General features: G+C 36.4%; 4 protein-coding genes and 1 long non-coding RNA gene across 5 annotated transcripts in view; 1 reads left to right on the plus strand and 4 right to left on the minus strand.

Moving 5' to 3' along the window:
• Positions 1–4562: 4562 nt before the first annotated feature.
• Positions 4563–83536, minus strand: LOC102806893 (uncharacterized). The gene is made up of 4 exons (XM_085494034.1): positions 83436–83536; positions 82042–82114; positions 78748–78897; positions 4563–4857 (listed from the first exon to the last, which is right to left on the minus strand). Exons 2-4 carry the CDS (start codon positions 82088–82090, stop codon positions 4655–4657), a joined length of 402 nt encoding a protein of 133 aa, XP_085350160.1. The 5' UTR covers positions 82091–82114; positions 83436–83536; the 3' UTR covers positions 4563–4654.
• Positions 83537–85143: 1607 nt separating this feature from the next.
• On the minus strand, positions 85144–90214 carry LOC100376919 (uncharacterized). Its single transcript, XM_006814437.3, has 5 exons — positions 90100–90214; positions 89593–89755; positions 87303–87389; positions 86432–86581; positions 85144–85727 (listed from the first exon to the last, which is right to left on the minus strand). The coding sequence occupies exons 3-5, from the start codon at positions 87358–87360 to the stop codon at positions 85519–85521; spliced, it is 417 nt and encodes a 138-aa protein (XP_006814500.2). The 5' UTR covers positions 87361–87389; positions 89593–89755; positions 90100–90214; the 3' UTR covers positions 85144–85518.
• Positions 90215–95553: 5339 nt separating this feature from the next.
• Positions 95554–117735, minus strand: LOC100367485 (isovaleryl-CoA dehydrogenase, mitochondrial-like). The gene is made up of 12 exons (XM_085494030.1): positions 117558–117735; positions 116398–116481; positions 115776–115865; positions 111362–111413; positions 110315–110484; positions 109615–109708; positions 108682–108815; positions 107505–107601; positions 105457–105550; positions 97445–97526; positions 96540–96717; positions 95554–95914 (listed from the first exon to the last, which is right to left on the minus strand). Exons 1-12 carry the CDS (start codon positions 117705–117707, stop codon positions 95778–95780), a joined length of 1362 nt encoding a protein of 453 aa, XP_085350156.1. The 5' UTR covers positions 117708–117735; the 3' UTR covers positions 95554–95777.
• A 7320-nt stretch (positions 117736–125055) lies between these two features.
• The window catches only part of LOC100377222 (isovaleryl-CoA dehydrogenase, mitochondrial-like), a 20580-nt gene continuing 1456 nt past the window's right edge, over positions 125056–144179 (minus strand). The window contains exons 2-12 of the mRNA XM_085494093.1: positions 140348–140425; positions 139491–139580; positions 135975–136026; positions 135601–135770; positions 133061–133154; positions 132065–132198; positions 130361–130457; positions 129497–129590; positions 128474–128555; positions 126884–127061; positions 125056–125906 (exon numbers count right to left, since the gene is read on the minus strand). Coding sequence (XP_085350219.1) covers positions 125773–125906; positions 126884–127061; positions 128474–128555; positions 129497–129590; positions 130361–130457; positions 132065–132198; positions 133061–133154; positions 135601–135770; positions 135975–136026; positions 139491–139580; positions 140348–140425 — 1203 coding nt within the window. The 3' untranslated portion in view covers positions 125056–125772. The remainder of the gene's footprint in view (positions 125907–126883; positions 127062–128473; positions 128556–129496; positions 129591–130360; positions 130458–132064; positions 132199–133060; positions 133155–135600; positions 135771–135974; positions 136027–139490; positions 139581–140347; positions 140426–144179) is intronic.
• Positions 141440–142415, plus strand: LOC146730907 (uncharacterized). The gene is made up of 2 exons (XR_014927494.1): positions 141440–141574; positions 142251–142415. It is a non-coding gene; the product is annotated as an uncharacterized LOC146730907 (long non-coding RNA).

A 144179-nucleotide genomic window follows, 5' to 3' on the forward strand; every position in this document is an offset into this window, starting at 1 on the left:
GGACTCAGTTGACGTATGGTACTGCATGACATATCTCACAAATAAATGATAATCAACAATTTAGCTTTCACCAGAGTAAATGAAAGAATGTGCACCTGATACACACTACTTACACCAGTTTCTAGATGCAATAATCTGATTATTTTGCTTCAGTGACCATTCTATAATATGAATTTATTGCCATTTGGTAGGTTGTTATACGACTCATCCTTATCTTTGATTCAGAAAGCAGAGTTCTATTACATTCACAAAAAAATAATTCAAAAATTGAAATGCAAAAGGCTTAGTTCTAAGTGTGCAACTGCACAAGTTATTAATAAAAAAGCAAAAATTAAAAAGCAGCAAATGGAGATTGACTCACTCAAACTGGAGTTATGCAAATCACAGGAAGAGAATATTAAAAGTGAGCCACTACCGATTATCAATGATGGGTCTACTAAAAGAACTTTTATTGTTGGCGATTCTATTATTAGAGATGTGAAATCAGGAAGACTGGCCAATACGGATGTAGTACCCATTAGTGGTGCAATGTTTCCGGACATTGGTATTGCAGTGAACAACATGCAGGATTGGGTCATGAAAGCAGATAATGTAGTTGTGCACTGTGGCACAAACATTGTATTATGTTATTGAGTAATGTGAAACTTGTTATAATAGATAAAATAAAATATTGCATACTTCAAATATAAGTGTCTTGCGGGAGAGTGGGTGTGAATGATGCAAGTTCGATGTCATTGTGCATGGTAGATGTCTGTTCGATGTGATAAAATAAATAGCACATGATTATTCGGCAATATCACGATTTGTTGCTTGTCCAAGGGATGGTGGTCATGACCATAATATTGATGATGCCATAACCGAAGGCGAGCCTGAGGGCATCATCAACATTATGGTCATGACCAACACAAGCATGTGTTATTATTTAATTCAGGCTCGCCTTCGGCTCTGGCATCATCAATGTTATGGTCATGACCACCATCCCTTACACAGGCAACAAATCGTGATATTACCCTGAGGCCTCACAAGCATGTGTTATAAGTTAACTATCATATCACCTCTATGCCGATGATACCCAGTTATACATATCATTTCAATCGAACTCAGTATATGATCGTGACTTAGCTATGAATTGTGTCAGTGAACTGAAAGATTGGATGTACTGCAATAAGCTAAAACTAAATCCCGAGAAAACAGATTTGTTAGTTTTTGGCATGCCTCAGCTAATTAAGAAATTAAATTTGATTTCCCTCAAAGTTGATAATACTTTAATTTCTGTCAGGAATGATGTACGTAATCTGGGTGTGATGTTTGATACACATTTGAATATGGCAAGTCATGTAAGTCAGGTAACAAAATCATCAATTTATCATCAGTATAGGATTTCCCAGATCAGAAAATATCTTTCAACAAAAACTACCGAGATTATTGTTCATGCTCTTGTGGGATCAAGGCTTGATTGCTGCAATAGTTTATTATATGGTATAACGAATGTGCAATTATCTAAATTGCAGAGGGTACAGAATACAGCAGCTAGGATTGTTTTGAAGAAAAGAAAATATGACCGTATTACAGCTGCTTTGATTTCTCTACAGTGGCTTCCAGTAAAGGATCGTATTGTATATAAATTAATGATGTTAGTATACAAAGCCCTCAACGGCCAGTCCCCTAAATATATTAGTGAAATGTTTCATCCGCATGTGACACTTTTGTACACACTCAGGTCATCTTCAAACTTACTTACTGTACCATTTTCAGGTTTAGTAACATGTGGTGATAGGCCATTTGCTGTATGTGGACCACGTTTGTGGAACGCTCTACCAAGACATGTAAAAAAATGGAACAATATTATTGATTTTAAGGTACATTTGAAAACTTATTTGTTCAAGAAAGCATATAGTTTGTAATTTGTCTTTATTTGGTATAATTTATAGTTTTATGTCATGCATTGTTGATCAGTTATTGCTGTAAATAGCGCAATATAAGTAAATAAATTATTATTATTAATAACAATGATTTTCACTAGTTTGATGTACTTACATTATCTATAGTATGTTCTAAATCAATCGAGAGGCAATTAAGACAAACGCTTGTATATTGAAATGTGGAGATACAATACAAGCTTAGCCCCATAATGGCAGTCAGGAACATTGATTCAATAAATGTGATTCAAACTTGCACACAAGCTTTCTCTGTCCTTAGTTGGTGCCCATAATCAATCCTAATAAAGCTAATACCAAGTATTCTATTACACAAATTTGTAATTTCATTAATCCATCGAAAACTGGCTGTCCACAAAGCAAGTACTACAAGGACCCTCATTTTGGGACTGAGCATACCCTCTTCATTTGCAGGTGACTACCCTCTCGCGATTGCATTTTGTCAGATGCTACATTGTGTCTGTTGTTAATAAATTAAAGTGTTTGAATGTGACACATTTCGTAAATAATGAAAACAATCATAGTATCCAGAAATAGGGTCAAGTAATACCTTTAGCAGAATTAAAAACTCAAAGTAATTTGGGTAAAAAAAAACAAACAATTTATTGTTAATACACACAAAATTTACAATATCTTGAAGCCTATTTGCCTATAATTCAGTTATTTATATTTTTGGGTTACAAAAAAAGAAAAACATTGAAGTATTGGGTAAGAATGGACGCAAACATAGACAATTCAGTTTTTAACCTATATGAAGGCGACAAGTATATACAATTATTTGTTATCTAAAATACAGTTGTTTAATGTAAAATATATCCGGTAGAGCATATCTTCACAAAGATAACTGTCCTAGAAAGCACTATAAATTGTGAGAAAGCCATCCATATATATATATGCAGTCAACAAAAGTTGAGCAAATTAAAGGGAAGCTAATGTACATGCTGAATCAAACTTTAGGTAAACCACAACAATGTTAAAGTAACAAGGAAATGTACACATCAGCCCAGAGAATGAACTTCAAAATGACACTGTACATAAATGAATTTTATATAGCAAACTAATCATACCCAATTGGTGGCCTCACAATAGGTAAACCCTCGCGCTAAATTGCTTAGATAACTACAGATGGTAGCTACACAAGTCATTGGGAGTGCCTGCATCTTCAGACAAATTTCATTGGAATAGCTTCATTGAAGAGTCTCCAAAAAATTATCCAACAAAACTTTGCATTCAAATTCCATAGACAAGTGATTTTTTTTTAGTCATTTTACAATTTTCAGGGTCCAACTCAAAACATTTCATTCTCAACATGTGCATGACATGACCGCGAGAAAACAATGTAAAATAGTCTTGTGTTACACCTGATGCACTAGTTGCTTATTATGCCATCTGAAATGGCTACCAAGACTGTCAAAACACATTTATTCACATCATTATTTTTTAATTTCGCTATTTTTATCGATAATTAAAATCTGCTAAATTAAATCCACATGTGGTAAATGTTGACATGGTAACTATTATGTAAAAAACTGAAATTAACATTTTACCAGTAACATCACAAATTTTCCCCCTATTAATTATTGCATAGTCGTGTGAAAAAAAAAAATTGGGTGATTTACTTCAAATTACAAGAACAATTCATCCATTGCATCCTTATCCTTTAGGGCAGCGGATGATTTGCATATCAATGGGTACAAGAACTAAATTTTTTTCAATGCATTGCTGGATACCACTCACAGAAAAATACTACTAACAAGTTCAACAACAGCCTCTAATGTCAATACAATAAAAATCTGTTAAGACAGAAAAATGTTATTACTTTAATACATGTAAGATTTGTAAAACCTAAAAGACACAAATATTGTATAACCACAAATTTTATAATTTGATAAAGGCTTTCTCAAGACAGTAAGTCCACAACATTCAATTTTGTCAAGGTAAATATTCCCGAACATAGTAAAGTTATCATTGTAGCAATTCAGTGCTCTATCAAAAATACAAACAGCGTGGTGGTTTTGCCACTGGTCTAAAACTACTACAGCCACCCTGACTGCCACAGCAGTTTATATCTACCATGCCACTACTGATTAGCAGCACATCTCTGAAGCAATATTGATTGAAGAGTATGGCTCCATATGTTTATGATAAATCATAACCTTTCATACAGAGATACACAACATTATCTAAGCTGTCAATATTTGTGAGAGTATAATGCAGTAATTGAGATAAAATCATTTATCATTTGTTCCCCTCCATTAACAGCCAGTAATTCAAATTAGATCATGCCAGACCCGATAACAAGGATTTTTTCTTCAGGTTGAGAACTGCATTTGTAGTTATTTTTCCCCTTATTTGTTAATCCACGAGCCAAAATGATTTCTGTGGAACCAAATGAACACTCACACATGGGGTAAAATTTGACACTCCTGTATGTGTATGTGTATGCATATGCAAACACAGAAGGCCATTCCCAAGGCATGATTGTGAATGCTACATTATGTGTTTGTACCACAAAGATAATTTTGGTGAAGTAAATTGCCTACATGACGAAAATTAGTTCTAAATGAATATCAGTAACTGATTCCAAAAGTGAAAATCTTGTGATTAAAATGAAAATCTTCTGGAGGGTCGCTTGAAAAATTAATTTTAAAAATCATGTGAATTTATATTAAAGAGCAATTAATCACAAAAACTCAAATAACAGTTAAAACAAAGTATTATAAGCGAAGCATAAAAGTGAGAAATACAAGTAGTGAGATAGTGGGAACGACAGCTCGTAGTGAACCAACACCATCAGTTCTGTTACAGCCATCTTTGGTACAAGTTTCCCAACAAGTAGTGACTTTTTTTTCCTTATCATATTCACAACCATTGTCTAATTCAGCCGCTACACATCCACGTTCGTATGCAGAAAATGTCACTAAAAAACAAAACAAAACAGAACTTATTAGAATTGGCTTTGGGGTATCAGGTAACAGTTTAATTGCTTCTGATTTAGGGATGTCAGAATCATTATCATATACCTTGTATTGTCCGGCCTTGTAATGCTACAAGATACCTGATGAGCTAGCAGTGCAATAATTTTCCATATCAAGATAGAAATAAGGTTAATAAGCAACAAGCAGCCTGTTGGCTGAGATAGCTCCGCTGTTAGCAATGCACATGACAATTAAAGAACAGAAGATATCATTAGAAAATGAACAAATCTGAGAGAGGTCCATATGTAGTACCTATATGTATAATATATCAAAGCAATTGGACTTATGGTTTTTAACAAGAAGTTGAAAATATCACTTTTTACCCAAAATGACAGAAATATTCACCAAAATTAGATAATTGAAGATATCACCACGAAATTAACAAATCTGAAAGAGGACCACATGTAGTACCTATATATGTAGTATCAAAGCAATCGGACTTACAGTTTTTAACAAGAAGTCGAAAATATCACTTTTTACCAAAAATGATAAAAATATTCACCAAAATTAGAGAAAGATATCATTACAAAATGAACAATTCTGAGAGAGGTTCACATGTAGTACCTATATATGTAATATCAAAGCAATTGCACTTGCGGTTTTTAACAAGAAGTCGAAAATATCACTTTTTACCAAAAATTACAAAAATATTCCCCAAAATTAGAGAATTAAAGATATCATTACAAAATGAACAAATCTGAGAGAGGTTGGACTTGCTGTTTTCAACAAGAAGTCAAAAATATCACTTTTTACCAAAAATGACAAAAATATTCACCAAAATTGAGAATTGAAGATATGATCATGAAATGAACAAATCTGAGAGAGGTCTACCCAAGGTACATATACACCAAGTATCAAAGCATTCAGGCTTGTAGTTTTCAAGAAGAAGTCGAAAAAGTAAAACATTGACACAGACGACCGACAATCACTCATATGATAAGCTCCGCTCGACAAAGTCGACAGCGGAGCTAATAAAAATGAAACACCAGTAGCTCGTAACAATTGTATTAATTTTTAATAAACCCTTATAAGGTATATGATAAAACTGTTATGACCTGGATATGGCTTTTGTGGCCCTTGGTTGTACGACTAAGGTACCCTTGCAAGCTCTGGCGCTTCCACCATATAACCTCGGAATACAAAACCCAAATTTAGTCCATAATGATTACTACAGTATGCATACTACTTGACATGTCAAAGGCTTCAAAGACAATTTTATCAACAATACAACTTCAACTATATGAATACTAATGAGCTAATGAATATTAATGAGCCTGGTCACAGTGCAGATACTTTTTAATTCAAGTCAAAATATTTCCCAATTTCCAATAAGATCATCATTACTATTGAAACACGAAAAAAAATATCTGTTCATTTATTTAATAAATCAATAAATGTAGTATCCTGGTATTCGTCTGCAAGATGAGTGAGCCAAGACAAGGAAAGGTCAAATAAAACACATTTGAAACATTGCAGCCAGGAATAATGTTTCAAGAGTTTCCTGATTTCATGGCAAAAACACCAGTCCAAAAATCTACAACATAATTTTTTGGGGGATTGTTAGGGTTTCGAGCCCATTTGGTCGAAACCCTATTGTAATTGTTCCGTTTATTATTATTATTAGGGTTTCGAGCCCTATGGGTCAGAAACCCTTTTGTAATTGCTATGTTTATTATTATTAGGGTTTCGAGCCCTATGGGTCGGAAACCCTTTTGTAATTGCTATGTTTATTATTATTAGGGTTTCGAGCCCATTTGGTCGAAACCCTATTGTAATTGTTCCGTTTATTAGGGTTTCGAGCCCATTTGGTCGAAACCCTTTTGTAATTGTTCCGTTTATTATTATTATTAGGGTTTCGAGCCCATTTGGTCGAAACCCTTTTGTAATTGTTCCGTTTATTATTATTATTATTATTATTATTATTATTATTCTTCCGCCTAAATTTTTGGTCACGCTTTATGTCAACGCCGTTGGACCGATCAATTCAATACTTGCCACAATGGTAAAGCTATATGAGATCTGGTGCATATCCTAAGTTCAGACCCATAGGTCACATGACCAGGCCGCCATCTTGGATTAAAGGCGAAATTTTCAATGCCGAATTGCGCACCTTTCTGAGGGTCTGAGTGCTCCAATTTTTTTATGATAGTAGCAGTGCTACAAGGGCTACAAATCTCATCAAAAAAAACTTTAGCGGTCACGTGACTTTTTTTTTTAGAATTTTTTTAAATTTTGTTTTGCATCTCATTTGCATAATTTTCGACTAATCAACTAACCCTGCATAAGTTTGAAAGATCAGATGACATAGTATTTAATTCCAAAATATGAAGTCCAGGCGATAAGCCGTTTTTTAGAAGAAGATTTTAGAATGTTTTTTCATATTTTTTTGTTCTTTTATATGGTCACGTGACCTCATTTTATAGACATAATTGCAATATCTCAAGCACTGTTACAGATAAGGACATGTAACCAGTGCAATATTAAAGTGATGGTACAAGAAATTTTACTAACAAACAAGATGACCATATATGGTCATGTGATCTCATTAAATATGCATGAATGTAATATATCAAGCACTGTTACAGATAGGGACATGCAACCTGTGCAATATCGAAGCTATAAGACACGAGATGTGACTAACTAATGTGATGACCATATATGGTCATGTGACTTCATCAAATATACATAAATGTAATAACTCAAGCACAGTTACAGACAGGAACATGCAACCAGTGCAATATTGAAGTGATGGTACATGAAATTTTACTAACAAACAAGATGACCATATATGGTCATGTGACCTCATTGAATATGCATAAATGTAATATATCAAGCACTGTAAGAGTTAGGGACATGCAACCTGTGCAATATCGAAGCTATGGGTCAAGAGATGTGACTAACTAATGTGATGACTATATATGATCATGTGACCTCATCAAATATGCATAAATGTAATAACTCAAGCACTGTTACAGACGGGAACATGCAACCTGTGCAATATCGAAGCTATGGGACAAGAGATGTGACTAACTAATGTGATGGCCATATATGGTCATGTGACCTCATCAAATATGCATAAATGTTATATTTGAAACACAGTAACAGATAGAAACACACAACCTGTGCAATATCGAAGCTATGAGACAAGATATGTGACTAACACATCTGATGCCCATACACGGTCATGTGACATCGTTAAATATGCATAAATGTAATAACTCAAGCACTGTTACAGACGGGAACATGCAACCTGTGCAATATCGAATCTATGGAACAAGAGATGTGACTAACTAATGTGATGACCACATATGGTCATGTGACCTCATCAAATATGCATAAATGTTATATCTCAAGCACTGTTACAGATAGGAAAATGCAACCAATGCAATATTGAAGTTATTGCACAACACAGCTGACAAAAACATCCGATGACCATATATGGTCATGGGACATCATTAAATATGCAAGATTGTAATACATTAAGCACTGTTACAGACAGGAACATGCAACATGTTTAGTATGAAGGCCATGCAATTTCCTTTAATATATTATTGTCAATGATGCTGATTTTGGAACGCTGCTAATAAGTCAGTGGGCTCGAAACCCGACATTGCTGCAACGCAGCTATATTTATTAGGGTTTCGAGCCCATTTGGTCGAAACCCTTTTGTAATTGTTCCGTTTATTATTATTATTATTATTATTATTATTATTATTCTTCCGCCTAAATTTTTGGTCACGCTTTATGTCAACGCCGTTGGACCGATCAATTCAATACTTGCCACAATGGTAAAGCTATATGAGATCTGGTGCATATCCTAAGTTCAGACACGTAGGTCACATGACCAGGCCGCCATCTTGGATTAAAGGCGAAATTTTCAATGACGAATTGCGCACCTTTCTGAGGGTCTGAGTGCTCCAATTTTTTTATGATAGTAGCAGTGCGACAAGGGCTACAAATCTCATCAAAAAAAACTTTAGCGGTCACGTGACTTTTTTTTTTAGAATTTTTTTAAATTTTGTTTTGCATCTCATTTGCATAATTTTCGACAAATCAACTAACCCTGAATAACTTTGAAAGATCATATGACATAGTATTTAATTCCAAAATATCGAGTCCAGGCGATAAGCCGTTTTTTATAAGAAGATTTTAGAATGTTTTTTCATATTTGTTTGTTCTTTTATATGGTCACATAATTGCAATATCTCATGCACTGTTACAGATAGGAACATGCAACCAGTGCAATATTGAAGTGATGGTACATGAAATTCTACTAACAAACAAGATGACCATATATGGTCATGTGATCTCATTAAATATGCATAAATGTAATATATCAAGCACTGTTACAGATAGGGACATGCAACCTGTGCAATATCGAAGCTATAAGACACGAGATGTGACTAACTAATGTGATGACCATATATGGTCATGTGACTTCATCAAATATGCATAAATGTAATAACTCAAGCACAGTTACAGACGGGAACATGCAACCAGTGCAATATTGAAGTGATGGTACATGAAATTTTACTAACAAACAAGATGACCATATATGGTCATGCGACCTCATTGAATATGCATAAATATAATATATCAAGCACTGCAAGAGTTAGGGACATGCAACCTGTGCAATATCGAAGGTATGGGTCAAGAGATGTGGCTAACTAATGTGATGACCATATATGGTCATGTGACTTCATTAAATATGCATAATTGAATTCTCTCAAGAACTGTTACAGACATGAACATGCAACCTGTGCAAAATCGAAGCTGTGGGACATGAGATGTGAGTAACTAATGTGATGACCGTATATGGTCATGTGTGTCATTAAATATGCATAATTGTAATATCTCAAGCAGAATCACAGATAGAGTCATGCAACCTATGCAATATCGAAGCTATGAGACAAGAGATGTGGCTAACTAATGTGATGACCATATATGGTCATGTAATTTCATCAAATATGCATAAATGTAATAACTCAAGCACTGTTACAGATAGGAACATGCAACCAGTGCAATATTGAAGCTATTGCACAACAGAAGTGACTAACACATCCGATGACCATATATGGTCATGTGACCTCATCAAATATGCATAAATGTTATATCTCAAGCACTGTTACAGATAGGAACATGCAACCAGTGCAATATTGAAGCTATTGCACAACAGAAGTCACTAACATATCCGATGATCATATATGGTCATGTGACCTCATCAAATAAGCATAAATGTAATAACTCAATCACTATTACAGACGGGAACATGCAACCTGTGCAATATCGAATCTATGGAACAAGAGATGTGACTAACTAATGTGATGACTATATATGATCATGTGACCTCATCCAATATGCATAAATGTAATAACTCAAGCACTGTTACAGACGGGAACATGCAACCTGTGCAATATCAAAGCTATGGGACAAGAGATGTGACTAACTAATGTGATGACCATATATGGTCATGTGACCTCATCAAATATGCATAAATGTTATATTTGAAACACAGTAACAGATAGAAACACACAACCTGTGCAATATCGAAGCTATGAGACAAGATATGTAACTAACACATCTGATGCCCAAACACGGTCATGTGACATCATTAAATATGCATAAATGTAATAACTCAAGCACTGTTACAGACGGGAACATGCAACCTGTGCAATATCGAATCTATGGAACAAGAGATGTGACTAACTAATGTGATGACCACATATGGTCATGTGACCTCATCAAATATGCATAAATGTTATATCTCAAGCACTGTTACAGATAGGAAAATGCAACCAATGCAATATTGAAGTTATTGCACAACAGAGCTGACAAAAACATCCGATGACCATATATGGTCATGGGACATCATTAAATATGCAAGATTGTAATACCTTAAGCACTGTAACAGACAGGAACATGCAACATGTTTAGTATGAAGGCCATGCAATTTCCTTTAATATATTATTGTCAATGATGCTGATTTTGGAACGCTGCTAATAAGTCAGTGGGCTCGAAACCCGACATTGCTGCAACGCAGCTATATTTAGGGTTTCGAGCCCATTTGGTCGAAACCCTTTTGTAATTGTTCCGTTTATTATTATTATTATTATTATTATTATTATTATTCTTCCGCCTAAATTTTTGGTCACGCTTTATGTGAACACCGTTGGACCGATCAGTTCCATACTTGCCACAATGGTAAAGCTGTATGAGATCTGGTGCATATCCTAAGTTCAGACACATAGGTCACATGACCAGGCCGCCATCTTGGATTAAAGGCGAAATATTCAATGCCGAATTGCGCACCTTTCTGAGGGTCTGAGTGCTCCAATTTTTTTATGATAGTAGCAGTGCGACAAGGACTACAAATTTCATCAAAAAAAACTTTAGCGGTCACGTGACTTTTTTTTTAAGAATTTTTTTTAATTTTGTTTTGCATCTCATTTGCATAATTTTCGACAAATCAACTAACCCTGAATAACTTTGAAAGATCATATGACATAGTATTTAATTCCAAAATATTGAGTCCAGGCGATAAGCCGTTTTTTATAAGAAGATTTTAGAATGTTTTATCATATTTTTTTGTTCTTTTATATGGTCACGTGACCTCATTTTATAGACATAATTGCAAAATCTTAAGCACTGTTACAGATAGGAACATGCAACCAGTGCAATATTGAAGTGATGGTACATGAAATTCTACTAACAAACAAGATGACCATATATGGTCATGTGATCTCATTAAATATGCATAAATGTAATATATCAAGCACTGTTACAGATAGGGACATGCAACCTGTGCAATATCGAAGCTATAAGACACGAGATGTTACTAACTAATGTGATGACCATATATGGTCATGTGACTTCATCAAATATGCATAAATGTAATAACTCAAGCACAGTTACAGACGGAAACATGCAACCAGTGCAATATTGAAGTGATGGTACATGAAATTTTACTAACAAACAAGATGACCATATATGGTCATGTGACCTCATTGAATATGCATAAATGTAATATATCAAGCACTGCAAGAGTTAGGGACATGCAACCTGTGCAATATCGAAGGTATGGGTCAAGAGATGTGACTAACTAATGTGATGACCATATATGGTCATGTGACTTCATCAAATATGCATAAATGTAATAACTCAAGCACAGTTACAGACGGGAACATGCAACCAGTGCAATATTGAAGTGATGGTACATGAAATTTTACTAACAAACAAGATGACCATATATGGTCATGTGACCTCATTGAATATGCATAAATGTAATATATCAAGCACTGCAAGAGTTAGGGACATGCAACCTGTGCAATATCGAAGGTATGGGTCAAGAGATGTGGCTAACTAATGCGATGACCATATATGGTCATGTGACTTCATTAAATATGCATAATTGAATTATCTCAAGCACTGTTACAGACATGAACATGCAACCTGTGCAAAATCGAAGCTGTGGGACATGAGATGTGAGTAACTAATGTGATGACCGTATATGGTCATGTGACGTCATTAAATATGCATAATTGTAATATCTCAAGCAGAATCACAGATAGAGCCATGCAACCTATGCAATATCGAAGCTATGAGACAAGAGATGTGGCTAACTAATGTGATGACCATATATGGTCATGTAATTTCATCAAATATGCATAAATGTAATAACTCAAGCACTGTTACAGATAGGAACATGCAACCAGTGCAATATTGAAGCTATTGCACAACAGAAGTGACTAACACATCCGATGACCATATATGGTCATGTGACCTCATCAAATATGCATAAATGTTATATCTCAAGCACAGTTACAGATAGGAACATGCAACCAGTGCAATATTGAAGCTATTGCACAACAGAAGTCACTAACATATCCGATGACCATATATGGTCATGTGACCTCATCAAATAAGCATAAATGTAATAACTCAAGCACTATTACAGACGGGAACATGCAACCTGTGCAATATCGAATCTATGGAACAAGAGATGTGACTAACTAATGTGATGACCATATATGGTCATGTGACCTCATCAAATATGCATAAATGTTATATTTGAAACACAGTAACAGATAGAAACACACAACCTGTGCAATATCGAAGCTATGAGACAAGATATGTGACTAACATATCTGATGCCCATACACGGTCATGTGACATCATTAAATATGCATAAATGTAATAACTCAAGCACTGTTACAGACGGGAACATACAACCTGTGCAATATCGAATCTATGGAACAAGAGATTTGATTAACTAATGTGATGACCACATATGGTCATGTGACCTCATCAAATATGCATAAATGTTATATCTCAAGCACTGTTACAGATAGGAAAATGCAACCAATGCAATATTGAAGTTATTGCACAACAGAGCTGACAAAAACATCCGATGAACATATATGGTCATGGGACACATTAAATATGCAAGATTGTAATACCTTAAGCACTGTAACAGACAGGAACATGCAACATGTTTAGTATGAAGGCCATGCAATTTCCTTTAATATATTATTGTCAATGATGCTGATTTGGGAACGCTGCTAATAAGTCAGTGGGCTCGAAACCCGACATTGCTGCAACGCAGCTATATTTATTATTATTATTATTATTATTATTCTTCCGCCTAAATTTTTGGTCACGCTTTATGTCAACACCGTTGGACCGATCAGTTTCATACTTGCCACAATGGTAAAGCTGTATGAGATCTGGTGCATATCCTAAGTTCAGACACATAGGTCACATGACCAGGCCGCCATCTTGGATTAAAGGCGAAATTTTCAATGCCGAATTGCGCACCTTTCTGAGGGTCTGAGTGCTCCAATTTTTTTATGATAGTAGCAGTGCGACAAGGGCTACACATTTCATCAAAAAAAACTTTAGCGGTCACGTGACTTTTTTTTTTAGAATTTTTTGAAATTTTGTTTTGCATCTCATTTGCATAATTTTCGACAAATCAACTAACCCTGAATAACTTTGAAAGATCATATGACATAGTATTTAATTCGAAAATATCGAGTCCAGGCGATAAGCCGTTTTTTATAAGAAGATTTTAGAATGTTTTTTCATATTTTTTTGTTCTTTTATATGGTCACGTGACCTCATTTTATAGACGTAATTGCAATATCTCAAGCACTGTTACAGATAGGAACATGCAACCAGTGCAATTTTGAAGTGATGGTACATGAAATTCTACTAACAAACAAGATGACCATATATGGTCATGTGATCTCATTAAATATGCATGAATGTAATATATCAAGCACTGTTACAGATAGGGACATGCAACCTGTGCAATATCGAAGCTATAAGACACGATATGTGACTAACTAATGTCATGACCATATATGGTCATGTGACTTCATCAAATATGCATAAGTGTAATAACTCAAGCACTGTTACAGACGGGAACATGCAACCTGTGCAATATCGAAGCTATGGGACAAGAGATGTGACTAACTAATGTGATGACCATATATGGTCATGTGACCTCATCAAATATGCATAAATGTTATATTTGAAACACAGTAACAGATAGAAACACACAACCTGTGCAATATCGAAGCTATGAGACAAGATATGTGACTAACACATCTGATGCCCATACACGGTCATGTGACATCATTAAATATGCAGAAATTTAATAACTCAAGCACAGTTACAGACGGGAACATGCAACCTGTGCAATATCTAATCTATGGAACAAGAGATGTGACTAACTAATGTGATGACCACATATGGTCATGTGACCTCATCAAATATGCATAAATGTTATATCTCAAGCACTGTTACAGATAGGAAAATGCAACCAATGCAATATTGAAGTTATTGCACAACAGAGCTGACAAAAACATCCGATGACCATATATGGTCATGGGACATCATTAAATATGCAAGATTGTAATACCTTAAGCACTGTTACAGACAGGAACATGCAACATGTTTAGTATGAAGGCCATGCAATTTCCTATAATATATTATTGTCAATGATGCTGATTTTGGAACGCTGCTAATAAGTCAGTGGGCTCGAAACCCGACATTGCTGCAACGCAGCTATATTTATTATTATTATTCTTCCGCCTAAATTTTTGGTCACGCTTTATGTCAACACCGTTGGACCGATCAGTTTCATACTTGCCACAATGGTAAAGCTGTATGAGATCTGGTGCATATCCTAAGTTCAGACACATAGGTCACATGACCAGGCCGCCATCTTGGATTAAAGGCGAAATTTTCAATGCCGAATTGCGCACCTTTCTGAGGGTCTGAGTGCTCCAATTTTTTATGATAGTAGCAGTGCGACAAGGGCTACAAATTTCATCAAAAAAAACTTTAGCGGTCACGTGACTTTTTTTTTTAGAATTTTTTTAAATTTTGTTTTGCATCTCATTTGCATAATTTTCGACAAATCAACTAACCCTGAATAACTTTGAAAGATCATATGACATAGTATTTAATTCCAAAATATGGAAGTCCAGGCGAAAAGCCGTTTTTTATAAGAAGATTTTAGAATGTTTTTTTCATATTTTTTTGTTCTTTTATATGGTCACGTGACCTCATTTTATAGACATAATTGCAATATCTCAAGCACTGTTACAGATAGGAACATGCAACCAGTGCAATATTGAAGTGATGGTACATGAAATTCTACTAACAAACAAGATGGCCATATATGGTCATGTGATCTCATTAAATATGCATAAATGTAATATATCAAGCACTGTTACAGATAGGGACATGCAACCTGTGCAATATCGAAGCTATAAGACACGAGATGTGACTAACTAATGTGATGACCATATATGGTCATGTGACTTCATCAAATATGCATAAATGTAATAACTCAAGCACAGTTACAGACGGGAACATGCAACCAGTGCAATATTGAAGTGATGGTACATGAAATTCTACTAACAAACAAGATGACCATATATGGTCATGTGACCTCATTGAATATGCATAAATGTAATATATCAAGCACTGCAAGAGTTAGGGACATGCAACCTGTGCAATATCGAAGGTATGGGTCAAGAGATGTGGCTAACTAATGTGATGACCATATATGGTCATGTGACTTCATTAAATATGCATAATTGAATTATCTCAAGCACTGTTACAGACATGAACATGCAACCTGTGCAAAATCGAAGCTGTGGGACATGAGATGTGAGTAACTAATGTGATGACCGTATATGGTCATGTGACGTCATTAAATATGCATAATTGTAATATATCAAGCAGAATCACAGATAGAGACATGCAACCTATGCAATATCGAAGCTATGAGACAAGAGATGTGGCTAACTAATGTGGTGACCATATATGGTCATGTAATTTCATCAAATATGCATAAATGTAATAACTCAAGCACTGTTACAGATAGGAACATGCAACCAGCGCAATATTGAAGCTATTGCACAACAGAAGTGACTAACACATCCGATGACCATATATGGTCATGTGACCTCATCAAATATGCATAAATGTTATATCTCAAGCACTGTTACAGATAGGAACATGCAACCAGTGCAATATTGAAGCTATTGCACAACAGAAGTCACTAACATATCCGATGACCATATATGGTCATGTGACCTCATCAAATAAGCATAAATGTAATAACTCAAGCACTATTACAGACGGGAACATGCAACCTGTGCAATATCGAATCTATGGAACAAGAGATGTGACTAACTAATGTGATGACCATATATGGTCATGTGACCTCATCAAATATGCATAAATGTTATATTTGAAACACAGTAACAGAAAGAAACACACAACCTGTGCAATATCGAAACTATGAGACAAGATATGTGACTAACACATCTGATGCCCATACACGGTCATGTGACATCATTAAATATGCATAAATGTAATAACTCAAGCACTGTTACAGACGGGAACATGCAACCTGTGCAATATCGAATCTATGGAACAAGAGATGTGACTAACTAATGTGATGACCGCATATGGTCATGTGACCTCATCAAATATGCATAAATGTTACATCTCAAGCACTGTTACAGATAGGAAAATGCAACCAATGCAATATTGAAGTTATTGCACAACAGAGCTGACAAAAACATCTGATGACCATATATGGTCATGGGACATCATTAAATATGCAAGATTGTAATACCTTAAGCACTGTTACAGACAGGAACATGCAACATGTTTAGTATGAAGGCCATGCAATTTCCTTTAATATATTATTGTCAATGATGCTGATTTTGGAACGCTGCTAATAAGTCAGTGGGCTCGAAACCCGACATTGCTGCAACGCAGCTATATTTATTATTATTATTATTATTATTCTTCCGCCTAAATTTTTGGTCACGCTTTATGTCAACACCGTTGGACCGATCAGTTCCATACTTGCCACAATGGTAAAGCTGTATGAGATCTGGTGCATATCCTAAGTTCAGACACATAGGTCACATGACCAGGCCGCCATCTTGGATTAAAGGCGAAATTTTCAATGCCGAATTGCGCACCTTTCTGAGGGTCTGAGTGGTCCAATTTTTTTATGATAGTAGCAGTGCGACAAGGGCTACAAATTTCATCAAAAAAAACTTTAGCGGTCACGTGACTAATTTTTTTCTAGAATTTTTTTAATTTTCTTTTGCATCTCATTTGCATAATTTTCGACTAATCAACTATCCCTGAATAACTTTGAATGATCATATGACATAGTATTTAATTCCAAAATATGAAGTCCAGGCGATAAGCCGTTTTTTAGAAGAAGATTTTAGAATGTTTTTTCATATTTTTTTTTGTTCTTTTATATGGTCACGTGACCTCATTTTATAGACATAATTGCAATATCTCAAGCACTGTTACAGATAGGAACATGCAACCAGTGCAATATTGAAGTGATGGTACATGAAATTCTACTAACAAACAAGATGACCATATATGGTCATGTGATCTCATTAAATATGCATAAATGTAATATATCAAGCACTGTTACAGATAGCGACATGCAACCTGTGCAATATCGAAGCTATAAGACACGAGATGTGACTAACTAATGTGATGACCATATATGGTCATGTGACTTCATCAAATGTGCATAAATGTAATAACTCAAGCACAGTTACAGACGGGAACATGCAACCAGTGCAATATTGAAGTGATGGTACATGAAATTTTACTAACAAACAAGATGACCATATATGGTCATGTGACCTCATTGAATATGATTAAATGTAATATATCAAGCACTGTAAGAGTTAGGGACATGCATCCTGTGCAATATCGAAGGTATGGGTCAAGAGATGTGACTAACTAATGTGATGACCATATATGGTCATGTGACTTCATTAAATATGCATAATTGAATTATCTCAAGCACTGTTACAGTTAGAAACATGCAACCTGTGCAATATCGAAGCTGTGAGACAAGAGATGTGACTAACTAATGTGATGACCATATATGGTCATGTAACTTCATCAAATATGCATACATGAAATAACTCAAGCACTGTTACAGACATGAACATGCAACCTGTGCAAAATCGAAGCTATGGGACATGAGATGTGAGTAACTAATGAGATGACCGTATATGGTCATGTGACGTCATTAAATATGCATAATTGTAATATCTCAAGCAGAATCACAAATAGAGACATGCAACATATGCAATATCGAAGCTATGAGACAAGAGATGTGACTAACTAATGTGATGACCATATATGGTCATGTAACTTCATCAAATATGCATAAATGTAGTAACTCAAGCACTGTTACAGATAGGAACATGCAACCAGTGCAATATTGAAGCTATGGCACAACAGAAGTGACTAACACATCTGATGACCATATATGGTCATGTGACCTCATCAAATATGCATAAATGTTATATCTCAATCACTGTTACAGATAGGAACATGCAATCAGTGCAATATTGAAGCTATTGCACAACAGAAGTGACTAACATATCTGATGACCATATATGGTCATGTGACCTCATCAAATAAGCATAAATGTAATAACTCAAGCACTATTACAGACGGGAACATGCAACCTGTGCAATATCGAATCTATGGAACAATAGATGTGACTAACTAATGTGATGACCATATATGGTCATGTGACCTCATCAAATATGCATAAATGTTATATGTCAAGCACTGATACAGATAGGAATATGCAACCAGTGCAATATTAAAGTTATTGCACAACAGAAGTGACCGACACATCCGATGTCCATATATGGTCATGTGACATCATTAAATATGTATGATTGTAAAACATTAAGCACTGTTACAGACAGGAACATGTAACATGTTTAGTATGAAGGCCATGCAAATCCATTAATATATTCTTGTCGATGATGCTGGTTTTGGAACGCTGCTAATAAGTCAGTGGGCTCGAAACCCGACATTGCTGCAACGCAGCTATATTTATTATTATTATTATTATTCTTCCGCCTAAATTTTTGGTCACGCTTTATGTCAACACCGTTGGACCGATCAGTTTCATACTTGCCACAATGGTAAAGCTGTATGAGATCTGGTGCATATCCTAAGTTCAGACACATAGGTCACATGACCAGGCCGCCATCTTGGATTAAAGGCGAAATTTTCAATGCCGAATTGCGCACCTTTCTGAGGGTCTGAGTGCTCCAATTTTTTTATGATAGTAGCAGTGGGACAAGGGCTACAAATTTCATCAAAAAAAACTTTAGCGGTCACGTGACTTTTTTTTTAAGAATTTTTTGAAATTTTGTTTTGCATCTCATTTGCATAATTTTCGGCAAATCAACTAACCCTGAATAACTTTGAAAGATCATATGACATAGTATTTAATTCCAAAATATGGAAGTCCAGGCGAAAAGCCGTTTTTTATAAGAAGATTTTAGAATGTTTTTTTCATATTTTTTTGTTCTTTTATATGGTCACGTGACCTCATTTTATAGACATAATTGCAATATCTCAAGCACTGTTACAGATAGGAACATGCAACCAGTGCAATATTGAAGTGATGGTACATGAAATTCTACTAACAAACAAGATGACCATATATGGTCATGTGATCTCATTAAATATGCATAAATGTAATATATCAAGCACTGTTACAGATAGGGACATGTAACCTGTGCAATATCGAAGCTATAAGACACGAGATGTGACTAACTAATGTGATGACCATATATGGTCATGTGACTTCATCAAATATGCATAAATGTAATAACTCAAGCACAGTTACAGACGGGAACATGCAACCTGTGCAAAATCGAAGCTGTGGGACATGAGATGTGAGTAACTAATGTGATGACCGTATATGGTCATGTGACGTCATTAAATATGCATAATTGTAATATCTCAAGCAGAATAACAGATAGAGACATGCAACCTATGCAATATCGAAGCTATGAGACAAGAGATGTGGCTAACTAATGTGATGACCATATATGGTCATGTAATTTCATCAAATATGCATAAATGTAATAACTCAAGCACTGTTACAGATAGGAACATGCAACCAGTGCAATATTGAAGCTATTGCACAACAGAAGTGACTAACACATCCGATGACCATATATGGTCATGTGACCTCATCAAATATGCATAAATGTTATATCTCAAGCACTGTTACAGATAGGAACATGCAACCAGTGCAATATTGAAGCTATTGCACAACAGAAGTCACTAACATATCTGATGACCATATATGGTCATGTGACCTCATCAAATAAGCATAAATGTAATAACTCAAGCACTATTACAGACGGGACCATGCAACCTGTGCAATATCGAATCTATGGAACAAGAGATGTGACTAACTAATGTGATGACCATATATGGTCATGTGACTTCATTAAATATGCATAATTGAATTATCTCAAGCACTGTTACAGATAGAAACATGCAACCTGTGCAAAATCGAAGCTATGGGACATGAGATGTGAGTAACTAATGTGATGACCGTATATGGTCATGTGCCGTCATTAAATATGCATAATTGTAATATGTCAAGCAGAATCACAGATAGAGACATGCAACCTATGCAATATCGAAGCTATGTGACAAGAGATATGACTAACTAATGTGATGACCATATATGGTCATGTAACTTCATCAAATATGCATAAATGTTATATCTCAAGCACTGTTACATATAGGAAAATGCAACCAGTGCAATATTGAAACTATTGCACAACAGAAGTGACTAACATATCCGATGACCATATATGGTCATGTGACATCATTAAATATGCATGATTGTAATATCTTAAGCACTGTTACAGACAGGAACATGCAACATGTTTAGTATGAAGGCCATGCAATTTCCTTTAATATATTATTGTCGATGATGCTGATTTTGGAACGCTGCTAATAAGTCAGTGGGCTCGAAACCCGACATTGCTGCAACGCAGCTATATTTATTATTATTATTATTATTAGGGTTTCGAGCCCATTTGGTCGAAACCCTATTGTAATTGTTCCGTTTATTATTATTATTATTATTATTAGGGTTTCGAGCCCATTTGGTCGAAACCCTATTGTAATTGTTCCGTTTATTATTATTATTATTATTATTATTATTATTATTATTCTTCCGCCTAAATTTTTGGTCACGCTTTATGTCAACACCGTTGGACCGATCAGTTCCATACTTGCCACAATGGTAAAGCTGTATGAGATCTGGTGCATATCCTAAGTTCAGACACATAGGTCACATGACCAGGCCGCCATCTTGGATTAAAGGCGAAATTTTCAATGCCGAATTGCGCACCTTTCTGAGGGTCTGAGTGCTCCAATTTTTTTATGATAGTAGCAGTGCGACAAGGGCTACAAATTTCATCAAAAAAAACTTTAGCGGTCACGTGACTTTTTTTTTTAGAATTTTTTGAAATTTTGTTTTGCATCTCATTTGCATAATTTTCGACAAATCAACTAACCCTGAATAACTTTGAAAGATCATATGACATAGTATTTAATTCCAAAATAAGGAAGTCCAGGCGAAAAGCCGTTTTTCATAAGAAGATTTTAGAATGTTTTTTCATATTTTTTTGTTCTTTTATATGGTCACGTGACCACATTTTATAGACATAATTGCAATATCTCAAGCACTGTTACAGATAGGAACATGCAACCAGTGCAATATCGAAGCTATGAGACAAGAGATGTGACTAACTACTGTGATGACCATATAAGGTCATGTGACCTCATTAAAAATGCATAAATGTAATATATCAAGCACTGTTACAGATAGGGACATGCAACTAGTGCAATATTGAAGTGATGGTACAAGAAATTTTACTTACAAACAAGATGACCATATATGGTCATGTGACCTCATCAAATATGCGTAAATGTAATAAGTCAAGCACTGTTACAGACGGGAACATGCAACCTGTGCAATATTGAAGCTATGAGACAAGAGATGTGACTAACTAATGTGATGACCATATATGGTCATGTGAGGTCATCAAATATGGATAAATGTAATAACTCAAGCACTGTTACAGACAGGATCATGCAACTAGTGCAATATTGAAGGTCTTGCACAAGAGAGATGACTAACACATCTGATGACCATATATGGTCATGTGACCTCATCAAATATGCATAAATGTAATAACTCAAGCCCTGTTACAGATAGGAACATGTAACCAGTGCAATATTGAAATTATTGCACAACAGAGGTAACTAACATATCCGATGACCGTATATGGTCATGTGACCTCATCAAATATGCATAAATGTAATAACTCAAGCACTGTTACAGACAGGAACATGCAACTAGTGCAATATTGAAGGTCTTGCACAAGAGAGATGACTAACACATCTGATGACCATACACGGTCATGTGACATCATTAAATATTCATAAATGTAATAACTCAAGCACTGTTACAGACGGGAACATGCAACCTGTGCAATATCGAATCTATGGAACAAGAGATGTGACTAACTAATGTAATGACCATATATGGTCATGTGACATCATTAAATATGCAAGATTGTAATACCTTAAGCACTGTTACAGACAGGAACATGTCACATGTTTAGTATGAAGGCCATGTAATTTCCTTTAATATATTATTGTCAATGATGCTGATTTTGGAACGCTGCTAATAAGGCAGTGGGCTCGAAACCCGACATTGCTGCAACGCAGCTATATTTATTATTATTATTCTTCCGCCTAAATTTTTGGTCACGCTTTATGTCAACACCGTTGGACCGATCAGTTCCATACTTGCCACAATGGTAAAGCTGTATGAGATCTGGTGCATATCCTAAGTTCAGACACATAGGTCATATGACCAGGCCGCCATCTTGGATTAAAGGCGAAATTTTCAATGCCGAATTGCGCACCTTTCTGAGGGTCTGAGTGCTCCAATTTTTTTATGATAGTAGCAGTGCGACAAGAGCTACAAATTTCATCAAAAAAAACTTTAGCGGTCACGTGACTTTTTTTTTTAGAATTTTTTTAAATTTTGTTTTGCATCTCATTTGCATAATTTTCGACAAATCAACTAACCCTGAATAACTTTGAAAGATCATATGACATAGTATTTAATTCCAAAATATTGAGTCCAGGCGATAAGCCGTTTTTTATAAGAAGATTTTAGAATGTTTTTCCATATTTTTTTGTTCTTTTACATGGTCACGTGACCTCATTTTTTATACATAATTGCAATATCTCAAGCACTGTTACAGATAGGAACATGCAACCAGTGCAATATTGAAGTGATGGTACATGAAATTCTACTAACAAACAAGATGACCATATATGGTCATGTGATCTCATTAAATATGCATAAATGTAATATATCAAGCACTGTTACAGATAGGGACATGCAACCTGTGCAATGTCGAAGCTATAAGACACGAGATGTGACTAACTAATGCGATGACCATATATGGTCATGTGACTTCATCAAATATGCATAAATGTAATAACTCAAGCACAGTTACAGACGGGAACATGCAACCAGTGCAATATTGAAGTGATGGTACATGACATTTTACTAACAAACAAGATGACTATATATGGTCATGTGACCTCATTGAATATGCATAAATGTAATATATCAAGCACTGCAAGAGTTAGTTACATGCAACCTGTGCAATATCGGAGGTATGGGTCAAGAGATGTGACTAACTAATGTGATGACCATATATGGTCATGTGACTTCATTAAATATGCATAATTGAATTATCTCAAGCACTGTTACAGATAGAAACATGCAACCTGTGCAAAATCGAAGCTATGGGACATGAGATGTGAGTAACTAATGTGATGACCGTATATGGTCATGTGCCGTCATTAAATATGCATAATTGTAATATCTCAAGCAGAATCACAGATAGAGACATGCAACCTATGCAATATCGAAGCTATGTGACAAGAGATATGACTAACTAATGTGATGACCATATATGGTCATGTAACTTCATCAAATATGCATAAATGTAATAACTCAAGCACTGTTACAGATAGGAACATGCAACCAGTGGAATATTGAAGCTATTGCACAACAGAAGTGACTAACACATCCGATGACCATATATGGTCATGTGACCTCATCAAATATGCATAAATGTTATATCTCAAGCACTGTTACAGATAGGAACACGCAACCAGAGCAATATTGAAGCTATTGCACAACAGAAGTAACTAACATATCCGTTGACCATATATGGTCATATGACCTCATCAAATAAGCATAAATGTAATAACTCAAGCACTATTACAGACGGGAACATGCAACCTGTGCAATATCGAATCTATGGAACAAGAGATGTGACTAACTAATGTGATGACCATATATGGTCAGGTGACCTCATCAAATATGCATAAATGTTATATTTGAAACACAGTAACAGATAGAAACACACAACCTGTGCAATATCGAAGCTATGAGACAAGATATGTGACTAACACATCTGATGCCCATACACGGTCATGTGACATCATTAAATATGCATAAATGTAATAACTCAAGCACTGTTACAGACGGGAACATGCAACCTGTGCAATATCGAATCTATGGAACAAGAGATGTGACTAACTAATGTGATGACCACATATGGTCATGTGACCTCATCAAATATGCATAAATGTTATATCTCAAGCACTGTTACAGATATGAAAATGCAACCAATGCAATATTGAAGTTATTGCACAACAGAGCTGACAAAAACATCCGATGACCATATATGGTCATGGGACATCATTAAATATGCAAGAATGTAATACCTTAAGCAATGTTACAGACAGGAACATGCAACATGTTTAGTATGAAGGCCATGCTATTTCCTTTAATATATTATTGTCGATGATGCTGATTTTGGAACGCTGCTAATAAGTCAGTGGGCTCGAAACCCGACATTGCTGCAACGCAGCTATATTTATTATTATTATTCTTCCGCCTAAATTTTTGGTCACGCTTTATGTCAACACCGTTGGACCGATCAGTTCCATACTTGCCACAATGGTAAAGCTGTATGAGATCTGGTGCATATCCTAAGTTCAGACACATAGGTCACATGACCAGGCCGCCATCTTGGATTAAAGGCGAAATTTTCAATGCCGAATTGCGCACCTTTCTGAGGGTCTGAGTGCTCCAATTTTTTTATGATAGTAGCAGTGCGACAAGGGCTACAAATTTCATCAAAAAAAACTTTAGCGGTCACGTGACTAATTTTTTTCTAGAATTTTTTTAATTTTCTTTTGCATCTCATTTGCATAATTTTCGACTAATCAACTATCCCTGAATAACTTTGAAAGATCATATGACATAGTATTTAATTCCAAAATATGAAGTCCAGGCGATAAGCCGTTTTTTAGAAGAAGATTTTAGAATGTTTTTTCATATTTTTTTTGTTCTTTTATATGGTCACGTGACCTCATTTTATAGACATAATTGCAATATCTCAAGCACTGTTACAGATAGGAACATGCAACCAGTGCAATATTGAAGTGATGGTACATGAAATTCTACTAACAAACAAGATGACCATATATGGTCATGTGATCTCATTAAATATGCATAAATGTAATATATCAAGCACTGTTACAGATAGCGACATGCAACCTGTGCAATATCGAAGCTATAAGACACGAGATGTGACTAACTAATGTGATGACCATATATGGTCATGTGACTTCATCAAATATGCATAAATGTAATAACTCAAGAACAGTTACAGACGGGAACATGCAACCAGTGCAATATCGAAGCTGTGAGACAAGAAATGTGACTAACAAATGTGATGACCATATATGGTCATGTAACTTCATCAAATATGCATACATGAAATAACTCAAGCACTGTTACAGACATGAACATGCAACCTGTGCAAAATCGAAGCTATGGGACATGAGATGTGAGTAACTAATGAGATGACCGTATATGGTCATGTGACGTCATTAAATATGCATAATTGTAATATCTCAAGCAGAATCACAAATAGAGACATGCAACATATGCAATATCAAAGCTATGAGACAAGAGATGTGACTAACTAATGTGATGACCATATATGGTCATGTAACTTCATCAAATATGCATAAATGTAGTAACTCAAGCACTGTTACAGATAGGAACATGCAACCAGTGCAATATTGAAGCTATTGCACAACAGAAGTGACTAACTCATCTGATGACCATATATGGTCATGTGACCTCATCAAATATGCATAAATGTTATATCTCAATCACTGTTACAGATAGGAACATGCAACCAGTGCAATATTGAAGCTATTGCACAACAGAAGTGACTAACATATCCGATGACCATATATGGTCATGTGACCTCATCAAATAAGCATAAATGTAATAACTCAAGCACTATTACAGACGGGAACATGCAACCTGTGCAATATCGAATCTATGGAACAATAGATGTGACTAACTAATGTGATGACCATATATGGTCATGTGACCTCATCAAATATGCATAAATGTTATATGTCAAGCACTGATACAGATAGGAACATGCAACCAGTGCAATATTGAAGTTATTGCACAACAGAAGTGACCGACACATCCGATGTCCATATATGGTCATGTGACATCATTAAATATGTATGATTGTAAAACATTAAGCACTGTTACAGACAGGAACATGTAACATGTTTAGTATGAAGGCCATGCAAATCCATTAATATATTCTTGTCGATGATGCTGGTTTTGGAACGCTGCTAATAAGTCAGTGGGCTCGAAACCCGACATTGCTGCAACGCAGCTATATTTATTATTATTATTCTTATTATTTTTCCACCGTTTTTTAAAGCACTGTAACTTGAAAAATAATGCTGCGATTGATTAGGCATTTTGCATGCTGATGAAGGGCCATGAGTTGTGGTGCATACCCCAAAATCAGCCATGTAGGTCACATGACCTGGCCGCCATCTTAGGTAGAACACAAACCGGAAGTGCTCAATTGCACCACTTTCTGAGGGTCTAGGAACTTCCGGTTTTTTTGTGTGGCATCATTGGCTCATGTCTAGCAAATATCAGCAATAAAATCTTTAGCGGTCATGTGACCTTGGCCGCCATATTGGATTTTGTGAAAATTGACAAAAAAATTTTAAAATCTTCTTCTCAAAAATGGCTCGTTCATGTGATTAGACATTTGCTTTGCAGCACCTATGGCCATAGCTCTACAAAGTGACTGAAGCAGATTTTTGAAAAATGGCTTCCTTTGGCAGCCATCTTGGATTTAGTAAAAAGTGAAAGTACGCTATAACTCATGAACAATTTGCCAGATTTAAACCAAAGTTGGCATACAACATCCCTTCGATAAGATGATTATATGTTCATAAAAATATTTCCTATGATTCAAGTGGTTTTGGCGGCCATATTGAATTTATCAAAAAATGCAAAAAACCTCAAAAAATTATCTTCTTAAAAACTGCTTGCTTGGTTGACAATCAATTTAGCATATAGTATCTCTGTTGATAGCTCTACAAAGGTACTAAAGCAGATTTTAGAAAAATGGCTTCCTTTGGCAGCCATCTTGGATTTAGTGAAAAGTGAAATTACGCTATAAATTATGAACAATTTTCCAGATTTCGACAAAACTTGGCATACAACATCCACTGAATAAGATGATTATGTGTTCATAAAAATATTTCCCATGACTCAAGTGGCTTTGGCGGCCATCTTGAATTTATCACAAAAATGCCAAAAACCTCAAGAAATTATTATCTTAAAAACTGCTTGCTTGTTTGACAATCTATTTAGCATATAGTATCTCTGTTGATAGCTCTACAAAGTTACTGAAGCCGATTTTCGAAAAATGGCTTCCTTTGGCAGCCATCTTGGATTTAGTAAAAAAGTGAAAGTACGCTATAACTTATGAACGATTTGCCAGATTTAAACAAAACTTGGCATACAACAACCGCTCAATGAGATGATTATGTGTTCATGAAAATATTTCCCATGATTTAAGTGGTTTTGGCGGCCATGTTGAATTTATCACAAAAATTCAAAAAACCTCAAAAAATTATCTTGTTAAAAACTGCTTCCTTGTTTGAAAAGCAATTTAGCATATAGTATCTCTGTTGATAGCTCTACAAAGTTACTAAAGTAGATTATCGAAAAATGGCTTCCTTTGGCAGCCATCTTGGATTTAGTAAAAGAGAAAAAGTTCTATAACTCATGAACTATTTGTCCTTGCATTAAGTTTATCATATTCCTGTGAAATCAAATCCATATGTTGTGTAGTTTGTCTGCTATCTTTCATTCTAGACATGAAACATTCGTCAAATAATCACATCGAGCAAGTGCAATTTGCCATGAGCCACGCAGGTTCGAAACCCGTCATCGCTGCTATGCAGCTATATTTATTATTATTATTCTTATTATTTTTCCACCGTTTTTTAAAGCACTGTAACTTGAAAAATAATGCTGCGATTGATTAGGCATTTTGCATGCTGATGAAGGGCCATGAGTTGTGGTGCATACCCCAAAATCAGCCATGTAGGTCACATGACCTGGCCGCCATCTTAGGTAGAACACAAACCGGAAGTGCTCAATTGCACCACTTTCTGAGGGTCTAGGAACTTCCGTTTTTTTTGTGTGGCATCATTGGCTCATGTCTAGCAAATATCAGCAATAAAATCTTTAGCGGTCATGTGACCTTGGCCGCCATATTGGATTTTATGAAAATTGACAAAAAAATTTTAAAATCTTCTTCTCAAAAATGGCTCGTTCATGTGATTAGACATTTGCTTTGCAGCACCTATGGCCATAGCTCTACAAAGTGACTGAAGCAGATTTTTGAAAAATGGCTTCCTTTGGCAGCCATCTTGGATTTAGTAAAAAGTGAAAGTACGCTATAACTCATGAACAATTTGCCAGATTTAAACCAAAGTTGGCATACAACATCCCTTCGATAAGATGATTATGTGTTCATAAAAATATTTCCCATGATTCAAGTGGTTTTGGCGGCCATCTTGAATTTATCAAAAAATTGCAAAAAACCTCAAGAAATTATTATCTTAAAAACTGCTTGCTTGTTTGACAATCTATTTAGCATATAGTATCTCTGTTGATAGCTCTACAAAGTTACTGAAGCCGATTTTCGAAAAATGGCTTCCTTTGGCAGCCATCTTGGATTTAGTAAAAAAGTGAAAGTACGCTATAACTTATGAACGATTTGCCAGATTTAAACAAAACTTGGCATACAACATCCGCTCAATGAGATGATTATGTGTTCATGAAAATATTTCCCATGATTCAAGTGGTTTTGGCGGCCATGTTGAATTTATCACAAAAATTCAAAAAACCTCAAAAAATTATCTTGTTAAAAACTGCTTCCTTGTTTGAAAAGCAATTTAGCATATAGTATCTCTGTTGATAGCTCTACAAAGTTACTAAAGCAGATTTTCAAAAAATGGCTTCTTTTGGCAGCCATCTTGGATTTAGTAAAAAGTGAAAGTACGCTATAACTTATGAACGATTTGCTAGATTTAAACAAAACTTGGCATACAATATCCGCTCAATGAGATGATTATGTGTTCATGGAAATATTTCCCATGATTCATGTGGTTTTGGCGGCCATGTTGAATTTATCACAAAAATTCAAAAAACCTCAAAAAATTATCTTGTTAAAAACTGCTTCCTTGTTTGAAAAGCAATTTAGCATATAGTATCTCTGTTGATAGCTCTACAAAGTTACTAAAGCAGATTTTCAAAAAATGGCTTCTTTTGGCAGCCATCTTGGATTTAGTAAAAAGTGAAAGTACGCTATAACTTATGAACGATTTGCTAGATTTAAACAAAACTTGGCATACAATATCCGCTCAATGAGATGATTATGTGTTCATGGAAATATTTCCCATGATTCATGTGGTTTTGGCGGCCATGTTGAATTTATCACAAAAATTCAAAAAACCTCAAACAAATATCTTGTTAAAAACTGCTTGCTTGTTTGAAAAGCAATTTAGCATATAGTATCTCTGTTGATAGCTCTACAAAGTTACTGAAGTAGATTTTTAAAAATGGCTTCCTTTGGCAGCCATCTTGGATTTAGTAAAAGAGAGAAAGTTCTATAACTCATGAACTATTTGTCCTTGCATTAAGTTTATCATATTCCTGTGAAATCAAATCCATATGTTGTGTAGTTTGTCTGCTATCTTGCATTCTAGACATGAAACGTTCGTCAAATAAGCACATCGAGCAAGTGCAATTTGTCATGAGCCACGCAGGCTCGAAACCCGTCATCGCTGCTATGCAGCTATATTTATTATTATTAGGGTTTCGAGCCCATTTGGTCGAAACCCTATTGTAATTGTTCCGTTTATTAGGGTTTCGAGCCCATTTGGTCGAAACCCTATTGAAATTGTTCCGTTTATTATTATTAGGGTTTCGAGCCCATTTGGTCGAAACCCTTTTGTAATTGTTCCGTTTATTATTATTATTAGGGTTTCGAGCCCATTTGGTCGAAACCCTTTTGTAATTGTTCCGTTTATTATTATTATTATTATTATTAGGGTTTCGAGCCCATTTGGTCGAAACCCTTTTGTAATTGTTCCGTTTATTAGGGTTTCGAGCCCATTTGGTCGAAACCCTATTGTAATTGTTCCGTTTATTATTAGGGTTTCGAGCCCATTTGGTCGAAACCCTATTGAAATTGTTCCGTTTATTATTATTATTATGATTCCGCCTAAATTTTTGGTCACGCTTTATGTCAACGCCGTTGGACCGATCAATTCAATACTTGCCACAATGGTAAAGCTGGATGAGATCTGGTGCATATCCTAAGTTCAGACACATAGGTCACATGACCAGGCCGCCATCTTGGATTAAAGACGAAATTTTCAATGCCGAATTGCACACCTTTCTGAGGGTCTGAGTGCTCCAAATTTTTTATGGCAGTAGCAGTGGGAGAAGGTCTACAAATTTCATCAAAAAAAACTTTAGCGGTCACGTGACTAATTTTTTTCTAGAATTTTTTTAATTTTCTTTTGCATCTCATTTGCATAATTTTCGACTAATCAACTATCCCTGAATAACTTTGAAAAACCATATGACATAGTATTTAATTCCAAAATATGAAGTCCAGGCGATAAGCCGTTTTTTAGAAGAAGATTTTAGAATGTTTTTTCATATTTTTTTTGTTCTTTTATATGGTCACGTGACCTCATTTTGTAGACATAATTGCAATATCTCAAGCACTGTTACTGATAGGGACATGCAACTAGTGCAATATTGAAGTGATGGTACAAGAAATTTTACTTACAAACAAGATGACCATATATGGTCATGTGACCTCATTAAATATACATTAATGTAATATATCAAGCACTGATACAGATACGAACATGCAACCTGTGCAATATCGAAGCTATGAGGCAAGATATGTGACTAACTAATGTGATGACCATATATGGTCATGTGACCTCATCAAATATGCGTAAATGTAATAAGTCAAGCACTGTTACAGACGGGAACATGTAACCTGTGCAATATTGAAGCTATGAGACAAGAGATGTGACTAACTAATGTGATGACCATATATGGTCATGTGAGCTCATCAAATATGGATAAATGTAATAACTCAAGCACTGTTACAGACAGGAACATGCAACTAGTGCAATATTGAAGGTCTTGCACAAGAGAGATGACTAGCTTATCTGATGACTATATATGGTCATGTGACCTCATCAAATATGCATAAATGTAATAACTCAAGCACTGTTACAGATAGAAACATGTAACCAGTGCAATATTGAAGTGATGGTACATGAAATTTTACTAACGAACAAGATGACCATATATGGTCATGTGACCTCATCAAATATACATAAAAGTAATATATCAAGCACTGCTACAGATAGGGACATGCAACCTGTGCAATATCGAAGCTATGAGACAAGAGATGTGACGAACTAATGTTGTGACCATATATGGTCATGTGACTTCATCAAATATGCATAAATGTAATAACTCAAGCACTGTTACAGACGGTAACATGCAACCTGTGCAATATCGAATTCATGGGACAAGAGATGTGACTAACTAATGTGATGACCATATTTGGTCATGTGACCTCATCAAATATGCATAAATGTAATAACTCAAGCACTGTTACAGACAGGAATATGCAACTAGTGCAATATTGAAGGTCTTGCACAAGAGAGATGACTATCACATCTGATGACCATACACGGTCATGTGATATCATTAAATATGCATACATGTAATAACTCAAACACTGTTACAGACGGGAACATGCAACCTGTGCAATATCGAATCTATGGAACAAAAGATGTGACTAACTAATGTGATGACCATATATGGTCATGTGACATCATTAAATATGCAAGATTGTAATACCTTAAGCACTGTTACAGACAGGAACATGTAACATGTTTAGTAAGAAGGCCATGCAATTTCCTTTAATATATTATTGTCAATGATGCTGATTTTGGAACGCTGCTAATAAGTCAGTGGGCTCGAAACCCGACATTGCTGCAACGCAGCTATATTTAGGGTTTCGAGCCCATTTGGTCGAAACCCTTTTGTAATTGTTCCGTTTATTATTATTATTATTATTATTATTATTATTATTCTTCCGCCTAAATTTTTGGTCACGCTTTATGTCAACACCGTTGGACCGATCAGTTCCATACTTGCCACAATGGTAAAGCTGTATGAGATCTGGTGCATATCCTAAGTTCAGACACATAGGTCACATGACCAGGCCGCCATCTTGGATTAAAGGCGAAATTTTCAATGCCGAATTGCGCACCTTTCTGAGGGTCTGAGTGCTCCAATTTTTTTACGATAGTAGCAGTGCGACAAGGGCTACAAATTTCAGCAAAAAAAACTTTAGCGGTCACGTGACTTTTTTTTTTAGAATTTTTTTATATTTTGTTTTGCATCTCATTTGCATAATTTTCGACAAATCAACTAACCCTGAATAACTTTGAAAGATCATATGACATAGTATTTAATTCCAAAATATTGAGTCCAGGCGATAAGCCGTTTTTTATAAGAAGATTTTAGAATGTTTTTCCATATTTTTTTGTTCTTTTACATGGTCACGTGACCTCATTTTTTAGACATAATTGCAATATTTCAAGCACTGTTACAGATAGGAACATGCAACCAGTGCAATATTGAAGTGATGGTACATGAAATTCTACTAACAAACAAGATGACCATATATGGTCATGTGATCTCATTAAATATGCATAAATGTAATATATCAAGAACTGTTACAGATAGGGACATGCAACCTGTGCAATATCGAAGCTATAAGACACGAGATGTGACTAACTAATGTGATGACCATATATGGTCATGTGACTTCATCAAATATGCATAAATGTAATAACTCAAGCACAGTTACAGATGGGAACATGCAACCAGTGCAATATTGAAGTGATGGTACATGAAATTTTACTAACAAACAAGATGACTATATATGGTCATGTGACCTCATTGAATATGCATAAATGTAATATATCAAGCACTGCAAGAGTTAGTTACATGCAACCTGTGCAATATCGGAGGTATGGGTCAAGAGATGTGACTAACTAATGTGATGACCATATATGGTCATGTGACTTCATTAAATATGCATAATTGAATTATCTCAAGCACTGTTACAGATAGAAACATGCAACCTGTGCAAAATCGAAGCTATGGGATATGAGATGTGAGTAACTAATGTGATGACCGTATATGGTCATGTGCCGTCATTAAATATGCATAATTGTAATATCTCAAGCAGAATCACAGATAGAGACATGCAACCTATGCTATATCGAAGCTATGTGACAAGAGATATGACTAACTAATGTGATGACCATATATGGTCATGTAACTTCATCAAATATGCATAAATGTAATAACTCAAGCACTGTTACAGATAGGAACATGCAACCAGTGCAATATTGAAGCTATTGCACAACAGATGTGACTAACACATCCGATGACCATATATGGTCATGTGACCTCATCAAATATGCATAAATGTTATATCTCAAGCACTGTTACAGATAGGAACATGCAACCAGTGCAATATTAAAGCTATTGCACAACAGAGCTGACAAAAACATCCAATGACCATATATGGTCATGGGACATCATTGAATATGCATAAATGTAATATATCAAGCACTGTTACAGATGGGAACATGCAACCTGTGCAATATCGAAGCTATGGGACAAGAGAGGTGACTAACTAATGTGATGACCATATATGGTCATGTGACCTCATCAAATATGCATAAATGTTATATTTGAAACACAGTAACAGATAGAAACACACAACCTGTGCAATATCGAAGCAATGGGTCAAGAGATGTGACTAACTAATGTGATGACTATATATGATCATGTGACCTCATTAAATATGCAAGATTGTAATACCTTAAGCACTGTTACAGACAGGAACATGCAACATGTTTAGTATGAAGGCCATGCAATTTCCATTAATATATTATTGTCAATGATGCTGATTTTGGAATGCTGCGAATAAGTCAGTGGGCTCGAAACCCGACATTGCTGCAACGCAGCTATATTTATTATTATTATTCTTCCGCCTAAATTTTTGGTCACGCTTTATGTCATCACCGTTGGACCGATCAGTTCCATACTTGCCACAATGGTAAAGTTGTATGAGATCTGGTGCATATCCTAAGTTCAGACACATAGGTCACATGACCAGGCCGCCATATTGGATTAAAGGCGAAATTTTCAATGCCGAATTGCGCACCTTTCTGAGGGTCTGAGTGCTCCAATTTTTTTATGATAGTAGCAGTGCGACAAGGGCTACAAATTTCATCAAAAAAAACTTTAGCGGTCACGTGACTTTTTTTTTTAGAATTTTTTTAAATTTTGTTTTGCATCTCATTTGCATAATTTTCGACAAATCAACTAACCCTGAATAACTTTGAAAGATCATATGACATAGTATTTAATTCCAAAATATTGAGTCCAGGCGATAAGCCGTTTTTTATAAGAAGATTTTAGAATGTTTTTCCATATTTTTTTTGTTCTTTTACATGGTCACGTGACCTCATTTTTTAGACATAATTGCAATATCTCAAGCACTGTTACAGATAGGAACATGCAACCAGTGCAATATTGAAGTGATGGTACATGAAATTCTACTAACAAACAAGATGACCATATATGGTCATGTGATCTCATTAAATATGCATAAATGTAATAACTCAAGCACTGTTACAGACGGGAACATGCAACCTGTGCAACATCGAAGCTATGAGACAAGAGATGGGACTAACTAATGTGATGACCATATATGGTCATGTGACTTCATCAAATATGCATAAATGTAATAACTCAAGCACAGTTACAGACGGGAACATGCAACCAGTGCAATATTGAAGTGATGGTACATGAAATTTTACTAACAAACAAGATGACCATATATGGTCATGTGACCTCATTGAATATGCATAAATGTAATATATCAAGCACTGCAAGAGTTAGGAACATGCAACCTGTGCAATATCGAAGGTATGGGTCAAGAGATGTGGCTAACTAATGTGATGACCATATATGGTCATGTGACTTCATTAAATATGCATAATTGAATTATCTCAAGCACTGTTACAGACATGAACATGCAACCAGTGCAATATTGAAGTGATGGTACATGAAATTTTACTAACAAACAAGATGACCATATATGGTCATGTGACCTCATTAAATATGCATAACTGTAATATCTCAAGCAGAATCACAGATAGAGACATGCAACCTATGCAATATCGAAGCTATGAGACAAGAGATGTGGCTAACTAATGTGATGACCATATATGGTCATGTAATTTCATCAAATATGTATAAATGTAATAACTCAAGCACTGTTACAGATAGGAACATGCAACCAGTGCAATATTGAAGCTATTGCACAACAGAAGTGACTAACACATCCGATGACCATATATGGTCATGTGACCTCATCAAATATGCATAAATGTTATATCTCAAGCACTGTTACAGATAGGAACATGCAACCAGTGCAATATTGAAGCTATTGCACAACAGAAGTCACTAACATATCCGATGACCATATATGGTCATGTGACCTCATCAAATAAGCATAAATGTAATAACTCAAGCACTATTACAGACGGGAACATGCAACCTGTGCAATATCGAATCTATGGAACAAGAGATGTGACTAACTAATGTGATGACCATATATGGTCATGTGACCTCATCAAATATGCATAAATGTTATATTTGAAACACAGTAACAGAAAGAAACACACAACATGTGCAATATCGAAGCTATGAGACAAGATATGTGACTAACACATCTGATGCCCATACACGGTCATGTGACATCATTAAATATGCATAAATGTAATAACTCAAGCACTGTTACAGACGGGAACATGCAACCTGTGCAATATCGAATCTATGGAACAAGAGATGTGACTAACTAATGTGATGACCACACATGGTCATGTGACCTCATCAAATATGCATAAATGTTACATCGCAAGCACTGTTACAGATAGGAAAATGCAACCAATGCAATATTGAAGTTATTGCACAACAGAGCTGACAAAAACATCCGATGACCATATATGGTCATGGGACATCATTAAATATGCAAGATTGTAATACCTTAAGCACTGTTACAGACAGGAACATGCAACATGTTTAGTATGAAGGCCATGCAATTTCCTTTAATATATTAATGTCAATGATGCTGATTTTGGAACGCTGCTAATAAGTCAGTGGGCTCGAAACCCGACATTGCTGCAACGCAGCTATATTTATTATTATTATTCTTCCGCCTAAATTTTTGGTCACGCTTTATGTCAATGCCGTTGGACCGATCAATTCAATACTTGCCACAATGGTAAAGCTATATGAGATCTGGTGCATATCCTAAGTTCAGACACATAGGTCACATGACCAGGCCGCCATCTTGGATTAAAGGCGAAATATTCGATGCCAAATTGCGCACCTTTCTGAGGGTCTGAGTGCTCCAATTTTTGTATGATAGTAGCTGTGCGACAAGGGATACAAATCTCAACAAAAAAAACTTTAGCGGTCACGTGACTATTTTTTTTAGAATTTTTTTAAATTTTGTTTTGCATCTCATTTGCATAATTTTCGACAAATCAACTAACCCTGAATAACTTTGAAAGATCATATGACATAGTATTTAATTCCAAAATATGGAGAGTAGGCGATAAGCCGTTTTTTATAAGAAGATTTTAGATTGTTTTTTCCTATTTTTTTGTTCTTTTACATGGTCACGTGACCTCATTTTATAGACAAAATTGCAATATCTCAAGCACTGTTACAGATAGGAACATGCAACCAGTGCAATATTGAAGTGATGGTACATGAAATTCTACTAACAAACAAGATGACCATATATGGTCATGTGATCTCATTAAATATGCATGAATGTAATATATCAAGCACTGTTACAGATAGGGACATGCAACCTGTGCAATATCGAAGCTATAAGACACGAGATGTGACTAACTAATGTGATGACTATATATGATCATGTGACCTCATCAAATATGCATAAATGTAATAACTCAAGCACTGTTACAGACGGGAACATGCAAGCTGTGCAATATCGAAGCTATGGGACAAGAGATGTGACTAACTAATGTGATGACCATATATGGTCATGTGACCTCATCAAATATGCATAAATGTTATATTTGAAACACAGTAACAGATAGAAACACACAACCTGTGCAATATCGAAGCTATGAGACAAGATATGTGACTAACACATCTGATGCCCATACACGGTCATGTGACATCATTAAATATGCATAAATGTAATATCTCAAGCACTGTTACAGACAGGAACATGCAACCAGTGCAATATCGATGTTATTGCACAACAGAAGTGACTAACACATCCGATGACCATATATGGTCATGTAACTTCATCAAATATGCATAAATGTAATAACTCAAGCACTGTTACAGACGGGAACATGCAACCTGTGCAATATCGAAGCTATGGGATAAAAGTTGTGACTAACTAATGTGATGACCATATATAGTCATGTGACCTCATCAAATATGCATAAATGTTATATGTCAAGCACTGTTATTGATAGGACCATGCATCCAGTGCAATATTGAAGTTATTGCACAACAGAAGTGACTAACACATCTGATGTCCATATATGGTCATGTAACCTCATCAAATATGCATAAATGTAATAACTCAAGTACTGTTACAAACGGGAACATGCAACCAGTGCAATATTGAAGCTATTGCACAAGAGAGGTGACTAACATATATATGTTCATGTGACATCATTAAATATGCATAATTGTAATACCTTAAGCACTGTTACAGACAGGAACATGTAACATGTTTAGTATGAAGGCCATGCAAATCCTTTAATATATTCTTGTCAATGATGCTGATTTTGGAACGCTGCTAATAAGTCAGTGGGCTCGAAACCCGACATTGCTGCAACGCAGCTATATTTAGGGTTTCGAGCCCATTTGGTCGAAACCCTATTGTAATTGTTCCGTTTATTATTATTATTATTATTATTATTATTATTATTCTTCCGCCTAAATTTTTGGTCACGCTTTATGTCAACACCGTTGGACCGATCAGTTCCATACTTGCCACAATGGTAAAGCTGTATGAGATCTGGTGCATATCCTAAGTTCAGACACATAGGTCACATGACCAGGCCGCCATCTTGGATTAAAGGCGAAATTTTCAATGCCGAATTGCGCACCTTTCCGAGGGTCTGAGTGCTCCAATTTTTTTATGATAGTAGCAGTGCGACAAGGGCTACAAATTTCATCAAAAAAAACTTTAGCGGTCACGTGACTTTTTTTTTTAGAATTTTTTGAAATTTTGTTTTGCATCTCATTTGCATAATTTTCGACAAATCAACTAACCCTGAATAACTTTGAAAGATCATATGACATAGTATTTAATTCCAAAATATGGAAGTCCAGGCGAAAAGCCGTTTTTTATAAGAAGATTTTAGAATGTTTTTTCATATTTTTTTGTTCTTTTATATGGTCACGTGACCTCATTTTATAGACATAATAGCAATATCTCAAGCACTGTTACAGATAGGGACATGCAACCTGTGCAATATCGAAGCTATAAGACACGAGATGTTACTAACTAATGTGATGACCATATATGGTCATGTGACTTCATCAAATATGCATAAATGTAATAACTCAAGCACAGTTACAGACGGGAACATGCAACCAGTGCAATATTGAAGTGATGGTACATGAAGTTTTACTAACAAACAAGATGACCATATATGGTCATGTGACCTCATTGAATATGCATAAATGTAATATATCAAGCACTGCAAGAGTTAGGGACATGCAACCTGTGCAATATCGAAGGTATGGGTCAAGAGATGTGACTAACTAATGTGATGACCATATATGGTCATGTGACTCATTAAATATGCATAATTGAATTATCTCAAGCACTGTTACAGACATGAACATGCAACCTGTGCAAAATCGAAGCTGTGGGACATGAGATGTGAGTAACTAATGTGATGACCGTATATGGTCATGTGACGTCATTAAATATGCATAATTGTAATATCTCAAGCAGAATCACAGATAGAGACATGCAACCTATGCAATATCGAAGCTATGAGACAAGAGATGTGGCTAACTAATGTGATGACCATATATGGTCATGTAATTTCATCAAATATGCATAAATGTAATAACTCAAGCACTGTTACAGATAGGAACATGCAACCAGTGCAATATTGAAGCTATTGCACAACAGAAGTGACTAACACATCCGATGACCATATATGGTCATGTGACCTCATCAAATATGCATAAATGTTATATCTCAAGCACTGTTACAGATAGGAACATGCAACCAGTGCAATATTGAAGCTATTGCACAACAGAAGTCACTAACATATCCGATGACCATATATGGTCATGTGACCTCATCAAATAAGCATAAATGTAATAACTCAAGCACTATTACAGACGGGAACATGCAACCTGTGCAATATCGAATCTATGGAACAAGAGATGTGACTAACTAATGTGATGACCATATATGGTCATGTGACCTCATCAAATATGCATAAATGTTATATTTGAAACACAGTAACAGATAGAAACACACAACCTGTGCAATATCGAAGCTATGAGACAAGATATGTGACTAACACATCTGATGCCCATACACGGTCATGTGACATCATTAAATATGCATAAATGTAATAACTCAAGCACTGTTACAGACGGGAACATGCAACCTGTGCAATATCGAATCTATGGAACAAGAGATGTGACTAACTAATGTGATGACCACACATGGTCATGTGACCTCATCAAATATGCATAAATGTTATATCTCAAGCACTGTTACAGATAGGAAAATGCAACCAATGCAATATTGAAGTTATTGCACAACAGAGCTGACAAAAACATTCGATGACCATATATGGTCATGGGACATCATTAAATATGCAAGATTGTAATACATTAAGCACTGTTACAGACAGGAACATGCAACATGTTTAGTATGAAGGCCATGCAATTTCCTTTAATATATTTATTATTATTATTCTTCCGCCTAAAACCTTAAGCACTGTTACAGACAGGAACATGCAACATGTTTAGTATGAAGGCCATGCAATTTCCTTTAATATATTATTGTCAATGATGCTGATTTTGGAACGCTGCTAATAAGTCAGTGGGCTCGAAACCCGACATTGCTGCAACGCAGCTATATTTATTATTATTATTATTATTCTTCCGCCTAAATTTTTGGTCACGCTTTATGTCAACGCCATTGGACCGATCAATTCAATACTTGCCACAATGGTAAAGCTATATGAGATCTGGTGCATATCCTAAGTTCAGACACATAGGTCACATGACCAGGCCGCCATCTTGGATTAAAGGCGAAATTTTCAATGCCGAATTGCGCACCTTTCTGAGGGTCTGAGTGCTCCAATTTTTTTATGATAGCAGAAGTGTGATAAGGGCTACAAATTTCATAAAAAAAAACTTTAGCGGTCACGTGACTTTTTTTTTTAGAATTTTTTTAAATTTTGTTTTACATCTCATTTGCATAATTTTCGACAAATTAACTAACCCTGAATAACTTTGAAAGATCATATGACATAGTATTTAATTCCAAAATATTGAGTCCAGGCGATAAGCCGTTTTTTATAAGAAGATTTTAGAATGTTTTTTCATATTTTTTTGTTCTTTTATATGGTCACGTGACCTCATTTTATAGACATAATTGCAATATCTCAAGCACTGTTACAGATAGGAACATGCAACCAGTGCAATATTGAAGTGATGGTACATGAAATTCTACTAACAAAAAGATGACCATATATGGTCATGTGATCTCATTAAATATGCATAAATGTAATATATCAAGCACTGTTACAGATAGGGACATGCAACCTGTGCAATATCGAACCTATAAGACACGATATGTGACTAACTAATGTGATGACCATATATGGTCATGTGACTTCATCAAATACGCATAAATGTTGTATCTCTAGCACTGTTACATATAGGAACATGCAACCAGTCCAATATTGAAGTTGTTGCACAACAGAGGTGACTAACATATCCGATGACCATATATGGTCATGTGACCTCATCAAATATGCATAAATGTAATAACTCAAGTACTGTTGCAGACAGGAACATGCAACTAGTGCAGTATTGAAGGTATTGCACCAGAAAGGTGACCAACATTTCCGATGACCATGTATGATCATGTGACATCATTAAATATGCATTAATGTAATAACACAAGCACTGTTACAGATAGGGACATGCAACCTGGGCAATATCGAAGCTATGAGACACGAGATGTGACTAACTAATGTGATGAAAATATATATGGTCATGTGACTTCATCAAATATGCATAAATGTAATAACTCAAGCACTGTTACAGACGGGAACATGCAACCAATGCAATACTGAAGTGATGGTACAAGAAATTTTACTAACAAACAAGATGACCATATATGGTCATGTGACGTCATTAAATATGCATAAATGTAATATATCAAGCACTGTTACAGACGGGAACATGCAACCTGTGCAATATCGAAGCTATGAGACAAGAGATGTGACTAACTAATGTGATGACCATATATGGTCATGTGACCTCATCAAATATGCATAAATTCAATAACTCAAGCACTGTTACAGATAGGAACACGCAACCAGTGCAATATTGAAGTTATTGCACAACAGAGGTGACTAAAATATCCGATGACCATATATGGTCATGTGACCTCATCACATATGCATAAATGCAATAACTCAAGCACTGTTACAGACAGAAACATGCAACCAGTGCAATATTGAAAGTATAGGACAAGAGAGGTGACTCACACATTGGATGACCATATATGGTCATGTGACCTAATCAAATATGCATAAATGTAATAACTCAAGCTCTGTTACAGATAGGAACATGCAACCAGTGCAATATCGAAGCTATGGGATAAGACATGTGACTAACGTATCCGATGACTATATATGGTTATGTGACCTCATCAAATATGCATAATTGTGATATCTCAAACACTGCTACGCATAGGGACATGCAACCTGTGCAATATCGAAGCTATGTGATAAGATTTGTGACTAACATATCCGATGACCATATATGGTCATGTGACATCATTAAAGATGCAAGATTGTAATACCTTAAGCACTGTTACAGACAGGAACATGTAACATGTTTAGTATGAAGGTCATGCAAATCCTTTAATATATTCTTGTCGATGATGCTGGTTTTGGAACGCTGCTAATAAGTCAGTGGGCTCGAAACCCGACATTGCTGCAACGCAGCTATATTTAGGGTTTCGAGCCCATTTGGTCGAAACCCTTTTGTAATTGTTCCGTTTATTATTAGGCTTTCAAGTCCCTTCAGGCTTGAAAGCCTATTGTTTTTGTTAAGTTTATTATTATTATTATTATTATTATTATTATTATTATTATTATTATTATTATTCCGCCAACTTCAAACGACTTCTTCTCTGAAACGGCTGGACCGTTTTGCCTGAAAATTTGTATATACCTTCTACATGTCATGCCATTAAAAGTGACTGAAACAGATTTTCGATTAGTCACGTGGTTCGGCCGCCATCTTGAAACTCATTAAATATGCATGTCTCTTGTATTTCAAAAACTATTGCATGTACCAACATGGAACTAACGGTATATTAAAGGCAACGGACAAGAGAATTGGCCAAAATATTCGTTGACCATATATGGTCATAGAACTCATTAAATATGCATGTCTCTTATATCTCAAGCACTATTGCATGTACAAACGTGAAACTAAGGCTATATTGAAGGTAATGGTCAAGAGAATGAGCCAACATATTCGTTGACCATATAAGGTCATATACCTCATTAAATATGCATATCTATAATATCTCAGGCACTATTGCACATGCAGACATGGAACAATAGCTATATTGAAGGCTTTGGACAAGAGAAATTGTCAACAAGTTCCATGACCATATATGGTCATATAACTCATTAAATATGCATGTCTCCAATATCTCAAGCACTATTGCATGTATAAACATGGTACCAATGCTATATTGAAGGAACTGAGAAAGAAAATTGGCCAACATATCCGTTGACCATATATGGTCATAGAACTCATTTAATATGCATGTCTCTAATATCTCAAGCGCTATTTCATGTACAAACATGGAACTAACACTATATTGAAGGCAATAGCAAAGAGAATTGGCCAACATATTCGTTGACCATATATGGTCATATAACTCATTAAATATGCATGTCTCCAATATCTCAAGCACTGTTGCATGTATAAACATGGTACCAATGCTATATTGAAGGAACTGGGAAAGAAAATTGGCCAACATATCCGTTGACCATATATGGTCATAGAACTCATTTAATATGCATGTCTCTAATATCTGAAGCACTATTCCATGTACAAACATGGAACAAACACTATATTGAAGGAAATAGAAAAGAGAATTGGCCAACATATCCGTTGACCATATATGGTCATAGAACTCATTAAATATGCATGTCTCCAATATCTCGAGCGCTATTCCATGTACAAACATGGAACAAACACTATATTGAAGGAAATAGAAAAGAGAATTGGCCAACATATCTGTTGACCATATATGGTCATAGATCTCATTAAATATGCATGTCTCTAATATTTCAAGCAGTATTGCATGTACAGACAGGGTATCAACGCTATATTGAAGGCAATGGAAAAGAGAATTGGCCAACATATCCGTTGACCATATATGGCCATAGAACTCATTAGTTATGCATATATATAATATATCGAGCACTTTTGAGGTTAGAGACATGGAAATAGCGCTATAATGAAGGCATTGAGTCAGAACGTCGTGTAACCTACACGTATATACATTGCACAAATCAAATCTTCAAACTTTTTTTTCCAAATTTAATGGTGTTATGGCCCTTTTTTCTTGAAAGCCGTTAATAGCTGCTCTGCAGCTATATTTATTATTAGGCTTTCAAGTCCCTTCAGGCTTGAAAGCCTATTGTTTTTGTTATGTTTATTAGGGTTTCGAGCCCATTTGGTCGAAACCCTTTTGTAATTGTTCCGTTTATTATTATTATTATTATTATTATTATTATTATTCTTCCGCCTAAATTTTTGGTCACGCTTTATGTCAACACCGTTGGACCGATCAGTTCCATACTTGCCACAATAGTAAAGCTGTATGAGATCTGGTGCATATCCTAAGTTCAGACACATAGGTCACATGACCAGGCCGCCATCTTGGATTAAAGGCGAAATTTTCAATGCCGAATTGCGCACCTTTCTGAGGGTCTGAGTGCTCCAATTTTTCTATGATAGTAGCAGTGCGACAAGGGCTACAAATTTCATCAAAAAAAACTTTAGCGGTCACGTGACTTTTTTTTTTAGAATTTTTTTAAATTTTGTTTTGCATCTCATTTGCATAATTTTCGACAAATCAACTAACCCTGAATAACTTTGAAAGATCATATGACATAGTATTTAATTCCAAAATATTCAAGTCCAGGCGAAAAGCCGTTTTTTATAAGAAGATTTTAGAATGTTTTTTCATATTTTTTTGTTCTTTTATATGGTCACGTGACCTCATTTTATAGACATAATTGCAATATCTCAAGCACTGTTACAGATAGGAACATGCAACCAGTGCAATATTGAAGTGATGGTACATGAAATTCTACTAACAAACAAGATGACCATATATGGTCATGTGATCTCATTAAATATGCATAAATGTAATATATCAAGCACTGTTACAGATAGGGACATGCAACCTGTGCAATATCGAAGCTATAAGACACGAGATGTGACTAACTAATGTGATGACCATATATGGTCATGTGACTTCATCAAATATGCATAAATGTAATAACTCAAGCACAGTTACAGACGGGAACATGCAACCAGTGCAATATTGAAGTGATGGTACATGAAATTTGACTAACAAACAATATGACCATATATGGTCATGTGACCTCATTAAATATGCATAAATGTAATATATCAAGCACTGCAAGAGTTAGGGACATGCAACCTGTGCAATATCGAAGGTATGGGTCAAGAGATGTGACTAACTAATGTGATGACCAAATATGGTCATGTGACTTCATTAAATATGCATAATTGAATTATCTCAAGCACTGTTACAGACATGAACATGCAACCTGTGCAAAATCGAAGCTGTGGGATATGAGATGTGAGTAACTAATGTGATGACCGTATATGGTCATGTGACGTCATTAAATATGCATAATTGTAATATCTCAAGCAGAATCACAGATAGAGACATGCAACCTATGCAATATCGAAGCTATGAGACAAGAGATGTGGCTAACTAATGTGATGACCATATATGGTCATGTAATTTCATCAAATATGCATAAATGTAATAACTCAAGCACTGTTACAGATAGGAACATGCAACCAGTGCAATATTGAAGCTATTGCACAACAGAAATGACTAACACATCCGATGACCATATATGGTCATGTGACCTCATCAAATATGCATAAATGTTATATGTCAAGCACTGTTACAGATAGGAACATGCAACCAGTGCAATATTGAAGCTATTGCACAACAGAAGTCACTAATATATCCGATGACCATATATGGTCATGTGACCTCATCAAATAAGCATAAATGTAATAACTCAAGCACTATTACAGACGGGAACATGCAACCTGTGCAATATCGAATCTATGGAACAAGAGATGTGACTAACTAATGTGATGACCATATATGGTCATGTGACCTCATCAAATATGCATAAATGTTATATTTGAAACACAGTAACAGATAGAAACACACAACCTGTGCAATATCGAAGCTATGAGACAAGATATGTGACTAACACATCTGATGCCCATACACGGTCATGTGACATCATTAATTATGCATACATGTAATAACTCAAGCACTGTTACAGACGGGGACATGCAACCTGTGCAATATCGAATCTATGGAACAAGAGATGTGACTAACTAATGTGATGACCACATATGGTCATGTGACCTCATCAAATATGCATAAATGTTATATCTCAAGCACTGTTACAGATAGGAAAATGCAACCAATGCAATATTGAAGTTATTGCACAAGAGAGCTGACAAAAACATCCAATGACCATATATGGTCATGGGACATCATTAAATATGCAAGATTGTAATACCTTACAGACAGGAATATGCAACATGTTTAGTATGAAGGCCATGCAATTTCCTTTAATATATTATTGTCAATGATGCTGATTTTGGAACGCTGCTAATAAGTCAGTGGGCTCGAAACCCGACATTGCTGCAACGCAGCTATATTTATTATTATTATTATTCTTCCGCCAACTTCAAACGACTTCTTCTCTGAAACGGCTGAACCATTTTGCCTGAAAATTTGTATATACCTTCTACATGTCATGCCATTAAAAGTGACTGAAACAGATTTTCGATTAGTCACGTGGTTCGGCCGCCATCTTGGAACTCATTAAATATGCATGTCCCTTGTATCTCAAAAACTATTGCATGTACAAACATGGAACTAACGGTATATTAAAGGCAACGGACAAGCGAATTGGCCAAATTATTCGTTGACTATATATGGTCATAGAACTCATTAAATATGCATGTCTCTTATATCTCAAGCACTATTACATGTACAAACATGAAACTAACGCTATATTGAAGGTAATGGTCAAGAGAATGATCCAACATATTCGTTGACCATATAAGGTCATATACCTCATTAAATATGCATATCTATAATATCTCAGGCACTATTGCACATACAGAAATGGAACCATTGCTATTTTGAAGGCTTTGGACAAGAGAAATTGTCAACATGTTCAAAGACCATATATGGTCATATAACTCATTAAATATGCATGTCTCCAATATCTCAAGCACTATTGCATGTATAAACACGGTACAAATGCTATATTGAAGGCACTGGGAAAGAAAATTGGCCAACATATCCGTTGACCATATATGGTCATAGAACTCATTAAATATGGATGTCTCCTATATCTCAAGTGCTATTCCATGTACAAACATGGAACAAACACAATATTGAAGGCAATAGAAAAGAGAATTGGCCAACATATCCGTTGACCATATATGGTCATAGAACTCATTAAATATGCATATCTATAATATATCAGGCACTATTGCACATACAGACATGGAACCATTGCTATATTGAAGGCTTTGGACAAGAGAAATTGTCAACATGTTCAATGCCCATATATGGTCATATAACTCATTAAATATGCATGTCTCCAATATCTCAAGCACTATTGCATATATAAACATGGTACCAATGCTATTTTGAAGGCACTGGGAAAGAAAATTGGCCAACATATCCGTTGACCATATATGGTCATAGAACTCATTTAATATGCATGTCTCTAATATCTCAATCGCTATTCCATGTACAAACATGGAACAAACATTATATTGAAGGAAATAGAAAAGAGAATTGGCCAACATATCCGTTGACCATATATGGTCATAGATCTCATTAAATATGCATGTCTCTAATATTTCAAGCAGTATTGAAGTTAGAGACATGGAAATAGCGCTATAATGAAGGCATTGGGCCAGAACGTCGAGTAACCTACACTTATATACATTGCACAAATCAAATCTTCAAACTTTTTTTTCCAAATTTAATGGTGTTATGGCCCTTTTTTCTTGAAAGCCGTTAATAGCTGCTCTGCAGCTATATTTATTATTATTATTATTATTATTAGGCTTTCAAGTCCCTTCAGGCTTGAAAGCCTATTGTTTTTGTTAAGTTTATTATTATTATTATTATTATTATTATTATTATTATTATTATTATTATTATTCTTCCGCCAACTTCAAACAACTTCTTCTCTGAAACGGCTGGACCGTTTTGCCTGAAAATTTGTATATACCTTCTACATGTCATGCCATTAAAAGTGACTGAAACAGATTTTCGATTAGTCACGTGGTTCGGCCGCCATCTTGGAACTCATTAAATATGCATGTCTCTTGTATCTCAAAAACTATTGCATGTACAAATATGGAACTAACGGTATATTGAAGGCAACGGACAAGAGAATTGGCCAAAATATTCGTTGACCATATATGGTCATAGAACTCATTAAATATGCATGTCTCTTATATCTCAAGCACTATTGCATGTACAAACGTGAAACTGACGCTATATTGAAGGAAATGGTCAAGAGAATGAGCCAACATATTCGTTGACCATATAAGGTCATATACCTCATTAAATATGCATACCTATAATATCTCAGGGACTATTGCACATACAGACATGGAACCATTGCTATATTGAAGGCTTTGGACAAGAGAAATTGTCAACATCTTCAATGACCATATATGGTCATATAACTCATTAAATATGCATGTCTCCAATATCTCAAGCACTATTGCATGTACAAACATGGAACTAACGGTATACCGAAGGCAATGGACAAGAAAATTGACCAACATATTCGTTGACCATATATGGTCATAGAACTCATTAAATATGCATGTCTCCAATATCTCAAGCACCATTGCAAGTATAAACATGGTACCAATGATATATTGAAGGCAATGGACAAGAGAATTGGCAAACATATCCGTTGACCATATATGGTCATAGATCTCATTAAATATGCATGTCTCTAATATTTCAAGCAGTATTGCATGTACAGACAGGGTACCAACGCTATATTGAAGGCAATGGAAAGAGAATTGGCCAACATATCCGTTGACCATATATGGTCATAGAACTCATTCAATATGCATATATACAATATCTCGAGCACTATTGAAGTTAGAGACATAGAAATACCGCTATAATGAAGGCATTGGGCCAGAACGTCATGTAACCTACACGTATATACATTGCACAAATCAAATCTTCAAACTTTTTTTTCCAAATTTAATAGTGTTATGGTCCCTTTTCTTGAAAGCCGTTAATAGCTGCTCTGCAGCTATATTTAGGGTTTCGAGCCCATTTGGTCGAAACCCTTTTGTAATTGTTCCGTTTATTATTATTATTATTATTATTATTATTATTATTCTTCCGCCTAAATTTTTGGTCACGCTTTATGTCAACACCGTTGGACCGATCAGTTCAATACTTGCCACAATGGTAAAGCTATATGAGATCTGGTGCATATCCTAAGTTCAGACACATAGGTCACATGACCAGGCCGCCATCTTGGATTAAAGGCGAAATTTTCAATGCCGAATTGCGCACCTTTCTGAGGGTCTGAGTGCTCCAATTTTTTTATGATAGTAGCAGTGCGACAAGGGCTACAAATCTCATCAAAAAAAACTTTAGCGGTCACGTGACTTTTTTTTTTAGAATTTTTTTAAATTTTGTTTTGCATCTCATTTGCATAATTTTCGACAAATCAACTAACCCTGAATAACTTTGAAAGATCATATGACATAGTATTTAATTGCGAAATATGGAAGTCCAGGCGATAAGCCGTTTTTATAAGAAGATTTTAGAATGTTTTTTCATATTTTTTTGTTCTTTTATATGGTCACGTGACCTCATTTTATAGACATAATTGCAATATCTCAAGCACTGTTACAGATTGGAACATGCAACCAGTGCAATATTGAAGTGATGGTACATGAAATTCTACTAACAAACAAGATGACCATATATGGTCATGTGATCTCATTAAATATGCATAAATGTAATATATCAAGCACTGTTACAGATAGGGACATGCAACCTGTGCAATATCGAAGCTATAAGACACGAGATGTGACTAACTAATGTGATGACCATATATGGTCATGTGACTTCATCAAATATGCATAAATGTCATAACTCTAGCACAGTTACAGACAGGAACATGCAACCAGTGCAATATTGAAGGGATGGTACATGAAATTTTACTAACAAACAAGATGACCATATATGGTCATGTGACCTCATTGAATATGCATAAGTGTAATATATCAAGCACTGCAAGAGTTAGGGACATGCAACCTGTGCAATATCGAAGGTATGGGTCAAGAGATGTGACTAACTAATGTGATGACCATATATGGTCATGTGACTTCATTAAATATGCATAATTGAATTATCTCAAGCACTGTTACAGACATGAACATGCAACCTGTGCAAAATCGAAGCTGTGGGACACGAGATGTGAGTAACTAATGTGATAACCGTATATGGTCATGTGACGTCATTAAATATGCATAATTGTAATATCTCAAGCAGAATCACAGATAGAGACATGCAACCTATGCAATATCGAAGCTATGAGACAAGAGATGTGGCTAACTAATTTGATGACCATATATGGTCACGTAATTTCATCAAATATGCATAAATGTAATAACTCAAGCACTGTTACAGATAGGAACATGCAACCAGTGCAATATTGAAGCTATTGCACAACAGAAGTGACTAACATATCCGATGACCATATATGGTCATGATACCTCATCAAATAAGCATAAATGTAATAAATCAAGCACTATTACAGATGGGAACATGCAATCTGTGCAATGTCGAATCTATGGAACAAGAGATGTGACTAACTAATGTGATGACCATATATGGTCATGTAACCTCATCAAATATGCATAAATGTTATATCTCAAGCACTGTTACAGATTGGAACATGCAACCAATGCAATATTGAAGTTATTGCACAACAGAGCTGACAAAAACATCAGATGACCATATATGGTCATGGGACATCTTTAAATATGCGAGATTGTAATAGCTTAAGCACTGTTACAGACAGGAACATGTAACATGTTTAGTATGAAGGCCATGCAATTTCCTTTAATATATTATTGTCAATGATGCTGATTTTGGAACGCTGCTAATAAGTCAGTGGGCTCGAAACCCGACATTGCTGCAACGCAGCTATATTTAGGGTTTCGAGCCCATTTGGTCGAAACCCTATTGAAATTGTTCCGTTTATTATTATTAGGGTTTCGAGCCCATTTGGTCGAAACCCTTTTGTAATTGTTCCGTTTATTATTATTATTATTATTATTATTATTATTATTATTATTATTCTTCCGCCTAAATTTTTGGTCACGCTTTATGTCAACGCCGTTGGACCGATCAATTCAATACTTGCCACAATGGTAAAGCTATATGAGATCTGGTGCATATCCTAAGTTCAGACACATAGGTCACATGACCAGGCCGCCATCTTGGATTAAAAGCGAAATTTTCAATTCCGAATTGCGCACCTTTCTGAGGGTCTGAGTGCTCCAATTTTTTTATGATAGCAGCAGTGTGATAAGTGCTACAAATTTCATAAAAAAAAACTTTAGCGGTCACGTGACTTTTTTTTTTAGAATTTTTTTAAATTTTGTTTTACATCTCATTTGCATAATTTTCGACAAATTAACTAACCCTGAATAACTTTGAAAGATCATATGACATAGTATTTAATTCCAAAATATTGAGTCCAGGCGATAAGCCGTTTTTTATAAGAAGATTTTAGAATGTTTTTTCATATTTTTTTGTTCTTTTATATGGTCACGTGACCTCATTTTATAGACATAATTGCAATATCTCAAGCACTGTTACAGATAGGAACATGCAACCAGTGCAATATTGAAGTGATGGTACATGAAATTCTACTAACAAAAAGATCACCATATATGGTCATGTGATCTCATTAAATATGCATAAATGTAATATATCAAGCACTGTTACAGATAGGGACATGCAACCTGTGCAATATCGAAGCTATAAGACACGAGATGTGACTAACTAATGTGATGACCATATATGGTCATGTGACTTCATCAAATACGCATAAATGTTGTATCTCTAGCACTGTTACAGATAGAAACATGCAACCTGTGCAAAATCGAAGCTATGGGACATGAGATGTGAGTAACTAATGTGATGATCGTATATGGTCATGTGCCGTCATTAAATATGCATAATTGTAATATCTCAAGCAGAATCACAGATAGAGACATGCAACCTATGCAATATCGAAGCTATGTGACAAGAGATATGACTAACTAATGTGATGACCATATATGGTCATGTGACTTCATTAAATATGCATAATTTAATTATCTCAAGCACTGTTACAGATAGGAACATGCAACCAGTGCAATATTGAAGCTATTGCACAACAGAAGTGACTAACACATCCGATGACCATATATGGTCATGTGACCTCATCAAATATGCATAAATGTTATATCTCAAGCACTGTTACAGATAGGAACATGCAACCAGTGCAATATTGAAGCTATTGCACAACAGAAGAGACTAACATATCCGTTGACCATATATGGTCATGTGACCTCATCAAATAAGCATAAATGTAATAACTCAAGCACTATTACAGATGGGAATATGCAACCTGTGCAATATCGAATCTATGGAACAAGAGATGTGACTAACTAATGTGATGACCATATATGGTCAGGTGACCTCATCAAATATGCACAAATGTTATATCTCAAGCACTGTTACAGATAGGAACATGCAACCAATGCAATATTGAAGTTATTGCACAAAAGAGCTGAAAAAACATCCGATGACCGTATATGGTCATGGGACATTATTAAATATGCAAGATTGTAATACCTTAAGCACTGTTACAGACAGGAACATGTAACATGTTTAGTATGAAGGCCATGCAATTTCCTTTAATATATTATTGTCAATGATGCTGATTTTGGAACGCTGCTAATATGTCAGTGGGCTCGAAACCCGACATTGCTGCAACGCAGCTATATTTAGGGTTTCGAGCCCATTTGGTCGAAACCCTATTGTAATTGTTCCGTTTATTATTATTATTATTATTATTATTATTATTATTCTTCCGCCTAAATTTTTGGTCACGCTTTATGTCAACACCGTTGGACCGATCAGTTCCATACTTGCCACAATGGTAAAGCTGTATGAGATCTGGTGCATATCCTAAGTTCAGACACATAAGTCACATGACCAGGCCGCCATCTTGGATTAAAGGCGAAATTTTCAATGCCGAATTGCGCACCTTTCTGAGGGTCTGAGTGCTCCAATTTTTTTATGATAGTAGCAGTGCGACAAGGGCTACAAATTTCATCAAAAAAAAGTTTAGCGGTCACGTGACTTTTTTTTTTAGAATTTTTTTAAATTTTGTTTTGCATCTCATTTGCATAATTTTCGACAAATCAACTAACCCTGAATAACTTTGAAAGATCATATGACATAGTATTTAATTCCAAAATATGGAAGTCCATGCGAAAAGCCGTTTTTTATAAGAAGATTTTAGAATGTTTTTTCATATTTTTTTGTTCTTTTATATGGTCACGTGACCTCATTTTATAGACATAATTGCAATATCTCAAGCACTGTTACAGATAGGAACATGCAACCAGTGCAATATTGAAGTGATGGTACATGAAATTCTACTAACAAACAAGATGACCATATATGGTCATGTGATCTCATTAAATATGCATAAATGTAATATATCAAGCACTGTTACAGATAGGGACATGCAACCTGTGCAATATCGAAGCTATAAGACACGAGATGTGACTAACTAATGTGATGACCATATATGGTCATGTGACTTCATCAAATATGCATAAATGTAATAACTCAAGCACAGTTACAGACGGGAACATGCAACCAGTGCAATATTGAAGTGATGGTACATGAAATTTTACTAACAAACAAGATGACTATATATGGTCATGTGACCTCATTGAATATGCATAAATGTAATATATCAAGCACTGCAAGAGTTAGTTACATGCAACCTGTGGAATATCGGAGGTATGGGTCAAGAGATGTGACTAACTAATGTGATGACCATATATGGTCATGTGACTTCATTAAATATGCATAATTGAATTATCTCAAGCACTGTTACAGACATGAACATGCAACCTGTGCAAAATCGAAGCTGTGGGACATGAGATGTGAGTAACTAATGTGATGACCGTATATGGTCATGTGCCGTCATTAAATAGGCATAATTGTAATATCTCAAGCAGAATCACAGATAGAGACATGCAACCTATGCAATATCGAAGCTATGTGGCTAACTAATGTGATGACCATATATGGTCACGTAATTTCATCAAATATGCATAAATGTAATAACTCAATCACTGTTAAAGATAGGAACATGCAACCAGTGCAATATTGAAGCTATTGCACAACAGAAGTGACTAACACATCCGATGACCATATATGGTCATGTGACCTCATCAAATATGCATAAATGTTATATCTCAAGCACTGTTACAGATAGGAACATGCAACCAGTGCAATATTGAAGCTATTGCACAACAGAAGTCACTAACATATCCGATGACCATATATGGTCATGTGACCTCATCAAATAAGCATAAATGTAATAACTCAAGCACTATTACAGACGGGAACATGCAACCTGTGCAATATCGAATCTATGGAACAAGAGATGGACTAACTAATGTGATGACCATATATGGTCATGTGACCTCATCAAATATGCATAAATGTTATATTTGAAACACAGTAACAGAAAGAAACACACAACCTGTGCAATATCGAAGCTATGAGACAAGATATGTGACTAACACATCTGATGCCCATACACGGTCATGTGACATCATTAAATATGCATAAATGTAATAACTCAAGCAGTGTTACAGACGGGAACATGCAACCTGTGCAATATCGAATCTATGGAACAAGAGATGTGACTAACTAATGTAATGACCACATATGGTCATGTGACCTCATCAAATATGCATAAATGTTACATCTCAAGCACTGTTACAGATAGGAAAATGCAACCAATGCAATATTGAAGTTATTGCACAACAGAGCTGACAAAAACATCTGATGACCATATATGGTCATGGGACATCATTAAATATGCAAGATTGTAATACCTTAAGCACTGTTACAGACAGGAACATGCAACATGTTTAGTATGAAGGCCATGCAATTTCCTTTAATATATTATTGTCAATGATGCTGATTTTGTAACGCTGCTAATAAGTCAGTGGGCTCGAAACCCGACATTGCTGCAACGCAGCTATATTTATTATTATTATTCTTCCGCCTAAATTTTTGGACACGCTTTATGTCAACACCGTTGGACCAATCAGTTTCATACTTGCCACAATGGTAAAGCTGTATGAGATCTGGTGCATATCCTAAGTTCAGACACATAGGTCACATGACCAGGCCGCCATCTTGGATTAAAGGCGAAATTTTCAATGCCGAATTGCGCACCTTTCTGAGGGTCTGAGTGCTCCAATTTTTTTATGATAGTAGCAGTGCGACAAGGGCTACAAATTTCATAAAAAAAAACTTTAGCGGTCACGTGACTTTTTTTTTAAGAATTTTTTTAAATTTTGTTTTGCATCTCATTTGCATAATTTTCGACAAATCAACTAACCCTGAATAACTTTGAAAGATCATATGACATAGTATTTAATTCCAAAATATTGAGTCCAGGCGATAAGCCGTTTTTTATAAGAAGATTTTAGAATGTTTTTCCATATTTTTTTGTTCTTTTACATGGTCACGTGACCTCATTTTTTAGACATAATTGCAATATCTCAAGCACTGTTACAGATAGGAACATGCAACCAGTGCAATATTGAAGTGATGGTACATGAAATTCTACTAACAAACAAGATGACCATATATGGTCATGTGATCTCATTAAATATGCATAAATGTAATATATCAAGCACTGTTACAGATAGGGACATGCAACCTGTGCAATATCGAAGCTATAAGACACGAGATGTGACTAACTAATGTGATGACCATATATGGTCATGTGACTTCATCAAATATGCATAAATGTAATAACTCAAGCACAGTTACAGACGGGAACATGCAACCAGTGCAATATTGAAGGGATGGTACATGAAATTTTACTAACAAACAAGATGACCATATATGGTCATGTGACCTCATTGAATATGCATAAATGTAATATATCAAGCACTGCAAGAGTTAGGGACATGCAACTTGTGCAATATCGAAGGTATGGGTCAAGAGATGTGACTAACTAATGTGATGACCATATATGGTCATGTGACTTCATTAAATATGCATAATTGAATTATCTCAAGCACTGTTACAGACATGAACATGCAACCTGTGCAAAATCGAAGCTGTGGGACATGAGATGTGAGTAACTAATGTGATGACCGTATATGGTCATGTGACGTCATTAAATATGCATAATTGTAATATCTCAAGCAGAATCACAGATAGAGACATGTAACCTATGTAATATCGAAGCTATGAAACAAGAGATGTGGCTAACTATTGTGATGACCATATATGGTCATGTAATTTCATCAAATATGCATAAATGTAATAACTCAAGCACTGTTACAGATAGGAACATGCAACCAGTGCAATATTGAAGCTATTGCACAACAGAAGTGACTAACACATCCAATGAAAATATATGGTCATGTGACCTCATCAAATATGCATAAATGTTATATCTCAAGCACTGTTACAGATAGGAACATGCAACCAGTGCAATATTGAAGCAATTGCACAACAGAAGTCACTAACATATCCGATGACCACATATGGTCATGTGACCTCATCAAATATGCATAAATGTTACATCTCAAGCACTGTTACAGATAGGAAAATGCAACCAATGCAATATTGAATTTATTGCACAACAGAGCTGACAAAAACATCCGATGACCATATATGGTCATGGGACATCATTAAATATGCAAGATTGTAATACCTTAAGCACTGTTACAGACAGGAACATGCAACATGTTTAGTATGAAGGCCATGCAATTTCCTTTAATATATTATTGTCAATGATGCTGATTTTGGAACGCTGCTAATAAGTCAGTGGGCTCGAAACCCGACATTGCTGCAACGCAGCTATATTTAGGGTTTCGAGCCCATTTGGTCGAAACCCTATTGAAATTGTTCCGTTTATTATTATTATTATTATTATGATTCCGCCTAAATTTTTGGTCACGCTTTATGTCAACACTGTTGGACCGATCAGTTCCATACTTGCCACAATGGTAAAGCTGTATGAGATCTGGTGCTTATCCTAAGTTCAGACACATAGGTCACATGACCAGGCCGCCATCTTGGATTAAAGGCGAAATTTTCAATGCCGAATTGCGCACCTTTCTGAGGGTCTGAGTGCTCCAATTTTTTTATGATAGTAGCAGTGCGACAAGGGCTACAAATTTCATCAAAAAAAACTTTAGCGGTCACGTGACTTTTTTTTTAGAATTTTTTTAAATTTTGTTTTGCATCTCATTTGCATAATTTTCGACAAATCAACTAACCCTGAATAACTTTGAAAGATCATATGACATAGTATTTAATTCCAAAATATGGAAGTCCAGGCGAAAAGCCGTTTTTTATAAGAAGATTTTAGAATGTTTTTTCATATTTTTTTGTTCTTTTATATGGTCACGTGACCTCATTTTATAGACATAATTGCAATATCTCAAGCACTGTTACAGATAGGAACATGCAACCAGTGCAATATTGAAGTGATGGTACATGAAATTCTACTAACAAACAAGATGACCATATATGGTCATGTGATCTCATTAAATATGCATAAATGTAATATATCAAGCACTGTTACAGATAGGGACATGCAACCTGTGCAATATCGAAGCTATAAGACACGAGATGTGACTAACTAATGTGATGACCATATATGGTCATGTGACTTCATCAAATATGCATAAATGTAATAACTCAAGCACAGTTACAGACGGGAACATGCAACCAGTGCAATATTGAAGTGATGGTACATGAAATTTTACTAACAAACAAGATGACCATATATGGTCATGTGACCTCATTGAATATGCATAAATATAATATATCAAGCACTGCAAGAGTTAGGGACATGCAACCTGTGCAATATCGAAGGAATGGGTCAAGAGATGTGACTAACTAATGTGATGACCATATATGGTCATGTGACCTCATCAAATATGCATAATTGAATTATCTCAAGCACTGTTACAGACATGAACATGCAACCTGTGCAAAATCGAAGCTGTGGGACATGAGATGTGAGTAACTAATGTGATGACCGTATATGGTCATGTGACGTCATTAAATATGCATAATTGTAATATCTGAAGCAGAATCACAGATAGAGTCATGCAACCTATGCAATATCGAAGCTATAAGACAAGAGATGTGGCTAACTAATGTGATGACCATATATGGTCATGTAATTTCATCAAATATGCATAAATGTAATAACTCAAGCACTGTTACAGATAGGAACATGCAACCAGTGCAATATTGAAGCTATTGCACAACAGAAGTCACTAACATATCCGATGACCATATATGGTCATGTGACCTCATCAAATATGCATAAATGTTATATCTCAAGCACTGTTACAGATAGGAACATGCAACCAGTGCAATATTGAAGCTATTGCACAACAGAAGTCACTAACCTATCCGATGACCATATATGGTCATGTGACCTCATCAAATAAGCATAAATGTAATAACTCAAGCACTATTACAGACGGGAATATGCAACCTGTGCAATATCGAATCTATGGAACAAGAGATGTGACTAACTAATGTGATGACCATATATGGTCATGTGACCTCATCAAATATGCATAAATGTTATATTTGAAACACAGTAACAGATAGAAACACACAACCTGTGCAATATCGAAGCTATGAGACAAGATATGTGACTAACACATCTGATGCCCATACACGGTCATGTGACATCATTAAATATGCATAAATGTAATAACTCAAGCACTGTTACAGACGGGAACATGCAACCTGTGCAATATCGAATCTATGGAACAAGAGATGTGACTAACTAATGTGATGACCACATATGGTCATGTGACCTCATCAAATATGCATAAATGTTATATCTCAAGCACTGTTACAGATAGGAAAATGCAACCAATGCAATATTGAAGTTATTGCACAACAGAGCTGACAAAAACATCCGATGACCATATATGGTCATGGGACATCATTAAATATGCAAGATTGTAATACATTAAGCACTGTTACAGACAGGAACATGCAACATGTTTAGTATGAAGGCCATGCAATTTCCTTTAATATATTATTGTCAATGATGCTGATTTTGGAACGCTGCTAATAAGTCAGTGGGCTCGAAACCCGACATTGCTGCAACGCAGCTATATTTATTATTATTATTCTTCCGCCTAAATTTTTGGTCACGCTTTATGTCAACACCGTTGGACCGATCAGTTCCATACTTGCCACAATGGTAAAGCTGTATGAGATCTGGTGCATATCCTAAGTTCAGACACATAGGTCACATGACCAGGCCGCCATTTTGGATTAAAGGCGAAATTTTCAATGCCGAATTGCACACCTTTCTGAGGGTCTGAGTGCTCCAATTTTTTTATGATAGTAGCAGTGCGACAAGGGCTACAAATTTCATCAAAAAAAACTTTAGCGGTCACGTGACTTTTTTTTTTAGAATTTTTTTAAATTTTGTTTTGCATCTCATTTGCATAATTTTCGACAAATCAACTAACCCTGAATAACTTTGAAAGATCATATGACATAGTATTTAATTCCAAAATATGGAAGTCCATGCGAAAAGCCGTTTTTTATAAGAAGATTTTAGAATGTTTTTTCATATTTTTTTGTTCTTTTATATGGTCACGTGACCTCATTTTATAGACATAATTGCAATATCTCAAGCACTGTTACAGATAGGAACATGCAACCAGTGCAATATTGAAGTGATGGTACATGAAATTCTACTAACAAACAAGATGACCATATATAGTCATGTGATCTCATTAAATATGCATAAATGTAATATATCAAGCACTGTTACAGATAGGGACATGCAACCTGTGCAATATCGAAGCTATAAGACACGAGATGTGACTAACTAATGTGATGACCATATATGGTCATGTGACTTCATCAAATATGCATAAATGTAATAACTCAAGCACAGTTACAGACGGGAACATGCAACCAGTGCAATATTGAAGTGATGGTACATGAAATTTTACTAACAAACAAGATGACCATATATGGTCATGTGACCTCATTGAATATGCATAAATGTAATATATCAAGCACTGCAAGAGTTAGGGACATGCAACCTGTACAATATCGAAGGAATGGGTCAAGAGATGTGGCTAACTAATGTGATGACCATATATGGTCATGTGACTTCATTAAATTTGCATAATTGAATTATCTCAAGCACTGTTACAGACATGAACATGCAACCTGTGCAAAATCGAAGCTGTGGGACATGAGATGTGAGTAACTAATGTGATGACCGTATATGGTCATGTGACGTCATTAAATATGCATAATTGTAATATCTCAAGCAGAATCATAGATAGAGACATGCAACCTATGCAATATCGAAGCTATGAGACAAGAGATGTGACTAACTAATGTGATGACCTCATCAAATATGCATAAATGCAATAACTCAAGCAGTGTTACAGATAGGAACACGCAACCAGTGCAATATTGAAGTTATTGCACAACAGAGGTGACTGAAATATCCGATGACCATATATGATAATGTGACCTAAGTCACATATGCATAAATGTAATAACTCAAGCACTGTTACAGACAGGAACATGCAACCAGTGCAATATTGAAAGTATAGGACAAGAGAGATGACTCACACATCGGATGACTATATATGGTCATGTGACCTCATTGAATATGCATAAATGTAATATATCAAGCACTGCAAGAGTTAGTTACATGCAACCTGTGCAATATCGGAGGTATGGGTCAAGAGATGTGACTAACTAATGTGATGACCATATATGGTCATGTGACTTCATTAAATATGCATAATTGAATTATCTCAAGCACTGTTACAGATAGAAACATGCAACCTGTGCAAAATCGAAGCTATGGGACATGAGATGTGAGTAACAAATGTGATGACCGTATATGGTCATGTGCCGTCATTAAATATGCATAATTGTAATATCTCAAGCAGAATCACAGATAGAGACATGCAACCTATGCAATATCGAAGCTATGTGACAAGACATATGACTAACTAATGTGATGACCATATATGGTCATGTAACTTCATCAAATATGCATAAATGTAATAACTCAAGCACTGTTACAGATAGGAACATGCAACCAGTGCAATATTGAAGCTATTGCACAACAGAAGTGACTAACATATCCGTTGACCATATATGGTCATGTGACCTCATCAAATAAGCATAAATGTAATAACTCAAGCACTATTACAGACGGGAATATGCAACCTGTGCAATATCGAAGCTATGAGACAAGATATGTGACTAACACATCTGATGCCCATACACGGTCATGTGACATCATTAAATATGCATAAATGTAATAACTCAAGCACTGTTACAGATGGGAACATGCAACATGTTTAGTATGAAGGCCATGCAATTTCCTACAATATATTATTGTCAATGATGCTGATTTTGGAACGCAGCTAATAAGTCAGTGGGCTCGAAACCCGATATTGCTGCAACGCAGCTATATTTAGGGTTTCGAGCCCATTTGGTCGAAACCCTTTTGTAATTGTTCCGTTTATTATTATTATTATGATTCCGCCTAAATTTTTGGTCACGCTTTATGTCAACGCTGTTGGACCAATCAGCTCCATACTTGCCACATTGGTAAAGCTGGATGAGATCTGGTGCATATCCAAAGTTCAGACACATAGGTCACATGACCAGGCCGCCATCTTGGATTAAAGACGAAATTTTCAATGCCGAATTGCACACCTTTCTGAGGGTCTGAGTGCTCCAAATTTTTTATGGCAGTAGCAGTAGAAGAAGGGCTACAAATTTCATCAAAAAAAACATTAGCGGCAACGAGACTAATTTTTTTGTAGATTTTTTTTAATTTTGTTTTGCATCTCATTTGCATAATTTTCGACTAATCAACTAACCCTGAATAACTTTGAAAGATCATATGACATAGTATTTAATTCCAAAATATGGAAGTCCAGGCGACAAGCCGTTTTTTATAAGAAGATTTTAGAATGTTTTTTCATATTTTTTTGTTCTTTTATATGGTCACGTGACCTCATTTTATAGACATAATTGCAATATCTCAAGCACTGTTACAGATAGAAACATGCAACCAGTGCAATTTTGAAGTGATGGTACATGAAATTCTACTAACAAACAAGATGACCATATATGGTCATGTGATCTCATTAAATATGCATGAATGTAATATATCAAGCACTGTTACAGATACGGACATGCAACCTGTGCAATATCGAAGCTATAAGACACGAGATGTGACTAACTAATGTCATGACCATATATGGTCATGTGACTTCATCAAATATACATAAATGTAATAACTCAAGCACAGTTACAGACAGGAACATGCAACCAGTGCAATATTGAAGTGATGGTACATGAAATTTTACTAACAAACAAGATGACCATATATGGTCATGTGACCTCATTGAATATGCATAAATGTAATATATCAAGCACTGTAAGAGTTAGGGACATGCAACCTGTGCAATATCGAAGCTATGGGTCAAGAGATGTGATTAACTAATGTGATGAATATATATGATCATGTGACCTCATCAAATATGCATAAATGTAATAACTCAAGCACTGTTACAGACGGGAACATGCAACCTGTGCAATATCGAAGCTATGGGACAAGAGATGTGACTAACTAATGTGATGACCATATATGGTCATGTGACCACATCAAATATGCATAAATGTTATATTTGAAACACAGTAACAGATAGAAACACACAACCTGTGCAATATCGAAGCTATGAGACAAGATATGTGACTAACACATCTGATGCCCATACACGGTCATGTGACATCATTAAATATGCATAAATGTAATAACTCAAGCACTGTTACAGACGGGAACATGCAACCTGTGCAATATCGAATCTATGGAACAAGAGATGTGACTAACTAATGTGATGACCACATATGGTCATGTGACCTCATCAAATATGCATAAATGTAATAACTCAAGCACAGTTACAGACGGGAACATGCAACCAGTGCAATATTGAAGTGATGGTACATGAAATTTTACTAACAAACAAGATGACCATATATGGTCATGTGACCTCATTGAATATGCTTAAATGTAATATATTAAGCACTGTTACAGACATGAACATGCAACCTGTGCAAAATCGAAGCTATGGGACATGAGATGTGAGTAACTAATGAGATGACCGTATATGGTCATGTGACGTCATTAAATATGCATAATTGTAATATCTCAAGCAGAATCACAGATAGAGACATGCAACCTATGAAATATCAAAGCTATGATACAAGAGATGTGACTAACTAATGTGATGACCATATATGGTCATGTAACTTCATCAAATATGAATAAATGTAGTAACTCAAGCACTGTTACAGATAGGAACATGCAACCAGCGCAATATTGAAGCTATTGCACAACAGAAGTGACTAACACATCCGATGACCATATATGGTCATGTGACCTCATCAAATATGCATAAATGTTATATCTCAAGCACTGTTACAGATAGGAACATGCAACCAATGCAATATTGAAGCTATTGCACAACAGAAGTGACTAACATATCCGATGACCATATATGGTCATGTGACCTCATCAAATAAGCATAAATGTAATAACTCAAGTACTATTACAGAAGGGAACATGCAACCTGTGCAATATCGAATCTATGGAACAAGAGATGTGACTAACTAATGTGATGACCATATATGGTCATGTGACCTCATCAAATATGCATAAATGTTATATCTCAAGCACTGTTACAGATAGGAACATGCAACCAATGCAATATTGAAGTTATTGCACAACAGAGCTGAAAAAAAACATCCGATGACCGTATATGGTCATGGGACCTCATTAAATATGCAAGATTGTAATACCTTAAGCACTGTTACAGACAGGAACATGTAACATGTTTAGTATGAAGGCCATGCAATTTCCTTTAATATATTATTGTCAATGATGCTGATTTTGGAACGCTGCTAATATGTCAGTGGGCTCGAAACCCGACATTGCTGCAACGCAGCTATATTTATTATTATTATGATTCCGCCTAAATTTTTGGTCACGCTTTATGTCAACGCTGTTGGACCGATCAGCTCCATACTGGCCACAATGGTAAAGCTGGATGAGATCTGGTGCATATCCTAAGTTCAGACACATATGTCACATGACCAGGCCGCCATCTTGGGTTAAAGACGAAATTTTCAATGCCGAATTGCACACCTTTCTGAGGGTCTGAGTGCTCCAATTTTTTTATGGCAGTAGCAGTGCGACAAGGGCTACAAATTTCATCAAAAAAAACTTTAGCGGTCACGTGACTGATTTTTTTCTAGAATTTTTTTAATTTTGTTTTGCATCTCATTTGCATAATTTTCGACTAATCAACTAACCCTGAATAACTTTGAAAGATCATATGACATAGTATTTAATTCCAAAATATGAAGTCCAGGCGACAAGCCGTTTTTTAGAAGAAGATTTTAGAATGTTTTTTCATATTTTTTTTTGTTCTTTTATATGGTCACGTGACCTCATTTTGTAGACATAATTGCAATATCTCAAGCACTGTTACAGATAGGAACATGCAACCAGTGCAATATTGAAGTGATGGTACATGAAATTCTACTAACAAACAAGATGACCATATATGGTCATGTGATCTCATTAAATATACATGAATGTAATATATCAAGCACTGTTACAGATAGGGACATGCAACTAGTGCAAAATTGAAGTGATGGTGCAAGAAATTTTGCTTACAAACAAGATGACCATATATGGTCATGTGACCTCATTGAATATGCATAAATGTAATATATCAAGCACTGCAAGAGTTAGGGACATGCAACCTGTGCAATATCGAAGGTATGGGTCAAGAGATGTGACTAACTAATGTGATGACCATATATGGTCATGTGACTTCATTAAATATGCATAATTGAATTATCTGAAGCACTGTTACAGACATGAACATGCAACCTGTGCAAAATCGAAGCTGTGGGACATGAGATGTGAGTAACTAATGTGATAACCGTATATGGTCATGTGACGTCGTTAAATTTGCATAATTGTAATACATAATGTATCTCAAGCAGAATCACAGATAGAGACATGCAACCTATGCAATATCGAAGCTATGAGACAAGAGATGTGGCTAACTAATGTGATGACCATATATGGTCATGTGACCTCATCAAATATGCATAAATGTTATATTTGAAACACAGTAACAGATAGAAACACACAACCTGTGCAATATCGAAGCTATGAGACAAGATATGTGACTAACACATCTGATGCCCATACACGGTCATGTGACATCGTTAAATATGCATAAATGTAATAACTCAAGCACTGTTACAGACGGGAACATGCAACCTGTGCAATATCGAATCTATGGAACAAGAGATGTGACTAACTAATGTTATGACCACATATGGTCATGTGACCTCATCAAATATGCATAAATGTTATATCTCAAGCACTGTTACAGATAGGAAAATGCAACCAATGCAATATTGAAGTTATTGCACAACAGAGCTGACAAAAACATCCGATGACCATATATGGTCATGGGACATCATTAAATATGCAAGATTGTAATACATTAAGCACTGTTACAGACAGGAACATGCAACATGTTTAGTATGAAGGCCATGCAATTTCCTTTAATATATTATTGTCAATGATGCTGATTTTGGAACGCTGCTAATAAGTCAGTGGGCTCGAAACCCGACATTGCTGCAACGCAGCTATATTTAGGGTTTCGAGCCCATTTGGTCGAAACCCTTTTGTAATTGTTCCGTTTATTATTATTATTATTATTATTATTATTATTATTCTTCCGCCTAAATTTTTGGTCACGCTTTATGTCAACACCGTTGGACCGATCAGTTTCATACTTGCCACAATGGTAAAGCTGTATGAGATCTGGTGCATATCCTAAGTTCAGACACATAGGTCACATGACCAGGCCGCCATCTTGGATTAAAGGCGAAATTTTCAATGCCGAATTGCGCACCTTTCTGAGGGTCTGAGTGCTCCAATTTTTTTATGATAGTAGCAGTGCGACAAGGGCTACAAATTTCATCAAAAAAAACTTTAGCGGTCACGTGACTTTTTTTTTTAGAATTTTTTTAAATTTTGTTTTGCATCTCATTTGCATAATTTGTGACAAATCAACTAACCCTGAATAACTTTGAAAGATCATATGACATAGTATTTAATTCCAAAATATGGAAGTCCAGGCGAAAAGCCGTTTTTTATAAGAAGATTTTAGAATGTTTTTTCATATTTTTTTGTTCTTTTATATGGTCACGTGACCTCATTTTATAGACATAATTGCAATATCTCAAGCACTGTTACAGATAGGAACATGCAACCAGTGCAATATTGAAGTGATGGTACATGAAATTCTACTAACAAACAAGATGACCATATATGGTCATGTGATCTCATTAAATATGCATAAATGTAATATATCAAGCACTGTTACAGATAGGGACATGCAACCTGTGCAATATCGAAGCTATAAGACACGAGATGTGACTAACTAATGTGATGACCATATATGGTCATGTGACTTCATCAAATATGCATAAATGTAATAACTCAAGCACAGTTACAGACGGGAACATGCAACCAGTGCAATATTGAAGTGATGGTACATGAAATTTTACTAACAAACAAGATGACCATATATGGTCATGTGACCTCATTGAATATGCATAAATGTAATATATCAAGCACTGCAAGAGTTAGGGACATGCAACCTGTGCAATATCGAAGGTATGGTCAAGAGATGTGGCTAACTAATGTGATGACCATATATGGTCATGTGACTTCATTAAATATGCATAATTGAATTATCCCAAGCACTGTTACAGACATGAACATGCAACCTGTGCAAAATCGAAGCTGTGGGACATGAGATGTGAGTAACTAATGTGATGACCGTATATGGTCATGTGACGTCATTAAATATGCATAATTGTAATATCTCAAGCAGAATCACAGATAGAGACATGCAACCTATGCAAAATCGAAGCTATGAGACAAGAGATGTGGCTAACTAATGTGATGACCATATATGGTCATGTAATTTCATCAAATATGCATAAATGTAATAACTCAAGCACTGTTACAGATAGGAACATGCAACCAGTACAATATTGAAGCTATTGCACAACAGAAGTGACTGACACATCCGATGACCATATATGGTCATGCGACCTCATCAAATATGCATAAATGTTATATCTCAAGCACTGTTACAGATAGGAACATGCAACCAGTGCAATATTGAAGCTATTGCACAACAGAAGTCACTAACATATCCGATGACCATATATGGTCATGTGACCTCATCAAATAAGCATAAATGTAATAACTCAATCACTATTACAGATGGGAACATGCAACCTGTGCAATATCGAATCTATGGAACAAGAGATGTGACTAACTAATGTGATGACCATATATGGTCATGTGACCTCATCAAATATGCATAAATGTTATATCTCAAGCACTGTTACAGATAGGAACATGCAACCAATGCAATATTGAAGTTATTGCACAACAGAGCTGACAAAAACATCAGATGACCATATATGGTCATGGGACATAATTAAATATGCGAGATTATAATACCTTAAGCACTGTTACAGACAGGAACATGTAACATGTTTAGTATGAAGGCCATGCAATTTCCTTTAATATATTATTGTCAATGATGCTGATTTTGGAACGCTGCTAATAAGTCAGTGGGCTCGAAACCCGACATTGCTGCAACGCAGCTATATTTATTATTATTATTCTTCCGCCTAAATTTTTGGTCACGCTTTATATCAACACCATTGGACCGATCAGTTCCATACTTGCCACAATGGTAAAGCTGTATGAGATCTGGTGCATATCCTAAGTTCAGACACATAGGTCACATGACCAGGCCGCCATTTTGGATTAAAGGCGAAATTTTCAATGCCGAATTGCGCACCTTTCTGAGGGTCTGAGTGCTCCAATTTTTTTATGATAGTAGCAGTGCGACAAGGGCTACAAATTTCATCAAAAAAAACTTTAGCGGTCACGTGACTTTTTTTTTTAGAATTTTTTTAAATTTTGTTTTGCATCTCATTTGCATAATTTTCGACAAATCAACTAACCCTGAATAACTTTGAAAGATCATATGACATAGTATTTAATTCCAAAATATGGAAGTCCAGGCGAAAAGCCGTTTTTTATAAGAAGATTTTAGAATGTTTTTTCATATTTTTTTGTTCTTTTATATGGTCACGTGACCTCATTTTATAGACATAATTGCAATATCTCAAGCACTGTTACAGATAGGAACATGCAACCAGTGCAATATTGAAGTGATGGTACATGAAATTCTACTAACAAACAAGATGACCATATATGGTCATGTGACTTCATCAAATATGCATAAATGTAATAACTCAAGCACAGTTACAGACGGGAACATGCAGCCATTGCAATATTGAAGTGATGGTACATGAAATTTTACTAACAAACAAGATGACCATATATGGTCATGTGACCTCATTGAATATGCATAAATGTAATATATCAAGCACTGCAAGAGTTAGGGACATGCAACCTGTGCAATATCGAAGGTATGGGTCAAGAGATGTGGCTAACTAATGTGATGACCATATATGGTCATATGACTTCATTAAATATGCATAATTGAATTATCTCAAGCACTGTTACAGACATGAACATGCAACCTGTGCAAAATCGAAGCTGTGGGACATGAGATGTGAGTAACTAATGTGATGACCGTATATGGTCATGTGACGTCATTAAATATGCATAATTGTAATATCTCAAGCAGAATCACAGATAGAGACATGCAACCTATGCAATATCGAAGCTATGAGACAAGAGATGTGGCTAACTAATGTGATGACCATATATGGTCATGTAATTTCATCAAATATGCATAAATGTAATAACTCAAGCACTGTTACAGATAGGAACATGCAACCAGTGCAATATTGAAGCTATTGCACAACAGAAGTGACTAACACATCCGATGACCATATATGGTCATGTGACCTCATCAAATATGCATAAATGTTATATCTCAAGCACTGTTACAGATAGGAACATGCAACCAGTGCAATATTTAAGCTATTGCACAACAGAAGTCACTAACATATCCGATGACCATATATGGTCATGTGACCTCATCAAATAAGCATAAATGTAATAACTCAATCACTATTTCAGACGGGAACATGCAACAACCTGTGCAATATCGAATCTATGGAACAAGAGATGTGACTAACTAATGTGATGACCATATATGGTCATGTGACCTCATCAAATATGCATAAATGTTATATCTCAAGCACTGTTACAGATAGGAACATGCAACCAATGCAATATTGAAGTTATTGCACAACAGAGCTGACAAAAACATCAGATGACCATATATGGTCATGGGACATAATTAAATATGCGAGATTATAATACCTTAAGCGCTGTTACAGACAGGAACATGTAACATGTTTAGTATGAAGGCCATGCAATTTCCTTTAATATATTATTGTCAATGATGCTGATTTTGGAATGCTGCTAATATGTCAGTGGGCTCGAAACCCGACATTGCTGCAACGCAGCTATATTTATTATTATTATTCTTCCGCCTAAATTTTTGGTCACGCTTTATGTCAACACCGTTGGACCGATCAGTTCCATACTTGCCACAATGGTAAAGCTGTATGAGATCTGGTGCATATCCTAAGTTCAGACACATAGGTCACATGACCAGGCCGCCATCTTGGATTAAAGGCGAAATTTTCAATGCCGAATTGCGCACCTTTCTGAGGGTCTGAGTGCTCCAATTTTTTTATGATAGTAGCAGTGCGACAAGGGCTACAAATTTCATCAAAAAAAACTTTAGCGGTCACGTGACTAATTTTTTTCTAGAATTTTTTTAATTTTCTTTTGCATCTCATTTGCATAATTTTCGACTAATCAACTATCCCTGAATAACTTTGAAAGATCATATGACATAGTATTTAATTCCAAAATATGAAGTCCAGGCGATAAGCCGTTTTTTAGAAGAAGATTTTAGAATGTTTTTTCATATTTTTTTTGTTCTTTTATATGGTCACGTGACCTCATTTTATAGACATAATTGCAATATCTCAAGCACTGTTACAGATAGGAACATGCAACCAGTGCAATATTGAAGTGATGGTACATGAAATTCTACTAACAAACAAGATGACCATATATGGTCATGTGATCTCATTAAATATGCATAAATGTAATATATCAAGCACTGTTACAGATAGCGACATGCAACCTGTGCAATATCGAAGCTATAAGACACGAGATGTGACTAACTAATGTGATGACCATATATGGTCATGTGACTTCATCAAATATGCATAAATGTAATAACTCAAGAACAGTTACAGACGGGAACATGCAACCAGTGCAATATTGAAATGATGGTACATGAAATTTTACTAACAAACAAGATGACCATATATGGTCATGTGACCTCATTGAATATGATTAAATGTAATATATCAAGCACTGTAAGAGTTAGGGACATGCATCCTGTGCAATATCGAAGGTATGGGTCAAGAGATGTGACTAACTAATGTGATGACCATATATGGTCATGTGACTTCATTAAATATGCATAATTGAATTATCTCAAGCACTGTTACAGTTAGAAACATGCAACCTGTGCAATATCGAAGCTGTGAGACAAGAGATGTGACTAACTAATGTGATGACCATATATGGTCATGTAACTTCATCAAATATGCATACATGAAATAACTCAAGCACTGTTACAGACATGAACATGCAACCTGTGCAAAATCGAAGCTATGGGACATGAGATGTGAGTAACTAATGTGATGACCATATATGGTCATGTGACTTCAACAAATATGCATAAATGTAATAACTCAAGCACAGTTACAGACGGGAACATGCAACCAGTGCAATATTGTAGTGATGGTACATGAAATTTTACTAACAAACAAGATGACCATATATGGTCATGTGACCTCATTGAACATGCATAAATGTAATAACTCAAGCACAGTAAACAGACGGGAACATGCAACCTGTGCAATATCGAAGCTATGAGACAAGAGATGTGACTAACTAATGTGATGACCATATATGGTCATGTGACATCATCAAATATGCATCTCTAGCACTGTTACTGATAGAAACATACAACCAGTGCAATATTGAAGTTATTGCACAACAAAGGTGACTAACATATCCGATGACCATATATGGTCATATGACCTCATCAAATATGCATAAATGTAATAACTCCAGCACTGTTACAGATAGGAACATGCAACCAATGCCATATTGAAGTTACTGCACAACAGAGATGACAGCAATATCTGATGACCATATATGGTCATGTGACCTCATCAAACATGCATAAATATAATAACTCAATCACTGTCACATGCAACCTGTGCAATATCGAAACTATGGGACAAGAGATGTGAATAACTAATGTGATGACCATATATGGTCATGTGACCTCAACAAATATGCATAAATGTAATAACTCAAGCACTGTTACAGACAGGAACATGCAACTAGTGCAATATTGAAAGTCTTGCACAAGAGAGATGACTAACATATCTGATGCCCATACACGGTCATGTGACATCATTAAATATGCATAAATGTAATAACTCAAGCACTGTTACAGACGGGAACATGCAACCTGTGCAATATTGAATCTATGGAACAAGAGATGTGACTAACTAATGTGATGACCATATATGGTCATGTGACCTCGTCAAATATGCGTAAATGTTATATCTCAAGCACTGTTACAGATAGGAACATGCAACCAATGCAATATTGAAGTTATTGCACAACAGAGCTGACAAAAACATCCGATGACCATATATGGTCATGGGACATCATTAAATATGCACGACTGTAATACCTTAAACACTGTTACAGACAGGAACATGTAACATGTTTAGTATGAAGACCATGCAATTCCTTTAATATATTATTGTCAGTGTTGCTGATTTTGGAACGCTGCTAATAAGTCAGTGGGCTCGAAACCCGACATTGCTGCAACGCAGCTATATTTGTAATTTATTATTCATACCATTGGGTTCTAAAAACAATTACATTTGCAAGTAACGTGTCGCTGGATGCAGCAAGAACGCTAAATATTACCGGTACCAGAAAGAGGCCGCATATCAGTTTCAGTACCTCAACTATATTACTGTTCGATTACGTTCTTCTTTTGGAGTTTTCACAAGCTCACGAGTGTAGTTTTTCGTATAGTTCTAAACTTTAGTCAGTTGACAATGAACGATGTTAGACGAATTACATACTACGAAACGTTGCGTTATCTATAAGTCTACAAATTGAACTTGCTCAGTGACGCCTGATAAAATACAGCCAGGGTTCTCCCCAGAAAAAATGCATAGCGCCGGGGCTAATTTGCATAATAATTTGCATATCATTTACATATCTTTCCTTCATTGATTTAACAGAACTTATTTACAATTATGAATATTAGTGAGCTCAGTCACAGCGCAAATATTTTTATTAATGAAATCAACCATTATGTTTCACAATTTAGAAGAGTTTGAAACATTCTCGAAATACAAATGCTGCAGACTAAAAACAAATTATTGTTCAGGGTTCTCCACGGTTTGAAAATTAAACAGGGCGCGCCAATGTGAAGTGGGCGTGGCACATTTGTAACATGCATCATTGGCAAGGATGTTGAAAAATGGAAACCAAAAAATCTATTAATCTACATATTATTACATATGCATAATATATATTATGTACGTACAATCAGCTGATTTTAGCTGCACGATTCCTCAAGCGGCGACATCAGTTGTTTACAAGTAATGATCGCGTCCAGAAAAAAACGTAACAAGTTTGTTAATTTATTTTCCCAAATAGATACATACATGCTTTATTTAATTATTAGCAAAAATTTATATTTATGATTTATATTTACTTGGACGAAGCAAAATAAAATGTATGTCGCACAAACGTTCGTAATTGGTTCATTAAAAAACAACCAAGGTGATCAAACGAAATAAAATGTACACAATAGAAGATTTTCGATCTGCAGTTAACAGTTACTATCAAAAATAATAGAATTAGGTATAAAAAAACAAAATACATATTTAAAAGATTATTATAATTTTCATTCGAATCGAAAGTTTGTTGATGTTTGCTTCGTTGAAAACAGCTATGACCCGGAAACAGTTCATTTTACTGTGTGCACCCTGATACTATGTAACGATGCTTTTGATTGGCCAAAGCCACGCATTGACGCGAAAAACAACCAATCAGAATATTTGTTCCAAAAGAACACAAGTAAATTTATTTCTTCCACTTATGATGCGAGTTGAAAGCATGGCCGTTTTACCGGGGTTTTTAAATCGTGATTTAAAGAAAATTCAACTTTAAATAGTGACATTTAAATGTAAACATTTACATGTTCAAGCAAGCATTCGTGTGGACTTCTTGGTGATCAGCAATGTCTGTGATGGTACGTCGGCTGCGCTGGTCGTTTACCGATCATGCAAGTACATAGCTGCCCGGTTGCTGCCTTTGTTCCACTCGGCGGTGACGATGTTGCCGCTACCTAGTCACGGCGTGAACTTGGTTTTAACCATAGACCTTATGTTTAACAAATGGTTTTACCGATAACAATTTTATATATTTGACGTCACCCTGGCAGTAAAAATATGGGTACGGTAATGCACTTTTCTGGGCCACATGTTCATTTTTAATCGTGTTGAAAAAACTTGTAACTTTTTGTTTGGTGGTGTTATCACCTCACGGTGACCTGCTACGATAACAAACCGGAATTTTCACAATGAACCAATTACCCTGAGCACGATGAATCATCTTCGGAAGACAATGAGTGTTGGCCTGTTTTGGAAACAATTCTTTGTATGGGACCATGCAGGGCGCACAGGAAATATAACAGGGCGCTGACAATTTAAACAGGGCGTCAATTTCAGATAACAGGGCGCGGCGCCCTGTAAAAACCCCTCGTGGAGAACCCTGTTGTTGCAATTTAATTGTATTGTAAAACGTTGAAGGAAACGCATTCAAAACGTTAAGCCAGATTTACACGAATCTCATAATTTTATTCACTCCAAAAACATTCTCCTTCAAAAAATCGATCACGTAATTAATTGGCGTATTGTTGTAATTTATTATAAAATTCGTACCATCAACTTCTAAAACATTTACAATTACAGTAATGAGCGAACAAATAAAGCTTCAAAACGATCATCAAATTTACGACGTGACATAACTTACTTGGTCATGTTATACACCGGTTATAGCAATAATTCCTCAAAAAATGTTACTTCTTTTTTTTTGATATGAAATGTAAGTAAAATCCAACTTATTTTTATCGGGAGCGATTATTTTTGATCACTTGATCGCTTCAGTAAAAAAAAAAAACAGACCCGCCATGATGTTTGTAAAACATTAGCATGTGTCCTTTGACCCGATGGGTCAAGAATGCCATTAACCAATCAAAATGACGCATGGTAATGTCGGTAGAATCCGAAGTTTTCCGAATGGTCGTGATCATAAAAATTACATTGCGGAAGTAAAGCGACGTCGTAGCACGATGTGTTGGCATCGATTTCAATCAAAAACTGCATGATGGCTTTCGAAAGAGGTGATTTGCAATTTTTAAAAGGTAAAATAGGTCTTGAAAGAAGAGTTTTTACATGATTCGCAATGATAACAGTTCAAATGTATTTTACCAAATCACGCAATAAACACGTTTTTTTTTTTCTTGAGTAGCGTGAACTGATCGTGAACTCCGCTTTGACCATGTTATATCGAGGTGGAATTGATTTTGAAAGAATTTTAGCCTTCAATCTAAAGACTGTCTATCGCAGAAAGTATTTACTTACAAACAAAGAGGTGCTAATTTCACAAATTTGATTAGCCGCTACGTATTGTGCGACTAGGTCTATTGTTTATAAGTTATAATCCACGACTGGCAGGATGCGTGTCGGTCGGTATGTAATTGTAATAACAATCAGACAATAGTCCTCGTCGGAAGCGCTTCCGTGGTGGTCACTAATTTTGAGTGACGGTCGGGGCCGACCGGCGTGGCGAACAAAGCCTTTTCACATCTGATATTGGCATGTCAAATATAAAATCAAGCGCCGAGGTGGGAACACATAGCGCCGAGGTCCCAAGTAAAGCGCCGAGATTCACAAGTATAGCGCCGCGGACCTCGGCGCTAAAAAGCCCTGGGGAAAACCCTGACAGCTCAGTGGTCAAGCCACATAACAAATGAACAAATAATATTTGCAAGCGATCATCAAGGTTACATGTGAAGTTTTCCGAAAGGCAGTGATCATAAAAACATGGATGTGTTGGCATGCATATATTTCAGTTGCAAACTGCGTGACAGTTTTTGAACGAGGTGATTAGCCATTTTTAAAAGGTAAAAGACGAGTTGAATGAAGAGTTGACATCATTCACAATTATTACAGTTCAAATATATTTTACCAACTCATGCAACAAAGAATGTCAATTTTTTTGAGTGATATATCAGGGTGGAAGTTATTGTGACAGAATTTTAGCTTTCAATTTAAGGACTTTGTGTATTGTCAGAAAGTGTTTACAGTCAAACCTGTCTATAGCGGCCACCCAAGGGACTTTGAAATTTTGGCCTTTATAGACAGGTGGCCTTTCTATACAGGTTCAATAATTTATTCATGAATATTAATTAGGCACTGAATGTATTAAAACGGATCTCGCAACCCCATTTGACACACTATTACACCACTGTACACAGTATCCAAACACTTTATTACAAATAAAAATGTTGATTTTAAATTGTTATATGTAAACTAAAATCATTTCACAAAAAATCGATCATTGCACAATAATGAGTAGTATGAAAATTATTTGAAGATTTGTACAGTAAAGTTGATGTTCAGCAGCAGTTTGAGTCTCATTTCCTACTAAAGAAATCACTTTACATGAAATCACTCAGCTTGCTTTGCTTAGCTATTCTGAATTTCTTTGTTTCTTTAAATATCTATTGTGTCTGGTAACTGTTCTAATAAATCGGAATGTTTCTGGGCTATAGCAAATTCTTTCAAGGAGAAGGAAGAGGGACAGTTAGCAGTGCTTTATTGATCCCTACAACGTTACGTATACGGAAAGAACACTTATCTATTGTATCCTTCCAGTTACATGTACGTGACAACTTGAAAGTTTCCTCCCAAATCACAATTCCCTAAACATTTCGTTCATTTTTTTTCAAAAATGTTCTCGACCTACCTCACTTACGAAATGGTTGATCCCTAATCAAAACATTACTTTGCGCAATCGAAATCTGTGCGACTTCCATGTTATTGTACTGGTGCAACAATAGGAACATGTGAAATATGCCTGGCGGCTTTGGCCGGCCATGGAGGTAATAATGGGCCGGCGAACTGGGGTCAATTTAACATCATTGTTAAAAGCATCTATTGTTACATGTACCGAGGCAGTAGCGACCGAAAAAAAATTGTTGAACGAATTTAGTTTAGACAACGAGACGATACTGCACACACATTCCCTCGCAGTGATCGATACACACTAACGCAGGGCTAACGGAAACGACTCTTCTTTTTGACCCGAGTTATCATAACCCCGGAAAAACAAGAACGCACATGCGCAAGGCTAATTAGCATAATTTATTTGGATGGATAAACAGGCATGGCCGTTGCGTTGATTTTTTTACTTTTTGCTATCAGTTCCAGTTACATGCGTATTTATCGGTATTTATAGGAGTTCAAAGTGAATAAATATCGATACTAAATAACAAGTGAGCTGTTATGTTTTTTTTGTTGGTAATCAATTCGATCGGGGATTTACCGTCGGCATTCCGATTCACCCCAGCCACATGCATAGGGACCGTGACTGTGTCCTGGCGACTCACAACTTTTGCGGGTCGTCATCGTTGTGGTTGCTCGATTCATTAATTGAACAAAATTGTAAGTTATTCCAATGGTATACATATTTCAACAAAACATTAATGACAGCATGTTTTTTTATCAAGACACTTTCAAATTCGTAATTATGTTTTTGGCGTTCCATAGCCATCGGTACGGTGTGCTTGCCGTGGTAAACTGAATTATAAACAAGAATAAAACATAATTGCCGAAGCCATCGGTTGAATGAAAGGTGTGAAAACGTGCTAACTTTGTCCTTTGTGAGCTTATTAGCTAATTAGTTGTCTGAGGTGGAAGGCAGTAGTCTGCAAGACATCCGGGAACTATGTCCGTTATATGCAGTTCAACTGTTCACTGCGGCCGCTGAAGCGTGGCCGTTGGCCGCGTTAGGCAGGTTGCTGCTGTAAACAGGGTACTTTACATGTAAAATGCGTAGGGACTGTTCGGTTGTGACCGCTATAGGCAGGTGGCCGCTATATCCAGGTGGCCGTTAACACAGGTTTGACTGTACTTACAAATAATGAGGTGCTTATTTTATGAAATTGACTACCGGTAGTATTGTATACAAGCCGCTACCGCTATTTTCATCCACGACTGCCAGAATGCGTGCTGGTCGGTGCATGTTTTAATTAACAATTGGACAATTGTTCTGGTCGGAAGCATTTCCGTGGTTGTCGCTAATTCTGAGTACCGGGCGGGGCGACCACTGCTGACCAACGCGGGAAAATCTCTGGTAATGTATGTAATCAACAATAATAAACATGTACTTACCAACACCATCTTTGTAGTCTTCTCTGGTAGTATAGCAATACTTGGCATCTGCATCGCAAGGAATAGCTCTCATATTTTCATGCTTGCCCTTAATACCTCCACAGGAGTTGTAACCAACACCAACACACTGAAGACAGTCCAATGCATTAGCTAAAACAAATGCAAATTAATTCTGTAAAAGCTGTAAACTGAAATGGCTGATTTTATTATTCTAAAGCATTTGTAATAAACTTTATTTAACTAGGGAAATTAACATACTGTGAAATACTTTATTTTCGCTGGAATTAATTTTTGCTGAAAAGGCTTTTTGGACGTTTTGCTTGGAATTTATTTTCACTGATTTTTCATGAGTTTAATGTGAAATATAAGAAAAAAAGTATATTCGCTGGATTTTATTTTTACGGAATCATCCCTTCAGCGAAAATAGCGAAAATAAATTCCAAGCGAAAATAAAGTATTCTACAGTATAGCAAGTTTCTCTTATCTTCAGCTTGGGTGTCAAAAAAGATTACATACAAAACTAGACAAAATACTGGCAAAGCAAATACAAATTGAATCTAGTTTAAAATGCATCAACAAACTTCTTTATATATCTATGTTTAAAAATAGTGATACTATCAAATTGCCTAATTTCCTGTTCTAAACAATTTCATACACATGGGTAGATGTTTTTTTTAAACTACCTTAAAACTGCTGACAGTCAAGCAGACTTTTGAGCCATGTGAGACACTACATCCAAGCTAACTTTTAACATTATTTTGTACTTTTAATTAATTTGTATTAGTTGTGATCTTGTACTCAATCACAGGGGTCGAAATACTCTGGTGCACACTGCACTATGCACATAGATTATTAGCTAGTGCAAGTAAACTCAAAATATAATGTGAACGCTGTGCATGTAGAAATTAACACAACATTTTCTCATTATATTCACTAAGCCTAAATTAAGTTCAACAAATATTGTAAGGTAACTAAAAAAAAAGCAAATTCTTTCGTGTTCACATTGATCGAGAACCCGTAAATTTTATTATAACTTTAAAAGTGGTGCATTTCACAACAATTTAGTGCAGGTAAATTTCAAATTCAACATGCACACTGTGCATGCAAGGAAAAAATTCTATTTCAAGCCCTGAATCAGGATTAAAAACCACATTGCATGCCAAGATTTTAAATATTCTAGATGAAAAACAAATTACCTGCTGAGCGACAATTTCCTAGACACTTATACATGTAGCTCATGGACTACTGATTTCGGACTGTGGCTCAATTTAATACATGTTAAAAACTTATTTTAACAGATACATGTACTACAATTTAAGAAGATGCCTTTAGCCATAGGATTTGTAAAAAATAACTACCGGTAACACAAAAAGATTGTTATTCAAAATGATTATTGAAATTATTACAGCACATAATTCTAGCTGTCCTGACCTACATACTTAAACCCTTATCTGGTCAAGACAATATAACAGTACATGGCTTGGCAGGATAAGGGTTACAAGAACCGCTGTACACTACAGACAATGACAAAAAGGGAAGTATTTGAATAACAATATATAGTTGCCAGTGCTCCATGAGTGAAGGTACCAGTGACCTTTGAGCAGACTGTCCTTAAATTCTGCCCCGAGTGAAGCACCATAAAAAGAGACCTTGTTCTACATGTGTAAAATTTGATAGATTATCATAATTACATCAATAACACCATTGAATAACAAACACTCCGGGGATATCTAATTGAAAACTGAGAATGTACATGTAATTATACGAAATAGAAGAAGAAACTGCAAATTGTTTGGTTGATTATAGGGCACAGAGCTTCATTATTTGCTGTGCTGTGCTGTACTTTGCTTATTCCCCAGATAGCTAATTGAGCTACTGTGGAATACTTCATTTTCACTGGAATTAATTTTCACTGAAAAGGCTTTTTGAGCGTTTTGTATGGAATTTATTTTCACTGATTTTTGATGAGTTTAATGTGAAATATAGGAAAAAAAGTATATTCGCTGGATTTTATTTTCGCGGAATCATCCCTTCAGGGAAAATAGCGAAAATAAATTCCAAGCGAAAATAAAGTATTCTACAGTAAATTAAAGACTAGGGAATGAATAAATTCAACAACAGCATGTATTGTTTCATTCAAAAAACCAGTGAATTTAAAAACCTATTGAACATGTTGATAACATCAAATCAGCTAAAATTAAAATCAGTGTTTAACGATAGATAACTTTACAGAACATGTGAATGAAAAGCCCAGTCATGCAAGAATGACAATTCAATCATTAATCTAGATACCTCTGTATGTTACAAAAATCACAGCCCAAAGAACTACTAAATGATGGCTTTAAAAATTTTATACAAACGTTATTTATTTTTTAGAGATGGTGTTTCTGAAATATAATATTGATATCTTCTAAGGCCAGACTTTTTTTATTACTTGTTTCTCAAGTTTTTATACAGCAATTTTTTTGAGGAGGGCGAAAATAAAATAAAATTAATTCTTTTTTTTCATTAGATTTGTGTGCTTCTCAAAGACTTGTAAGTGAGATCATTGATCAGAGAGAAGAAATGAAATAAAATTGTATTCCATGTATAACCTTGTTTTTCATCTGCGCGAGACTTCGATACTTTGATCATGATACTCCCACGAAAATGCAACTTGGATTTGTTATGCAGCGGGCGGTAAAAAAATAAAGATAAAAATAATATTTTTTTAGCATTTTTTGCGCTTACAAGTCGGCAGGCGTGAGAAATTACGCTGAAATTAAATTTTATTTTTATTTCATTTTCGGCTCCTGTTCATTCAGCGGTTCCGTGAAACAGGGGATAATAAAAGTCTGGCCTAATGAACAAATAAAAACATCTTTAATTTTGTTCTAATGTGAATGGCCTTGGATCCATTATAAAATACTAGTGTTACCAAAGCACAAATGTTAGACAGGACCAAGCTTTCTTTGGATTTAATCACAGACCTGTCTATCACATTTTATCTCATCAATAGTTTACATACAGAGCCTCAACTGTAAAATTACATATTCTACTAGGGGCATTTATGAGAATCATGAAATCTTGACAAGTACAGACTAATACAATTCTAAAGATAGCTACTGCCTTCACAGACCTAACGTTTATGCTGCCATTTACGCTGGTATTATGGGACAGCTTTGGTTGCATTCTCATCTAATGAAATAGGGGTTAGAGTCACACCTTATTGATATGGTAAATATGTAGCATTCACAGTCAAGGGTACAAATTGTTGTAACTCAGAACCAGCTGAGCACAAACTACACAACTTACCTGTATAGAGTACTATGGAACAGAGTGTGGCAACTATTAAATATTTCATACTGGCACTAATTTATGAAATACCCTATAAAGATATAATAAAACGTAAGATTAATTTAGGGTCCTAGAGTTATTATAGAGAGAATAGTTTATATTATAGAGACATACCCTCTGAAAACAACATGCACCTTTTTTATGACATACAGCCATATCACAACTATCCCAGGCATGTATACCCAAAATTGCTTTTAGTGAACGATGATAGATCATTAAAATATGACTTATTTTAACGCTTCTCATTTATATAATCACATGACCTTTAATGAAGCAAATACAGTATTTTTTTTAAACTACAGATACATCTGTCATCTACATAAAGCACATATGAACTACTGTGGAATACTTTATTTTTGCTGGCTTTTTGGGTGTTTTGTATGGAATTTATTTTCACTGATTTCTGATGAGTTTAATGTGAAATATAGGAAAAAAAGTATATTCGCTGGATTTTATTTTCACGGAATCCTCCCTTCAGTGAAAATGGCAAAAATAACGTGTTCTACAGTAACAGAGCAAACATAGTCAAAATAATCTTCATCTGACAAGGGTCAAAACAAATTAACATGGATTGTCTAAATCCATTTGTTTACTTGTTTGAAGGAAATTGAGCACAAAGAATCTTTAATTTTCTCTCAAATATTTTACATTGCTTTACATCTATAGTCAATTGACAAGTCCAAATAACACTTGTGTAAAAAGGGAATACAGCACCGTGACACAAGTATAACGTAATGCTATAGAAACGATACGCTAAGACGATCTGTCACGCATTACAATACCATTAGCTACGTAATGAAAAGAAATGGGTCCAGGCAAGGTTTTTTCATTTCATTTCATTGAGCGGCAATCTCTCGCATAAATGTTACCGTCTCAATGTGTACATTGCTGAACATGGTCATAATGTGTCCTGTCATTTGTGTGTATGAAGTGTTTATGAAATAGGGGCTAGAGCTACCTCAGTAAAAGGTCACCTACTTATTTAGAGTCTCAACTCTCATTCACTGTCACATGCCCAGTAGTTACCGAGCGTAAGCAGTCAACTTGTACATTAATGGTATTGTCAAAATTAAAGCTAATATTAAGAAAATGTTGATAAATATTGATAAATGATTCTGACAAGACACTAGCAAACGCATTTGATACGAAAATATACACATATGCCACGGTAGATATAGTATAACTGCCGTTGGTAGTGTTGGGGCTTTTTCTGATCAGCATGTCATTGACTGTCGGCCATGTTGCCTGCATTTGTAGATTTAGCGGACACTTTCATATCGCCATTCACAGACAGAAGCTGCATGACTTTGGCCCCAGAGTAAATCATTACGTAAAGAGAATTGTAAACTCACCGATTTTACCGAACTTGCCGCTATTTGAATGCTGGTCAAAAAAAAACGAAGGTCACCATGTACCGGAATACTTAATCAGATCGGGTGAAAGTGTATGCGCAGATCGCTTGACGCAGGTATATATATACCACAATCCTTTGCGCGGGAGTGCGACAGACCCTGGCTAGTTAATACAGTTAATTTAGATATTGTGTACAAATTTAATTTCACATCCTTGCCACAAAACTGATTGATCTGTGATTTAACTGTTTTTAAATATATATAAATACAGTCAGGTGGGTTGCTTTTGATTATAGAATATAAACCGTTGATACAGCAAATATGTTGTATAACCACTCAACCTTGGTATATTGAAGCTCGTACTATGATACTACAGTCGTATGCGTGGAGGCGTGATTAGAATCCATAGAAATGAGAACATTATGTTTTTCAATATAAGTAGTGGCCTCTATGAAATTTTGTTTTTATCAAATACGAATAAAAAACAGTTGTTATTTGTGAAAACGTTGTAAAATCAACGGTGGTCGCCGCGCAGTGTATGTTCGAATTTAATGTAAATAAACAATGCATTTTACACGCGCTGTGTACGTCGCTATGAATCCCATCTCGAACAGGATGAGGCGTGGCGACCACCGCCGTTTAACTGACGCTTGGCCAAACAGGGGCGGATAAAGAATTTTAATTTATGGGGGGGGGGAGGCAAACTTTAAAATCGCCACACCAAGTTAATGATTTTTTTATATTATACAACAACAAATTGAATTCATTTTAAAACGGGGGGGGGGGGGTACGCCGTAAAAAACGTTACATATGTGTTACCCGAGAAGAATTCCGAGTTTAGCAAACACGTTATTCGGAGCAGAATTCCGAGTTTACCCGGAACAAAGTTTGAAACTAGTTTGTGAATTTAAAACAAATTATTTTATTTAAAAATTGTTCTCCAACATGTTTAAAACCTTATCTGTACACTTCATTTAATTTCAAAATATAACAACCATGGCACGACCGTGACTTTCTGGTGAACAAGTTTATCAAAATGTTCTGTGCCTTCAAGCCTTTAACGAGAATATACGAGAGCATACGAACAAATATGAATACTGGAAAATAGTTGTTTTTTTTAGTTGGAATTAATTTTCGCTGAAGAAAACATTTTGGATGTTTTGTATGAAGTTTATTTGAGTTTTAATGAGTTGAATGTAAAATATAGGGTAAAAAAGGTATATTCGCTAGATTTTATTTTCATTTAATTATCCCTTCAGCGAAAACAAATTATAAGCGAAAATAAAGTATTTTACAGTACTTTAATGAAATAGAATATCGAAAACAAATAAAATAACAGACAACAACAAGACAATTTGTTTATGATATATTATTTAACACAGTCCTAGATTTGGGATGAATATTTCTGTGATGAGCGTACTAGTGCGTCAATGTCCCCTTCACTTTGTGTTTAAAAATATAAATACACATGGTGGAGGCCCGACTCTCTGCTGACAGACTGATCACAGTCACGTGACAGACTCATGACAGATTCATGACTAATTACAAAACACATCGGTAGTGAACTAAACTTATACAAACAGGAATAATCTTCATATTGCGATGTTAACAGTCAATGGCTATTAATAAAATATGATATTAGATCACAATAAATGTATATTTTGACAAAACCATAAATTGGCAACTTTTATAACAACTTTTAAAACGATTTACCTGTACTAATATTTATTTCATTTCAAAGATGGCGTCACATTCATTTTAAAATCACACAAGTAATATCTACATATTCATGTCAGGTCTACAAACTGCCCATAAAACAATGAGTGGTGATAACAGTCACGTATGCTTCGTGGGGTTGTGTATTAGACTAAAAAATTATTCCACCATCGGAGGGCACAAATCATAAGACGTCGAGTCGACATACAAATGATGTCTGCTCATGCGCAATCATACACGTAACACAAGCTACTAGTATATACATGTGATGTGTTGTTATATCTTGATTTTTTTTCTGGGAAATGTATTTGTTGAGAACCGAGCTTGCACAATGATTTCAAAACGTCCGAGTGTCAATAATTTCAGCTCAAAACACAAATATAGCAAATACAAAAATAGTCAAAAACGCGGCGAACGCTGAAATTTGAAGTGTAGTAGATCCGTTGTCACGATTACAGCCATCTTGTTGACAAGAAGAGTAACAGGTGTTCAGTGCTTCGCCATTTTCTTCACCGAGATCACAGTAGTTACCGCGAGACACGAGACTGCAACCACGCTCATACGCAACGTGGGTGTCTGCAAGCAAAACACATCAATATATTACGGTCATATGACAGTTTCATTCGATGAAATTACGGCGTATCGCATTTACAGTAGTACTGTTATAGTTTTCGGGGGCTCGACAATTAGTGAATGACAAAAACATGTATATAAACCCTGCAAACACAGATGTTACAGTCATGACAACTTATGTTACTTTGGGCAGATTTTAAAGATTTCTACTGTTATTACTAGTAATTGTTGCCCAGGATAGTACCTGGTGCACTTCACTCATTTATGGTATTTGTGATTCACCAACACAATATTCCCAACAGAAGATTCATTTAAAATATAATTACCATGGGAGAGTTACAAAATAACAAAATTACAATACAAAATACATTGATTTACTGGTACGTACTACTAATCCCAATTGTACGCGCATTTGTTCATTTAAAAACGCAAACTAGTCTGTATGGTCATATAATGTCATTCTAATTATCGTTGAAGATGCGATACGCGATGAAGATTAAGACTTTTCGTAAACACGCCATGCTGGTTACACATGCTATGATAGTTAATTAACTGGTCAACATGAATGAGCGTGTTAGTTTATAAATTAAATTTGTTGTTTTTAAAATCAAGAATCACTTTTAAGAAACATTTGAGCTTCAAAGTGTCCCCTGTTTAGAGAAAGTCCATACTGAAGTAACTAAATCGAATGTCATGCGTTCACTTACATCTGCCTTCTTCTCTATCTTCTCTTGCTACAAAGCACCATTCGAACTCAGGAGGGCAGGGCATAGCCCCCATCTCGTCTTCTCGCCCCCATCTACCACCGCAGTCATTATAACCTACTCCAACACATTGTAGGCAATCCAAACTTTCAACTAGACAAAAACAAAAATACAAGTTTAAACACTGCGACGTGAGAGAAGAATAGCGCCCCTAGTGGCACGTCCCGGTTTTACAGTCACTCAATGATTGATTGAGGGCGTAACATGGCATTGATAAGATCGACCTCGCCAAGCATAGACCGAACATTACAAATACCATACATACTAGGCTGTCACCACAGTGACGAACTTTCACCTAGGTTACACAATCTCGAAATAGAGTAACACTCATTATCCAGACATTTAGTCGGTACAAGATTGTACCTGATTGGCTACCCAACCCTAACACCTAACTGTTAGACTAATCAGAGATACTGTTACTTACAAGATTGTACCTGATTGGCTACCCAACCCTAACACCCAACTGTTACCCCAATCAGAGATATTGTTTGTTGACAGTTTGTATATACTAGTATACTTCGACTCAACAGCGCACACATATAAAATATCGTTGAGAAATGCCTCATTGTTGTTGGTGGTGTGGCTAAATTTGTCATAATTCGTTACCGGAGTGATATAATAATTATTTTTTTTTTCTAAAAAAAAAAATATCTCGTGTCGCTTTATGCATAATAGTTTGTCAACATAATGTTATTTCAGCTCCTACCCTAGTCACCGGCAGAGATAATGGTCAGTCCCTGAGACGATATCAGGCAGATGGTATATTAGGGAAATATAATATGGCAGATAATTCAAGATTGTTAACCATACTAACCTGTATGATGGGTAATAACAGCGAATATAACTAATCCTATGGCAACTTTTAACTTCATGTTGAAAATTGTTGATTAACTTGGATAAACTATATAAATAAAATAATATAAGAAATGTATATGAATAATTAGCATATCATAGTATTATTAATAGCCACAGAAAAGGTGCTTATTGGATTCACAAACAGTGGACTCACAGTCCGCCATCAACGTCCGCATCAGAGTGTATACGGTCAATTAACAATGAGTATGAGTAACAATATTTTCGATCTCCCCAATTTAAACCAACAGACAAACACCCCGAATAAGACAATGAAATACTGTTTTTCCGCTCAAAATGAATATTATAACTCTAGATTTTTTCTGAATTCCGAAGACATTTGATAGTAATTGGACAATTAGAGCGAATCTAGAAGACAAGTGGAAGCAGTGAGCTAGGCAATTATAATTTAGAATACTACACAGCAGCTACCCAACGCTCTATTGTGCCCATTCTTGTCACTTGTGGTCTTTTCAGCTTAATTCAATTTTAATTACTTTTTTTTCACGATATTACTGTGCCGACAAATTAAAAAAAAAGTCACGAAAGTCCAAAATCTCACAGAAAAAGAGCCATAGATGACGATAATAGGCACACGCGGAGCTATAGTCCCACAACTGTCATACAGCGAGCTCGGTGATTGGCCAATTTCTTAACTAAGTCAGTGTAAAGTGTTATTATTTTCACGTCATTCGATTGGCTGTGAAACAACCTTGATCGTATGTTATTCACATTAAAGTTCCATTCCAAAAGGGAAGACCACATGAAATCGTTTTCATTACGTCAAATAGTCAAATTTCTCAAGTGATACAGTTTAAAAGATAAAAACAAATATTATTTGCACGTGACCATTGGAACAATATTTCGGATCAAAACCAACACGTGTAGAATCAGTTTATGTGTACAGGGTTGACACGTTTGATTGGTTGATCGGTTCATTGTGTCATGTACGAGTAACCCCTACGACTGCAATTTGTCATTTTCTAAGGGGTGAACCAATATTTCTGTTGGGCTATCTTAGTGACAATTGGGGATGGGTGTTTCCCCATTTTTTTGTGCACAGATTGCACCGAACTTTATTTTCTTGTCATTTCGGCATACTGTTTTGATACGAAGAAAACGGCCGGTCCCTCAGCGAGTTAGAAAGTTGTACCTATTTCGGGACGTTGTTCGGTTCAGCACACGTCATTAGAGTGTTTGCCAAGCGTCAATTAGGGTGGTTCTGAAGATAAATATGTATGAACTAATACACGATGTTCATTTCATGCTAAATACATATTTCTCTGTCGTAAATTGCAAAACTTCTGTTGAAAATGTAACTCTAATGTAAAGAAAGCGCGATTTTATATCGCGTATTTACACATTACTTGACCCAATAGTTCGTCGCGTCGACTGACATTGATAACAAACGAGGTCATTTATAACAAATTTTATCACAATTCTAAATAACGAGAAGCCAAATCACCAACCCAACTTCCATCGGCTTATCGGTGACAGTTATCAATTTGCTTCGGGCTTGTGGACCGTAGGTCAGAGTCACCGCTACAGCGCGAGCCAGGGCAATAAAAATAATATATGGGGTATTAGGTATTATTATATCTTGAACATTGAAGACAACACATTCAACAGAAAGTCAAAGCTTATTTATAATGCACCTTGAAGCTCGTAAAGCTACTGACGTCACTCCACTACACTGAAAAGTAGGTAACATGCACACATGGCTTTGTTTCACAATCTCTCAAATCGACCTCGGTATTTGGTGAGTTGCGATCACGAGGTCAAAGGCATCCCGTACTAAATCAACCTTACTATAACTTTTTGCCAGAATCACAAAACACTTGTACCGGTTTGCAGATTTACAGTAATATTGGCGATCGTCTATATTTGTATAGAAAGAAGTGGGTTAATTAATGTTTTCCAGGCCAGTTCTATTGAAAAGCCGGATCGCCTCGACATCGTTCGGCAAATCGTGTCATTCGATCGCCTTCAATGATGAAGCCCGTACACTCATATCACTTTAAACAATATTCCCAACATCTAAGTATATGAAATAACATTGGTTATAAGGCCAAAGTCATTCATATGCCGACCACCTGTTAAGCTTTTCGTCGAGCGGTTGTTAGCATTTTGCATAAGTTATAGCCGCATGAATACTATCAACAGTTTATTAAAATTATACAGTGTTTTGACAAATTTCTGAATCATAAACTGTCTCTGTAGAGATTACGTACATAATTGGTAATACTACTCACCTCAGTGTTGGAGTAACTTGTAATAAAATGGCAACACGCTCAAGGGAGGTCACCCACAAATATGATTAGAATTTTCCACTCTTATCAACTTTATCAAGTTTAAACATTAACATCAGTATGCCAGATAATAAGTTCTCGCGAGATCTTGAGTGTCACGGTTGGCCTGTAAGCACAATCACAGTGACATATGAGGAACAGTTCAATTGAACAAATTGAACAAATCAGCGGGCGGGGGAGAAAACTGCGAAACTTGTAAATACAAGAAAAAGTACTCCGAGTATGTTCAAAATTACAAAATACACTACTTCGGCAGAGAACATAAACAGGGTCACCATCATCATCAAATTCTGCCAACAGTACCATTATTTCAGTATGGCCGTCTGGCAGACATATTTGTCAAATCAATCAAACGGAATCAAACAACAACACTTGTAATGAACTCATGAAAAACATTATTGGATGATATAGTATCTCAAATTGCTTACGAACATAACAATGTTTACTTACGTGAATTTCTTTTTTTAAATATTTTTCAATAGCAATAACAAGTACATTATATTGTATTACTAAGGCCAGACTTTTATTATCCCTTGTTTCGCGAACGCACTGAATATACAGGAGCCTAAAATGAAATAAAAATAAAATTTATTTTCAGCGTAATTTCTCGCGCCCGCCGACTTGTAAGCGCATAAAAATGCTAAAAAAATATTATTTTTATCTTCATTTTTTTACCGTCCGCCGCAAAACAAATCCAAGTTGCATTTTTGTGGGAGTATCATGATCAAAGTATCGAAGTCTCGCGCAGATGAGAAACAAGGTTATACATGGAATAAAATTTTATTTCATTTCTTCTCTTCGATAAATGATCTCACTTACAATTCTGTGAGAATCACACAAATCTAATGGAAAAAAAGAATTAATTTTATTTTTTTTCCGCCCTCCTCAAAAAATTGCCTTATAAAAACTTGAGAAACAGAGAATAAAAAAAGTCTGGCCTAATTTCGTTGAAAATTTAAACGTCAAGGTATGTAGTTTTAGGAACAGTGTTGTTTCAAATATATTTAAAATGTTAATGGACGACTAGCAGTCATATTGCTTAACGAGAAAACAGTTGTGTTTTGTTGGCATTATTATAATACACGTTGTAAGGGTTTGTAACCGATGTCCTCTTGCACATATACTGATGAAAATATTGCAATAGAAACGGGGCTAGAAAATGATTCCAAATATAGAATATTAAAATGTACCAACAATCGTTATAAACTAGAAGACCAGTAACCATAACATAAACCAGTGACATAACGACCATTTGAAATGGAATCCAAGCAGACATTCAAATGAGACATGCACACCTGTAAGGCGCAATCGTTTTATGGCGTGTCAGCCTCGCTTTTAACGATAATCTATATTTAGCAGATATTTGCTGAACTATTATTAGAATCAGCGTTAATAGCATCACAATTTGGGTTACAAAAATAAATGATTTTTTTAAAATTTGTAATTATGTTGATTTACTGTATATACCTGTTTGGTGCGTGTTTGTGTCTATGATTAGTCATTTACTTGTGGTATTTCAGATAATTAGATTTTCATGAAAATGGCATTTTTAGGTCACCATGTTTCATGTCAGTATAATTTTGGACTATGGAGACAGCATCTTATATTAGTTTAAATTTGTAATCGATGTTTTGTTAATTTTCATCAAGATTTCTTGCTGGAAGGAGGAACTGTTCAGGAATATTTTGTGAATTGTGATAGTCGAAGGGTTAAAGCGGGGGAGTCGTCACTTGCGCATGCGTCAAATGGCCATAGCGTGTCATTGTTTACAAACAAGCGTCTACCCATGAGCCTTTGCGTTTTTAGCGTGTGTTGTTATCGTCGCTTGGGACTCAATTCCCGCGCGTGCTCAGGTGACGACCCTCTCGCTTTAATATCAAGCTTTCATGGAAATGGAGGCCTTTGGTCATGATCCATAATATACCGACAGGGACGCTCTTTAGAAACGCAATTCTATTATTTGGTTCGTTGCCCGCTGAGAACCAAAATAAAAACAGTGTTCATGAAAGTTATTGAATTTTTTTACTTGTACGATGGGTTCAGTTGTACCTACATGTATTACAATGCAAAGAAGCTGCTCGATAAAAACGTCTGATTGTGGGAATGGGGAATTCATGTACATTGTAGTACGGAAAGGAGGAGTGGAAAATTGAAAAGGATGGTAATGTGAGGGTACTTTCTGAATAAAGCAGAATGTGTACAGCCGAATAGCTTCTGGGATACCATAATTCAATTCAATGATGTTAAAATGAGCATGCTCATACTGCTGGTGTAAACTGTCTTGCATCGACCGGCCATCCCGGCCACTCATAACCGGCCCACGGAACGTTGAGGCTTCGGCTGAATAAATGGTTCTTGGCTGGCGAAGATGACTGTCTAGGTGATAGAGATTTACGTGTCACACCACAAATATATTCTCTGTGTTAAACGATTCGAGGAAATGAAATACAAGTGCATTCTTATCGGTGCCATCACTATAAAGATAATACTCAACTCAAACCGTTCTGATAACCCACCTGTGTTAGTACACCGCTAAATAAACTTTTGATCGTTGGCTTCGATGGATTCTTACACAATAATACGAAACGCTGTCTTTAGTGTGGTTCAAATAACTCGTGAACGAAGAATAATATCTAGCACGTATGGCCTGTACTTACCACAGGACTCTGAACAACTGTTACAAAGCCCACATTTATGTAAGCTTTATATAGGTTGGATGATTGATCTTCATAAATGTAATGGTAGTTATACATATTTATTAGTTTCACGTACATTGAATGGTGTTTTGATTCCAGTCTAAACTCTTTTGAAAGTGTGTTAAATAGATGGATGAAGTAATGTCTTTCGTCTGTGTAGTTGGTCATCATTTAGAAAAAAAATCTCCCAAAAGCACGATTTGTATCAAGTGTTTATTGCTTTGTCGCCAATTGGCGTTATTAATTAGGTCATGATGTTGGTAGACGGAATATGCTCTTCCCAGCACAGAGTTTTTGGCTTTGTTCGCCTTCCCAGTTCAATTTCTTCAAGTTAATTATGATTACATATCTGTCATTTAAGCAAGTGGCATGCGCCACTATTATTACTATCGAGACAACCCTATTTCATTCTGACTAGCGTGCACGCTTGGAATGATTGCGAAAACAGAAATAAGCGAGAATATGGCGATATTCAAAAACTGAAAACTCATAATACACATTTTGCGAATAAGCATTTTAACACTGACAGAGGCAGTCTAGGCGAACACCAACCAATTCTTTCACAGAATCAATTATTCGCATTGGCTATTATGCGTTTTTGCAATTCTCGCGTGATCATCGTTGCATACCACACCATACGGCATGCCCTCATCTTATGAATCCCCGATTACACCTGATGTAGCCAACAAAACTATAATATTGATGTGACAGGAAATGCGGTACCTTAAATTAGAAGTTGAGTGACCCCACATCTGACGAGATGTCGCTTGGTATTTACTTAACATGTAGGCGTGGAGACGAATCTATGTATTATTATTTAAAGTTTATTCCGTTCATTGGGGAAGTGTGATCATGACGTACCGTTTAGTCAGGGTGACCACGCTTACACTAAATATAACATTGTACATCCATGAGGGTAGATATCTAATCAGACCATGCGTTTTACTTGGGTTGAATACACACTTTGTCGTGTATTTCGGACATGCAGCGTCCGGCTTCGCTCAGAGTGAGAGTGTGTACTCGATGCCATGTATTCGTTAACTCATATGACAAACGCATATAAAAAAAACCCTGACATGGTGTCTTTTGATCAATACACAGAAAAGCCATTGGAAAACAACCAAACTATACCAGTTTTAATCATGTGACCCATTGCATGTTTGTTCCTGTAAATCCACAAGTTTCTTTATGCTAATTGTAAACCGGTCACACGAATGACGAAAAATTGTCATTCCAGCTCAGCAGCCAATCAGCGACGGCGTTACGGTTAGATGACAATTTCGGTTTCAAATACCCCGGCTTAGTGTTCTATGTTCTTCGCGTAATTAGGTGTTCGTATGCAAGGGATTTTTCCACACTAAAACGACGAATTCGGCCGAATTTTGTTATCGGTTGGCTTAATATAAGCCTAACGAATCGTATTTCTGTGAAAGATTGGCATTTTTATCCTGATTTGTAGGAATCTGAAAAACGCGTTTCACAACTTGTCTCATATTTAGTTTTATACCGCATTCAAGATGGCGGCCCCAATATAGTAAATATCGCATTTATTTTAATATCACGTGTGCGTCAGCTGACTATGTGTAATTCCTACAGTCCATATGCAATGTGTAAGCGTTACAGAATAACTGTGATATAGTTTGTAAAACAGCAGTCTTAGCTACATAAATTTGGTAAATCAGACTCTGTACCTTCACTAAAATTGAACAGCTTTTAGTCATGCTGCAACATCTGGAGCTGAGGAGGAGATAGAGTTCTTATTCTCGAGCAAATAACGATACATCTTTTGTATTTCTATAAATAAACATTGATTCTGCACTGTAAACTGGCAATGTGATGACTCTTTCAATTTAGTGTGTTTACACACTTTTGTGCAAGTGTTTCTTATACTAAACCAATCTAGTTATTTACACCATTCAGCACTGTGTAAACGAGCATATACCGTAACACACCTTTATGCAAGTGAATAAACTATTCACAAAAATACAATAATTGAATGTCAAATTTACTTGCCCTTCCTCCTACATTAATGAATTTGTTCCTTAAGTGATTGCAAGTATGGCCCGGCTGTCCAAAACTCACAAATTACTAATTATAAAAATCTCAAGTGTTGCCACTCCTTATAAAGAGAAATGACTAGTTTTTTCACTGATCATTTAATGTCAGTCATTATAAGCAGCAACCACACAACTCATAACATACAGTAATGACAATACAACCACAATGTATTTAAAAATCAGTTCCCAATAATTTACTTTATTTCAAAATACACCTTAATGGCCCATTGTTATTGACAGACAACTCGCAATGTTGCATATTGTAAAATACTTTATTTAGCTTGAATTAATTTTTGCTGAACAGACTTTTTGGATGTTTTGTATGGAATTTATTTTCACTGCTTTTTGACGAGTTGAATAAAGGGAAAAAAGTATATTCGCTCGATTTTATTTTCAGACTCATTCCTTTAGCGAAAATAACTAAAATTAATTCCAAGCAAAAATAAAGCATTTTACAGTAGTCTGAAACACCTTCAAACATTTGAAAAACCGAGTTTTTTTCTTTTCAGATTTAGTTTATAGTAACAATGATATAGCAATGTGTGACACAGAATGTTTAACACGCTAGTGTTTGATCTTACAAGAGGCGAACTTTTGTGATTTGCTGACAATTGAAAGCGAGTCCATTCATCAGAGCACCTCAATTGTACATAGTTCGAAACGAAAGCATCACAGAGCGCAGTGAGTGATGATCAAGATTATCGCCACATTTAAAATGCATGTATTGTAAAACCATTTATTTTCTCCGACATTTAATGTCACTATTTTGATGTTTTGAGCATATTCAGTTTTAATTTCACAAATTTGTTAAGAAAACAATGTGTTTTATTATATTTTACACGTTCACATTGATTCGATTTTGTGGATTTTACTTATCAGCGAAAATAGTGAAATTAAAACCCAATGAATAATTAATGCATTTATAGTATTAATGTCTGAGATGAACACAAACCAGTTCACAGACTCACTAATTTACATTGGAATTACCAGAAATGTAAAATTTGGGATCATATCACATTTCCTGAGAGGTCTTCATTGCATATCACAAACTTGAATACTATAATCCTTGCTGGAGTAAATCTATTTGAAAAACAATGTTAGTGTTCTTGAACCAACAATAGCGAATTTAACTCTCAGCACACATTAGTATATTTCATGTGGAAACGTAACAAGTCTTTTTTTCATTTAGACAGGTTTTATCATAATTATTGTACTTGATACAAACCAGTTAGTTTTTTTTCAAATAGACAGGTTTATGGACTGACAGAAAAGTTGATCTATTCAGACAGATATTATCGCAATAATTGTAGTTCATCCAACCAGTTAAAATGTATAGCAGTGTTATAATATACACTTCAGATATATAATAAAATATTTAATCTTTAAACTGTGCATTAAAAGACCTTCCAATAATAAGTCTTCTAATTTCGCTTGTTCCGGCTCCAATTTCATACAGCTTGGCATCTCTGAGTAGCCTACCAGTAGCATATTCGTTGATGTAGCCATTACCACCTGCAATCATGAGAAAATGTTAACAAATGTTAGAAATAAATTGATCGAAATGTACACAAAATTATCAATATACTGTGTGTCACTTTAATTTCACCAGATTCATTTTTACCAAGTGTATCTACAAGTTGCACCTGAGTTTTAACAAATTCAGTCTAGTTAGCTCATAACTTAGCTAATATTTCTTTTGTTCATCATATTTTGCTTTGGCCAGAAATAAAGCCAAGCATTGTTGATGTTATTCAACATGAAAATAACCCTTGACCGAAATAGACACCTTTTTTTCTAAAAATATTTGTTTTTCAAATATGTTCAAATTGTAATTGTTAATCACACATACGGTCGGAAATACATGACAGGCTGGTATGACCACCTCTCTACTGTAAAATACTTTATTTTAGCTGGAATTAATTTTCACTGAAAACAACTTTTGGGTGTTTTGTATGGAATTTATTTTCAATGATTTTTGATGAGTTGAATGAAAAATATAGGAAAAAAGGTATATTCCCTGGATTTTATTTTCACTGTACCATTCCTTCAGTGAAAATAGCAAAAATTAATTCCAAGCAAAAATAAAGTATTTTACAGTATTTAAACTACATCATAGTAATGCAACTTGTTTATTTACCAAGACACTGTATAGCATCTAATGCAACTTGTGTGGCATTCTCCGCAGAATACAAGATAACACCAGCACAGTCTTTATTGTTGAAGTGTCCCTCATCACAGGCCCTAGCCACACCATATACATAGGACCTGCATGCACTGAGACGAGTGTACATGTCAGCCATCTTGCCTTGCATTAACTGAAATTAAACAAAAATACCTTAATATAAGTCAACAAAAATCTCCATCTAGTTTTTAATGATTCTGTCAATTATAAACAATGAAAGATAGATAATAATAAAACAAATATAAAATATTTAGCATATCAACTACAAATGGCACCATTTTTGTCTCGTCAAAGTTTCACTTTCGAGCAGTGAAGTCATTCTAATTATATTTGTAGAAACAAAACTGCATAATCCACATGTAAACCAGTTGAACATTTTGAATCAAATCCTGAACAAACAAACAAAACTTGTGTATTGTTGATACCAAGTTTGAATTAAAATTGGTTTAGGCTTGCCACCAGTCAACCATTTAAAATCAAATTGCACAACAAAATGACATCGATAAATATTCTTATATTTATTGCATTGTCCGATTCAGGCGGTTTTGCTAAAGCTGACCATAAATGGCCATCCCCATGAACCTGAGAGAGATCATGCCAAGAAAAACTGAATTTGCCATTTTTTAAATTAAATGATGTGATTTAGATCACTGAGGAGCTGGATCAATCAATCAGAGTTCCTGTAAACAATAACTTGAATCAATTTCAAATTGAAACCAACAAATTTTGTAAACCACTAGATTTTGTCGTCTTATATCATATCATAGTTTAACTCACTGACAAAAACACACTACTTCGCATTCAAGTTCAGCAAGTTTAGTGCAAAAGGCTTAGAGATAACTCTTGTTTACAACAATTACCTGATATGTTCCAATAGGTTTTCCAAAAGCTTTTCTTGCATGTAAATATGGGAAGGCTACATCGAGGGCAGCTTGCATCAGCCTATTAAAGAATATGAGAATATAGAAAGATAGAAAACGCTGCAGTTAATAGCAGGTATTACCAGTATGTTGCTCTGGATGTCTGTGTCATTATTAGTCTGAGAATATGAGAACATAGAAAGACAGAAAACACTGCAGTTAATAGCAGGTATTACTAGTATATTGCTCTGGATGTCTGTGTCATTGTTTGTCTGAGGATATGGGAACATAGAAAGACAGAAAACACTGCAGTTAATAGCAGGTATTACTAGTATATTGCTCTGGATGTCTGCGGTCATTGTTAGTCTGATAATATGAGACCATAGAAAGACAGAAAACACTGCAGTTAATAGCAGGTATTACGGTACTAGTATATTGCTCTGGATGTCTGTGTCATTGTTAGTCTGAAAATATGAGAACATAGAAAGACAGAAAACACTGCAGTGCAGATAATAGCAGGTATTACTAGTATATTGCTCTGGATGTCTGTGGTCATTGTTAGTCTGTGAATATGAGAACATAGAAAGACAGAAAACACTGGAGTTAATAGCAGGTATTACTAGTATATTGCTCTGGATGTCTGCGGTCATTGTTAGTCTGAGAATATGAGAACATAGAAAGACAGAAAACACTGGAGTTAATAGCAGGTATTACTAGTACCGGTATATTGCTCTGGATGTCTGCGGTCATTGTTAGTCTGAGAATATGAGACCATAGAAAGACAGAAAACACTGCAGTTAATAGCAGGTATTACTAGTATATTGCTCTGGATGTCTGTGTCATTGTTAGTCTGAAAATATGAGAACATAGAAAGACAGAAAACATTGCAGTTAATAGCAGGTATTACTAGTATATTGCTCTGGATGTCTGTGGTCATTGTTAGACTGAGAATATGAGAACATAGAAATACAGAAAACATTGCAGTTAATAGCAGGTATTACTAGTTTAGTGCTCTGGATGTCTCCGGTCATTGTTAGTCTGAGAATATGAGAACATAGAAAGACAGAAAACACTGCAGTTAATTGCAGGTATTACCAGTATATTGCCCTGGATGTCTGCGGTCATTGTTAGTCTGAGGATATGAGAATATAGAAAGACAGAAAACACTGCAGTTAATAGCAGGTATTACTAGTATATTGCTCTGGATGTCTGTGGTCATTGTTAGTCTGAGGATATGAGAACATAGAAGACAGAAAACACTGCAGTTAATAGCAGGTATTACTAGTACATTGCTCTGGATGTCTGTGTCATTGTTAGTCTGAGGATATGAGAACATAGAAGACAGAAAACACTGCAGTTAATAGAAGGTATTACTAGGACATTGCTCTGGATGTATTTATACAGCTGACAGTTTTTAAGAAGTACGGTAGTCAAAAAAATTAAAATTGACATCAATGGACAATCAGTGAAAATGAATAGCTCTGGACTGTTGACTTTATCATCAACACAGCTAATTTGTCCCACTTTCTTGCAAGACGTGTTTAAAAAAAAATTCATAAACTTTTTTCAAACATGTCCAGCATATTAGGAATTCGCATTTTCTAATAAGGTACACACTGAGGCATGGTATAACTTAAAGGACGGCAGTCGTCGCGCCACATCCTGTTTGATATGGGACTATTGCAACGTATGCAACGTGTGGAAAATACATTGTTTATTTAAATGAAATTCGAACACACGCTGTGCGCCAACAACCGCCCTTTAAGGCAATATGGTGATACATGTGTACAATAATAGTGATTAATTTAGGCGAGGGTTCTCCGAACCCGCCTATTCACATAGTTCATACCCACCATAGACTCCGGTCAGTCAAAATGACTATTTTGAACTGTAGGCATTAATCAGCGATTCTGCCGGTGACGGAGAGATAGAATCCAGGTCAGGGGAAGCCCCATGACCTCAAGATTCTTTTACCCCTTACGTCATGAACCCACGTGACTGAGGCCACCTGGCAGCACCACAGGTAGCCGTCCTTCACTCTGGTTCCTTTCTCTCCGCCTCGAGGACTTAGACCAACGCGACGGAAAGAGTGGGGAGGTTGGGGGGACCCGGAGTCTATGGTGGGTATGAACTATGTGAATAGGCGGGTTCGGAGAACCCTCGCCTAAATTCACTACGTTCAATTACCCACCATAGACTCCGGTCAGTCAAAATGACTATTTTGAACTGTAGGCAGAGTCAGACACAGATAGGTGGCGGGTTTTTCCAAGCAAACAGAAAAAAAGGAGAATGATGAAAGACTTTTCCCCAGTCCGGGATGAAAACACACCCAAAAACCTAAGTTAAGACCCAAGAAGGGTGGTGTCTTACCTTGCCTGTGCTGTCCCCGAAGCAAGAAACCAATGCTGCTGTGGTGACAGGGTTCGGTGTGCCCGAGAAAGCTAGACCCAAGCCGAACTCGGGGGTGATAAGCTTGAAGTAGGACCGAAACAGTTCGCATGAGGGCGTAGGTCGACAGAAGCGAAACCTGGGAGCTTCCAGGAAGTGCTAGTGGAACAGACAATCTGCCCGCAAAAATGCAGAGACTGACTTATCGCCTATGCGCAGAGGCCCCTGCAGTCGTTCGGGCTGGGTCAGCAAACAAGGCCTGACCCGCTACGACGGGGCCTAACCTGAAGAGACCCTGCTCAATAGATTGGGTGTCTCTTAGGTAGTAGTTGATGAAGACGTTCTGCGTTCTCCAGAAGCCTGCCTTCAGAATGTGTTTGAGGGGGGCACCTGACGCTAGCGCTAGTGAGTTAGCAATCGCACGGACCTCATGTTCTTGTACTTGGTGTCTCTGCAAGGTCTGTGTTGAGGAGGATAGTGTAATATAGACCTCCAGTACACTCGCAGTAATCCACCTGGGGATGGAAGTCGGGGAAACCGGCTTATCCCGCTTGTCAGGGCCGTAACACAAAAACATGTGTTTGGTTCCCCGTCTAGAAAACCTGGTATGGTTCTCGTAGCAACTCAGCGCTCGGACCGGGCAGAGAAGCAATTCCTCCTGATCTTCCGGACTGACAATATTTGCCAGCCAGGGGATGACGATCGGTTGAGGATCGTGTCCTGGGATTTGGTTCTTGGCGAGAACCCGATTCGTGTCTTAGTACAACTTGATCGCCCATAAAAGCGGCACAACCGTTCGCAAAGGATAGTGCGTGCCTAGCTTTGACCGGCGCCTACCTGAGGCGAGGGCCAGTAGGAAGACTATTTTCCACATCAAAAAATTGAGTGGTGCTGATTGGAGAGGCTCAAAAGGCGGTCTGCTTAGAGCGAACAACACAGCTGACAAGTCCCAGTTGAGCAGTTCCCTTGCATGGGGTCTCAGCGTCTGGAAAGCAGTAATTAGTCTCCTAATAGTAGGACAATCGGTTAGTCTTGTTCCCGTACATTTGAATGGTGGGGCACAAGGCCGACCTGTAGCCAACGATCGCTGCGTAGGACAAACCCACTTCGTCAAACAGGTGGACGAAGGAGCCTGCTACCTGGCCAATAGAGGGATGGTATCGATCAATCTCCCTTCCGCTACACTAACCAGTGTATGCTCGCAGCCTAGAAATGTAGGCTGCATTGGTGGAATCCCAGTTCGCCCTGGCCAGGACGTTGGCAGCCCGCTCAGATAAAGCTTTCGTATGTGCGGGTCTAATGAGAGCCTCTATGCGGGTAAGTGATACCCGCTGGGCTCGTGGTAGTGCGCCGTCTGGTTGGGACGGCATGTCCGGTAAGTCCGGAAGCACTGCTGATGTTTCGACTATCGTTTCCGACAGAAGTGGAAACTAGGCCCTGTTCGGCCAATTGGGTGCAACCAATGATAATATGCAGGTGTGCACCTGTCGAAGTCTTCTCCGGTGCCCGGTGGACTAGCGGGAAGGGAGGAAAAGCGTACACAACTAAGTGGATCCGCGGGGTAGCAAAGCGACCCTGGCCAAGGCTCCTGGAGTCAGCAGGAGTGTTACGTACGTCGGGAGCTTGGTGTTCCGGGGTGCGGCAAACGGTCTAACCTTGGACCGTCCACAGCTGAAACAGCCTGGAGGCTACCCACTGGGGTATCAGCCACTCCGTGTTCTAGAGACGGAGTCGCCCTGAAAGGGCGTCGCCAGACTGTTCCTCACCCCTGGAAGGTGGTGTGCGGTTAGCTCCACATTGTATTCCAGGCACCAAAGGAGGATTTTGCTCCGCTAGGACTGACAACGATGGGGAATGCGTCCCCCCTCCTTCTTGAAGGAGACCACCGCTGCGTTGTCTGTGCGGAGCAGGACTCTGTTGTCTCGAACTACAGGTAGAAAGCGTGGTAGTGCTAAGTACACTGCTCACAGTTCGAGCCGGTTGCTACGGTGGTCCCAAAACTATGCAGGAGCCATATCCTTGGGCTTGTTCGTCCAATAGATGCGCTCCCCAACCCTGGGGGAGGCATCTGTAACCAGAGTCATACCTGCGGCGAGCGGGTCCAAGGGGGCCCCTCTGCCCGAGGTTGGTCAGAGACGACCACCAGGGCAGGGCTTCCTTCACTTGGTCCGAGATCGAAACCCACCTATCTAGTTCCCATAGGAGAGCTCGGCGTTATAACAAGCGTTATACCGGGCGAATATGATTCGAAGGAGATGGCAACTCGCTAGGTGCATCGGTACGTGCAGGTAGGCCCCGCTTAAGTCTAGCGGGGCTAGCCAGTCAAAACGGTGGATGGAGAGAAGAACCCTGAATGGTGTCTCCATGTGGAACCGATCGAGGGGCACGTACTGATTCAGTCTGTCTAGGTCCAAAACTGGACGCCTGCCACTTGTAGATTTGGTACTACGAACACATTTGGGTAGAAGCCTGGACTTAGTTCCGGCTGATGTACCCTGTGTATGGAGTCTTTCCCCAGCAAACTGCTACATCCTGTCTGATTGCTTCCGCCTTGCGGGAGTCCCCTGGCAGTTCCCAACAGGGGAGACACTGACGGGGAGAAATGGAGATTTCAGCGGTATGCCGTAAACGGATGTCACCACCTGGAAAGATTCAGGTATCGGTCACCTGCCGTCTCCAAACCGGACTACACCGGCGCAATCTGTGTACGACAGGGATGTGTGGCCATGTGTTCGGCAGTTGCAAGGGGGGGGGGGGAGTGCTCCCTTCCCCCATGAGGCGAGTTCCCCAAGGCCTGAAGTAGTCACTAAGTTGTGATCTGGCCACTCACCGAACACGTGCCTGTCCCCCCCGGTTGCAGAGGTGAGCGTCAAACATGCTTCCCCTGCTGCCGGGTGGACGTCCGCCCAGAGAGGGTGAGGAGCCACCACCTGGCTCTTACCTCCCTGGGGGCGCGCCACTACCCTTCCCTCCCATGGAAGGGTATAAGCGATTGCCTCCTGGCTGACTCTGGCTAGCGGACAACGCCCTAGGGCGTTTTGTTTTCTGTGCATGGGGTGCCCTCCGCTTGCCCATGGCAGGACCAACTGGCTAGCGAATTCGATCTGAACCCTCTGATTCATTGCACTCCGAAGCTTCGAGACTGTACCCACCATTCCCTGAACAAAAAGGGTGGAGGGTGTCCAGTCTGCGTCATTGAGGTGGGGGACGTACCCCAGCTCAGCTTGTCGGCGAAAACACGTGCGTCTAAGGCCGCGTCTCATAGCACAGTAGTGGCCCTGGCCAAGCGAGCCAGGCAACACTAGGGGGTGTCGCACGTAGATGTGCGGTGGCCCACCAGTAAAAATGTCGCCTGGTCTAGGAGGCTGGTGCGTTCTGCCTCCAAGGTCACCAGAGTGCTGGGCACGCATAATAATGCGCTCAAGCAACTCTGCCCTCAGGGCTAGATGGGTCGTCCTCAATTGGCAAAGACACCCATGGAACGCGGCTATCCCCCTTTGCCCGGTTTGCCAAATTCGTGGTACCGGGGTCTGGGGAAGGAGCCTTGGAATCCGGTTGGGGGCGTTTTGGTCTCATCCCACGCTATGGGGTCTGATCCCGAGACACACCGACCGGGTAGCGTTTGGTCCAGTGGGAAGTGTTGCCTAACGTTATCCCCACCCGGGGGCCTTAAGCATTACATCCTCCGCGGCTGACCAACGCCGCCCATCAACACCGTTTGCATGCTCTGCGCCCCACTCCGCACTCAGACGGACAGGGGAGAGATGTGCCGACGGGGTTGCTTTGGATCCCGACGCCTGTGATCCCATAAGTGTTGAAGCCACCTTAGGTGGTCACTTTAGGATCAAGGGTGGGGGTATATACATCGTATCACTGGGATCGATGATACTCCGCCTCACCCCAAAAGCGTGGCTCACCGAGTCATACAGATGGATGACTCTGAGGGACCGCCCGGAGTACCGGCTGTATCCAACGCAAGCGAACTGCGTCTCCTTTAACTTAAAATATGTGAGAGGGAGCGTGTTCGACTGTGCGTCTCATGACAGGGTCGGTTCCCTCTGGGGACGCCCGTGGGTCGGTAAGAAAGTAGTCAAAACCCACAGCGGGGACCGGACACAAGGATAAATTCGTTACCGTTGTACCGTTACCGCGTAACGAACCCTAGCTGGCTAAAAGTGGGGGGGGGGGGGTGTCAACGAGTGCCCTGCCCTGAAAGCCCTGCCCCGAGATCGGAGACTTGGCTGCCAGCACCCCGTTGGCATTCAGTGCCCGCGGATCCAGAGAAGGACCGGTGCAATTAGCCTGAGCCTCGGCCACCCCCCAAAATAGTGGGAGAGCCGTGACTGGGAACGGGGGTTCCCCGGAAGAGACGTGTTTGAATGCAAACATGCTTTCCTGTTTCTTCCTGCTTGCCCACCGAGGGGACACAGTGGAGACAGCTCGCTCCGACTGCGTCTGATCTACCCGGCCTGCCAGGGACGCAATTGCCCCGACAGTCCTTCGACCAAAGCCCTCAACTCGGAGGCAAACTCGGCGCCGTGCGAGGAAGGGTCCACGAAGAGACCCGCAACGGGCCCCATAGGAGGAAAGCCTCCAGGGGCACAGCCTCGCTGCAGCCGGTAAAATCGGGTAAAAAACACCGCCTGAAAAAACAGACTGTGAGGATGCCCTCCGATCAGCAGGGGAGACCGAGAAAATATCGGTACCTCCGCCGTCGGGCCTCTTACTCGACGTCCCGGTACATGAAGTACCGGTAGCCGAGCGTGAGGACTTTCCACTCATGCAAAACACGCAACTCACTTTAACCGATTTGTTTACTGGACGCGCGACCTTGCTGTGACGCGGTCAGGGTCAGTGTCAGCGATTTTGATGGCTCTGAAAGAAAATCTCAGGCCTCAGAACTCCAGTGAAAAAAACACGCTTTCACGCGAAAAGAAACCCGGAACCCACATGTAGCCACGACAAAGCATCTCGGATGCGGGTTCTATGCTGGTAGATTCTGAATAAACCACTGTACAGTCGGCTCGAAAGACGAGGAGACCGGAAGAAAAAGGCAGCGAGCCTTGGAGCTGTCATTACATCGATATATTGCTAAATACATTAAAAATAAAAGACGACATGCATGAGGGAGACGAATTACAGTTGTAAAAGGTGCCGCCATGAAATCAACATGTGATTACGTAGTGGCGCCGGATTTTGATTTCTTTGCTGTGAAAAATACTACACACAAAGGGGAAAACGACACGAGGGTAAAAAAAGACAAGGAAAACTAATCCTACCAGCTACCATGTCGGATGCCGAGCAGCGGCAACAACCCAAGCTATAAATCCGGACAGGAAAAAAGCAGGCGATCCAGCAGAGCTCGCTAGATTTCATCTCCACTCGAGGCGGAGAGAAATTAAGAGTGAAGGACGGCTACCTGTGGTGCTGCCAGGTGGCCTCGGTCACGTGGGTTCATGACGTAAGGGGTAAAAGAATCTTGAGGTCATGGGGCTTCCCCTGACCTGGATTCTATCTCTCCGTCACCGGCAGAATCGCTGATTAATGCCTACAGTTCAAAATAGTCATTTTGACTGACCGGAGTCTATGGTGGGTAATTGAACGTAGTGAATTTGATATCTTACCCCAATGGGCCTCCTGACAACACAAGTCTCTCCAAGTCTAAACCACTCATTAATACATACACACCTTTGTTCACGCTGCCAAGCATATTTTCAGCTGCAAGAAAAAAAGTAAAAATAATAATATTTGACAAATTCCTTTTAACTGATATTTCTTGATAAATGTATTAAAGTTTACAGGCTGTACAAATTAGATTTATGAACAAAACAAGTCACCCAACTAGAACAAGTCTCAATGTAAAATGTCAGATTGATTTTTGGCTAAGTTTAATATTCAAAATTGAAACTAATTCTAAGTCAGTTTTGCCAAGAATCCACAATCTAATAGAGGCACCTGAAAATCAACCAAACCATTTAATATGTATATCGCTATAAGCTGTCACACTGTGACATCACAATTTTACCACCCAGCATGATAACAAATGTTGCTCATCGATCAATACTAGCTCATAATCTGCGGTGACAACATCACCTTTAAGTTGTTTTATTAACAGGAATATTCAATAACAGAGGCAGCAAACAACGCCTTTATTTTATCTTCAAAGCAAATGGCCGGTTCTTGCCAACTAGTCAATGCACATGCGTATGCACAAAAAATGTAAACAAGTGTGACGGCTTATAACTCATACGTCTTTAAATATTATAACTTTCTCATTCAAAATTTGGGTACTACTTATTGCAGTAGTTTACAAATAGCCAAATATTAAACAAATTGTTAGATTCAGTTGTGATTGAATTTTCAGCATCTTAGGGTGTCACCAGGTCCAATCACATGCCAGACTTTCCATAAAACAATTTGAATACAGTCTTCTTAATAAATAAAATATAATTGTGAAACGTTTCCAATAGTTTGCAATGAACAGCTGTTTTCCAGTACCTGTGCATTTTAGATCCCTCCCTTCTAAAGCTACATGGCATTTGTTGCCAACACGTCCAAACAAACATCGAACATTTTACATCCAGTAGTTGTTCTGAGCATGTTCCAAATTCAAAACCATATTGCATAACAAAAAGCATTGAGTTTCAATTGCATGTTTCAATTTACTGAATCTGTTAAAGATACTAGAGAATACAGGTACAGGCAACTGCTTCATCTCTAGGGATTTCAAGGTGATTTGAATATTGCACACTCAAAACATATTTATGCAACACGTTATTAAAAGTAGGAGAAAACTAGTAGAACTAGAGAATGAATTTGATAATTGCATTTTTAAAAATTGGTTACACAAAACAGTTGGCAGGACAATTTCGTTGCGACTTGGTAAACTATAATACATTATGTTTATTTTTCAATTTTCAATCAACAAAGACAAGTCTACATCACAGAATATTTTTAAAAACGTAAACTACTGAAAAAAAATTGTCATGGCGGTAGTGGTAGACTTGTTGCATACACCCATACACTTGAATATTAGAACAAGATGCACCGAAACACATCATATAGAATGCCACTTTATTCTCATTGATGCAGTCATGTCACACGCAACGTAATATTACCGTAATTGGTATAGTACAGGTGTGATGGTTCAAATACCAAAATGGCAACAGTAACATAAAGACTTCCCTGGCGGCGATGATAACATACAAACACGGAGTCAACAGATGAGGTTTCAACTGGTACTGGTATTATTATACTCTGCAAACATCAAATACAATAACTCGGTAAAACTCCAAACCTCCAATAACTAGATACTTAAACTCCAATACAATTCAACGAGATCTCCGATCTGATCTCAGTGCTGAACAACTCCCCTATATATACCCACACTGTCTATAAATAGACCATTACATCAGCATACATGATAAGTCTAGAACTTACTACAAATTTCTAGAATGTTCCATTACCTATTCAACCAGTTTCTAAAAATTCCACCCAGACACAGTACGGTTCTAGAACATTCTCAGTCACACGGAAGTGGTAAACAAGTCGTATGCGACAAGTCACCTGTCCCTGTATTCGCAATTAATACAATTCCAATACTGTAATGACAAGCACGGTAAACCTTCATGTAGAGATGCACAGTGCATTTATAGTGCTTCTAATAACTTACCAGGAACTTTACATTCATCAAAAATTAATTCTCCTGTTGGTGAGCCTCGCATTCCCAGTTTGTCAAGTTTTAGACCAGTACTGAATCCCGGAAATCCCTGCAAGAAACAAGAAATGGAATTCATTTTTCTTGCTGTGTGTAACAATTTGTCAAAGAAAACATGAAATGAAATTACATAAAATATACTGAAGGAATATATCATAATATTGTTGAGAAAGTTACAACTTATTTACCGTTACAGTTGCTCAGGAAACACATTATTACATAATTTTCTATTGTTTCGCACTCTCAGGTGGTCCAACCGAGTCTCATTAACACCTTCTCATATGGTATTGATTAGAAAGTTGTACATAATAATGCTACACACACATAACATTTGTGGACAGAAGAAAAGGGATTTTTGACAGACATTTTTTTCACATAAATATCTATAGAACAACCTTAACCATGCAAAAAAATAAAAATAATTCATTTCAATTAATTAAAAGGAATGCACTTAAATTAAATAATTCACACCTAAAAGGTTCTATCTAGCCAGATATAATTTTTGTATGAGGATGAGCATGGTATATTTCTAGTCCAATGATACTAAGTGTGTGCGTGATGTGCAGGTGTTTATGACTGAGAATTTCTAGTTGCCGACCGAGTCACAATAATTAATAATGTTGATAAATCACTGACTGCAATCATGTAGTATCTGGCGCCCAGACGATGACTAAGAACGACCAGCCAATTATATTTGCTCATATTCATTACGAGATAAACAATTTGTTAATGGAAAAACATGGGGAAACAGGTTTTTGATACAGAAAGATAAACAATTCTATAAAAGATATAGCCCAGTGATTGGTAAATACTTTGGACACATTTTCTAGATACACATGTATATTTGTGTTCTCAATATCAGGTCTAATTCTGGCTAGAGAGAAGACTCCTATCCTAGTATTTGAAATCAAGTTTTGTGGAATAACCAATTTGTGAACAACCACTAGCTCAATCTTGAGATTGAACACAAGTCACCAAACACAAAGCACAAATATGTTAGTGGTGGACGAACTATTCAGTCATGATGTTTGCAGGTGCAAGCGGACCAACTTCAAAATCAGATCATACATGTAGAACATATTGCAAGATATTCACCAAGCTTAACTCTAACAACAATCCAAGTAGTTCCCACCTTTTCAACAATGAAAGCAGAAATACCATGTTGTGGTTGAGAAGACATATCAGTCTTGGCATAGATAATAAGCGTATCTGCATCCATTCCATTCGTAATCCAAAACTTGGTACCATTTAGTACGTAGTAGTCTCCTGTAACAAAGCAATACAACATATTGGCAATGTATAACTGAGAATTAAAACTGTGTGTCCCCTGTATGTCACAGGGAGTAAGCTACATTTACAGATTTAACTATAAACTGTGTACACTGTGATCACTATGCTATGAAAAAAGTAAATTACAAATGAAATAGTTTATGAAAGTCCTTAATTGGGATAAATAACCCAAAGTGTTGAAGTTTTACTTATCACCTAATCATTGGTAATCAGCCTAATCAATGAAGGTGAAAATTGTTATCACATTTCTTAAGTGTCAGAATTATTGATTTTGACGCATGTTATCAACTTATTGGATTTTATTCCTGTTACAAAACTGCCTAAAATGATGCAAAAATAAACATAACTTCATAAAAAAATGAATTGTAATCATAAGAATTTTTTAATAATTCTTGACAGCTATAAGTACCCATCTTTGAATACAAATGATTTTCTCGCCATATGTAACAAACTAAACCAAACGCCTGCTAAAAAATTGGATTTTGAATTTAAATTTCTCTTATTAGTGAGAAGTGAGAAATATTGCATAGAGATACCTTTACTTCATCAAAATTGACCATCATCAAATTTGTATAGTACATTATTAAGTGCGGAAATATCCCCCAAAATACTTAAATTAGCATTTGTTGAATTTCATGCAATGTTTTGACATTACTACAACGCTATGAGACCATTATTTGTCATGTTTTTTATTTTTTTTATTTCACGCATAAAGCAGGATCTTGTAGTGAACATAAAATAGTCTATTGAATGCTTTACAGTATGTTGAACCTACCCCTTTTCTCAGCTTTCAGACTCATGTTGACAACATCAGAGCCTGCATCATGTTCACTCATCGCCAGTGCCCCTATATGTTCACCAGAAATCAACTGAAATAAAAACACATTTGTTATGTTGCATGGACACAGCAATGGTTATTATTATACATCTGTCATCATAACGCCATTAGTTACAGCGTGCCAATGTTGCGGTATTTTCATCCTACCGTATAAAGAAAAACAAATTCTAAATATGGAATGATAACACGCGTAAGCGTCCTCTAATAATAAAAATGGCTGCCACCAGAGTTTGACTAAACTTCACAGAAAGAAGTTCGCTGATTCTGTTCTAAACATTTTGAATTTTGGCATTCCCATGGTGTATCCTTGGAAAGAAAATATGTATAATAATAAGGTTATTACGTGAATACCTCAAAGTATGCACTCAGACAGTACGCCATGCATCGACTTCTGCTGCTCGTCGATCGATACTCCCGGTGTACTGTCTTCGTGCATACTTGGAGGTATTCTCGTAATAACCTCATATTACGATTATCTTGAATGATGACAATTATGGTATAATAAAGAAAACCTCAGTGTGCAACGATTGTGCAATTTGTTAGTAGTTCATTGGGCTACTAATGAAAATGGTATTAGATATAAGTGTGGCCCTAGATTTCTAATAAATTCAAGCCATGATTATTATTACAAAATTACCTTTGGTAAATATTTTTCTTTCTGTGCTTCAGTACCATTTCTACATATCTGATTAATACATAAATTTGAATGTGCTCCGTAACTCAATGCCACTCCCCCTGCTGCCCTTGACATCTCCTCCATGACAATAACATGGTCCAAGTAGCCGCCACCAGTACCTCCATATTCAACTGTAATAGAATAAGTACATCAGTACTGAGATCCTTATATTATTTCTGAGGCCTCTATATCAAGTACTTTTAGCGATGATCTGTCTATGTCATTTTTTTATTTATTACAGAAAATGAGTAAGTTTCTATGATGGTGATTATCGGTATTAGACAAACACACCTACCTTGAGCAGTTATACCATGCAGTATTTATGAAACACACATACCTGGGACAGTTATACCATGCAGTATTCATGAAACACACCTACCTTGAGCAGTTATACTATGCAGTATTTATGAAACACACATACCTGGGACAGTTATACCATGCAGTATTCATGAAACACACCTACCTTGAGCAGTTATACTATGCAGTATTTATGAAACACACATACCTGGGACAGTTATACCATGCAGTATTCATGAAACACGCCTATCTGGGGCAGTTATACCATGCAGTATTTATGAAACACACCTACCTAGGACAGTTATACCATGCAGTATTTATGAACACACATACCTGGGGCAGTTATACCATGCAGTATTTACGAAACACACCTACCTGGAGCAGTTATACCATGCAGTATTTATGAAACACACCTACCTGGGGCAGTTATACCATGCAGTATTTATGAAACATACCTACCTGGGTCAGTTATACCATGCAGTATTTATGAAACACACATACCTGGGACAGTTATACCATGCAGTATTTATGAAACACACTTACCTGGGGTAGTTATACCATGCAGTATTTATGAAACACACATACCTGGGGCAGTTATAACATGCAGTATTTATGAAACACACATACCTGGGACAGTTATACCATGCAGTATTTATGAAACACGCATACCTAGGGCAGTTATACCATGCAGTATTTATGAAACACACCTACCTGGGGCAGTTATACCATGCAAACCAAGGCTCCCACATTGCTTCCAAAACTCCTAGTGAAAATAACAAGTAATTACCAATGAGTTATGATCAATACATATGGCCCCCACATGTGCTTGTATATTTCTATGGACAGTTACATTCTAAATTGTAGTGAAAAAACTGCAGTAAATGTTTGAAATGTGTTACATTACACTAAATGTGTGAAAAAAACTCCATAATTTTCGTAAAAAAAAAAATTCCATTGTAATATTACCGTATTACCCCGGGCACGCGCCCCTCCCTGGGCAAGCGCCCACCCCCCTGTTTTCACAAAAGTTACATGTTGGGGACATCCTCGGTTAAACGCCCAGGGTGATTTTTAGCCAAGAATTAGGTCAACAAGAAAGTTTTATTTGTCAAAAACGAACGCGTTTGATTTATTTAAATAGTGTGTTTGTTACGGTAGTTCTTTTTTTGGAGTGTGTGGTGGCCCTGAAAAGGGCTGTTTTGTTTGTGTTTTTACGTAAAAACTCATTGGAAGAGCATCGCCAGGCAATGGACGCGGGACTCTTTGGCAACGACCAAAAACGTATCCGTGTCCAGCCATTGGTTGGCCACGTAGAGGTCAAAATATGCGTTCTATTTTTACGCGTTAAGTTTGGCTCTTCCGTTTCACCCCCTCCGGAATGTTCTACTTTCGCAGCCTAATCGCAGGTTTTTCGAAAAACGTCGAAAAAACACAAGAATTAGTGGAAATGTTTCTAATTGGGGCGGATTATTGATAGAGGATAATGTCTTTATTACAAACATAGTTGAACTCTGGTGATGTTGCCGTTGTTATATAATATAATTCCCTTTATCATAGTTTGTTTCAATATAAATATGCATTATCATAATTAATTATGAATACAAACAAGTTTTGGGGTTGAACCAACAGTGGGGAATCAGTCTACCGAATGTCCTTAAAAGATGTAAATATCTTACAAAAACATTGGTGCCTTATTTGTTTAATTATTTTAAGGGACATAATTTCCAGCTTTCTTCAAAGTAATTCAGATATTTTAGTATAAAAACAAATGTCTCATTGAAAAAAAAAAAGTGCTGCATTTAGATGTGAATAGATTCATAAGACATGCAAGATAACAGAAAATTTTAGCTGGCTTTAGTCCAAGTATTTTGTACAGGTGTCTGTCAAAAATTAATGATTCACTGAGACAAATATGAACTGCCTCATTGTGTGACTACTGTATTATATGAAAAGTAAAAAAAAAACACCCTTTATGAATAGCTATCATGTTGCAAGCTCTGCTTTGTATGCAAATCAACTTAAATAGTTAGTTGGTGTCCAGTGGAGGGAGAAGTCAACAGTACTGTTGCCTCCTGAGAATCTACATCTTCAAACACTGCAATCTTTGAAGTGCGTTTTTAAACTAGTATTATAAAAAGTCTATCATTCTGTTCTAATAGCTGAAACATATTCCTGTGAGTTTTCATTTGTCGAATGAACTGTTTGTCAAATACAGAATACATATATTTTAGAACAATTTTCTTTTTAAAATATGGATGAAATGTTTTGCTTTTTATGTATTGTTTTTGATTTGATAACTTTGAACTAAACAGATTTTCTATTAGCTTCAGATCTTGATCAAAGTTTGGCACCCAGTTCATAGGAGTGCTTATATTGATTTTCTGACATCTTGTTTTCTGTAAAGATTTATTGGTAGGTTTGCAAATGTGTATCAGACTGTGCAATCTCTCCATGAGTTGGTTTTGAAACCCAGTAAGGGATACATTACCAAGGATATTATTACAAGATAAATCATTTGCTTCATTGAACACATACAACAATGCATATTTCCACTGAGATCAGTGACCTTTGATGTGTATCACCAGTGATCAGTCAAGTAGAAACAGTCAAAATATTTTATCAGTTTTTCTCAATTTTTGCATGATATTTTCATACAGGACATCTGTTGTTCAAACTCAGGGAAGACTTTATACTGATGAACAAGGTGACCAAGTTTGATGAAGTTTGGAATAGAATTAGTAAAGTTATCATGCACACAATAACAATTATTAACGACGACGACAACGCCGGACAAAATTTTTCCCTTAATATACCTTTCCCTTCCATCTTTTATGGTACGGGCAAGGTAAAAATGCTGAAAAACCGCGAGTTTTTGCCTTAGTTATTTTTTTAACGGCGAAAAACTGCAAACTCGGCAAATTTGGTTGCACAACTTCCCTCTATCATATACACCCAGCGACATCAATGCCAGCTGACTGAACGGGAGCTAGCACTTTTGAGACATTGCTACTTTCTTTCCATCCCTCATCACAGCTATGGCATTACGGTCATGTGGATTATTTTTCTGTTGTTGAAGAAAAAAACATTTTGCCGACCTCAAGTCCATTACGATAACCATAATGAGGCATGCCGACGATGGAAACTTGTTGCATCATAATTTTGTCATGTGTGTGGGTGCGTGAATAAATCATATTAATGAGGTCGACCAGAGTTTATTTTCAGTCTGTTTTTTATGTATCGCCATTTGGATATGTTTATGTATTCACAATAGTTTATAAACATTTCACATCAGTAATAAAAGGTTTTTTTTTGTTTCATAACACTGTCTGCTATTCTTCAGTAATTACGATGCGATGTATCAATACGTGCATGAACAAAATTATGCTAATGAGGTCATCGCCTTTTTGGATTACAAGTGGTAGTTTTTCCTGGCCGTTTCGACTTGAACTGATCACGGTTACTAAAAATGTAATCGTGCATTGATTACAATATTTACCATAGTTTGTAGTCAATTTCAGTGAGTAATACAACTTCATTCGCTGACATAAAACAAGTTTTATTCTTGAAATTCGACCCTGTGTCTTAGTGTTCCCACAGATCTTGACCAAGTGCTCACAATTATTGAAACCTCGCATAAATCAAGAAATAAGTACGTGTACAAAGTGTACGAAAGCATTCCTTTATTTGACCTTATCATACGATCACAAAAACAACTTTTTAAAATCTTTTTTGGGGTGGTCCTCGGGTAAGCGCCCACCCGCAATTTTTCCTGATTTTGTATGTTCAGGCCCCTGGGTGCGTGCCCGGGGTAATACGGTATGTATGGTTGAGACATGTATTAGAATTGGATAGGTATTGTGTACTGATGGTATCAAAAGAGTCATAGAGAATATTGTATACCAGTAATTTAATTGATATTTTTTGTATTAATGTTTGATGCAGTGTGATTATAGCCAGGTTATAGTCAGAAAATGAAAGTACCTGTCTAAAATCCATATTGAAATGAAAGATAGTCGCTGGTCTGTGGCCACAGAGTCTATTTTTGTTGATTACGTATTGATATATGAAGATATTTTGTGAAAACTGAAAATTTCCAATCAAATTAAAAATTGATATGTTTGCAGATATTTAAGTTGTATCAAATTTTTGCCTGTCTAAAATGACAGGTGTAAATTGAATTGTGCCAGGCAACCTCGGAGTCTTTAATGTTTGGCACTGTCAGCTTTTGACTTTGACTTGCATTAGACACAAGTAAAATGTGAAAAAAGCAAAGTTTTGGGAGCTGAGATTGAGAGGTGTGAAATTGTGCATGTTTAACATTTTCAAAGCATTTTTGGTCCAGACCCAGGTGTGATGTTATAAATATATACTCGCAATAATTCAAAATGTAAACAAATCTGTATAATCAATATCTGGGGGTTGGACATTTTGGTCAAGAATTTGAAAGCCATGCTTTTTTGACATTTTTACTTGCATGTTTGTCATTTTCTGTCCAGACAAGAGCTGAGGTCTGGTTGTGTGGAACTGTGTATACACATGAGGGATTTTAACATTTTTGACTTTCACGTTTGACAATTTGGAAGCAAAAATGAATCTTATCTTGGCTATGAATGTTATCACCAAACTAATAGAAGCAAACTGGGACATGCTAAAGTACTGTTCATCTATGTTATTTTAATGTGTAGGACCCATTATCTGGGATGACAATTATGACGGTTAGTTCTTAGTCTAATTATTGTGGATGGTTTATACTTGCAGTGAGCACCAAAAAAAGGCAGAGCTTTGGAGACAAATGGTTACATATGACTAGATCATAAAACAAGTTGCGATAAGATAATGTCAAGATATGTACAAAGTTGACATTAAAGTTCTCAATCGTTGATCTATCGTTCCATAGCAAGATAAATTAAAACATTATTTATAATAAAAAGTTCATACTTGGTTAATCACCATTTCAAAGGTCATTAAAACACTGAATGCAATTTCTTGAGGCATTAGCATCTTGGCACTATGCTCATTTCGTAAGTTAGTCTCCTGTCTACAGGGACAAGCAATTTGTACACAGGTGGAGAGGCCTTAATTTTGATTCCCGATGCTACAGATAATGATGATAACATCCACTCACCCTTCTCTTATCATGTACATCAGTAGAGTCAATCTCGGCTGCAAACGGTGCTAACTCAGTCTGAAAAAATCGGAACACTGTTTCGCGTAACTGCAAAAAAAAAAAAAAGGTTACAATGAACTTAACTTGTACGTCTATGGTTTGCAGACTGGTCCCACAGCATTAAACACCAAATTTAATTTAAAGTGAGAGAGTAGTCACCTGTGCATGCATCAGATGGCCATAGCGTGTCATTGTTTACAAATCTATGGTCATTTCACAAATGTTGTACTTTTTTTATTTCATTTACATCTTTCCATGTACATGTAGTTGTATTAAGGAAATTATTCTGAAAACTAATTTAAGGTAGATGTAATTCTTTGCATCTGTAGTTAAACTAGGATGATTATGTTTTTACAAAAACATAAGACTACAACTCATAAAAAAAAAAAAAAAAACATGATTTCTTTCTACATGTTCCTAGACCTTTACTGGAAACAATAAATTTGTTTTATATGGTTTAAATAGAGATATATGGAAATCGCCTAATTCATGCCTATAGCAATTTGAACAAATTTGGTCTTGAAACTCGGTACCAAATAAACTCTGAAGTTCAAGTTCATTCAAATTCATTGGTACTTACATGCTTTTGTTCATCTGTTAATCCAAATATTGTATCATCAATATCAACATAAGTACCCTGTGGTGAAGCTGAGGCAGATACGGCCTGTAGAGAAAATAAAGAAATATATGTAGCACATTATATTACCATGTACCGTGTAGTACATGAAAACAACTTTTGCAGGTTGGTCAAAAGACAGCATCCAAATTATTAGTCATGCCTACAATCACTGTAGAATAAACTTGATAATTTGTTTAGCTTTGACTTTTGCCTCATACCCTTTGTCAATGCAGATGTAAGTTGTTGATGTTTCGGCAATCATTGGAAGGAGGAGATGTTGATATCCACTGAACTTCAGAGGCATCAAAGAACATTACGTACCTTAATGCCAAATAATTTTTTATATACTGCGCTTTTATATACTGTTCTCATGTTATCAGCATTCATACCTCACAAATCATATGGTTGTTGTTAGGCCATTATCTTTTTTTCTCAGCTTTAAAACACAATACTGTAAAGGGGGTAATTATTCACTGGGTTTTAATTTAGCTTATTTCGCTGACTGGAAAAATGCGCTAAATTAAAACACAGTGAATATGTAAAATTTAGCATAGAACACATTATCTAAATGACGAAACCGTGAATTTAAAACCCACTGAATATGCCCGAAATGGTAAATCAGTGAAATTTAAACCCAGTGAAAATTAGTCATTTTACAGTATGTGAGGGCGTTCTTTAATTAGGTCAGCTGTTAGACTCGTTTACTAGTATAGAAAAGTACAGATGACCCATGAAACTGGGCAACTGTTGATTAGACACACAACTGGTTGTTTTTCTGAGAATATTGGAGGCAGAAAGGATGACAAAATATGTGTGTTTATTAATATTTCGTGCTGGTGAATTTGCTTATTTCTGGCCAGAAATATATCACATACGTGTGGTTTCAGCAAATTAGAACAATATTTCGATGTTTTTTTTTTTTTTTTTTTTTTAATAATTAACCCAAACGCCATCATTATCAATTGTTTATGATAATCCACTTGGTAGTATAATACCTGAAATTTAAATTAAGCATTAAGTGAGTGACAACCGGCATTAACAAATCACTAAGCAGTATTTGGACGTGCCCCCGGATGGCCCTCGACAACTTCATCAGATTACATTTCGGAATTTAACTTCACCTGTTTCGTTTCTGTGACGGGCCCTCCGGAAGAAGTATAACTACGCTTCGACGGGGTTGAGTTAGAATCCACAGTGGATGAGAAAGCTCGACATACTGATGGAGTATATCTTTGAAAGGATCGCAAATGTCGCACCAACATTGACGCCATATTGAAATGACTATACGATGCCGAAGTTAACACCAGATTCGCATTCACAATCGGATTCGATTTTTAACCGATTGGACAGCGCCACCTACTTCGCCTGTATACACTTCTTCGTTTTTTGGTTAAAAGGCTTTGAAGCAAAATAAAAGCAACTAAGTTACAAAAATAAAATTTGCAAAATAATTAAAAAAAACAAACATTCACAACATTTCCCCATATATGTTATGCTTATTCTGTAACACCAGATGTGGCACCAGATCGATATTGTATTTATCCCAATGGTGCACATCTTTGGGTGGACATGTTTTCATCAAAGGGACATTCTGCTGCTTTATTCAGTGCCGTTACCTGTAGAGGGGGTGTTTACATGTCTATAACCTATCCAGCTGTAGAGGTACTGTTTACATGTCTATAACCTGTCCAGCTGTAGAGGTGGTGTTTACATGTCTATAACATATCCAACTGTAGAGGTGGTGTTTACATGTCTATAACCTGTCCAACTGTAGAGGTGGTGTTTACATGTCTATAACCTGTCCAACTGTAGAGGTGGTGTTTACATGTCTATAACCTGTCCAACTGTAGAGGTGGTGTTTACATGTCTATAACCTGTCCAACTGTAGAGGTGGTGTTTACAAGTCTAAAACCTGTCCAACTGTAGAGGTGGTGTTTACATGTCTATAACCTGTCCAGCTGTAGAGGTGGTGTTTACATGTCTATAACCTGTCCAACTGTAGAGGTGGTGTTTACATGTCTATAACCTGTCCAACTGTAGATGTGGTGTTTACATGTCTATAACCTGTCCAACTGTAGAGGTGGTGTTTACATGTCTATAACCTGTCCAACTGTAGAGGTGGTGTTTACATGTCTAAAACCTGTCCAACTGTAGAGGTGGTGTTTACATGTCTATAACCTGTCCAGCTGTAGAGGTGGTGTTTACATGTCTATAACCTGTCCAACTGTAGAGGTGGTGTTTACATGTCTATAACCTGTCCAACTGTAGATGTGGTGTTTACATGTCTATAACCTGTCCAACTGTAGAGGTGGTGTTTACATGCCTATAACCTATCCAACTGTAGAGGTGGTGTTTACATGTCTATAACCTGTCCAGCTGTAGAGGTGGTGTTTACATGTCTATAACCTGTCCAGCTGTAGAGGTGGTGTTTACATGTCTATATTTTGTCCAGCTGTAGAGGTGACGTTTACATGGCTATAACGTGTCCAGTTGTAGAGGTGGTGTTTACATGTCTATAACCTGTCCAGCTGTAGAGGTGACGTTTACATGTCTATAACCTGTCCAGCTGTAGAGGTGGTGTTTACATGTCTAAACTAGTGTCCAGCTGTAGAGGTGGTGTTTGTAATATGTATGACGTGTGGAGCAGCGGCCAAATTCATAGAGGTCAAGGGCAGAATTAACTCACCTCAACTTATCAGTAAAAGCACCCTCATCAAGTTAGGCATGATACAATTTCAACCAGATGGGTCACTAGCAGAAACCAATAGCCTAAGAATTAAACCCAATATCAAGGCTGTCACAAAAGACAGAAATCAGTTGAAAGACACACTGGCAAATATAGCAAGTTGTTCAGTGGCATAGGAAGATTAAGAGATATAAAGCATGACAAAGAGATTTATGCCACGCTTAGCATGAAACCAGAAGCAGTACCAATAGCACAGCGACCTTAGACCTGTTCCCAGCTGTAGAGGTGGTGTTTACATGTCCATAACCTGTTCCCAGCTGTAGAGGTACTGTTTACATGTCTATAACCTGTCCAGCTGTAGAGGTGGTGTTTACATGTCTATAACCTGTCCAGCTGTAGAGGTGGTGTTTACATGTCTAAAACCTGTCCAGCTGTAGAGGTGGTGTTTACATGTCTATAACCTGTCCAGCTGTAGAGGTGGTGTTTGTCTATAACCTGTTCCCAGCTGTAGAGGTACTGTTTACATGTCTATAACCTGTCCAGCTGTAGAGGTACTGTTTACATGTCTATAACCTGTCCAGCTGTAGAGGTACTGTTTACATGTCTATAACCTGTCCAACCTACATGTCTATAACCTGTCCAGCTGTAGAGGTGGTGTTTACATGTCTATAACCTGTCCAGCTGTAGAGGTGGTGTTTACATGTCTATAACCTGTCCAGCTGTAGAGGTGGTGTTTACATGTCTAAAATCTGTCCAGCTGTAGAGGTGGTGTTTACATGTCTAAAACCTGTCCAGCTGTAGAGGTACTGTTTACATGTCTATAACCTGTCCAGCTGTAGAGGTGGTGTTTACATGTCTATAACCTGTCCAACTGTAGAGGTGGTGTTTACATGTCTATAACCTATCCAACTGTGGAGGTGGTGTTTGTCTATAACCTGTTCCCAGCTGTAGAGGTACTGTTTACATGTCTATAACCTGTCCAGCTGTAGAGGTGGTGTTTACATGTCCATAACCTGTCCAGCTGTAGAGGTGGTGTTTACATGTCTATAACCTGTCCAGCCTTAGAGGTGGTGTTTGTCTATAACCTGTTCCCAGCTGTAGAGGTACTGTTTACATGTCTATAACCTGTCCAGCTGTAGAGGTACTGTTTACATGTCTATAACCTGTCCAGCTGTAGAGGTACTGTTTACATGTCTATAATCTGTCCAACCTAGAGGTGGTGTTTACATGTCTATAACCTGTCCAGCTGTAGAGGTGGTGTTTACATGTCTATAACCTGTCCAGCTGTAGAGGTGGTGTTTACATGTCTATAACCTGTCCAGCTGTAGAGGTGGTGTTTACATGTCTAAAATCTGTCCAGCTGTAGAGGTGGTGTTTACATGTCTAAAACCTGTCCAGCTGTAGAGGTACTGTTTACATGTCTATAACCTGTCCAGCTGTAGAGGTGGTGTTTACATGTCTATAACCTGTCCAACTGTAGAGGTGGTGTTTACATGTCTATAACCTATCCAACTGTAGAGGTGGTGTTTGTCTATAACCTGTTCCCAGCTGTAGAGGTACTGTTTACATGTCTATAACCTGTCCAGCTGTAGAGGTGGTGTTTACATGTCCATAACCTGTCCAGCTGTAGAGGTGGTGTTTACATGTCTATAACCTGTCCAGCTGTAGAGGTACTGTTTACATGTCTATAACCTGTCCAGCTGTAGAGGTGGTGTTTACATGTCTAAAACCTGTCCAGCTGTAGAGGTGGTGTTTACATGTCTATAACCTGTCCAGCTGTAGAGGTACTGTTTACATGTCTATAACCTGTCCAGCTGTAGAGGTGGTGTTTACATGTCTAAAACCTGTCCAGCTGTAGAGGTGGTGTTTACATGTCTAAAACCTGTCCAGCTGTAGAGGTGGTGTTTACATGTCTATAACCTGTCCAGCTGTAGAGGTACTGTTTACATGTCTATAACCTGTCCAGCTGTAGAGGTGGTGTTTACATGTCTAAAACCTGTCCAGCTGTAGAGGTGGTGTTTACATGTCTATAACCTGTCCAGCTGTAGAGGTACTGTTTACATGTCTATAACCTGTCCAGCTGTAGAGGTACTGTTTACATGTCTATAACCTGTCCAGCTGTAGAGGTGGTGTTTACATGTCTAAAACCTGTCCAGCTGTAGAGGTGGTGTTTACATGTCTATAACCTGTCCAGCTGTAGAGGTACTGTTTACATGTCTATAACCTGTCCAGCTGTAGAGGTGGTGTTTACATGTCTATAACCTGTCCAGCTGTAGAGGTGGTGTTTACATGTCTAAAACCTGTCCAGCTGTAGAGGTGGTCTTTACATGTCTATAACCTGTCCAACTGTAGAGGTGGTGTTTACATGTCTAAAACCTGTCCAGCTGTAGAGGTGGTTTTACATGTCTAAAACCTGTCCAGCTGTAGAGGTGGTGTTTACATGTCTAAAACCTGTCCAGCTGTAGAGGTGGTGTTTACATGTCTATAACCTGTTCCCAGCTGTAGAGGTACTGTTTACATGTCTATAGCCTGTCCAGCTGTAGAGGTGGTGTTTACATGTCCATAACCTGTCCAGCTGTAGAGGTGGTGTTTACATGTCTATAACCTGTCCAGCCTTAGAGGTGGTGTTTGTCTATAACCTGTTCCCAGCTGTAGAGGTACTGTTTACATGTCTATAACCTGTCCAGCTGTAGAGGTACTGTTTACATGTCTATAACCTGTCCAGCTGTAGAGGTACTGTTTACATGTCTATAACCTGTCCAACCTAGAGGTGGTGTTTACATGTCTATAACCTGTCCAGCTGTAGAGGTGGTGTTTACATGTCTATAACCTGTCCAGCTGTAGATGTGGTGTTTACATGTCTATAACCTGTCCAGCTGTAGAGGTGGTGTTTACATGTCTAAAATCTGTCCAGCTGTAGAGGTGGTGTTTACATGTCTAAAACCTGTCCAGCTGTAGAGGTACTGTTTACATGTCTATAACCTGTCCAGCTGTAGAGGTGGTGTTTACATGTCTATAACCTGTCCAACTGTAGAGGTGGTGTTTACATGTCTATAACCTATCCAACTGTAGAGGTGGTGTTTGTCTATAACCTGTTCCCAGCTGTAGAGGTACTGTTTACATGTCTATAACCTGTCCAGCTGTAGAGGTGGTGTTTACATGTCCATAACCTGTCCAGCTGTAGAGGTGGTGTTTACATGTCTATAACCTGTCCAGCTGTAGAGGTACTGTTTACATGTCTATAACCTGTCCAGCTGTAGAGGTGGTGTTTACATGTCTAAAACCTGTCCAGCTGTAGAGGTGGTGTTTACATGTCTATAACCTGTCCAGCTGTAGAGGTACTGTTTACATGTCTATAACCTGTCCAGCTGTAGAGGTGGTGTTTGTCTATAACCTGTTCCCAGCTGTAGAGTTACTGTTTACATGTCTATAACCTGTCCAGCTGTAGAGGTACTGTTTACATGTCTATAACCTGTCCAGCTGTAGAGGTGGTGTTTACATGTCTATAACCTGTCCAGCTGTAGAGGTGGTGTTTACATGTCTAAAACCTGTCCAGCTGTAGAGGTGGTGTTTACATGTCTATAACCTGTCCAACTGTAGAGGTGGTGTTTACATGTCTAAAACCTGTCCAGCTGTAGAGGTGGTGTTTACATGTCTAAAACCTGTCCAGCTGTAGAGGTGGTGTTTACATGTCTAAAACCTGTCCAGCTGTAGAGGTGGTGTTTACATGTCTATAACCTGTCCAGCTGTAGAGGTACTGTTTACATGTCTATAACCTGTCCAGCTGTAGAGGTACTGTTTACATGTCTAAAACCTGTCCAGCTGTAGAGGTGACATTTACATGTCTATAACCTGTCCAGATGTAGAGGTGGTGTTTACATGTCTAAACTAGTGTTCAGCTGTAGAGGTGGTGTTTGTAATATGTATGACGTGTGGAGCAGCGGCCAACTTCATAGAGGTCAAGGGCAGAATTAACTCACCTCCACTTATCATGATACAAAATTGCATGATACAATTTCAACCAGTTGGGTCACTAGCAGAAACCAATAGCTTAAGAATTAAACCCAATATCCATGCTGTCACAAAAGACAGAAATCAGTTAAAAGACACACTGGCAAATATAGCAAGTTATTCAATGGCATAGGAAGAATAAGAGATATAAAGCATGACAAAGAGATTTATGCCAAGCTTAGCATGAAACCAGAAGCAGTACCAATAGCACAGCGACCTAGACCTGTTCCCAGCTGTAGAGGTGGTGTTTACATGTCTATAACCTGTCCAGCTGTAGAGGTGGTGTTTACATGTCTATAACCTGTCCAACTGTAGAGGTGGTGTTTACATGTCTATAACATATCCAACTGCAGAGGTGGTGTTTACATGTCTAAAACCTGTCCAGCTGTAGAGGTGGTGTTTACATGTCTATAACCTGTCCAACTGTAGAGGTGGTGTTTACATGTCTATAACATATCCAACTGTAGAGGTGGTGTTTACATGTCTATAACCTGTCCAACTGTAGAGGTACTGTTTACATGTCTATAACCTGTCCAGCTGTAGAGGTGGTGTTTACATGTCTATAACCTGTCCAGCTGTAGAGGTGGTGTTTACATGTCTATAACCTGTCCAGCTGTAGAGGTGGTGTTTACATGTCTAAAACCTGTCCAGCTGTAGAGGTGGTGTTTACATGTCTATAACCTGTCCAACTGTAGAGGTGGTGTTTACATGTCTATAACCTATCCAACTGTAGAGGTGGTGTTTACATGTCTATAACCTGTCCAACTGTAGAGGTACTGTTTACATGTCTATAACCTGTCCAGCTGTAGAGGTGGTGTTTACATGTCCATAACCTGTCCAGCTGTAGAGGTGGTGTTTACATGTCCATAACCTGTCCAGCTGTAGAGATGATGTTTACATGTCTATAAGCTATCCAGCTGTAGAGGTGGTGTTTACATGTCTATAACCTGTTCCCAGCTGTAGAGGTGATGTTTACATGTCTATAACCTATCCAGCTGTAGATGTCGTGTTTACATGTCTATAAACAGTGTTTGAAATTTGCGAAAATAGTTTACCAGACAACAGTGCAGAGAACTATAAAAACTAGCCTGCCCTACTAAAAATTTACCAGCTCTGTTTATGTTGTCAATATTTTCAATCGTTTTACCACATTTTTTTCAATCAATGTCACTGCAGTGACTTTCATTCAAGTCAGAAATACTTACAATACACTTTCTACTCGTTGACTCAACATTTTTAAAATACAGTGTCAAAACACCAAGCAAAATGATATATCAACTCCAGTTCTGAAAAGGTCAGGTCAACCGAAATTCTCGCATTTTGTGAGTGTTAGAATCATGCTTAGTGTGAAAGTTCGGTAATTCATGCATCGCTCATGGACTATTTTACATATGGTATAGTTTTGACACATGTTATATAATAGAATAGTTACCCATCGCCGGGCACACAGGTGGACAGTAATTTCAAACACTAGTATAACCTGTCCAGTTGCAGAGGTAAATACACGGCATGGTAAATACTATGTCAAATTATAGTAAGCACGTACTGTGTGCGTGGTTCGAACCAACGCTCACATATGGCACATAATCCCCCAGTGAAAGTCATGGTGAGTCAATGTCTTAAGTACCGCAGTGAAATATTTATATGAAACCAGAAATCCATAGTATGAAGAACTATCAGCATACTGTATTTGCTCCATCACTATATGCATATGATTATTTAAAGGGTGGTTCTCGTCACATAGCGGGTGTTCGAATTTCATGTAAAGAAACGATATATTTTACACGCATTGTGTACGTCGCTATGAATCCCATATGGAATATTATGAAAGTGTTTTAATCATAAAATTAAGTAATATTTTAATGCGATCATACGACTTCTAATAGAGTGAGCACCATACCTGGATATGAACGAGCACACAATTATTTAAATACTCAGACGTATTATAATACTGCTATATGATATTACAGTTGAGTTTAGTGTGAATATCAAAATCCCTTATTTATATCCATTATTAATAACAATAAGAAACCTTATAATATAATATAAATACCAAATATTCCAAATCTCCCCGTTATATTTCTCATTTACATAATATACATATTAAACACACAGTCAGCTGGCGTACAAGCGATAATAAAATAAATGCGACTAATTCATCAATATTTACTATAAATACGACATGAAACTAAATAAGAGACAAGTTGAAAAACATCAAAATCAGGAAAAAAAAAACTTTCATAGATATTAGGCCAACTGCTAACAACATTTGACTGATTCATAGTTTTTGTGTGGAAAAATCCCTTGCATACGATCACCTAATTACACAAATAACATAAAACAATTTTCTGGGTAATAAAAAACGAAATTGTCATTCCAACTTAGGAGCCAATCAGCAACGGCCTTACTGGAAATTTAAACACTGAGAGTAATTTATTTACTTATCACTATCAATAAGTCTTGCAAAAGTATATTTTTCACGAATTTGTGGAGAATATTTTTTAAATATCATCCTTAAGTAAAAAAAAAAATATTTCCCTGGGTTTTGCCTATTTTTTATAATATTTTCGCAGGAACCAGAAAGAAAGGCCTGAGTGGCACGTTTTGAATTGATACATGCATATGCCGAGTACTCTCAACTATTTATATAATTGGTTAAAAGTTCTGCCAATAAGAAGTCTTCGTATTTCACTGGTACAGCCTCCAATTTCGTATAATTTGGCATCTCTGAGTAGTCTACCTGTAGCATAGTCATTGATGTAACCATTCCCTCCTGTAATTAATGACAAATTTACAGAAAACCATTAAACCGATAGAAATGTTTGCATTCTGATAATTACAACATGATTATTGCGTTAAGAACCACCCCTTAATTTTTGTATTTTCCCCAAATCTTACAAAGTGTACGACAGTTAATTTACACCTCAAATGTTCTTTTACAATTTTCTGAATAATTGATTATTGACTTTTTTCTATCTTTCAATAACTAATTCTTAGATGCAAATGGTCCCCAAAGAAAGACAGAAGACTTGTTTATGCCCCTAAACGAGTGTTCTATTATTGGGTGTCCTTGCATCCAATGTTCCAAATGTAACCATGGTTACATAGATCAAGAAAACAGCGTACCTGATGACGAAAGAGTATTCTCGGGGGCGGACATCGAGGCATTTTCACCGCATGGCAACACAGTGAAAACAAAGGTCGAAAACTCTCAGAAAATGGTACTTTGGGATGGTTGTTGAGACTCCCCTGAACAGTATAACAAGATTACCCCTGCGTGTGTAACGCATATAAATTTGATTGTTCGGGATTACTTCAAAGTTGAGTTCCTGTTGATTTCTCAAATTTTCACTGGCTCTACGTTCAGTGTTCCATGTTCCTAAGCAGCGCGTGCAGAGCCCATAAAAATACGTGGTACAGTGGTGCACGTCTTAGCAACGTGGAACGTCTTGTGACGTAGCTCCACCTTGAGGATAGAACACTTTTTTTGGGGTCAAAACAAGACTTGTGACTCTCTCACTCTCAACAAGAAGTCAACATCCATTTGAGGTTAAATTGTGAACCCATATACCAATAAGACCAGGTGATTAATTACTCATGAAAATATTTCATTCAGACAAATAAAACGTAAATGAGAACATAAAGTATGTATGCAATTAAAATCGCTGCTTTTAGGTTTTATGTTTAACAGTATTCAAGGAATTACATTTAGCTTGGAGCACTACATGTAAAAGATGGTCGAAGACTTACCAAGACACTGTATTGCATCTAAAGCGACCTGCGTTGCATTCTCAGCAGCGTACAGAGCAACGGCTGCACAATCTCTTGAAGTGATATGACCAGCATCACAGGCCCTAGCCACACCATATACATAGGACCTGCATGCACTGAGACGAGTGTACATGTCAGCCATCTTGCCTTGCATTAACTGAAATATAAATATGTTACTTTTTTATTCTTATGCTAAATGAGACACATAGACAAACAGACAGATATTTTATTTGACACAAAGTTTTGTATGATTGAAAAAAAAATGGTACAACAAATCTATGGTTAAGAAAACAAACCAAAAAATTCTTAAACTGAACTAAACCTTATGTATCCATAATAAATTTTGAAAAATTCAGAGCAATATATTAACTATGTTATAGATATACAAATGTAAACCACAAGGGAATTGGCTCTAGCTATTGGTAACGATAAAATCAGTAAACAGTCAACACTGCAGCTAGTCAATCCTGTTAACAGAAAACCTACATAGTTTACTGTTTGAATACTATATATATTTTCACCACCAGACTTTCTTGCCAAATTTATCCGCACTTTTTTCTAATATTCTTTAATATTTCTAAAAATGAACCATAAGTTTGGAGCCATTAGACAAAATTTCAGTCAATTTTAAGTTTTTTATCAAAAAATGTGGCTATTTTTCTGAAGAAAAGTATAAACAGGATTATTTTGAGAATTTTTGATGAATTAGTTGAAAATTATACATTTGGGGTAGCCTCATAGAAATACAGACATGTCGAATAACGAAACAATATGCAACCTGTATACAATTTTTTTCCAACAACGACTCCACTAAAATACAGCGGTAAGAAAATGTCCGACTGAAACAGAAACGCATAACAAAACAGGAATTGACCTGAACGCGAGCAGAAGTAAAACAAACACTGATTGGTCAATGCCGACCATGTGATGACGTAGATTGACCCAAATTAACATAATTTATTCATTACACTTGAATATAACAATATTAATGATAGCGATAGCGATAATTAATTCTGGCTAAAATAAAGTATTTCACAGTAAGATATAACACTAATTGTACATAGGAACACAATAAGAATGTCACTAGCAAATTAATGGTAACAACAACGGTATCAGCAGAATTTGAGTTTAAAAACATCAAAATAAGAGAACAATTGTGTAAATTCAGACTCGGCAATCACTGTCTCAAAAGCAAAGTGGGAACACTGGGATATAACATTTCTTTATTGTGTTTAAATAGCAAATAAAAATGTTTTTATATAAGATAGCAACTTGAAGACCAAACACAATAAGCCCAGTCTATATAAAATTAAAACAAAATTAAATTAAATTTAATATCCTTCTTTGTTATGGCAAAATTTCTCCTGAAATACTTAACCTTTTACCTTTTTTTTTTGTTTTGTAGCTTTATAGTTTCTAGTTATTTTATACTAATGTACGTTTCTGTGTCAGTGTTGTGTCATTAAAATATTAATACAAATTAATATATCACACATTGGCAGACAGATTAGTTAGCATCCTTAACGTAATTGCTATATTTATGCAAATTAGTCATTTTTGATGTCATACCTGGTAAGTTCCAATTGGTTTTCCAAATGCTGTTCTATTATGTACATATGGAATGGCGATATCAAGCGCTGCCTGCATGACACTGCAATACACAATCAGAATGCTGAAATCTACTAAATTCCATTATAACTACGATCATGATAACCAGACTACTTTCTTTGAGTTACAGTACGTCCTCCTTGACAATTGAATTTCTGTTATATTTCACCCCCACCAATGGAAAAATTGACTACTTGATAAATATAGCATGTAAATTTTCCAAACACATAAATGACAGTTATGTGTTTTATCTACATATGCTGTATCAACAGATAGTTGTCACTTTGGTGAAATCATCCTACCCTAAAGGTCCTGCTGCTAGGAAAAGTCTTTCCATATCTAATCCACTCATACAGAGACTTACCCTAAAGGTCCAGCTGCTAGGAAAAGTCTTTCCATATCTAATCCACTCATACAGAGACTTACCCTAAAGATCCTGCTGCTAGGAAAAGTCTTTCCATATCTAATCCACTCATACAGAGACTTACCCTAAAGATCCTGCTGCTAGGAAAAGTCTTTCCATATCTAATCCACTCATACAGAGACTTACCCTAAAGATCCTGCTGCTAGGAAAAGTCTTTCCATATCTAATCCACTCATACAGAGACTTATCCTAAAGATCCTGCTGCTAGGAAAAGTCTTTCCATATCTAATCCACTCATACAGAGACTTACCCTAAAGATTCTGCTGCTAGGAAAAGTCTTTCCATATCTAATCCACTCATACAGAGACTTACCCTAAAGATCCTGCTGCTAGGAAAAGTCTTTCCATATCTAATCCACTCATACAGAGACTTACCCTAAAGATCCTGCTGCTAGGAAAAGTCTTTCCATATCTAATCCACTCATACAGAGACTTACCCTAAAGATCCTGCTGCTAGGAAAAGTCTTTCCATATCTAATCCACTCATACAGAGACTTACCCTAAAGATCCTGCTGCTAGGAAAAGTCTTTCCATATCTAATCCACTCATACAGAGACTTACCCTAAAGGTCCTGCTGCTAGGAAAAGTCTTTCCATATCTAGACCACTCATTAAAACATATACACCTTTATTATAACCACCAAGCATATTCTCAACTGAAAAACAAAAAATAAAATATAAATTAAGATAATGGTATTAGTATGTGTGGCCATTTTGAGTCAAATTGTTAAACCACTGCATGTGCATATGTCCCACATAAAGTACTAAGCACATGCAAAGAATGAACGGAATTGGTCCAAGGGATTCTGAAATATGACTCCGGATGGACGGACACACAGACAGTCGAAGACCGAATAACAATGAATATTAATTTATATAATAATGTGTAATAATGTATATTGATTTCTAATCTTCAAAGTTAGAATAAGGAGTCTTCAAGCACAATGATCAAAATGTATCAGTTATATCAAATTTTTTTCATAAAATTTTTCTTGTAAAAACCAAGTAAAATTGTTTTCTTTGTCCAAAAAATTTTGAGCGAAGAATTCATTTTTTAAAAAAAAACATTGATACTCATCTCAAACATCCCAACAGAAACTTTTGAGAAGACATCATCAGCAGTGAATATTTAATGACTAGGAAGGCATCTTGAAAGACACACTGACAACTCTTGGCCCAAGGTCTTGCAGTTTGCAACTGGTCACTGGTGGTTAGGCTCAGAAAAAACAAATTCTGGTCATTTTATGCATGTCACAGCATTGTTTTGATTTTTTTTCCAGAAATATAGAAGGACAAATACAAATTTCATAATAAAAAGTGATAATTTAATGTTAAAATAAAAAACAAAACAAAAACAGCACACTGACAAATTGACCTTACATAACCATTGCGTACATTATTAGTCCTAATCAATCTTTCTACTTACCAGGCACTTTGCAATTTTCAAAGATTAATTCACCAGTAGGTGACCCTCTCATGCCTAATTTGTCAAGTTTGGGACCAGTACTGAATCCAGGAAAATCCTGCAAGAAATATATCACTATATTGTATTGCTTAAACAATGGAAACAAATTAAAAAACTTGAGATGCTGAAGTGTTTGTGTCATGGACATTAAGTCACATAGTTCAGTTAAAATTAGTTAAAATTTGAGTTAATAAATTTGAATGTTAAACAAAACAACAAATCTGTGTTGTCCATTACTTAATGTTCTGTTACCTGTTAAATAAATAAAGATCGAGTTACAATTTAGGTGTGATTTCACAAAAGTGTGCATGGTTTCTAAAATATGGGCGCACAATGTTCATAACTAACTTTCTTAACAACTAACTTTCTTTTTGTAGTAGTAGTTATCACAACTTATCTTTATCGTTATTAACTGATAGAAACATTGCATTTCTAAGGATGCAATAAAGTTATTATTATTATTATTATTATTATTATTACTATTATTATTAACTGGATGTCTGTAACTCTAACAATTGAGAATCTCCAAAAACTTACTCATACACACATTGAATTTCATTGTATATGATGTTTCAGTATAATAGACCATTTTCCGTTCACTGCGAGAATCACACGTTATGCGTGAAATGAAACGTAAAAACAGGACAAACAAAGGTCATAGCGTCGTAGTGGCGTCAAACATCGCGTGGGATTCGACAAACGCGAAAGTATTTTGGGGGACATTCCCATGCTTAATCATGTGCTGTCAACATTTGATGATAGGCAATTTCGATTTAGTGAGGGTATTCGGAAGCAATATTCCTCTGTTGAAGATCGGCCGGTCGATGTGAGCTACGAAATAAAGAAATTCAAGTTGAAAATCAAATCGTTCGATTTTTACAGCAGACGTTCGACGCGCGTCTTTCATACATCTCGCAAGATCTCGCAATTGTACGGAAAATCACCTATTTGAAAATGAAGAACTTGAGAGAGATAACAGGATGCATGTGGTTCTGATCGAATGAGAATAATTGGCAGAATATAGTACTGTAAAATGACTAATTTTCACTGGGTTTAAATTTCGCCGATTTACCACCATATCAGACATATTCAGTGGGTTTTAATTTAGCGCATTTTCCAGTCAGTAAAACCCAGTAAATAATTAATCGTTTTACAGTAATATAATATAAAACATATGCACTCATGAAAAGGCAAGTGTAAGTTTTTGGTTCAGCTCTTTTAAAAATGCACCACACCACTCAGAATGTTGTAGCATGTACTATTACTCATACACGCACTCAGGTTACCCATAACTGTAATTTACAATGTAGACTCAATATCAAATGAGAGGTTGCTGATTGGATGATTTCCAGATCATTTCAAAATTCATCTACACTTAGTAACGTCAAATTCACAATTGCTGTGTTTGGTAAAATGTCAACCAACATTTTGAGTTTAAAATTTATAAACTGATTGTAAACCGCATATAATAATAATAACCTTTATTATAACTGTAAAGAAGTTACAATTCTTCTTTTTTTTGGTTTGTAAATAATAATTTAAAAGTAATTTTTTTTTTTTAATATATGGTTAATTAACCTGAAATGAATGAAAATGAGAAAATTGTATTTCAGAAATTACAAATCTTGGATAAAATCACCCACAACTTTAATTCTCATCACTTACCCTTTCAACAATAAATGTGGAAATGCCGTGTTGTGGTTGACCAGATAAATCAGTTTTAGCATAGACAACAAAAACATCAGCAATAGGGCCATTAGTAATCCAGAACTTACTGCCATTAAGTACATAGTAATCACCTGAAATGATTATACCAGCAAGTTCATGAAGGGTGTTTTATATTCCACGGTATGCACCATCTTATTCTAATAAACCATGTTGGAAGAAAACAGTGTTTATTTAAAGCGCGGCAGTCGTCGCGCTGCGCATGTTCGACATTTGTGTTGATAAACATTGATTTTCCCACAATCCAATGCACTCTTCAAATGGAAATCATAAGTATGAGGTTTGAACTGGGCGCGACTTGCACTGATCACCGCCGGTGACTCCTTCGATACCTTCCAATCACATGGAAATTACCGAAAATAAAGCTTGGAAATGTGTCAATTCGTACTCGTTGATCTGCACAACGGTCAAAGTCGCCATCTTTGTTTATATGAAACCCATATATCATGCACATGCGCAGCACGATGACTACCGCGCTTTAAGGTAGTTTGCTACAATAACAAAATTGATCACAATAAATCATTAAAAAATTGTTGAATGTGTAATAATTCACATCTACACAAGAAACTCATATTTAAGTTTTCATGAAGGGAAAAACGATGTGTTTTAAAAAAAAAAACGTGCAAAAAACCAGCCATTTTGGAATGTCCTTTCCACAGGAATCCCTGTAAAAACATTATTCCATGGAAAACTTAAACTAATATTCAAAATTTTTCATGATGCGAATATATAGCACACAATACAATTTGAAGGTCACCGAACACAATTTTGAGATATGATGGAATGTTTTCGCCATGGAAACCAATTGTAAACTACTCAAAACATGTAATTTTGATCAATTTGGAAATTGAAAATGAAATGAAAATTTACTGTCCCTAAAACCATCAGGCTAAGTTTAGGTTTGATTTTAGTGTTTATTTTTCACTTGATACTAACCTTGTTTTTCTGCCTGTAGTTTCATACTGACTACATCTGAACCCGCATCAACTTCACTCATAGCAAGCCCTCCTATAAGGTCTCCCGCAATTAACTGTAATAAACAAAGTTAAACCTGCATAAGAATGACAATTTGAATAACAATCATTGGATGACAAATATTTATTGTGCCACAAGAAAATTGTTGACAACAATATATAATAATAACTTTATTACACAACTAAATTATCACAGGATTTAGTAAGGTAAAGAGAAAAACAAGACAAGAATAAACAAATGTAATAAACATGAACAAACAATACAACAACTTAAAAGATAAAGACTAACAAAATATAAAAATAAAAACTTCACTATTTTGGCAACTTTTAAATAGGGGATTTATAGATAGTATCTTTAAGGTATAGTGAAAGGGCTTTTGCATATTATAATGCACAATGACAGAATCAAGCCTTACTGCTTTGCAAACTTGTTATTACTGGCATGGTAGTTTTTATAGTATGTATTATTTATTGTTAGATTATATGTACCAATTAATGAGTTAACAAGAAAGCCACCAGAAATGGTTGATCCCTCGGCATCTTTATTACAAGCACTATTTAATAGTGTTCCAGATATGATAGTTGTACATTTTTAGTAAGCCCACATGACTATATATGGTCATTAGATATATATCTGATCTACTGTGCAATGTTTTTAAATAAAGCACTGTGAATGTCTCTATTTGCAATAGTGCTCCAGATATGATATTTATGCATTTCTAATGAGGTCACATGACCATATATGGTTATTAAAAAGTTGATCAGATAGTGTGCAATGTCTTAAATAAAGCACTGTGAATTTCTATTTGAAATAGTGCTCCATATGATATTTATGCATTTCTAATGAGATCACATGACCATATATGGTTATTAAAAAGTTTATCAGATAGTGTGCAATGTCTTAAATAAAGCAATGTGAATGTCTATTTGCAACTACATTTATGCATTTCTAATGAGGTCACATGACCATATACGGTTATTAAAAAGTTGATCAGATAGTTTTTAATGTCTTAAATAAAGCACTATGAATGTCTATTTGAAATAGTGCTCCATATATGATATTTATGCATTTCTAATGAGGTCACATGACCATATATGGTTTCTTAAAAAGTTGATCAGATAGTGTGCAATGTCTTAAATAAAGCACTGTGAATGTCTATTTGAAATAGTGCTCCATATATGATATTTATGCATTTCTAATGAGGTCACATGACCATATATGGTTTCTTAAAAAGTTGATCAGATAGTGTGCAATGTCTTAAATAAAGCACTGTGAATGTCTACATGTATTTGAAATAGTGCTCCATATATGATATTTATGCATTTCTAATGAGGTCACATGACCATATACGGTTATTAAAAAGTTGATCAGATAGTGTGCAATGTCTTAAATAAAGCACTGTGAATGTCTCTATTTGCAATAGTGCTCCAGATATGATATTTATGCATTTCTAATGAGGTCACATGACCATATTCGGTTATAGTACTTTGTGAAACTGAACAAAATCTTTTTATTACCGGGTACTCTCCATTGAAGATGGTTATTTGGAATATATAATTTAAGGTGTAAACATTTTGTGCAATTGTATGTATTTTTCTATGTTAATTTTGAACCAATTGAACATAATTTTTCAGTGTTTTTCTTGATTCAAATTGAAAAAAAAATATGGAAAAATTATGTGAGTTTTGACTAAAGTTTTGTACTCATTTATTCCATCTTGCACATTTAACTAATTTGGGACTGGTGAAGAACATAATTCTGGCAAATGACAGATACTTGGGAATGGTAATATTCAAAACCTCGGCCAATTAAAGGCTTTTGGGGATGGTAATACAGTGACCTCTCACTAAGTCACGCCTCAATATGTCACGATATTAGTTAAGTCACAGGTAGTTGTGTTTTGCCTACAGTTTTGAAGAACCTGTAAAAGAATTAAATAATGTTTCATTGCATCATGTATTTAATTGGCTGTTAACGGCAATTAAGGGTGTCGGCCACCAAGGTGTCCAGTCACGACTTTACATACATCTTGGTCGGTCGCCCTTTGATGCAGCTCTATAAAATGAGTTGAATCCATCACTCTGATTTCTAGTTCTCAACTGAGCAGCATGTCTAACCGAAAGCTATGTAGTCTGTCTGTACGTAAAAAACTTGCAGCGATTGACTGTGTCAAGAAAGGTGAAACCAAATCCAGAGTTACATGTGATCTAGCAGTTGGAAATTACCTGACAATGATGGCATCGATAAAGCTGTGGTGTGATGGTGTTTCCATAAAGAAAACCTATCATAAACAAACCCTTTTTCAATGCATGAACCTCCCTTTCACAAGGCCTCTCATTAAGTTGCAGCCTCCGTTAAGTCATAGTTTTTGCTTGGATCCCGACTTAGCAATGGGGTAGCTGTATTTGATATTATCCAAAATATATTTACTACTTTTCTGCTTATCGTAATGAATTAACAAGTAATAAAAATAAATTTATATAATTAAGTATTCAACTCACTTTTGGTAAATATTTTTTCTTCTGCGCGTCATTGCCGTGTCTTACAATCTGATTTATACATAGGATGGTATGGGCTCCATAACTCAGACCAATTCCTGCTGAGGCTCTTGCTATCTCCTCACCAACAATTACTGTTTCCATAGCACCCATTCCAGTACCTCCATATTCAACTACAAGGTAAATTCAAAGACTCAATAAACGGCGCCCTATACATAATATTGACTGATATAAGTTTGTGATAAGCATAGTGGGATGAAATAGGATAATAATATTACCAACAATATTAACCTCTGATGTCCTACCACTTTGTATTATAATATATTAACCTTAGAAGTCCTACAGAAAAAAAAATTGTCAATGAATTCAACACTTACCAGGCGCAGTAATACCATTTAGACCAAGGTGTCCACATTTCTTAACAAAATCCTTGCAAAGAAATGCAAATTAATTAAGTTAATATTGATTTGAATTATTAGTTTTTTATTTAATAAGTATAAACAGTACAGTCTGGGTATAACTAAACTTCTAAGCAAGCTATCAACTGGCTTTGCCTTTTCATAATGACTTAATTATCATTACCATAAATAATTTCAACTCATTCTTTTGTATTATTTACCCATGTTACTAATATAAGACATATTTACTGTAGAATACTTTATTTTCGCTTGGAATTGATTTTCGCTATTTTCGCTGAAGGAATGATTCAGTGAAAATAAAATCCAGCGAATATACATTTCTTCCTAGTTTTTACATTCAACTCATCAAAAATCAGTGAAAACAAAATCGCCTACAAAACACCCAAAAAGTCTATTCAGCGAAAATTATTTCTAGCTAAAATAAAATATTTTACAGTAAGCACAATATAAATATGTTTCAGTTTTTGAAGTAAGCCTTCTCAAAAAATTTGAAAGTAGATTTGTTTGAAACGTGCAGACAAATTTGTTGGAATAACCTAGTAAATAAACATCTGCTGTAGGCACCTTTTTAGTGTTGCATTATGGGATATACGAATATACGAGGGAGGGGGTGTTAATCTGATCCTGTGTGCTGGTTACATTATGGTGCGAGCATAATGATATTTAAATAAATTTAAGCTGGTTTAAATTTGGCTTTGGTTTTAAGCCTTTCAAACAAGGTTACTTTTAACTTGTCAACATTTACTTAAACAATAATGATTGAACGACCCGCCAACCCATAATGGGCGAAAGCTCACTTTGTGCGACATATATGTACAAGGTGTGAGTTGAGTACATGTATGGAGCACAAAGTGTGCTTAATTTTATTATGTGTTGACAAGGAGTTCATTATTGTTATTATTTTGTAGGATTGTCAGTACTAGTCGATTTGCCGCCACAAAAAAGTGAAAAATTTGGAGAAAAATCCACAGTGAACGGAACAGTTTAATTTACAGTCCGTGAATTTGAATAATTTAAAATGTTGTTCTGACAAATTAAGAAAGTTTTAATTTATCAAATATTAGTTGTATTTAAATCAATTACATTGCGAGTGGACAAGTGAATGATATGAGTGGAGTAGAGTAGCATTGTAGTGAATGCCCGAGGGAAAAACACATGGTATCTGCTACACCATTTTGGTGTTTGCCGTAGCATTGCACTACACTACGCTGCGGATCGACTGTGTCTAGGAGTGCCTACCCAGGGTACAGGTTTACCCCATCTCACAAGTGTTTTCAAACCATCAAAGTAGATGTTAATGGCAACTGTACTGTCTGTTTAATAGTTATTTTATAATTCTACGGGAGGCCAGTGATACTTATACTGATGATCACTATGAAGCCAAACTAAACTTACAGCGTAGTGAGTGAACGAACATGGGTAAACAAATTAGTGGGAGTTAGCCATCCTAGAAAGGGAAACAAGACTTATTTCAATCTGACTGTATAAATTGAAAAAAACACCTGAGAAAACAGATACTTTCATTTGTCTATGCAAAATGTGCCCCAGACATATACCGAGAAGTCAACACTGAGGAAATAAAAGTCACATCAGTTTTTTGGTGATTTTGTTTCGAAAATAGTACTACTCACTACAAAAACAAAACAAATTCATCTCTCTGTACTCGCGCTCTGTAAACATACTCCCACTTCACATTTGCTTGGATAAATCACCCGTGGTTAACCTTAGTTCACTGACACCATTGGGTGACCCAGTCAGAGGCCACAACAGCGGTACCAGTCTCAGAATCTAGAAGCGCGCATTGTAGATAGAATGCTGCGATTGAGCACGCTTTAGCGTACAGAGATGACGAGGTACTCACAAAATTGTCTTATTTCGATATTGAAATCTGTTGTTATTGGCAATGAACCATTTTAGTATTAAATACTTGTTATCTAACAATTTTTTTAACAGTTTCTTTTTATTCTTTTTTTAAAACAACATTACATTCATATACATGGTATGGGGCCTGGATGCTCAATAATGGGATACATTATCGCGAATAATCTGTTGCAATGATGTCATAAAATCCACTTGTATTGACAATGGTATAATTTAAATAATACTGTATTTATCCAGGTAAGAGCACATGACTGGGCAAACGCCCACCCCCTAATTTTGATACAATAAAGAAATTGAGGTCATGTCCTGGCATACGCCAAGGGGGGGGGGGGTCCGTCTCTGCACTTATGAAAAAAAATAACAAAAACCTATTTCTCGTTTGTTGAATTAACAGTCAAATTCCTTTCAGTCTGTTGTAATTCTGATAAAAATTCTTGAAAAATAATTTTCAATTGTGTAAAACTGGGTGTGAATGTGAAATAGCTTGACAGCAAAATAGGTAATTCCGCATTCTGCATTTAGGACAGCACGTTCGCCGTCAACAAAAATGTATATTAAAACAGAAGCGATAGTTCTCTTTTTGAAATATGTTGTGGCCCTGAAAAAGGCCGTTGGTTTGTGTTTCTTTAGAAACGATTGAAGCAAATCTGATATATACCGGTATATGGAGAGCTGCGAAGTGTCACACTCGTTCGGCTTTACCGTCGTCGACAATGAAACCAAAGTTGCAATAATGTAGCAACCCGTACCTGGGTGAGTGGTTGAAATCACGTTATATTGGCTTTATAAAATATTTGGTAGCAGCTTGCGAATCCATAACTGGGGCCAGCAATTTTGCAATGTCACGCCGAAGACTTCCAACTGTTTTTACCATCTTTCATCACAGCTATTGCATTTCTGTCATGAAAATTATTCTTCTGTCGTTTCAAACCCACCCACCCACGATATCCATATAGTGAGACATTCCAACCGCCGGAATTTGCTGAATAATAACTTTGACCGTGATTGATGAGCGTTTAGTTTGATAAAAAGGCAATGTTCTACTCTCTGTCGCAGTTTGATCTGCGTGTTGTAAATTTTCGTGGATGTTTGTGTTTTTTTGCAGGGGATGTTCGAGCATAGGCCCACCCCTATTTTTTTTCATTTTCCCATATTCAGGACCCTGGGCTCTTACCCAGATAAATACGGTATATAACAATATATATTTATACTATTCTGTCTACTGGATTCAATGGAAAGAAAATGTGCAGAAATTCTAAATTTAGTATAAGCTATTCTATGATTTTCATTGATATACGATTATCTAAATAATGCTCAAATTCAAAATTTTCTTTAGAACATCTGTAAAAATTGAGCTTACAATTGTTCAACAACAAAAAATTATGGTTTTACCACTTTATATGGTACAAACATTTGAGCTTATCTTTAAAAAATGTTTTCCTGGTGTTTAAATAATTTTTGTGGGGTAATGACATGTTGTTAAAGCACTGCAATCACCATGCTATGCCTGCTCAATTTTGTGCAAATAAACAGTATACTATGTTGTATCAATCAACCTCCAAAGACTTTTAAAGATTCACTTTTAATGCTTACCCTGAATCCAACAAATTCATCGGTGGAATCAATTTCTGAAGCATAGGGAGCCAATTCTGTTTGTACAAAACGAAATACAGTCTCACGTAACTGAAAATAGATAAATAAAAAATTATTTTTGAAGGAAGAAAAAAAGAAAGAAGAAGGAAAGAAAGAATTTCACAAAATCACAAGTTCCAGAAAGATCTCTCAGAGCTTAATAGAATTAATTAAATGTTAGCAATGTTGAAAAAGTTAAATACATGTATGTAGAGGCTTTTGAAAAATACCTTGTCTCTGAAAAACAGTAATCATATAATGTATTGTCAATATACCAATTTTAATTAAAGCTGGCACATTAAAAAACATCCACGTATTAGAGTTAACGATTTTATTACCAAAAAGGCCACCAGTCAGCCATATTTCATCAGATCAAAAAACACAATTAGTGCATACATGTATGTATCTTATGAAATAAAGTCTGTGTACAAATTTGAACATAATTCATCATTTCATTCCTTTATACTCCTAATTTTACACCCAAAATGGCATCCAGTCAGCCATATTTGATTAAATCAAAAACAAAATGGACATGCATATATAACGTACTGACTTTCTACCAAAAAATCAGCCTTAGCATGTCCCAGTAAAGGCTTCAGATGGACAAACAAAACCCAAATATAGTCTTTGTTGTCAATAAAAGTATTAGTACTAAGCGTATTTCTACTGGTATGGACACGCAGGTTATTCTGGTTGGCTGAATTGAGTGTAATTTATTTTAGTATCTGACTCTCGCATGTTTTCATTATTGAAATGTGACAGTATATTTAGAAGCCTACCGATATATCAGATATTTGGGAAACTTAAATGTGACTAACTTGTTTCTGTTCATCATTTAAACCAAATATTGCATCGTCGATATCAACAAATGTACCGGAGGAGGAAGAAGCAGTGGACTGGAAAAAAAACAGAAATATAATCTAACAACGTGAGTCTGCATTTATTGTGTTATACAGTAATAATAAAGGGTGTAGTAGAGTCTTCCCGGAAATAAAATACATATTAATTATATTCCCAGAAGAGAAAACCGTTTCAACAAAAGTAATGTACCTCTTTTTCAACCTATATATTTTATGAAAGCCCAGACTTTACCTAAATAAAAATCAATGATATATCAGGCGTAACCCTCAGTTAGTCACGTTAGGGGGCATCTCCAGTTAAGCCTAATCTCACAACAAATTTACTTTCTGGATTAAAATTACAATGGATAACAAAACATAGATAAACATTGTAAACAACATAAATAATAGTGTCCCATGATTCTTTTGTGCAATCCCTGGGCTTGTAAGGTTCCCCTTTAAGTAAATAAATCCATTATTGAGATTTTGAATCAGTATTGTGAAGAAATTAAAAGGGCTATTTTGTGCAATTTTTCTGGTTTGTTGAACAGGTCTAAGTTTGTGTTTTAGTTTGACTAGAATGTGGTATATGTTTTTACATTCGGGCAGTAAAATCTCTCGAATGCGTAAATTTATAAAAGAATCCTGAAGACTTATTGATCATTTATACCGCATCTACAATCACTGAAAAAAGTGAAGAAATCTGTTGAGTGTCCACGGAGTAGTATTATATTGATTGATTATGTTTGCGCTAATACTGAATTACTTGAAAAATGGCCAAAATGTACAACGAACAACAAATCGATTATAGTTGTGGTAATATCTGACGCTGATAAAGCTGTAAACACCTTATTTTATGGTTCTATGTTATAGGTAATACAAAGCTATAATTTCTTCTTGTAGTGTAGTTGGTGATTCCAATGGTCAGCAATCGATGTTTGAACCGAATCAAACTGTTTTCAGGCCTTAATTAGCTAACGTAGAACGACACAGCTACATTATACAAACACGATTAATGTAATCTCAGTCAGATCGCCAAAGCCTCATTAACATATCATTTACATATTTATACTTTGAACTTTGTGACGGTTGAGGTCGCCATATTGCAGTTGCGGTAAATTGTTCGTCGTTGAAGTGCGTTCTTTACTTATACAATTGCTACACTCATCAGCGAAAGGTTAAGGATTTAAAACATTTTTCAAAAAGGTAAGCACCATAGTTTTATTGTGGGTAGTTTTAATTGGCAATTATGATCAAAATTTTGCGATATTGTAAACTTTTCAGTATGAATGACATTATTCACGACGCTCTGCATCTGCGTAATGAAAGTTTCGTCTGAGTGTTTCGCATATATGTTGATACCGTTAGAAGGTGGCAACATAAAATATAAATGTTATTTTGACTCTGTACGTGTTTTTGTGAATGTCCAATAATCAAATCTCGTTTTACGGCTGGTGTAAAATGCCTCTTTTTCTGCGGTCTTTGCGGGGTTTTCCGGGGTCAAGCATGAAGTGACCTCATTATAATATTTGGCGGGTTTGTCAGATCTAGGTCGCCACATTGCCGGCGTTGCAGTGTCTTCATTTCGCACAACATTACATTAAAGGGAATTTTGAAATACTAGTATGGTGCAGATAAGGAATTTTATCACAGTTGAAAAAAAAAATAGTGTGCACATGTCAGTTGTGTAACACAACTGTTAATGTTATGGTATGAATACATGTTAACCACAGAATTGTGTCCCCTCAAAAACTTATTCATTTAATTAGGTATACAGTTGTAGAGAACATTGACCTTGCCTATCCATTTGTCATTCTCCCTAATAATACTTGTAATTTAAACCTAAATTCTAATTATTTTCTCTTTTTTTCTTATCTTTCAGAAATCAAGTGCCAGAAGTGGAAATGGAGAATCTTTATTTTATTTGCTTTGGACTGCTATCAGGATTATCTTTTAATGTTATTTTTTTATTTGTGTACCCAATGAAAGCACAATGTTATCGACTTCTCTCAGTTCATACAATAAACTACCTGTTCGTCACAGTGAATTGTATGGTGTGTGGTTTGATATTATTTGGACTATGTTCCTCTTGTTTTTGCCCTTTCTAATATTTGTTTTGCTTCTTGTTTTAATTGTCTTTCTGTTTTCCTTTATGAGTTGTGTTAAACTGGTTGTTAAAATGCTGCATATGTATTTCTTTCCTTGCGATTATTTTGTTTGTCAAAACATGTATCATGATGAGATGCTTCATCATAGGAGGTTGATGTTGAAATTGTTTGGTAATGGTTCAACAGATGAAAAACGTGGATGGGTTGTTGACCCATATATCATGTATGTTGTCTGTTTGGTTACTCTGTTTGTTGTCTTTGGATCATCATATATCCCTGTTAAATATGGCTGGTTGATTGAAGAAATTGTTGTTCTATTCTGTTGTCTACATCACTTGTACTTTACAATGCCTATTGTAAAAATGGATTATTACAACCTTGATTTCTGTTGGTTATTTAATTCTTTCAACATTTGTCTGCCTGTGGCGGTTTTACGTCAAAAAACAAACTTCATGCATACAGAAATAAAGAAGGAAAAGTATGGACCACCAACACATCTAATCAGTAGTTTGCATGCAAAAGATGCAGGAAAAGCACATGTTGATGCTGTTGTAAACAAAGTAATGACAAAACCTATTACTGATGTAATAAAGCACACTGCAAGAAAACAAAATATTGATGTAAACAAAGTGATACCAACAAAAGTTGTAGTGTGCTGCATTGTTTTGATGTTTGGTTGTGTAATATTATTCGTGGGTCATCCTACCCATTTGTTTGTAAGTGCTGGGAACAGACAGGTTCTTGTTAAAAACACACCCGTATTCCCCAGTGCCAAATATGTCAAAAATAGGTTACAGGAATCTGGTGTTAATGATGGGTCAACACTAATTGCTGATGGTCAGTGACTGCAAGACTCTGATTTGATCTCAGCAGAGTATCAGAACTTGCAATTATTATTCCATGGCAAAGGTGGAGCACATGGCCAGAAAAGTAAATGTCATCCACATACAAATTGCACATCTTGCAAGCACTGTGGTAGGACAGGTGAATCACGATACAATCATGCAATTGATTGGGCCAGTGATCTCAAAATGTTTTTAATAGATAATTACAACATTATTATACAACAAATATACGTTTATGAACTCTGCCAAAAAACCTAATTAATAAGCACGGAATTGCAACAAAATCTATTCAGCACATGTATTTATAATATATCAGCTGCGTGCCAAAATTGTCGGGACAGATTCACATCAATAACACAAAACCTCCCTTGTGTGCTGAAAATATTAATAAGCTGCAGATTGGTAATCTGTAAATTGAAAACAGCCAATCCCAAATATTGTTTGATCCCAGTTTTTTGTGTGCTCCCCCTAAAAAATACACTGCTAACACAGATTTGGTAACTTTTCAATTTTTATTATTTATCATTGTTGTACATTTCATGAATGATGTTCTAATCAATATGAAAGTCTTGCCCGTGACCACAATCCCATGAGAATCTGATATTTATACCATTTTACAACATATGTGGAATACTCCCAATTTTTGTGTAAATGTAAAATAAAGTGTGCTGGGAATAATCATTTCTTTCAAGCCATATGACAAGTAAATGTGTTTCACTCGTATATTATACTATAAAGAATGTCCTTTAAAATCTTTTTAAAAATTACAATACAAATTGTTCCTGGCTGTAAATAAAATAGAAATGAATTTTGACATCTAAACACACTGAAATATTCCAAGCAAGAAGTTCAAAAGAA

Source organism: Saccoglossus kowalevskii, chromosome 19, assembly GCF_978046115.1.
Source record: "Saccoglossus kowalevskii chromosome 19, keSacKowa6.1, whole genome shotgun sequence".
Lineage (NCBI taxonomy): Eukaryota > Metazoa > Hemichordata > Enteropneusta > Harrimaniidae > Saccoglossus > Saccoglossus kowalevskii.

Coding starts and splice junctions, on each gene's coding strand:
- LOC102806893 (XM_085494034.1), bottom strand. CDS start 82,090: ATGAAATATTTAATAGTTGCCACACTCTGTTCCATAGTACTCTATACA. Junction 78,898..82,041: donor TTCCATAGTACTCTATACAG/GTAAGTTGTGTA, acceptor CATTTGTTTTAG/CTAATGCATTGGACTGTCTT. Junction 4,858..78,747: donor AGACTACAAAGATGGTGTTG/GTAAGTACATGT, acceptor TTTGTTTTTTAG/TGACATTTTCTGCATACGAA.
- LOC100376919 (XM_006814437.3), bottom strand. CDS start 87,360: ATGAAGTTAAAAGTTGCCATAGGATTAGTTATATTCGCTGTTATTACC. Junction 86,582..87,302: donor TGTTATTACCCATCATACAG/GTTAGTATGGTT, acceptor GTTTTTGTCTAG/TTGAAAGTTTGGATTGCCTA. Junction 85,728..86,431: donor AGATAGAGAAGAAGGCAGAT/GTAAGTGAACGC, acceptor TTTTGCTTGCAG/ACACCCACGTTGCGTATGAG.
- LOC100367485 (XM_085494030.1), bottom strand. CDS start 117,707: ATGGCGTCAATGTTGGTGCGACATTTGCGATCCTTTCAAAGATATACT. Junction 115,866..116,397: donor TAACAGATGAACAAAAGCAT/GTAAGTACCAAT, acceptor TTTTTTTTGCAG/TTACGCGAAACAGTGTTCCG. Junction 97,527..105,456: donor TTGTCAGGAGGCCCATTGGG/GTAAGATATCAA, acceptor ATTCTTTAATAG/GCTGATGCAAGCTGCCCTCG.